General features: G+C 43.6%; 5 protein-coding genes across 6 annotated transcripts; 3 read left to right on the forward strand and 2 right to left on the reverse strand.

Annotated features, from left to right (window-relative positions):
* Positions 1-22,011: 22,011 nt before the first annotated feature.
* DGCR2 (DiGeorge syndrome critical region gene 2) lies at positions 22,012-86,020 on the reverse strand. 2 transcript variants are annotated; one of them, XM_050923991.1, is made up of 11 exons: positions 85,773-86,020; positions 69,493-69,525; positions 60,545-60,667; positions 54,902-55,027; positions 51,183-51,393; positions 49,992-50,068; positions 45,098-45,274; positions 43,610-43,813; positions 30,252-30,404; positions 28,518-28,754; positions 22,012-26,814 (listed from the first exon to the last, which is right to left on the reverse strand). In XM_050923991.1, exons 1-11 carry the CDS (start codon positions 85,849-85,851, stop codon positions 26,573-26,575), a joined length of 1,662 nt encoding a protein of 553 aa, XP_050779948.1. In that variant the 5' UTR covers positions 85,852-86,020; the 3' UTR covers positions 22,012-26,572. The 2 variants fall into 2 exon arrangements, with proteins under 2 accessions (XP_050779948.1, XP_050779949.1); XM_050923992.1 differs by lacking the exon at positions 69,493-69,525.
* Positions 86,021-93,994: 7,974 nt separating this feature from the next.
* On the forward strand, positions 93,995-94,840 carry LOC127034782 (testis-specific serine/threonine-protein kinase 1-like). Its single transcript, XM_050924008.1, has one exon. It carries the CDS (start codon positions 93,995-93,997, stop codon positions 94,838-94,840), a length of 846 nt encoding a protein of 281 aa, XP_050779965.1.
* An 8,134-nt stretch (positions 94,841-102,974) lies between these two features.
* LOC127034777 (testis-specific serine/threonine-protein kinase 1-like) lies at positions 102,975-104,140 on the forward strand. The gene has a single exon (XM_050924002.1). It carries the CDS (start codon positions 102,975-102,977, stop codon positions 104,067-104,069), a length of 1,095 nt encoding a protein of 364 aa, XP_050779959.1. The 3' UTR covers positions 104,070-104,140.
* A 13,471-nt stretch (positions 104,141-117,611) lies between these two features.
* LOC127034776 (testis-specific serine/threonine-protein kinase 2-like) lies at positions 117,612-118,804 on the forward strand. Its single transcript, XM_050924001.1, has one exon. The coding sequence runs from the start codon at positions 117,710-117,712 to the stop codon at positions 118,802-118,804; it is 1,095 nt and encodes a 364-aa protein (XP_050779958.1). The 5' UTR covers positions 117,612-117,709.
* Positions 118,805-122,303: 3,499 nt separating this feature from the next.
* ESS2 (ess-2 splicing factor homolog) lies at positions 122,304-136,672 on the reverse strand. The gene is made up of 10 exons (XM_050923995.1): positions 136,317-136,672; positions 134,288-134,456; positions 132,539-132,634; positions 131,804-131,973; positions 130,530-130,647; positions 128,527-128,660; positions 128,280-128,382; positions 124,795-124,904; positions 123,785-123,900; positions 122,304-123,082 (listed from the first exon to the last, which is right to left on the reverse strand). Exons 1-10 carry the CDS (start codon positions 136,476-136,478, stop codon positions 122,797-122,799), a joined length of 1,464 nt encoding a protein of 487 aa, XP_050779952.1. The 5' UTR covers positions 136,479-136,672; the 3' UTR covers positions 122,304-122,796.
* Positions 136,673-140,555: the final 3,883 nt, after the last annotated feature.

A 140,555-nucleotide genomic window follows, 5' to 3' on the forward strand; every position in this document is an offset into this window, starting at 1 on the left:
TGTGGTGCGGCCCCTAACCCAGTGCCCCAGCCAAAGCATCGGAGTGGGACCAAGCCCCATGGTGTGGCTCACAAGCCAGCTTAAAACAGCTCGTGGGCCACAATTGCCCACCCCTGCCTTAGTGTGTGCTGGCAGGTGACAGCCATCACTCTGTATCTGACCTACAGGCTGAAAAGAAACCTGCCCAATACCTGAGCTTGTCTGTCTCCCCAGTAAAAGATATTACCTCACCCCCTGCCCCGTCTCTCTAATATACTGGGACTGACATGGCTACAACTACCCTGCAGAACAGGCCTGGAAGCCAATGAAGCAAGCCCAAGAAAAATCACTGCTCAGTCTTGTGCTTCCCCAGTTGCTCCAAAAATCCAGTCAGGAACCTGGAGGGGGACTGGCCTGGCATAAGAAAAACCTGATCATTGATTGTCTTGTCTCAGCATTTGTCTGCAGCTGAGACACTCGGGAGATAATTGCACATGCGAGTGGTGAGTTAGAGGCTGACCTCTGCTAACCTACCTAATCAACCACACTAGAAATGGAGTAGCCCATCCCTACCCCTGCCAAGCGCTAGTCAGCTGATGGATTTTTGTTGCCAACACCCACACTGACAATCTGCCCCTCCCACCCCGTGTCATCAGGAGACATACCTGGAATTGCATTCCTATCCCTAGCCCACGGACAACGCCCCTCGTAGGTGCTGGGCCTAGGGGTGCTGCTCTGGGTGGGCAGGAAATGAGAGATGCACAAGCACACCCTCAAGAACTGGTGCTCTCAGCTGGAGCTGAGATTCTAAAGACAGAGAAGCAACCACACTGCTGGGGAAGTTCTCAGGGGCAGAAGCAAATGAGCCACTGATGGCTACTTAGTGTGACAAGGCGGGTGAGGTAATAGCTTTTATTGGACCAACTTCTATTGATGAGAGAGAGAGAAGCTGTCCAGTGAAGAGCTCAGTGTGGCTCAAAAGCTGGCCTCTCTTGCAAGCAATAAAATCCAGTAAAAGATATTCCCTCACGCACCTCATCTCCTATCCTGGGACTGACACAGCTACACCAGGCAACTCATGGCCACAGACACTTGTGGAATAAACATTCCAGGCTTTGCAGGGAGAGGGAGAGATGTGTGCGCCTGCAGAAGCCATCAAAGCCTGTGAAATTACCCTCAGAGGGGGAGATTTACCCCTCCAGAGAGCCCGCCGCACACTTGTTATCACTGCTGGATTCTTGGCACTCCTGGGTGGGCTCAGCCTGCAGTGACCAGACAATGCTGTTTGGGGCTGGGGACCCAAAGCTGCTATCCATAAAATCCAGCTCAGCGGTTTCAGCCAGACTCATTTAGCCCCGCTCGCTCACTGCCCAGGAGAGTGTACCCAGTCTGTCTGGCGCACGGCTGGTCATGCTGGGCAAGGTTTCCAGTGGTACAGAGGGCTGGACGGTGCCTAAATTCCCAAAATCTCCCCTTTTGTCAACTGCGTGCAGCATGTCCCATCTGAGCAGGTGGCTAACAGCAGCTGCCTCTCAGAGCTAGCAGAGTGTTTCTTTAGTGTCCTGCTTTGGGGCCCAACCCTCACATCTTCAGCTGACTTCACCTGGTATTGGGGATACTCAGCCCCTCTGAAAGTCAGGCCCTCTGGACTTCAGGTCTTGCTGCTCCAAGCAGAGAGTGAGGCTGTCTCCTGACTGGGATTGGCAGTGCACTACCTGCTGCATGCCAGCCCGCAGCCATGATCCAGGGGGAGTTAAACCAACGGGGCTCCCCTCAGAGTCGCCTGTTTGGCAGAGAAAAGAGGCAGGTTTTTTCCTATAAAACTGGTTTATTTGGTTGGAGCTAGAACCACCCAACCTGCTGTTTGAGAGAGACAGACCAACCGACCCCTTTCATCAGCATTCAGCCTCCTCTTTGCACCAACCCCATGCTTGGCCCTCTGGGGCTGTGCCACTCCACCGCACAGCCATCCTCCACACAGAGGGCAAACGAGATGATTGACATTCATCAGCATCTCACCTCACCCTGTCGATGCCCCCGTGTCCTCCCACGTTCATCATCAGTTCAGGATGCATCTCTGTGAGTTACGCTGACATGAGCTTCCTGTTGGGCTGTTGAGAAGCGATGCCAGCATGGGATGACCTGGGAATGGCGACGCTGCAGCTAACTTTGAAGGGAGGGGTTTATCAGCTCACCAAGGGCTGCTGGCTATCAAAAAAGAAAAGAGAAAGTTTTATTGTCTCAGCAGCAAGAGATGGTGTAATTGTCTCTACAATCCCAAATGGGAGATTCTCCCCCTCTGCCACTCACCAGCCAGAGAATTAGCCTCCGGCAAATGCCATTTTTACAGCCACTTTCCCAAGTCCCAGCGCACTTTAAGCCTGCAATTCGGACTCTCTGATGCTGCAGTAACATCACGCAGTTAGCCAACAACTGAGGCTGGTGTGACAGAGTGGGCATTTTCTGTAATAGTTTGTATGAATAGACAGTGTGTGCCTCAGTTTCCCCCTATGTGCTGCCTGGTTAACTAGGTGGCGGGAAAAGGTCTTTGCAGAGACCCAGAGTTCCAGGAGTGACTGGCGCCTAGCTGTCTAGGGCCTGGGCCCCCAATCCATGGAGAGTCTGAGAAGACAATGGCCACTCCAATTGCCTGGACATTTGGCACCTAGCAACTAATGACCCTGGATGGCTGAGACTCCATGGGAAGCCAGCTGGTTTGACCAGTTGGAGAACAGGGCAGAGGAGGGGCCAGGCACCGGTGTTACACGTGGGCTGCTGGAAGCTGGAGACTCTTGTGAACTAGGACAAGGGAGAGATCAGAGGGCTCTGAGCTCTGGGCTGACGAAGACAGCCATGCTGTAACTTTCTGTCCTCTGTGCCAACCAAAGACTTTCTCTGCTGTGTTCCAGGCATCTAATAAACTCCCCCACCCACCTCCTGCTTCTACAACACTGCCTGAGAGTCACTCCCGCTTAAGGGCAGTGGGGGTACATTGCTCCCTTTGGGGGTACAAGCCTCTCTCAGGTGGACTCACTGAAGGGAGCTCCCAGCATGGAGCAGAGCGCTGAAGACGAGGCAGTTCAGTCCAAGGAGGCAGTGAAGCCAAGTGACGTACCCTAGTGGAAGGGGGCAGGCATGCTGAGGGGGTCCGCCCTGGACCTATGGATCCGCAACAGCGGGCTGTTCTCCCATAGCCTCATTCCATGTCAGCCTGCCAGCAGGACGCACCTGCAACAGGGAAGGGGTTTTCAGTCTCTGGTTCTAAACAGATGTTTCACTGTAACACTTCTCCAGCTGCACAGTCCCCTATTCAGGACACCCACACTCACACCCCAAAAGCGCACTAGCAAGCACTGCCCAGTCTGCATTCAGCCTTCTCTCAACAACCCTAATCCTCACCCTCTCAACAGGGCACTTTGCAACTAAGCTGCTGCTACATAACTCCACTGCTGGGGTCCTGGGGAGCCCCAGAAAAAGCCCCCCCAGCTCCTCAGCTGTTTGCTGGGGGTGGGTTTGTAGGCCCAGTTCCTTGGTGCACCCCAACGGGCCGAGCTGCAGTCTGAGAGCTGCATTCATTCATGCACAGGCATGGCTGAGTCTTGTGCTTGGTGATGCAGCGGAGGAGGTCCTAGACTGGTCCTCCCACCACAGCAGGAGTCAATACCCAGGGATTTCCTTATGGGCATGTGAGCACCAATGCATGTGCCACACAAGACCTGGGTGCTGTCGCTTTAGTGCTCGGCCACCAGTGGGTGTCTGCACATCATCTGAAAGTGGCAGGGCCCTGTCAGCTAATTCAGTTATTCAATCTGAAAAAAAACCTCCAGTCTTGACACCATCCCAGTGGAGGTGACATGGGCCACTGCAGTGAACAGACATAGCTGCTGTAACTCCACTGAAGTGACTGGGCACATGTGGTCCCTGGAGTTGGCGTCATGATCTGCACAGAGATTACCAGAGGCCTGGGCACCGGGGGCAGACACAGATCCATGCATGGCATGTGCTCGAGCTGTCACAGCACAGTCGGATTGCTCTCTGGCTTGACTCCAGAGGGGGTGTTTTGTGGCACTCTTAGCAGAGGGCTTCCCTGTCTGCTCCCATGGTTGCATCACGGCGTTTTCCCGTGGCCAAGGCCCCTGCTGCTGCGGCTCAGTGCTGTGCCTTGCTTGACCACCGCAGCGGTCACTGGAGAGCAAGACAGAACATTTTCATTCTCTCCACAGGGGCTGGACCAGATTCTGAGCCCAGTTACCCCTTGCAAACCCATAGACACTCCGCTGAGCTAAACGGAGTCACTCTGCTCATACAGCTTTGAGATCCCAAAAGTCTTACTGCTTCTGGAGCATTTCAGCCTAACCCAGCATAGCTAGAACGTACCCAGCAGCGTGGTGTCTCAAGGTATCACCATCCTTCATACTTCCAGCCCTCAGGTACTGTCCCCACCTACCCACCCACCCTCCATGTCCTTATACCCATGCCAGATGGCTGGCAGTCATTGTCCACTTACCATCTTCCCAATGCTGAGCCCCCTTTGCACCTAGGGTTAGGAGAGTGGTTCCCAAACTGGGGTTCGTGAACCCCTGGGGGGTTGCAAAATGTTACAGGGGGTTCTTGGGGCAGAAATTCCTTAATGGCAGACAGAGCTGTCCATAGGGACCCCGAGGAGCACGGGGCCAGCAGAGCCCCTGGACTTCCAAGAGCTAAGCAGATCAAAACAAACATATCTATCACACTGAGGAGATTTAAACTTCAAGACTTAAGAAATGGAAGGGGAGGTGGATTTTTTTGCTGTTTTTAAAATTAAATAGGCAGCTAGTGTTGTTTTTAAAATTATTATGAAGAACAAGTTTAAGCTTTGTTGTAATGTGAGTTATTTGCCTGGACTGCTCAAGACCTAAATGCTTGTATAGGAGGAATGATTTGAGTTGGCTTCTTAAATACCTTCATGCTGTTTCACATCTGATACTCCTTGATGAAACATAGGAGCCTGGTCTTATAACAGACTTATTCAAAGAGATACAAGCTACGAAAGTGAGATCTTGGAAGAGTCTTGCCGTTTTCATAATGTAATAAAAATACTGTAACGATAAATTAATAAATAGCGTGTAATAAGCATGTCAAAGAAATTCTATATTTCCAAGATCACTGCTTTTATCATTTATACTCAGGTAAAAAAGAAAATTTTTAGGAGGATGTTCACGAGACTGGACACTAGTGAAAGGGGTTCACAGGTTGTTAACTCAGTTAGAATGAGCTCTCCACTGCAGAGAATCCAGGAGAAGCAGAGAAGGGAAGGAAAAGCCAGGCAGCACCCCTGCCCCCATCTTCCACTACCTTGCTAATTGCAGGAAGTCTCTCTCTTCAGGTAGAAAAAGCTTTTACTGGCAAAGGAAGCTTCCTCTGAGCACTCAGCTGGCATGCATCATGCACAGGACAGGCCTAGAGTGACAGGTGCACACAAGGGGAGGGGGACAGCTGAGTGCCACCCCAGATTTGAACTCCATCCTCCAATGCCACACAATGAAAATCAATGAGCCCAGGGAGCAGCCTGAAATATCCCCCCGCCACCCCTCAGGTTGGGGGTGGAGAATGGGAGCCAGAAAGAAGGGACACGTTCAGTCCAAGTTTCCCAGTTGTGGGTGGGGAGGGCTGGATGTAGCGACCTCCTGTTTAGCTTGGCTCCTGTTGCGTGGGATAGTTGGTTGGAGCCCCTTCTGTGCGTTTCCAGAGCCCAGAGTGGGAAGAGAGAAAGGAGCCAAGAACAATTTCCCCTGCAGCGCGGCTCTGCAGTCTTGCTGCAATCGATCAGGAAGCTGGGGTTTTCTGCCTGGTTATTCTTAGTGTCTAAACTAACACGCCCCTCTGTGTTCCTTCAGTAGTGCACGCAGGCAGGCCCCAGCCCTCTCACACCAAGGGCAGCGAACCCAGGGCTGCTGGAGTGAACGAGCCTCCCAGCCTGTCAATAATTCATAGCCACTGGAGAGCATCATAAAGCTAAGGGGGAGTTATGAGCCCTGTCTCCTTGCAGGCGGACAAGGCACTGGGTCCAGACAAACCTCCCCAGCCACGCGAGGATGACAGGCTAGGCCCCGGGAGGGAGGAGACGCTGATGTGGAAACAAGATACAAGGTGCGGGCGGGGAGATGATCACGTCTGCACTGGCTGTCCAGATGCCTTCCTGCCAGGAACGGCCTTTGGCAGGTGTTCAGAAGGGAGCCCCAAAGGAGAGCACCCCGACAGGAAATCCCTGCCTGTCAGTCAAGACCCACTGATCAGGACTCTGTCTTCAGGGGAGAGAAAGGGCTAACCAGCCTTTAACACACACTGAACCTCCCCCCGGCCTTGTCCACATAGCCCAGGGTGGGACTGGCTGGCTGAGGGCTGCCGGTGGGACTGTACAAACCCAAGCCTGTGCTCCCCTCCTGCTATGCCACCTGAGTAAGAATGCCAGAGGGAGTTCTCTGCTTTGGAGGGATTAGGCTTTGCTAGATGCCATCAGGCCATAATGGGTGGGAAGAGATTTACAACGGCCCTGCAGAACTAGATCAGACCAGGGAACCATCAAGTCAGTAGCTGCTGGAGACATGAATCCAATTTCCTGGCAGTGGAAAAAAGCAAATCCACCCTCCCCTTATCTGATCCCCTGCTGCCTGTGCAGTGCTGCACAGATTCCAAGGGCAGAAGGGACCCGTCTGGCCTCCCGCATAACCCAGGCCAGGGAACTCCCCCACAATAATCCCTAGAGCAGATCTTTTAGGAAGACATTCAGTACCAGGGTGGGATCCCTTCCCTTCCCGGCCCTGCTGGTAGCCAGCAGAATGAGACAACGCTTGACAGAAGCTCCCTCTCCAGTCCCTTGATGTCTGGGGGTCTCACCTCATCCCAGAAGCGCCACTCCCCAGACACTTTGAGGTGCCGTAGTCAGGGAGGCAGCGCATCCGAGAGGGGTGTGAGAATTGTAGAGAAACCCACTAGGCGCAGGAAGCACTCCCCATCACACTGAGAAAGGGGCCTGGTTGGCCTGGTTACCCCAGTAACAGGGCACCCCGGGGATGGGGACAGGAACGCAGGTCACTTGTCCAATCCAGTCCAGGTTGGAAATGGATGGAGGTTTGTGCCAATAGTCGGAGGAACGGCGATTCCATGGCTCACTTGGAGTGAGCTGCTGCTCTCAGTTCCAAGTGACCAGGGGCCTTGCTTTACGGACAACAGCCACAGGCCTAGCGCTCCAGCAGGCAGGCCAAAGACTGAGCAGGCCCTGAATGTAGCTCCACTCTCATGCTGAGGGGTGGCTCCCGCCAGATCAGGATTGAGGCACCCTGGCAGGGCTGGAGGAAGAAAGATGTCCCTGCTACAGCCCATATCTCCAGGGCTGTCAATCAGCCACCATGCCTGTGCATTGCATTCACTGAATTCAGAGCAGTGGGTAGATGATCCATTCCCCTCTCTCATTGAGCAGGAGAAGGGCATTAAGCCACTGTGCCCCTGTGTCTGAGGTGATACCACCGACTGTCCTAAGACCTGAGAAGTCCAGACTCAGCAGCTGAAGGCCAGGATTGCGACGCAGGCACAAGAAAAACAAGCTCCAGCCTGCCTCGCCTCCAGGGCGGTTGATTTATACCTAGGCTGCGCATCGTGCCGATATGATTCATCCTCATTTCACTGGGACGTAATGATGTTGCGGTCTCCTGCAGAGAATGTTTCCGGGCCTGTGGAGAACGTGTGCTAACACTGAAGAAAACATTCCCACGGCAGCTGGGAAGAGCAATTGGTCCTCGAGTGGCAATAACCAAGTGCCTGAAACGACTTGCAGAGTGGTCCTTAGGGAACAGAGTTAGCTCCATTATGCCAGATCCTATGGTGAATACTTGTGGCTACAGGCTATGCTGGGATCTGGAGGCACCCAGGGGCTGGGGTCAGTTTATGAGCTTTAGGATCTGCGTCCTTAGCATTAAAGAAATTGCAGATTAATTTGCACAGGGGGCTAGAGGAGGCTGGGGAAGAGACATCTCATCTACACCCTGGTTCCTGAGATGTGGGCACTAGTGAAACAGCAGCCCTGTTCTGTGCGTCCAAGACAAGACAGCAGGTACCAAGCTCCATCTCTTGCTTTAGCAAACTCAGCTATTCGAGTGAGCCCTGGATGAACTGCTGGGTGCATTTCCTGCAGCGATAGTGCAGGGGAAGAATGGTCTCCAATGATGGAGTAAATCAGCGGACTCAAATCCAGCTCATGTCACCAAAAGCTGCTCAGGTGATGGCTGTTCAGGGCACAGTCTGGGTAAACAGCAGGCAGGCATCCGGTTCACAACAATTCCCACCCCCACCCCCCTTCATTCACTTATACTCTCTGAGTGCCAACGGGACATGGCAAGTGAACTCCTTGGGGACTTCTACAGCTGGGTCCTCCAGGCAAGGCATGAGGACCACTACAGAAGCAGGCTGGGGTGTGCTTTAGCCTGCTGTGACCCACACTGTGCCTGTTCTGGGGCTAGAAGACTCCTGTCTCCATGGCTGCCCCAGCATTACCGTCCTGTGGGAAAGGACTGTCCTTGCAAAGCACAGATCGGAAAGGAAGTTCACAAGAGGTGTCCTCCTTGCCTTCCTGCCCTGCATTGCTGGACAGCACCAGGCAGTTACTACGCTCCACCCCAGAGCTGGCTGCATTTGCAGGGCAGGCTGATATTTCCTCTCCATGCTCTCTGCAAGTCTCTTCCAGATCTTTCAGAGTGCAAGCTGCATAAATAGGAAGCGGGATCACAGACCCAACCTCACTAGGCTGGAGCCCAAACCATCTCATCAAACCACTTGGTTCCTACCCTGGGAGCTTTGCTGCCATCTGCAGCCCATCTCCCTTGTGTCCTGGGAGGAGGGCTGGGCTGGCCATAGCAGGGAGGGGCCAGCTGAGCTGCAGGGAAGGAGGAAGAACCAGGACGCAATAAGCTCTGTTAACTTAATCACAGATGGGAGCACTGCGTGCACACCCCCCAACCTCTGCAAATGGAGTCCAGCTAGGGCCCTGCTCCCCTTCAGCCCCACCCCCAGCAAAAATGGGGCAGACCAGTTTGCAACCCCCAGCAAAGCACTAGCTGAGACAGCTGCCCCATCAGCTCCAGCAAGAGAGAGAAGAGGTGGGAAAGGGTTAATTGCCCTCCACAGCAGCCCTTTTGTGCTGCCCTGCAGCTGCAGGCGACTCTCTTCCAAGGGCAGGGCTGAGTACAAAGGGCCTAGGCGGTAGGGGGGAAGAGAATCCAAGAGCAGCTGAGGGTCCTGGCAGCAAATTCCCAGCTTAGGATGGTAACAGGGCATTCATGGCTAGTGATTTCTGGTGGCTCTCTTCCACCCCAGCTAGCCACTGTAAGGCCAGGGCTGCCCCCACGTTCATTAGCAGGGCAGCATGCCTAGACCTAAGGGGCTGCTGGCTCAGCCAGCTCACCCGGGGGATCCCCACGCTGTCAGGCAGGATGCCGGCCATGCCCTTGAACAAGGGCATTTTGCGCCTCACAGCAGGAATGGCTATGTGGGCCTTCAACACCCTAACAAGCAGCTCTCTGAGGCAATGCAAGCATCACATGCCAGCCTCAAGTCCCATACATCAGCCCGGCATAACAGGACATCACAGAGAGAGCAATTACTGTCAGAGAATGGCCTTTCCCTGCACTGCGCAGGTTGAAACGCACGATAGTGCAATGAGACAGGCAGCCAAACATAGCTCCAGACTGCTGACACACTCAGTGGCCAGGAAAACCGAGAACGGGGCCCATTACTCTTCCCCAAGTGCTAATAATTTGTGCTTACAACCCTTGGCTTAGATGCCTTTGCAGAGCTATTGCTGGGATAAATATCCCCAGTCTCTGAGCTCAGGGATCCAGCCTGATGGAAGCTTGGCTGCAAACTGCCTCTGACTCAACAGCTCTTTGGCATCAGTTTGTTCCATAGGAAAGAAGCGAAGAGTTGGATTCCCCTTGATAAATACTCAGTGATAGTCTCCCCCAAGCTTTGGGGTGAGTCACTGCTGGGGACCAATCCGAACTGTCAGGCCTGCACTTGGCCTCTGCCCTCTCTTAGTGGTGTAAAGCAGGGGCAACTGCACAGATTTCTGCTGAGTTCATCTGAGCAGAATTCGACCCCTCGTTGTCTGGCCCTGAGACAGGTGCACTTCCACAAACAGGAGATTGCACAATAACTGCACAAGCCACGGAGAGCAGCGGCCATGCAGAGAGCCTAGAGCCTCCACAGCAGTGGTGCTCAACCTGTATGGCCCAATCAGCACACAGCTGCGGCCCATGTGACATGCTGAGGGCCATACAGGTAGTATATCAGTTGTGTGGCTGTGGCCCACTGTAAACAAGTCGAGCACTCAGTGTCGCGGCGCCGCCTGCTGGTCATCCGGGAATTGGCTCATCCCAACCTTGAAGCGCCTCCTGTTGGCCGGTGTCTTTCTGGAGGGCTGGAAAAGTCTTGTACAGCGACAGAGGCTATTCTTCTAAAAAGGCAAAGCCCCTCAGCTCCCTTTGCCGCTTGGCGGGTGTAAACAGGCCTTCGTGAGTCCTACAGGGAACCGAGGAGAGGCTATTTGTGTAGTGTAGACACCTCACAGCCACATTCACGCTCTTCTCAGGAACAGCAGCATCACTGCTTTGACCCCAATGCCCTGTGCTGCGCTTCACCACAGTACAGGATGGAACATGGCTTGGGACACCCACTCCCTGACGACATGTGGCACGGAGCCCCCCTGCTGTTCTTGGAGCCATAGCACTGACAAAACCCCAACTGTGTAAAGCAGGTCAGCTATAAAACCTCAGCAGAATCCTGGATTTATGGGCTTTAATAGAAAAACAATTTGATGAGCAAATATCTGGGGACAATAAGCAACATGAAGTTCGCCAGGGGCTGAGAGTATTGAATTGTCAAAGAACACTTGGATACTAGCAGAGCCCCCTGCCTGGGATTGCTGGTGGCTGCAGGCTGGGCAGCAGTTAACGTAAGAGCAACAGAGCTGGACGGCACTCCACCTCCAAGCAGAGACAGTGCCTCTGACATCAGAGAGGATAGATGGCTTCTCTATGCAGTATGAAAGCTGCCAGGTCAAAGGGGAATGCTGACACTTTACCTTTCTCTAGATCGCCTTCCAGCCCAGAATCCCAATCAGACAAATGTTACCCCAGCTGGGAGTGGGGGTGGACGCACTAATGTCACATCAGAGTCAGCAGTGGCGGAAATAGAAACCATGTGTGCCAATGTAGCAGCCCTGGAGCAAGGAATGCTGAGATCTGGATGAAAACTGGAGGATCTGCTCCTGGGCCCGAGAACGGGACTTGACCCACGTTTGCGAAGTGCCCTGCAAGTTTACAGCAGTAGAAAAACAAGTGTTAACAACACACAAAGCCCTGACACGGGGCTGTCTAGCCGCTGAAGGCAGAAGTACATTTCTGGAATAACAAAAAAAAGCAAGAATGGGAGACCCGAGTGCTGGGAATCCCTGCTGAGGTCTGACCGGCTGCTTTAGATGGATGTGAGGAGGAGCCAGTTCTCAGGGTGCTGGAATAAAAACACAGGAAGAGCCAGTGCTCTTGGAGAGAGGGATTGAGTTCCCTCCAGACACCTGTCCTCTGAGCCTTGCAGAGGGCACAACTGCAGCCTCCTGGCTGGACAGGCAGAATGAGACCAGGGCAGAGAAGCGAAAAGCAAGCTCTGGAGGGCCCAGGGCTTTCCCTCTGGGCAGGCGGGAAGCAGCTCGCCTCAGGGCTTGTCTACACTGGCACTATACAGCGCTTCAACTTTCTCGCTCAGGGCTGTGGACAGCTCCCACCCCCCCGAGCACAGCAAGTTGCAGCGCTGTAAAGCTCCAGTGTAGACAGTGCACCAGCCGCTCCCCTTGCAGAGATGGTTTTTTAGAGCACTGGGAGAGCTCTCTGCCATGACTAAACAAGCCACAGTGTAGACAAGCCCTCAGTTTTCTCCCCAGCAGCACAGAGGGGTGACAGCCTGTGAAACGTGCCTATTCCAGGCTGCTGAAGCCATTAAGAAATTGACGTAAGAGGCCTGAGAGCAGCTGAACAGCAGATGAACGGTGACAGGCGGCAGGATGAGGAAATAGAGGGAGGCAGAGCCTCAGAGGAACTTTACATGGATCCAGTGAAATCTGGGCAGAACTTTCCTTTTACCGACCACCAGTAATACTGGTAGCCCAGTGGCACCGAGACGTCCCGAGTGAGACCAAGGCCTCTCGCACTAAGTACTGTCCAACCAGAGCCAGCCAGCCTGCTGCAAAGAGCCACCAATCGAAATCAGCCAGAAATAGGAGAAAGGGAGCGTTCTCGTCCCCATTTTACAGATTAGGCTGTTCCATTTAAAGAGCAACTTAATATGGACCTTTTGGAAAAGGCTACCCGGCAGAGTCATAAAATCCAGAGCTTCTGCCTTCTTGGGATAATCATGAAGCCCCCAGCACCCACGAGAGAGGTCACGCGGTGGGCAAATCGCGCAATTGAATTGTCTCTCCCTGGGCACAGATACTGCACACAACACCATGGAGGGTGAGCAGTTGTCGTTCTCCTGCTGGTTTCATCTGGATACAGCAATAGGGCTATTGCTAGCAGCACTATGTGCTCTCAAGGCCCAGGGCCGGTCCCTCTGATTTCAATGGGAGTTGGATCAGGCCCTCAAACAGCTGCTGCGCAGCACTCTAACCCACAGATGCCTGCATTTTAGTGGCGGCTGAGGTGATCCCTCTGTGCATTTCCTCAGGCACGGGTGAGTTGCAGCTCAAATTGCGAAAGCTTTCCCAAGTTCTCCAAGGAGAGGCAGCCCTTTCTCTGCCAGGACTTCAGGCCGACAAGGCAGCCCCATGGGTTCCCCCCAGCCACTGGTGCATGGCAAAGGATTCCAACAACACAATCAAATCAATACGGACTGATGTCAAGGGCAAGACCAGAAAACATTGCTGAGGGGCAAAACTCAATGGCTTCAGTTGTGAGATATTGATCACAGCCTTTGGGCAACATGCTGCACACCCAGGAGTTCCCTTCTGCCTGCACCATCTGCAGACATTTAGGTGTGCAAGTCTTAGTAACATGAGCCCCAGCACAGAGGGTGTGGGAGGTGCACAGGTATCTTACTCCTGGAAAGCAAATCTTCTCCTTTTCTGGGAACATTCCCACGAGAACCCCAATGAGAGAGCTGGAGCAGGTGCAATCCCCTGGGACTTGACCGACTAGTGTTAAACCCTGCAATTCACATGGTCAAGAATAATTGGAATTTTTTACAAAAAAGTTGAATAATTGCAATAGCTACAAAAATGGACATTCTGTGAACAGAAAGAGAAGCACATTCCATCAAACTAAGTGACCTGTTGCAGATTTGCTGAGATCTAAGGCAGCTGCAGAACACCCGGGGTGATAGAACAAGACACTTATCACGGGGGATTATCAGTGATCTTGAAAGCACTGCAGTGCCAGCTCCATGTGCTAGAAAGTGTTAAAAGAGCCCCTCTCCCAAGCCCCTGATCACTTTTAACAGGGGGTGGCGCTGGGAGCCATACACATACACTCATATGTGAACCAGAATAGATGACAATGGAGGCAGTGTCGAGAGCAGATGTATGTGAGCTGAAGGCTGACTTCACAACCCACTCATTCACAGCGCCGCTTCCCTCCACCAGTCGTGATCAGTGACGTCTTTCAATCTCCACAAACAAATCCAGTCTCAACCCTGCACCCGGCCTGTGTGCCGGAGAAAGGGGGAGCTCGCTCGCTGAGGCCTCTTGTGACCCAGGCACTCAGCCAGAAGGTTTGCTGTCAACGTTCTGCTCCTCAGCCCTGCTGCCGTCTTCCCTCTTCAACCCACAACAGCGCAACAGGCTCCAGCAGTGACAAAGTGCTCTGGAGTGAGTGCCCGAACCCCCTGGTGTTCTCCTCCACCCCAGAATGTTCTAAGCGGGTAACACAAAGTGATATAAAGACACAACAGGAGATGCATTTCCTGGAGCAGCACCTGATTTCCACTCTCCTGTGTGAACCTTGCCTTCCCCCCCGCACACAGCATAGCAGCTTTCTTACTGACCCGCCCTGAAGAAGCCTGGCCAGTAGCCGTTGTGATATGAATTAGTTATATGTGCACTCGATCCCTTCATTTAGGCGAAGACCTTGGTCACGGTGTACAGGGCCGGCTTTAAGCTGATTAACGTGATTCCCCAGAATTGGGCCCCACGCCGAAGAGAGCCCCGCTCCGGGAGTGTTCGGTGGCATGTGGGTGGTGGGGGGGGTCCACTCTGGGGGTCTTTGGCATCATTTTGGCGGCAGGAGGGGGGTCCTTCGGTGCCATGGAAAACCTGGAGCAGACGTCCCCCTGCCGAGTATTCTAATCGGGCCCCGTGGGTCATAAAGCCAGCCCTGACAGTGTAAGGTGGTGGTAGGGACATCCCCGCCAGTGAGGCAACCAGGCCATACAGCTTTAGCTTTTAACGTGCTCAGTTATCAGACAGAGATGCTCTGAATCCCTGAATAAAAGAACTCTGACAAGGTGCCCCAGGAGCATCTCTCTGCACAGCAGCTCCTCGGATGGGGATTACATTTCCACTTGAGTTTAAGCCCATCTCCAACTAGTCCAGACCAGGATGAGACCTGTTGGGGGGTTGGGGGGCAGAGGCAGATTATTTCACAGATCAACCCTTCCTCTGAAACCTCTAGTGCTAGCCGCTGTCAGACACAGACGCTGGACCTGACAGGCCTTGGTTCTGATCCAATCTGACAATTCCTGTACCTTGTACCAGACCACACACAACAGCTTCGTACAGCAGGATTTCCCTTTGTCGGGTGGCTGCCATAAAGAAGGGGCATTTGTACTATAGCAAGTTGCTGAGCCACTAACCAAGTCCTGTGCAGGGTCCAATTTTAGCAGGACAAATTTGCTGTTGTCCAGAGTGATATTGTTTTAGGCTGGAAGAAGCTGACGCTGAAGTAGCAACATTTTAAAGTGCTAAGGGCCCCTCAGTGCCGACTGGCCTTTGGTTCTGTAACTCCTCCACACCTAGCACACTGCCGTCCCGATATTTATCTGTAAAGAATGTTGTGTAAAGTGTCAAATGAAAACTTACCTCGGCCTGGTCACCGCAGATCATCCGCATTACGGATGTTGAATATTTTTTAATTATCTCCCCACCGGACAGGGGGATGTTGATGGATGGGTCTGGCTTGGAGTCAGTTGTGAATCAAGTACGGTGAAACCAACACAAAGGACGCTTCATCTGCATTTTAAGTCAACAGAAGAGCAAGTTATCAGGCAGATGAGAACACAGCACGGCACCGGCTCTCGGAGCACAAACCACAGGGGAGAAGCACTTCATGTGGGAACACTTCTAAAGAACACAGTTCAAAGGGTCACTGGACTGTAAGAGGAAGGGGAGAGAATCCCTTTGTTATCCATGACTTCAGGGTCACAAAGAAGCCAACATGCTCTCTTTGAACAGTGGACCCCCAACCCTATGGGTTGAGGATGCTGAGACGTAGCTGTAGGTGAGAAAAGTGCCTTAGACAAAGCTTGGAGCCTGCTAAGTTTACATGTAATCGCTCAGAAGCGTGCTATACTTTTGTTTTCTTTGTAACCATTTTCTGTTTCTATCATCTCTGCTTGGTATCCCCTCAATCTGTGTTCGAGTAATAGACTTATCCTTGTTTTAGTATAAACTCCCCTGGAGGTTATGCATGTTAAAGCCAGGTGTCCATCGTCAGCAGAACCAGCCAGCTAGGGGGTGTTCTGGGTCTTTGGAGACCACAGGGTTGGTAACTGCAGTGCATGGACCATGACAGGGGCTGGATACTGCAGAGGAATGCTCGTCCAGGTGGTTCGAGGGCCCATCTGGTCCAACATCCTGTGTTGGACAGTGTCTAGCACCAGAGGTTTCAGAAGAAGGGATGATCTGTGGAATAATCTGCCCCTGCTTCCGCAACAGGTCTCAGGAAGAGTTCCCTGAAAGGCAAAGCAAGGCAAGGCAAGACTGGCAGTGGCCTGAGAAGTTTTCTGGCCTGGCTAACAGACCGGAGCAGCAGGGAGCTGACACACAGCTTAGCAGCAGCAACTCTCTCACTAAGCCGGAGGGGTAACATGATCACCCACAATTCTGGACGCCTGCAGAAAGTGTCACAGTAACTTGATTTAACAGCAAAAAGAACAGGAGTACTTGTGGCGCCTTAGAGACTAGTACTCCTGTTCTTTTTGAGGATACAGACTCAGGGTATGGCTACATTTGGAATTTCAAAGCGCTGCCCCGGCAGCGCTTTGAAGTGTGAGTGTAGTCAGAGCGGCAGCGCTGGGAGAGAGCTCTCCGAGCGCTGCATGTAAACCACATCCCTTATGGGTGTAGCGTGCAGCGCTGGGAGCGTGGCTGCCCTGATTACACTGACGCTTTACAGCGCTGTATCTTGCAGCGCTATGGGGGGTGTTTTTTCACACCCCAGTTGCAGCGCTGTAAAGTGTGAGTGTAGCCAAGGCCTAACAGGGCAGCTACTCTGAAACCTTGTTTTAACAGCAAGCCTGATTCAGAGACTGCAGCCAGAACACATTGTGCCTGCTGCTGCTGCCCTCTGGAGGCAGACAGCGGCATGGCAGGAGCTTTCCATGGTACTCAAATGGACAGAGTGAAGAAATGAGCAGCTGGGTGACACTATTAGACACTGGATGATTCCCCGCAGTTACTGAGAACGGCTCGATGGGAGTGGGAAACCTAGTTCTGGAATGGTCCCTGCAAATTAGAATATAGTGCAGGGATGCGGATGCCTGGAAGATAAAATTCATTTCATAGCAGGTGGCTTCCAATGAGTCAATGAAGTGGGCGCAGCATAGTCCAGATACTGCGTTGCTGTAAATCAGCAGAGCTGTGAGGCTTTACACTAGCTGAGAATCTGGCCCATCACACCAAGTCTGAAATCTGGAGGACGATCTGTAACCCTTGAAATGGTTCCACCAAGCTAAAGCACGTTCGAACTCCGCATTGTTCGGCCCGTGATGTAAACGAAATGGGAAAGGGAAATTGAAAGCAGGAGTAGGGTGTGTTCACACTAGACACACTAGTGTAATCGGGATTAGTGAGAACTGTCCTTTGGTGGATGCTTTCAGCTCCAGTTTAACTGCTAGGCACCTTTCCCCCTTATCTTTACCCATAAATTATAACATCTATTTATCAACTTCCAGGACATGCTTGATCATTTTCTTGTCACTGCTCACAAATAAAAGAACGGTCTGAAGGACAGAAAGAACGTATCACCAAGAATAGGAGACATAGCTGCATAAATGCAGTTTTTCCATTCGGGGACAGTCTCAGGTTGGATAGGGAAAAGTTTCAGTTTGCTGCAAGGATTGCATTCTCTGGATGGATCCGAGAAAGCAAACCCCACAGCAGCGACCAATGTACAGGAATGAAGAAAGTCAAGATCTGGGGGATAAAACTGACATCTGCTAAACTGTATCCATAAAGGTGAGAAAACCAAAATCTGTCACTGGGACCCTCCACCAGAGACCTAGAACGTCAATGAAATGCAACAAGCTTTACACACACATCAACGTAGTAGACAGAGCTTCTCTCATTCCAGGACACCCTAAAGGACTTCACAGAAGGGGGAAGGGGACATACAGGAGCATGTTAAAGTGAAAGAAACTCAATGAAACTGTTAATAAAAAAAAAGCATCTTAAACTGATAGTCTAGAAAGAGACCTGCTTTCTGAATTCAAGAGACTGTACAATATGCTTCACAATCAGATGGGCAGCTTTTCATGATGGTTTATCCTAGATTTTCAAACTGTAGTTCACTAGCTCCTTAGGAAATCTCTTGCATGGGTGTAATTCTGAGCTCTGCGTTGGAAAAGCAGGGCTGGTGTGCTTGCTCTCCCAAGGATAACAGAAGAGTGGCAGCCTCCTTAAATACTCCCCAAATGTCTCCCACTTATTTTGATCATTCTAAAGAGGAAGCCCCACTACAAAAAAGAGGAATTCAGTGTGTCATCGTCATAAACAGATAGTTAAGGGTTAATGTCTCTTTCACCTGTAAAGGGTTAACAAACAGTGACCTGCAACACCTGACCAGAGGACCAATCAGGAGACAAGATACTTTCAAATCTGGGTGGAGGGAAGTTTTGGGTGTGAGTTCTTTGTTCTTGGTCTGTTCTCTTTCTGGGCTCTGAGAGTGACCACACGAATCTCCAGGCTCTTTAATCCTCTGTTTCCAATTGTAAGTACAGTGGTAGAAAGACAATATAGGCTTTTACATTGTTTTTCTGTATTTGCAAATGTGTAGTCTGCTGGAAATAGTTTAAATTGTATTTTTTCTGGATAAGGCTGTTTATCCATTTTCTATAAGCTACAAGACCCTGTAACTGTTTACCATCTAAATTGCAGAGATAAACCTTTTACTTGTTTGTTTCTTTTTTATTAAAAGCTTTGCTTTAAGACCTGTTTGATTTTTTTCTCCTAGTTAAGGCTCAAAGGAACTAAATCTGTGTACACCAGGGAATTGGTGGGGAAAAGGGAAAGAGAGCAGAGGGGAGGAAAGGATAAGTTTCCTTTTTGTGTCACATTCAAGGAGCTTGAATCTGTATACTTCTCCAGGAGCCCAGGGAGGAAACACCTGGAGGGGAGGAGCGGGAAGGGAAATGGTTTATTCCCCTTTGTTGTAAAACTCAGGGAATCTCAGTCTTGGGGGTCCCCAGGGAAGGGTTTGGGGAGACCAGAGTCTATCAGGCGCTCTACCTAAGTCCTGATTGGTGGCAGCCTATCAGATCTAAGCTGGTAATTAAGCTTAGGGGAATTCATGCTAGTACCCATATTTTGGACGCTAAGGTCCAGATTTGAGAATTATACTATGACAGTCATAGATAAAGGCTACAGAATAGAAAGTCTCCCATGTATCCAAATATCGAAGCCTAGGGAGGCCAAGAGAAATGGTTTGGAAGTATGGGGTCTACTGCCAAGGTGAACATTGCTGGATAGGGACAGATCTGTGTTGCCATCTTCCTATACTGCACTATTGGGAAGCAACTGATACAACAGGCCCACGCTCAGAGCTTTTCAGTAACGTGTGTGGGGAAGCAGTTGTGGCCTGAGAGAACAGCAGCAAAGCCTCTGAGCCACTAAAGTTTGCACTGCCACAGCAAAGACACCATCTAATCATTCTCTCAGAGCCCCACGGTACCTACCTTAGCTCTGGATTGCCTGGTTCTCCGAAGTTTAAGAACAGGCACACTCAGTGCCCTGGAAGGGCCCGGGGCTCTGCCCATCTCTGCATTAATTTTGGGGCAGTGATTTAAGCGGTCACAGCACTGCAGGGAGTCAAAGCAAACACACCGGAAACCAACACAGCCAATTAACTGACTTAGAAAAATCCACCATGTGCAGGGGGCATGAACAGTGCAGCCTCTCATGGGCTATTTTCAGTCTGGTGGGCTTACAGAGAGCTGCTGTCGCAATGAACCGTATCACACCGGATCAGTGCTAGGCCCCAGCTTTTAGACATGACCTTGGAGGAACCTCTTCAGTTTGCCCAACCCCCAAAGGGTCCCACACTTCCAAGGATTGGCCACGTGGCCTCAAAGCCTCCAAGACCAAGCCAGAGGGCTCCAGCACTCCTGTTTCACACGGGAGGCCCTGCCTGAGTCCAGCGGAGACAGACGCCCATTCAGAGACTTTTTGCCCTTTCAGGGATCAATGCATTGCAGCATGTATTTGCAGGGACAAAGTAGGATTTACTCATCAGAAGGAGACAGCATTGGGCAGTCCTGAGGTTAGCACAGAGAAGCAACAGTTAAGACAGTTCATGCTGACCAAGCCAGGGTGCTTTTGAGCCATGCCACTGTAGGAACCATCTTGGTTTGCTCTGTCTCAAACCCTGGTAAGAGCTTATGTTTCTCTGCAGGCTCAGCTCCTAATAGCCCTGTCACACCCTCTCTCTCTGTTCTCCAGCTCAGGACCTTCACTCTGTCTCCCAGCAGGAAGTGATGGAGCTCTCTTTCCCCTCGGCTGTTAGTCATTGGATGGGAATGCCCCTGCCCTGGGGGCTTCCACTGCCTTTCCTGAGCCTCTACTCATAGGAGTGGGTTTCAGCCAGTCCTGAAAGACCCCCTTCACACCACTCTAGACAGCTGGGTGACCCAACACCTCATGCCTCCCGCTGTGCCTCCAAGGCAACTTTTACAATCTGTGCATAGCAATGCAAAGCACAGAGGGAAACCGAAGCAGTTAGGAATCGAAAATATTACCAAAACTCCCACCCTTGTTCCCACGCCTGCCTCTTACAGACAAAACGGAAGCTTGGGGAGGAGGAGCCAGGCTTCCCGACTCCACAGAGCCAGGCTTCCCGACTCCACAGAGCCCTGCACACCTCAACCATTCAAGTTGTGCTGAAGCTCCATTGTTACAGCCCCTGCTACATAAACCAGCATTGAACTCCACCCACCCAGAATCCAGTCTTGGCTCTAGAGACAGCATGGGAGTGGGAATCAAAATCAGGTCCATGCGGCATTCATCTTCCAGCCAGCAGCTCTGGCTACCCGATCCCAGCTTGGCCTCCCCACAGGGTTCTCCAGATTTTGGCAGGCTACTGAGGTGGGCATCAGGCCCTGCATTTGCAGAAGTGTTTTAATCTCCCAGTTTTTATTAACAAATTACAATAAAGCAAAAAAAAAACAACCCACAATCGATAAAAACTAAAACAAAGGGCAGCAGGGTGAGGGAAGACGGGATCCCCATCATGTGGGAGTCGAAGTTTTCCACTCCCTGCAAGTAGTAGGGCTGTCTTGGCTGCCAGGACTCAGCTCCCTGCCTGTCCCTCTCCATCACTGCACAGAGGACGTGGACAGGGCCACACTGAAGGAAGTGAAAGGCGGCACTGTCCATACTGGCCCCCTGCTGGACAGAGCCCTCTCCTGACCTTGCCAGCCCTTCAGCATGGGGCCCCTGTGCTTCCCCTGTGAAAAAGTCCTGAAAAAGCTAAAATGTGGGTGGAAACATCTGTAAAACCTAAATAGTGGGTTTTTCAAAAACAGAGGGGTTTTGTTTTTTAGGAGGGGGGAGAAAAATCAACACACAGATAACAAAAGGCCTTAGGTAGGTGAAACTAGGGGCCTCCCCGTCAGCCGAACAAGTCACTCCCTGCCTTTGGTTACCTCAGTGGCACACGGAACACTAAGCAACTGGCAAGGGGAAGAGAGGGGACCAGCTAATGGTCCAGTAGCTGCTGCTGAGTAGCCCAGAGACCTGATCCTACAGGAAGAGACCTGCTGAGGTATGTAGAGAAGGGCACAGAATGGATTGAGAGGGCAGCTGATGGATTCAAGAGTTATGCAGCAGGTGCCCACTTTATTTTACCCAGACACCATGCAAAAGCTTTACATCTGAATGTCTCCATATTTACTAAGCTCTTGCAGATAGGTTTGGGCAAACATCTGTTAATGTGTCTAGTTTTATCAATAATGGGAAGGGATAAAAACTGTTTTAATTAAATTTAAACCTAATTCACTTTCAGTGCAATCTCCTTACTGAACACACTGTGGATGGACTCCACACAGTTTGTTCGCAGCACCTCTCAGAGAACTGACTGTTCGCCATCTCTTCGCATGAGATCTATAGGACACTTGACACTGGCTCTATGAATCCTATGCCTCACCTCCTGCCCCAAACCATTCTAACAGTGGCAAGATCAGGCATGTAACTGACTCAATGACTTGCTTTAACCCCCAGACTGTAACGGAAACGTGTTTTACCAAGCCAGGTCAGCAACAATGGGTGGGGCTTTTGCGTCAATTGGGTTAGCTGAGGGACAGAAACAAGGTCCTTTCTCCAAAGAAATGGTATCAATGGAATTTATTGTGATAGTTAACTGTGTATCAATGCTCGTTCAAGGGGACTTCTAGGGAACTACCTGTAGTGTGCAAGTTAAGCATCTGCACAAGACTTTGCAAGATCTGGGTTCAAGACTGATTTGGCCAGCGGATCCTTTACTGTTCAGAACAGAGCCGATTCAAACACCACCATAACATTAACAATCCATTTCTCCTACAGAACACCATTTATTTGGCATTTGGATGAAATGTTTCTCACAGCATCTTGAGAAAAAAAAAAAAAGGACTTAGTGCCAACCCCAAAGAAGAAATTAAAAACATAAAAACATAAAATGTCACACAGACAGAATTATTACAGTATCAAATTTCATTTCTACATGGTATTTCATGGAATATCAAAATCTTTTATACACTGCCACGGTTACATTCAGTCACAAATCAACTACACAGGAGGAGTCTGCAAATGCAGCCTTGGCTGAAAGTATTTTTCAAGAGAAGGTAAAACGCTGGGTCTCATTCTCTCTCGCAGCCCCCCAGGCACACAAAAAAGTCTGGCATTCAGATCACAATACAGCACGGTGATGAAAGTGGCTGAGAGTGCAGCATGTCTCTTCTAGAACCACCTCCAACACACTGCTCTGAAAGGTGCACAATACTGCAAACAAAAAAAAAAAATGTTGTCCCTTATGTTGTACCTCAGCAGCTGGTTGATCCAGAATATTGATATGGGAAGCAGATCTTTGTCATTTAATTAATCTATCCAATATTTTATCCAGAGTGGAATCAATGTCAGAACCCACATGCATGGGTTGCTGCTGATTCACCTTCACTATCTTTGCTAGCTACAATTTAAGGGTCTAGCCTCCAATCATGCATAAGGGCTTTAGACAGAAATTTCATATAAAACAGAAGCGTTGAATAACTTTTCTTTCCCCCACCTACTTAAATTGGAAAGCAGATTTTCTAGAGGAAAGACAAGTTATGCTTTGTACAGAAAAAATTAGTGCTTTGAAACTAAGATCCACCACTAAAGGGAAGAACCCTTAGCTTGCCAAACGCAGTGCGTGTGCAGAAATTCATTCATTCATTCAATAAAAAACTCTCAAAACACCCTTATAGCTTTAGGCGGGGAAGGAGAACAGTTTAAAGTTCATGAAGCTGATTTTTCCAAATGAAGACTGACAAAGTTTAAGGGTGCAATACTGCAATCCTTACACAGGAAAGCTCCCCTTGAAATGGGACTTCAATGAGAAGACTGCCTGAGCAAGGGCCACATGATTAGGCCTTCAGAAATAAGGTTAAATCCATTTAACACTTCTGTTCAATCAAGCCCTGTCATGAAAGGACAAAAAAAAGTCTAATTTTGAACCTCAAACTATTCCAGGACTGAACATTATGCAAACAAATTAACAACTCTTGACACACCTACATGGCCATAATTTTAATCTCTTGTATAGAATTAAAACCATTTAGCTTTCTGAAATTAAAATATGCTATTAACCCACCCAGTAGAACACTAGATGCTGCAGTGAGAATACGTGGGCATGCACAGTTGATAACATTGATACAAGTGGATATCTAAACAGTTCTTGGAGGAACAGCAAAAACCTTAACAATATGGCACCACATTTTGTTGTAGAGGAGGGAGATCTGAGGAAGAGTATTTTGTACGAAGCCAAAAATGGAGCCCATTAGCCAGCCCTACACGGAACAGCCTTGGAACCTTGCAAAATTAGCTGCAATGAACAATTATACAAACTGGAGAGAAGTGCACATTTTCACTCACTTGCACTGCCAGGAATGATGAAGTAACAGGAATCTTTTCAACCCGCTCCCTCATGCGTGGAGAAAGATACACCACTATTATTTAATAACAGCAACCAGAGGAGTGTGGTGATAAGGAATCAATGCGTAAAATAAATGTGAATTCCAAAGAAAGAATCAATCTATTAAGATGAAGGGTTTCCTAGGCTGAGCACCAGTGTCTTTTGAATTGGTGTTCATAACAGGAGCTTCACAGCAGCCATTCTTCCATTGGCTCGGAAGTTCTGATAAGGAGTCAACTGCTTTCACAGAAACTAACTCTTCCCCAGTTGGTCCTGAAGTCTTGGTAGAAATGACATTTTCAGAGACAACAGATCTTACTCCAAGATGGCGTATTATATATGAAAAATGCTACAGTGAGATAGTAAAAGGGAAATATGTCCATTTTATTGCCAAATTAGATGCTCATGGAGAGGTAAACGAGATCTGTACTAAGTGAGCTGCTCTGTCCACAGTGGAGTTTTCCTGTTTACTGTTAATCTCAACAAAAAACAGGGAAAAGTTGTAGCCTTTACTCCACTGAAGTGGGAATAGGTAAGAAGCTATGAAAAATATTACACAGACATCTACAGAAAAGAGTCTGTATTTAGAGTAATTATAACCATGAGCCATCATGAAATTGAGTTGCAACAAAGCTTATTTTTATATAAATCTACCACTGAGAAACACGTTACAGTAAAAACTGACTGAGGTCAGATTCACGCAGTCTTGTGAGACATGTGAGGTAAGGTATCTGTTCACCTCGGCCAGGAAGCTATTAGAAGAGACAAAAACAAGCCTAAAGGCCTTTCATTATTGCGCTAGGGAGCTATACAGAATGACTATTCACTTGGCTTTAAAGGAATGATAAGAAAGATGTTTGCCATTGGCCAGTGCTAACAAAATCCATTCTGGAACAGTTCGGAGTAGAGACTTTGTATCCTAACCATGTCAACTATGATACTCTGTCCTATCACATAGTGTAGCCAGTTTTATAGAAGTATTAACTTTGCAGCCTGGGAGACAAACTCATATCCCAGAGCTTAGCTTCACCTAGTTTGATGCAGCACAAAGGGTACCATCTACAGCATGTATTTATTAATCGCCACCCAGAAACACGCACGCACTCGTACATATAAAACTAAAGAAAAATCAGTACATACAATGTATAAAACGTATGAATGTGCTCCAAAAGTGCACAAAACCCGCTTTATTTTCATACTTCAGAAATGCTTGATATAGTCATAAGCTGTATGCATGGCTCCGACTTCTGTTATCCCCTCCACTCTACTGGACCAGGACTCTAATTCAGAGGAGAAACTGGCAATGACTCCATTGGGTGGAGAACTGTGCCACTCATTTTAAAACAGATTATAAAGTTAGACAGTGAATGGTAACAGGCCATGTTTACAAGATTCCTCAAGTGGAGGGGCCTTTCTAACAGTGCTTCCTACTGCACTCACTCCTGCATTAGCAGCACATGTGAGAGCTGTGTTTTACATACCAAGGGGTTTAAGATTGTTAGCAAGTGCCTGAATTTCAAGAGACACTAAACACAACCTGGGCGATGAAAATCAGGGTTTGTTTTGTTTTTTTTTTGCAAAGAGGTTGAACTATCAAGCCACTCCCCAAGTACAGTAGGGCAGATAGCAAGATACCAAATAGAAAGTAGCAGCATTTACAATGGGGGGGGGAAAAAGTCAGCTACACTGGGAAAGCACATTGCTGGGATAGGATCCCATTAATCCTGTACCATTTGTCTGTAACTAGCAAAATTAACCAAAAACACCACAATATCCTTCCCATGGCGTGCTTTCTTCCTGTCCCTCTAGGCTTGCTACCTTTCATAAGGCAACAGGACAACACTCATGAGAAGTGTTCAGTACAAATTCCTTATATGACTAACTTGATCTGCTCTGATTGTGGGGACTGCTACAGTAAGTCAGGGAGAATCAGAAGCAAGAAAGATAGGGTAGAAGAGAAAGGAAATCCCCTGTACATTAAAATCCAACTTCATTTTGAGAACACTAACAAACTAAAAAATATTCAGTATTCATAAAATCCAAGCCAACAGAATCCATCTTCGCCTAATTTGAAAGTTAAGTTTAGTGAGTGATTGACAAGAGCCTCATGTTGTAGTGCACAAGTTAGTTTTGTTAATTTAAATGAAGCTAGATTTAAAGGAAAGGGATGATTTAAAGGTTTAACACAACAGAACAAATCTCAAATGACTAAAGTATCAATTAGGGAGTTAATCCCTTCCCATCTCTTCCCCAAAGCACTACCTAACATGTGCCGTGCCTCTACTAAAGAGATGCCAGTATTATAGACACATCCTTGCTTATGAATCAGAAGTTAACCTCTCAGTATAAGATTTGCAGCTACAGATAAATAAATAAGTTGTAACTGCAAATCCCAGTTTTGTTTTGCTCAGTACCCATTTCCACAGAAAGCAGAAGAAATCAAACATTATGCTGATTCTTTTCATCCTCCAGTTTTTCATGAGTGTAGCACTGGAGCACAAGAGACAACAACAGGTTACATGGCGACTGCCCCTTCTCCTCTTTTCTTGTCAGAGTCCACTTCCTGGGTCCCATGGTATTCCAATTCAAACATGTTGATTTTTTTTGTTTCTGCTCTGTGATGAAAAAAGACAAAAAAGCTACCCACGCTTTTTCCTCTTTAGAAGTCGTCAAAGAAAATTCTCTGCACCTTCTTTCCCATAGCCAGTGGAAAAAAAAGTACAGGTTCCACAATCCATATTTAAAGGACAAACTAATTAGTGAATGAGTGACAGCTGAAAATAAGAGGCACAGTGCTATACTAGAACATAAAAGCAGGGTGCTCAAAACCAAAGTGGAGCTTCCTTCTGAAGTTCACCCCATGGATTAGTGTTTGCCAGTACAGCTGTGTGCAAACAGTCGCTCGTATTATTTCTGCCAGCAGTAAGCATTTTATTCCTTTATACAATGGTATTAAGAGAACAATGACTGTGGCGGCTTCCTGCAAGAGTTTCTGCCGGTGTGTTTTCGCTGTGGGGCGTGTCAGGAGGTACAAGGAAGGTGCTACTATCTGCAGAGTCTTCCAGTTCCACTGAAGAAGGGCCAACTGAGGGAGGATGAGATTCCTCTGTAAGCTGTGGTGAAAAATCACTGTTTTCTACTGATGGTTGACTGCTCTGCACTATCTGGGAGAGAACGCCATCTGCAAGGGAGAAAGGCAAGAAGAATCAGAAAGCTCTGGCCTATCACTGTTCACTCTGGGTGGTTATTCTATGAGGAAGCTGCATTTAAGTTTGATTGTCATATGAGGTGCTCCTCACACCTAACCCCAGAAAGACCGAACAAGTAACTGGCACACACTGAAGAGGTTAAATCTAGCGAGTCGGTCCAAACAGACAATTTGGTATAAGCAACAACATGACAGGATGTGACTCATTAGTCAACACGTATACTGGGTGTGCAGCACTTCATGAACGTGCACGTTTTTAAAATAAGGGATTAGTTGCTTAAGTCACTGTAGAAATATAAATACTGTTACTGTATTACTAACATACAAATTATTAAAAATATGAGAACATTTCGGTCTAGTTTACTCTGCTATTTTTGTAGGCATTCATCCAAGGACGTTTGAAACAGACAAGGCAGTTTCATGTTTCTTGTTAGTTTTACTTGCAATGTTCTCAAGCACTGAAAGTACTGTAAAGCTTTGGCTAGGAATTATTATAAGGAAACGTTTAAAGTTATACTCACTGCTTTCACTGGGATTATTTTTGTTTTGAAGTTTCATAAAAGCTTCTGATAAGATAGCGTCTGCAAAACCTAAATCTGAGGTCATATCTCTTAAACTATGAACCCTGAATTCCAGCTCGCTCTTCCTTGATGCCAAATATTGGCTTTTATACCTTCAATGGCTCAGAATTCAGGGACTATTGCTGTATTTCAGTCTCCCCTATTTAGGTCGTTTTGTTTGGATATGTTCATTTGTGTGCCATTAACATATGCACACTTCAAGAATTCCAGGATAGCAAGAGTATACTCAAAGGTGATGGTAACTGCATGTATATGTACAGCTCTCAGAGCGTATTACTGGTTCACATCTTTATAAAAATTCAACGCAAAACAAAATCAAAAAAATTCCTCAAAAAGCTTATGCTATATTGAAGACACTTGTCAATTTTTTTTTTTAACTTCAAAATACCTTAAGGTGTCCATCCTGGTATCAAGAGTACTGAAGTGTTAGTGACCTACTGTTTGTTTTATAAAAATTCACGCTTCATCTCAGCTCAGGATGTAATACAACAATTAAATAATCAACTTTTAGTTGATCACCTACAACAACTAAAGGACTAAACCTTCAATTAAAGAAAACAACCTTCATCAGGCAAAGGTCTGTATGAACAGGTGAGCTGAGCACGGAAAGTGTGCTCCATAAGGCATGGAGGAAACAAATTCCAGCATCAAGAACCCTCCCATTGTGATTACTCCACCAGCATAGACCAAATTTACCCATCAAGAGACTGTTTGCTCTCCTGCCTTCAGCTGCTGTAGTTTAGTTCTCCTCTATCATATTTAATTCATAGATTTTACCTCTTTAAAGTTTTTTAAGAGCTAAAAAAAGTTTGCAGCACTCATACAAATACTGATGTAGAGGCCCAGAGAATTTTAGTATTAAGAGTAAAATTATTATAGAACAAGACTTGCATTAAAACATTTGCCACAAAAAGTCAAAGATTAGATTCTGAAATATATCTTTGCTCTTCTATCATAGAATCCCTAAAATAGGTGTACATTCCAGTTTAGTTCAGATTATCTTTCCTTTCAGCAGAACAAAAGAGGACTGGAGTGTTTCTCGTAAAGATATTTGTTACCAAGCTCGTAAAATCATCAAAACTCCTGCCCACATACCTGGAGCAGAACAAAGGATACTGTCTGGATTGATGGAAGCCTCATAAGGAGGAGGCGGGTCATCGGGATGCTGAATATCAGGATATTTGTAAGCTGTATAAGGCGGTGGGGGGTCATGGAAATGAAATGCCCCGCCTTCGCCATCATCTGAAAGATGCAGCGGAGTAAGGCCTGTTCCAAAACCATCTGGACCATAATCAAAACCAGGCATCCTGCGGCCCAAGTTAAAATGGTGCACTGTTTAAAAGAATAAAATATGAGAAAAATGTGTGGCTTTATCCTATTTCCTTTCCCTCCAGACTAAGGCCCACCTCTGCGCCTTCTTCCATTCTGCCCCTTATTCACAGAATCTCTCCTAAAACCTACATAATGAAGCCATACTTTTGCCTCATTCAAATTCACCCTAAATCCCACAATGCTACTGCCATGCCTAAACGTCATTCATCCAGAAGCATATAAAAACCTTAGCCAATCACGAAACATCGATTATTTTTCTCTCTCCCCACTCGTTTGTCCTCACCCTCACCCACGTCATATCTAAATTCTAAACTTAAAAGCTCCTTCAAGTAGGGATCTTGTCTGTTTGTTCTACAAGGTGCCCAAGCACCCCTTTGGGCATGGTACAAATGTTATTACCACTGATATTCCCTCAACGAATGGATAAAGAGAAGAATGTTGGAACACTTGATAAGGGTACTATGTCAAATGAGGACTACATCATGTGAGCAAGCATACTAATCAGGCACATTAACATTCCTACCTATTAGCCTACCAAAACAGAAGGAGAAACAAAGACTGGTGTCAGTACAAGATCTTTAGAAAGATGAGGCATGCCCCACAGAATTAAATTTTTTGAAAATCATGACAATTCAAGCCAGTATGCAGAGGTGTTCAGATACAGCCACTGAACAGGTCAGCTCATAGCCAAATTCCCATTTGCTCTCTTTACATGGCAGAGACTTGTGATTCTATTACTAAGGGCTTGTCTACACAGGGAATTCAGGGGAAGTTAGTGTGCAACAGTTAGGCTGCGAATGTAAGGCACAAAAGCTATTCCACACTATCTCCCCATGTGGACACTTGAATTCCACACTGAGATGCCTGTGTGCAGTTGAGGTTAATCTGCTTTGGAAGCACTGAGCTAGAACTGCAATGTGGGTGAGGCAATATCTTTGACTGGACCAACTTCTGGCGGTGAGAGCCAAGCTTACACAGAGCTGCTCTTCAGCCGAAAAGTGTACTCAGTGTCACAGTTAAACACAAGGCGGAACAGATTTTTTATTATAATTAGTTAACAAATATTTCAAGGGACCACTCAAGGTGAAGGGGACAGCTACAAATCAGTGTCTCTATTCAGTCCAGGATTTTTAGTACCTAGCAAAGTTATGAATTTAAGCTCCCAGGCTTATCCAGTGATGAGCAAACGGGGGAGGATCCCAGTGCCCAGGCTCCAGTCCAAGCCCCTACACATTTTTACAGCCCTGCAGCCTGATCCCCACAAGCCCACGTCAGCTGACACAGGCCACCCACGGGTGTTTAACTGCAGTGCAGACACACCCTTTGAGTACTCCCCCCACACCTGAAGAGCTCTGTGCAAGCTCAAAAGCTGGTCTCTCTCACCAACAAAGCAGGTCCAATAGAAGATATTATCTCACCCACATCTGTCACTCTAATATCCTGGGACCAACACAGCTATCACAAAACTGGCTAAAACTGCAGTTACAGAATACTTACAATTTACTCCAATCAAAGACTCAATGCGCTCTCTGCGTCTCTGGCGCAGCCGGTGGACCATGAAGAGCAGTAGAGATAAGATAAGGAAGGAGGAAATGCAGCTTACTATCAGCCGCATTCCACTTGCCATCGAGTCAAATAAACTGTTGCCATCTGTTAGGTGAATTAAATTAAAAACAAAAAACGAAAAACAATTATTACTTTCACCAAGTGTTATTTTTCTTGAAGTTTTCTTTCAATACTGGGGGGAAGTATGAACCTAGAGTGAAGATTAATAACTAGGTTTTAAACTCATCTACATTTCATACATGCAGAAAATTGTATATTAAAAAGTTATTAGGAAATCCATCCATTGTAACGAATCTGGATTCCCTTTAAATTTGTTATCCAGCATAGTGGAACCAAGTGCTTAAGACTACAGATGAAAGTCTTGCATGACATGGAGAGGGGAAAAGCAGAAGTTTAAGAGCATTTCAGATACTGATCTTTGTTTGCACCAGACAGTCAATAGATCTGTGCTCCGAGAGTGTAAAGATCAGTCCTACGGTTAAAGGAAAGGCCTAGGAATTAGGAAATCTGGGTTCTATTCCCAGCTCTACCAGAACCTTCATGCCTGATCTTGGACAGGTCACTATTCTTTTGAATTTCAATTTATCCATCTGTATGAATGAAAATGTTTTACATATCACCTAGAGGAGATCGTTATACTCTGCATTTATATACTGTAGTGCTTTTCATGTGTCGCTCTCAAAATGCTTCAAAAAGATGGGCCAACATCATTATCCCTATTTAAGTGGTGAGGAAATTGAGGGAGAAAGTAGTAAGAAATTTGCTCAAGGTCACACTGCAAGCCAGTGGCAGATCCAGGAACTGGACCAGATATCTACACTCCCATTTCTACACCATATCCACTAATTCCAGATCCTTGGACCTCCTGTTGAGAAAGTATCCATGCTCCTCAAATGGCATGCACCAGCACTGTTTATTATTTGTACCATAAATAAGAATCATTATTTTTCGGAGGGTATACATGCAGACATTTTGTATGAAAATACACACAGGTGGCCAAATCCTGGTTCCTCACATAAATCTCACGTTAAAGGCCTTTGAGTAGAGGAACACCACAGGGTTAGGAGGGGATTGAAGCAGGACATGGGCATTTGTCCAGCTTGGGCACTGCAGTTATTGCAGACACAAGCTCTACTAACTAGAAACCCAAGTGTGCACATCTCTCTCAAATAAACATTCCACAGACGGGTTTGTAGCCACTGAATCAGAGCAGCTCACAGATCCACTAGTCACTACCCAGCCCACCCAACTCAGACTATGTCTCCCACAGGCCTTCTCCTTGTCAACTGCGTCACAGCTAGGAGAATCCATTTATAGGAAGAGGATAGTTAAAAAGAAGGCCTGCATGAAAGGCCAAACTGCAAATCTTTGTTGTCACAAGTGCTAACGAATATCGCAAAATACCACCTTTAACTAATGCTTTGTTAAATACCATGTTTAGCTGACTAATCACTTATTGTAAAAATTATTGCCTCGTTCACTTTTGAATTGCTACCACGTTATGTTAATAAAGATAAAAGTGTTTTTTAAGTACTGAGATGACGTAGAAGCCTGGTAAGAAAGCAGTTTCAAATCCCAAGACTGTGGTAGGTTAGGCTGTTCATCTGAATGTACCATCCCCATATTCTAATTAGACACCACTCCACAGAAAGCCATATGTCATAATACCCTGCCAAATATGACAGGTATAGAAAGTAAAGCCTCTGCGAGCCATAAAATCCTCTCCACTGTTATCACAGAATGGTAGTGCTCACCACAGAGTGCTTGAATGTTCCAGTAGAACTTCCTGAACAGCCTGGAGACTGCCCTTGGTCCTACTTCCAGAACACAGTAACGCTGACACTACAAATGGCATTACCTGGCTCTAATCTACAGCCTTTTTAAAATACAGGAGGAGGAGTTTTTTAAACTTTAAAAAGGTTTAAATTTTTAAGCTAGTTAGACGTACATATTGAAACTTGATATGGTCACAATTCAAATCATGTTCTTATTACAGCTACTTTAACTTCTAAATTAAATCACTGAAGTTGGAAATAAGTTTTGTTTCAAAAACATGCAAGACAAGATGCTGAGATACCAAAGCCGGCAGCAAGTGCTGAATCTGGGCATTTATAAAGCGCGTATCACAGCAGAACGTAGGCGTTTTACATGAACAAATATTAACAAAATAGTGATATACGCCCCAAAGTGGTCATCAATGCTCCATTCCACTTTCACTTCAGCTGTCAGCTTCTATGTGAAAGCGCTGCCAGTGTATGCGGTCACTGTGGCTATTTAACAAATGCTTTGGCAAAGAGTCCTGACATGAAACTTCTAGACAGCAAGTGTTGAACTCTTCCTGGTCTCCATCCCAGAGATCCAAGTCCTCTGCTGAGAGGGTTCTGCCTCTAGCTCTCGTGAACCCATGGCTTTGTTAGGTGCAGTGTGCCAGACAACTGTGGTGGGCTGCAGAGGGAGATAATTTGGACCTATCCATTAAGGGCTTTGTAGATCAGCATCAGAACCTTGAAGTGAACATGGAGTCAGTGCATTTTGCAGACACACTCTGTTTGGCTTCTTTTACTTCAGGGATGAGCTGCTGCGAACTTTCTGCCTATTCCCACATAGAAGCAATTACAACAGTCCAACCGGAAGATATCCACCAGACAGTCCACAAAAGCTAGATCCACTGTCAGAGGATTCAGCAGTCTTCTTGCTAGCCAAAGATGGAAAGTGACTGTTACCTGGATGTTCAGGATCAGAGATGAGTTCTACATGACTCAAAGACTGCATCCTACCTTGATTAGCGGCTAGTCTTGTATCAAATGAAGGCTAGCCGTTACATTTTGCCTGGATTTAGCTTTATCCATGCTTTTTCTCTTTCAGGTACAGCAATAGCTAAGAGACAGGACTGTCTGCACTGGATGAAGAGGACACAGCTATATATTACTTGCATATTGCTGCTAAATAAAAGCAGTGATTATACTGATCTCAGCAAACTTCTGCACATGAGCTGCTGGAAGTTGAAATCTTAAGTATTGTGTTTCTCAAATGAACTTCACTACAAATCCCCAGCACTTTTTATATCATGCACCAAGTTATTTTATAAAATGAGCACAATTCTATATTTGACTTTGAAAACAAATTACTTGATCCAAAGAACAGCCAGAGAACATGGGAACATACACAACTGGGCTAAGGAATACCATTTTAAGATTACTAACTGGGCACTGCCTTCAGTGCTGCTGTCCCTCGGAAGGGCTGCTCTTTTACAGCTGTACATTCCCCAGCTTCCTATGTTGCATTTTATGGATCACTCACAACAGATTAATACATCCACATACAAAATAGTCTGACTTGTGCTAAGATTGTATTAGAGACTTACTACAAGGAATTTTTGGAAAAAGGTCTTCTACATTTCGCAGTTCGATTCCAAGATTGAACTACTTAACTTTAGATAATAAAATTAACAAAAAAAATTCCCCTGAATGTACTCCTATTTGTATTCTGCGTTGGTGCTATTATAGTAATAAAACTGTCAGATGAGGTTACAGCGGTGAAATATTTCAAATAGATTTATCTTCTCTGTGTTTGAGGTTATGAATCCCACCTCTAGTGATTGTACACACTACTTCTGTTTCTATAAATTACTGTCTCACAGTTAACATACACAATCTTATTTTTAATTCTTAATAGAAGCCCACCCCACGCAATAGACTTTCATTGATATATGCCCTTAACAAGTTAGCCAGATGTCTTCCACCCAGCTGTCCAAGGACTTCTGTGAACATCCACAATCTCAACTCCCAGTGACAATATTTGTCTCCTCCTTCAGAAGCTTATGCATCCCCAGCCACCATTCCCAGCTTGAACTGCTCTTTAGTTGCTGCCTGATATTTGAAATATAGTAAAATTTACTTTGAAATGGTGTAAGTGCCATTTTACAAAGTGTGTGTGTGTTTTTTTCTGAAAAGGCAGTGGAAGTGGGGATGTAGGATGAGGCTCTTCCAAGTCTTTTCTTTCGTTTTCTGTTAAATTCAGCAAGTGAGATGTATCCTTTAGAAAATCTTGTATATTGACCAAATAGCTTTACCAACCCTCTTGACTCGCCATCGTAACCCAGAACTATCTTGGTTCCCTAAGCTTAATCACAAGCAGCAACTAAGCAACCACCCAAATAACTATCAATCACATGGAGGGTTTGCAAATTACTTACATTTTCAGTATTTTAGCTAAATGAATCAACAATAAATCTGGATATAAAACCTACCTCACCTGCCATCTGATTTTTCCTTTCTGCTATTCTCCTAGTTTTCTGCGTTTAACAATGTAAATGAAACAGCACTTTCTCTACTTTCGCTGTAAGAGAATAGCTTTAACAAGCTTCTTCAGCCTCCCTCGTTTCCTATCTATCTTCCTCTAAAGTATCCCCTTCTTTAGCTCGTTACTTCTTCCTCCTAATGGCACACAACAAAAAGTTAAGTGAAAATGAGAATTTGATAAATTCACTTATCTAAAGCTGCCCCTTTAACCTCATTTGCTCAGTGTGAACACACTAAAAACAAACAGCCTCTCTCTTTTTGCTCGCAACCATGAGTTTGTGGTCATCCCCAACTCACCCCCTCACCCCTGCCCACAACACAATATACTGCCTACTTCTGCTTCCATGTATTTTCTTGACATCTACCACGGCTGCAGGTCTCAGTCCATTTCTGGTCACAGCCCTCTTTCAAAGTGATCCTTGTCATGGTCCGGAAAGGTGTGTCTAGAAATTCTGCCTGCTTGGCCTGGTAAGGGACTCTATCATAAACCAAAGTGGCAATGGAAGACATTCTACTCTACTTTTATAGAGGTATGGAACATACGTCTCTAGTGTGACACTTTATTCCTAAATTGTTTATTTCACCAAATGCTGGCAGCTGAGTGTATGACAGCTTTCCGGAACTGGAGACAGCAACAGTATCCTATGACTATGCATCAATTTACATTCACTACAGAGGCTTCTACACACTGAGCTTGCTAATTCATAGAAATATTAAAAGAAACAAAAAATGCACTGAAAGATACGGGTGGATCTGTCTGAACAGATGTCACACAAATATATTACTTTGTCACACCCACAGAGAGCAAATAGAACCACATACATACTTCCCCTCAGCTGTGGTATTGTAAATGCAAGGCACTACAATAATTTTTCCTCAACAAGTCAAAAGGATAAAGTGTCTTCTGAAGTACTGCAGATGTGACTGCTCAGCAAATTCCTCGGACTGAAGTGTTTCCTCCCTTCCTAATTCCTTTAAAAAATAGTCATGTGTACTATTACAGTTGCTGCTTCCCCACTCAGACAGTAAGAACTTACAATCTGCCAACTCAGCAGCAAGATTTATTTCCCCATGGTCTCTCTTTGGAAGACTACTAATCAACAGTACATAAATTAAACAGTTTTGTTTCTCCTGAGATGGGGTTTTGGGAAGAGATCCAGTACAAAGACAAATCTAAGCTGATAAAAGAAAGCAACTTACTAGTTTAGTCACCAAATATCTGTAAAACCCCAGAGGGGAAAATTGACATGCTTCATTTCAAAATGTCAGTGTTGAACACCACCAGAGCAGATTTTATTATGAACTAAATTTTACAGCTGCCAATCTCTTCCCCAACAATTAAGTTAGTTAATAAAATAAAAATAGCTTCTCAGACAAGAATACAACACTATTTCTAAGGTGTTGTCACAGTTTCACTAGAGAATGAAGCGTCTTAAGACAGGGAGTACAGAGAGGTAAAATATACTCTTCAAAAATTGCATGCATGAAATAGTTAAAATCCACAGCATAAACAAGGATTAAAAGAACACTGCAGCAAGGTTATCCCTGGTCATCTCAATTCTGTCTGTTGGCTGATGTTGCACTAAAATAGTTTAAGATAAGAATTTGGTGCTTGGGTATAGGCAAATCTTAACACTGCTGATAATAGTGGGAGGAAAGCTGTCATTCCCCCCCACCCCTTCCTAGTGCAAGTTTAAGCTTAACTTTCATACTGAACATGACTAATAAAACAGGAAGAAGCTAGCAGTTTTTAATCATGAACATGACTTATAGATCAGTCTTATGACAAGCATGGCTTCCGGACAGATTTGTAGCCGATAAGCACTTGCTTGGTTTCTATTGCCACACACTTAGTAGAAAGGTTTGGGGGTATTTAGGTTATTTACTCCCCCTTTTTTTGTGGGAGGGAGGGGGGAATCTCCACACATTCCATACGGTAGAGTGTTCTGAAACACAACTACATCTTTTGTAACCTGAAATATAATTAGGTGATTTTATTATGCAAAAAGCACCACACAAGTAAAAAAAATGTTTTTTGAATAAGCCCCTTTTAAAGGGAACCAAGACTTAAATTCACATCCCAGCTTACAAGTAATACAGTGCAGAATAAATTTCAATTTGTACGGCCCAAGAACAAAAAAAAAACAATCAGCTTTCAAATATCTGTTTAAGTGATCAGTATGTTACATGGGAACTGAGCAATTACTGAAGCTCTTCTGCACAATTTATAACTACTTCTTGCATTATACCTGCATATAAGTAGCTAGTACCTGGAACCCAAAGCCATAATCATCCAATAACTCCCTTGAGAAAACAGAATCAATAGATGCTTAGACAAATGCAAGCAAGAAAACTTAGATCAATTTCTCCTGGACCATCCTGTAAAATTATAACTCACAGTCCACAGTATTTTTACCAACACAAAGTCTGATGTACCTTATATACCAAGTGAACATTAGTCCTTTCTCCCCCTAAGCAAAAAACCCACAAAACATGGTGGTATGACTGCTCTAGGGCAAAGGTTTCTCTGCTACATCACCTAACTGGCACAAGAGAAGATAATCCCTACCTCACTGAAGCTTATCAGTGAGAGAAAAGCACCTGTTTCCAAACAATTTTAGAGGAGCAAGTCCCAGGTACTCCAGGTATATATTTCCTATCTCTTGCTTTTAGATGGCCAAAGCCTCTTAAAATAATTGAGGCAAAAGGAATTGACCATGCTCTGTTAAACGTTGTGGCTCCACGGAGACTGCACCTTCTCATTTTGGCTGTAACCCTCGTTACAGAGAGTTATGGATCTTAGCCAATCTGTATACCTATTTGCATAGCAGTTAATGCATGAGAGGCCATGGGCACTGCAGCTTCAGTTAGACACTGTGCAAAAGTGCAATACCAGTCTGAAATCAGGAAGTAACTTTAGAAAACCTTTCTAAATGACTTAAAAAAATCCTATGTTGTCAGTCTGCCTAGTCTTTGAGAACTCCAAATACTCTCAGTTACCTAGACCTATTCCACCTAATGAAGATGAAACAAGTGGGGAATCTGACCTGGCAAGCACCTTACATAGCAGGGGATGTCAAATTGCATAGAGTGCTCTCCCTCCACTTGCTGGTTTGAATCAAGTGTATCCAAATGACTGGGCTGGTACAGAAGAATGAAAAGAACAGTGGGGACATTTGCTTTTTTAAAATAACTGAACCTAATAAAATCATCAGATTATTTGCACCAAATTCTGTTCAGTGATAAACAGCACCATCTACCGGCTAGCACACACTAAAAAACAAATGAGTACTAGTCCAGCCTGCTTTGTTCAAAGCTATTGTTCTGATTGAATTCTGACAAACAGTAGCATCATGCTACTCTCAATGAAAACCAGGGGAAACTTTGAAGAGTGAATAGGTTTGTTAAAAATAAACTCAGATGGTCTTTACTTAACATTACTGGAAAACAAAAAAACAAAACAAAAAACCCACAAGCTCAAAAGCTTCTGTTTGCTGTCTGAACCAAGGTATACTGGAATTGCCAGACCAGATCACACTAGTGGTCTATCCGGTCCAACATTCAGGGTCTAGAAGTGGCTAGTACTTAGATGCTTCAGAGGAAAGTGCAAGAATTTCTGTAATGGACAGTTACGAAAACCTGTCCATCGGAGGTGGTTTTCTCCCCTAATCTGCAGCAGTTGCTGGCCAGCTTGAAGAAGAGTTTCTCTTTATAGTTTAGCAACTCCCTTTTATCCACTAGATTAGGACCTCTCAAGGGGTCACGAGGTTATTACGGGGGGGGGAAAGGGGGGGAGGGTCGCAAGCTGTCAACTTGCGCCCCAAGCCCCACTTTGCTGCAGCATTTATAATGATAAATATATTTTTAAAAAAAGTGTTTTTAATTTATATGGGTGAGGGAGTCACACTCAGAGGCTTGCTACGTGAAAGGGGTCACCAGTGAAAAAAAAAGTTTGAGAGCCACTGCACTGGATAATGACATGCTCAGAGTTCTGGACTGGAGATTATTTTTCGTTACAGAAACCCTGCTGATTTACCGCATCTAGATCAGTGGCTAAACCTTTCCAGACTACTGTACATCTTTCAGGAGTCTTAAGTTTCACCTCACTTAAAAATTATTTGCTTACAAAATCAGACATAAAAATACAAGCACCATAACACAGTATTACTGAAAAATTGCTTACTTTCCTCATTTTAGCACATTATAAAACAAATCAATTGGAACATTAATATTGAACTTACATTTTAGCATATAGTATATAGTACAATATAAGCAAGTCATTGTCAGTATGAAATTTTAATTTGTACTGACTTCGCTAGTGCTCTTTATGTAGCCTGTTGTAAAACTAGGCAAATATCTAGATGAGCTGATGGACCTCCTAGAAGACCTCTGCATACCCCTGGCTGAGAACCACTGATCTAGATTTCTAAATTTTCAACCAATTCACTCAGTACTGAAATAAGAATTCACTGGTTTATAATTCCCAGAATCCTTGCAACACTGATGGCACAGTGCCCTTCCATTGCCAGGCATTCTAGGTCACCTATTTCTGTTTCTAAGCTTTGTGCACTGGTATACAGGCATATATAGGTTTATTTATCAGGTTTAAATTTACCTCATAGTAGACATCATGGGTATTTTGGCCCTGACCTGTACCACTCATTTCAACCTGTCCCTTCTCCATTTCAGTAGCAATTTCTGTCCTATCTTTCACTACCATATACAGATACTCCTTTATGTTTATATGGAGTTCCTGGTGCTCCTAACATTCCTAGTAGATATTACTGGAACCTGAATGCTCCTCAGACCCTGTGGGTCAGTTCTCTATCTTCCCATTTAAAAACAAACATACACTTGCCAATCTTCTGTGCTGTTTTCACTTTGATTCTGGGGGAACATCTCGTTGCTAGCTTTCCTCTACCCCAAAAGTTCATCAGTGCCATATAAACTTAACCCCTCTTTACATCACCTTTGAATTTCCTCATCTAGTTGGTCCTGTGCAGGGAACCAAAAGCATTTGAACCTATAGACTTTCCTAATCTGAATTAAGGTGCTGGGACTTCTCTTCTACCCCCCAAGTCAGTGGTGGTAATACATACCATGATAGGCCCCTGCCCACCACTCACTAGAGCTCTGGATACATATTTGGAGAGACTGACCACACATACACGTGGCAGGCAAGGCACCAAATGATTTCCATTGTCACCACCTTTCTGGGTATCAATATTTCTAAGACTAAGAACTTTCCACCATATGGTAAGAATGACACACACCACTGACACCCCTTTCTATCCTGAAACACCACCCACCACCAAAAAGCCCTTGAAACAAGTCAACTTAAGAACAAAAATAATATAAGTACACGAATAAGATTATACACCCAGACACCAGAGAAAAGGAGACGTACCCAAGATTCCAGCATAACTAACTATAACAACTCTGAATAGTTGCGTTATCCAACTGTGTATCCAACCCTTTTTTGAAGCTTGCTATGTTTTTACCCTCAGTGAAATCCAGGAGCAATGAATTCCACAGCCTAATTACATGTTAAAAGGCATCATATAAAAAATGGAAACTAGGTCAGATTACAAAGGACGAATATAGGAAATAACACAGGAACGCAGAGGCAAGATTAGAAAGGCAAAGGCACAAAATGAGCTCAAACTAGCTATGGGAATAAAGGGAAACAAGAAGACTTTTTATCAATACATTAGAAGCAAGAGGAAGGCCAAGGACAGGGTAGGCCCACTGCTCAGTGAGGAAGGGGAAACAGTAACGGGAGACTTGGAAATGGCAGAGATGCTTAATGACTTTTGTTTCGGTCTTCACTGAGAAGTCTGAAGGAATGTCTAATATAGTGAATGCTTACGGGAAGAGGGTAGGTTTAGAAGATAAAATTAAAAAAGAGCAAATAAAAAAATCACTTAGAAAAGTTAGATGCCTGCAAGTCACCAGGGCCTGATGAAATGTATCCTAGAATACTCAAGGAGTTAATAGAGGAGGTATCTGAGCCTCTAGCTATTATCTTTGGAAATCATGGGAGACGGGGGAGATTCCAGAAGACTGGAAAAGGGCAAATATAGTGCCCATCTATAAAAAGGGAAATAAAAACAACCCAGGAAACAATAGACCAGTTAGTTTAACTTCTGTGCCAGGGAAGATAATGGAGCAAGTAATTAAAGAAATCATCTGCAAACTCTTGGAAGGTGGTAAGGTGATAGGGAATAGCCAGCATGGATTTGTAAAGAACAAATCATGTCAAACTAATCTGATAGCATTCTTTGATAGGATAACGAGCCTTGTGCATAAGAGAGAAGCGGTGGATGTGATATACCTAGACTTTAGTAAGGCATTTGATACGGTCTCGCATGATATTCTTATAGATAAACTAGGAAAGTACAATTTAGATGGGGCTACTATAAGGTGGGTGCATAACTGGCTGGATAACCGTACTCAGAGAGTAGTTATTAATGGTTCTCAATCCTGCTGGAAAGGTATAACAAGTGGGGTTCCGCAGGGGTCTGTTTTGGGACCGGCTCTGTTCAATATCTTCATCAACGATTTAGATGTTGGCATAGAAAGTACGCTTATTAAGTTTGCAGACGATACCAAACTGGGAGGGATTGCAACTGCTTTGGAGGACAGGGTCAAAATTCAAAATGATCTGGACAAATTGGAGAAATGGTCTGAGGTAAACAGGATGAAGTTCAATAAAGATAAATGCAAAGTGCTCCACTTAGGAAGGAACAATCAGTTTCACACATACAGAATGGGACGAGACTGTCTAGGAAGGAGTATGGCAGAAAGAGATCTAGGGGTCATAGTGGACCACAAGCTTAATATGAGTCAACAGTGTGATACTGTTGCAAAAAAAGCAAACGTGATTCTGGGATGCATTAACAGGTGTGTTGTAAACAAGACACGAGAAGTCATTCTTCCGCTTTACTCTGCGCTGGTTAGGCCTCAACTGGAGTATTGTGTCGTTCTGGGCACCGCATTTCAAGAAAGATGTGGAGAAATTGGAGAGGGTCCAGAGAAGAGCAACAAGAATGATTAAGAACATGACCTATGAAGGAAGGCTGAAACAATTGGGTTTGTTTAGTTTGGAAAAGAGAAGACTGAGAGGGGACATGATAGCAGTTTTCAGGTATCTAAAAGGGTGTCACCAGGAGGAGGGAGAAAACTTGTTCATCTTAGCCTCCAATGATAGAACAAGAAGCAATGGGCTTAAACTGCAGCAAGGGAGATTTAGGTTGGAGATTAGGAAAAAGTTCCTAACTGTCAGGGTAGTTAAACACTGGAATAGATTGCCTAGGGAAGTTGTGGAATCTCCATCTGTGGAGATATTTAAGAGTAGGTTAGATAAATGTCTATTAGGGATGGTCTAGACAGTATTTGGTCCTGCCGTGAGGGCAGAGGACTGGACTCGATGACCTCTCGAGGTCCCTTCCAGTCCTAGAGTCTATGAGTCTATGTTATGTCAAAACTTTACAAGTTTTGAATCTGCTGCCTTTTGATGTCATTGATTATCCCCAACTCTGGAGAGCTGATGAACGTGTTGTATCAACCAGGCAAGGTACTAAAAACTTCAACACGACTTTATTTTTAAAGTGGAAACCTCTTTACCTAGCTGCTGCTGCATCCTTTAACTGCTCCCCTCTCCTTCCTGTTTCCTATCCTTTCAGACTCCCAACAGCCAGTGCTCCCAGTTCTAATAATCACAAGCAACATCTAAATACCACAGAACATAGAAAGCGGTGGCCTCTTATGAGCTCATCTCCAGACTGAAATAATTGTCTATACCAAGCAACTTGTCTCTCTAATACCCTGGAATCAACACGTCTCCAACACTGCAAATGCACTAAGCACGAACATTCAAAGTTATAAATACAATTAAGAAAGATTAAAATACATTCTGGAGATTAGGCACAGCAGCTAATATAGAAAACATGATCAAAACTGCAGAATGTTTTGCCCTCATTTATCCATAGATAGCCAGCAGGTACCATAAGACACTTGGAAGGGAGGGGGCAGACAGATGGTCCCGCCAGTCCCACCAGCAACAGGCTTTTAGATACTGTTGGCCTAAGTTTCTGGGTTACACCTCCACACTGAACCTGAAGCTATTCCTGTGGGGTAAATGACGAGAAAGGAGGGCACTCTGTGTCAGCAACATCAGAGAAGATCATCAGACGCACCTGGAAAGAGGAGAGGGAGCACTGCGTACCACAAGTTTAAAAAAAGGCTACTTTCTACTAATACAGATTCAGATACTTTTATTAATCCATTCCTGGTAAGATCATCTTAACATTAAATGTTTCTGTCAAGGACATACCAAGCCTCACCAAGATGGAGAGATATCTTGGTTCTCCTCAGTTTTCTGTGTGCCACCCTCACAAGGCCCCTGCAAGTCTCCTCATCCCTTCCTTCATGCCAGAATCCCACACTGTCTCTCTTCACACAAGGGTCTGTGCTCTCCACCCATCTCCAGATGCCCCTCCCCTCCCCACTTCAGGCCCAGCTTCCAATCCTCCCAGCCCCCTTGCCCTTCCTTGAGGGTCCAAGATTTGCTGCCCACCAGTCACCAAGTCCACTCCCTTCCATATCCCTGCTTCCCCTAAAGATCCCCACCACCACCACTTCCCTACTTCCTTCCTCCACCACCTGTACTCCCCAATCCACCCTACAAGTCAAGTGGCTGCCTCTGACCTGTACCTGTATGTAGCAGCGGGCCACAGGAGCCATTCCTCTGCCTGCAGCACCAGGCAGAGTGGGAGCCTGCTTTTCCTGCAAGTCAGGCTTTTCCTGTCTTCCAAATTTGCACCAAAATAAGGAGGTTTGTGCCCACTGATACCTAGAACCTTCCCTGGAATGTGGTAATTGATGGGAAATAGCATTCCAAAAAGTTATCATGTTACAAAGAAGCCATCAAGTTGAGCGTTAGATCTCATGTCACTCAGCCGAAAATATGCAATTTAAAACATTTACCTGGGTCTAAACATGTAAATTTGCAACACTCCTTTGGATCTTTGCGATACTGCTGACAACCCTGGGGCCGTTCACAGAGGGCTGCCACACACATCTCCGGTTCCCCATTGTGACAGGTACAGCTCAAACAGGGGTCATCCCCTTTTGGGGTAAAATAGTAGCCTTCATCAACAATGTTGTCTTTGATATCAACACAGGTCTGGCCTGGAACAGAAATGTGTATCAACACCTCACCAAAAGAAATTGTATGTGCAGCTCTTCCTGCCAGAATAACAGCCACCCAACTCAACCTGTATGTAAAATTGCTTAAAAATAAGCAAAAGCTGGAAATGAAAAGACAAGTACAAACTGGATTGTTTACATTAAGAGAACTGTGAAAAGCAATCCTCAAGGGTTATGGTAATACCATGGGCTGGCATGACAGAAAGCTGAAAGATTCTAGACATGCAAGGTTGTTTGGGGTTTTGTTTTTTTTTTAAATAATTGAAGCCAATGTTAATAGGACGTAGTTGTCAGTCTTTTAGACATTTCTTACCTAAGGGTCATTGAAAGAAATAGCAGGGCAAGTAGATTTCTGCTTCTGCCATCTCCTAGGATCCGTAAATGCCACTTTTGAGCCCTTTGCTGTACTGATCCTGAATGATGCCTTCATCAGACCAAGTCAGACAGTATTACCACCTCCACCAGCTTTGGCTAAATTCTGACCACCTAGGATGCAAGTCTTCAATTTCTGCTGTCATTCCTTCCCTAATGTATTATTTTTCTTCCCCATCTTCTCTCTCTCCCCCCTCTTTCCTGTCTTTCGCCTTCTGTCTATTAACAGTCTGCTTAGCTGGACAAGACAACTCCAGCCACTGAAACACTGTGCTTAGAACCAGTGACCAGAAAGCCAAGCTAAAAACAGTGCCTTAAAACAGTCAGATGTTAGAAGTTTGACACATCTCAGGAGTAGCAGTCAAGACCATGAGCAGTGTCTGCAATTCCTCAGCACCTAGAGTGCAAGCAATAAAAAGCAGAGATAGAAGTTACGTTTCTCCTCCCTTTCTGTGAGAGTTAATCTTATTCTGTTTCCTTTAGAACAAAGTCAGATTTCAACAACAGCTCAAGATGATCTAACTTTTCTCCCAAAAAGGGCCACTAATACCATCCATCTTCAATACCATCTGAAAAGATTGCAAAGCAGGGGCATCCCTCTAAAGAGATGACTTTACACAGCTTAAGAGAGGGAATAAGGGTTACTGTTAGAAGGAAAGCCTTACTTCTTTACATTCAAATGCTTTAATCGTTTTTTCTCTAACTGGCAACTTATGGTTAATTCTTCACTTAAACAGGTAACTAATTCAGAGAACTTTTGCAGATGTTTGAAATTCATTGGTGCAGGACAAGAGGCACAAAGGACAAAACAGACTTCTACTCAGAGCTCTGTGTGTTTATAAGTCATCTGCACAAACATTTGCATTCAATTATCTGCACTGTATTACAACTTACTCCTTTTGCAGAGGAACGAAGATTTCTCATAGCAGTTTTCAGCATACCAGCTGTGTAAACCATGGTGCCGAAGGGTGGGTAAATGGAAACACTGAAGCTGGGCACAAAGAACGTTTTCGTTTTCAGACATTGCCGTACCAAAGATAGGATCTGGGGGCAAGAATACTTCTGAGGAACCTAGGGTGAGAATTTATTATTGGTGTGAGCAGCCTGCAGGTTTATGAGAGCTTTAGAAAAGCTCGCTAGAGTATCATTTACTCCATGCACAGCCAACTTCTAGTACAAGGCGACTATCCTTTAATTTTAGCAATGCTCCTTGAGGTGGAAGGGAGTTGGGAGGAACAGGAAGACAAATTGCTGTCTCCCTAGATAAAAGGTGTTTGTTAAGAGGAAAGGCTGCTGTCGCTACACTATAAACCATGTTGTTTAAGGTGCCAAAATGTCATTTTATATACCTATGTAATCTTGTTCTGAACATGGACAGATCCTGATCCTAATGCAGCTGCTTTGCCCCAGCCCACCCTGCAGTGCTGGTTTGGTTAGCTGAGGATTCCATCCTCATGGAGAAATCCCAAGTGAGAGATCTGACAGCTCTTAAGCTGCCCAGAGCGTAGCTAGGGAAATGGCACCATTGTGCTTTCTTGACCATGTCTGGATTGATCTCTCAGTGCTGTAATGGCCCTCTGGAGTCATTAACCGGCATCTTTATTTCTCCCACCCACAGCAACTGTGATGGGTTCCAACAGCCAGGCCTGAAAAACATAGGGTTACACAAGGTAATCTCATTTTCCCACATTAGTGTATGTCTTCGGGCATGAGGGGCAGCTGTGGATTAGTGGATTGAGCACAATGCATGGAGTGAACATTCCTGGACTCTATTTCTCAATGCCACTGACTGCAAGAGACATCATGCACATAATTCAAGGTCTTTGTGCCACAGCTACCCTACCTGTAAAATGGGGATTATACTTACCCATCTATAATAATTCCTTTCAAAATCTATGAAAAAATTGCTGAGAGCGCAGTTTAAATATACTAATTAGGGCTGTCTAATTGCAATTAACTCATAATAATTAAATGTAATTAATAAATTTTAGTCAGTATTCCGTTTAACAGTGCAATTAAAACTGATTAAATATATTTGGGATGTTTTTCTACATTTTCATATATATTATATTCTACGTTGTAATTGAAATCAAAGTGTACATTTTTTATTACAATTACTTGCACTGTAAAAACGACAAATAGTATTTTTCAATTCACGTCATACAAGTACTATAGTGCAATCTCTTTGTCGTGAACGTGCAACTTTAAAAAGGTAGATTTTTTGTGTTACATAACTGCAGTCAAAACAACGTAAAACTTCATTGCCTACAAGTCCACTCAGTCCTACTTCTTGTTCAGCATAACCTTCCTAAACTGTTTAACCAACTCAGGTAAAAATCAACAAATGAATGGCAGTAAACAACATGAAGGCAAGGAAAAAAATCAATTGGTAAAAAAAAATAAGTTACACAGTAACTACAATTGGGTAAACAAATTCCGTGTTAGTACCCGTCATAATTTGGGCTACTGACACTGCATGCTAATTAAGACAAATGTTGTTCAAAACAATCTTGCTCAGTCTCTGAATACCAAAACTAACAGGATCAAAAATTTCAAACTTAAGTGCCTAAAGTTAAGGTGTCTAAATTAATATTTAGACAATCAAGCGTAAGTGGCCTGATATTCAAAAAGTTATTGGGCACTTGGACCCTTCCATTGACTTCCAGGGTCAGCAGCTGTGAAAAAAAATTAGGCCAGTGCATATGGATTTAGGAGGCCAACATAAGGTACCCAGGCTTGAGAATGTTGGTCTTAATGCCCAGACTCCCACACATCATATGGTTAAATGACAAAATGAACCTCCGACAGCCTGCTGAAGTAGTGTTTGACCTGATGGGAGAGATTTCATTTATTAAACTAGGATGTCTACTGCTATCTCCAAAGAAGAGAGTCCATCCACCAAACTATACAGAATTATCATGGAGCAAAAATTTCAAAAGTAGCTAAATGCTGAATTTTCAAAATGGGACTTAGGTACTTTTGAAACTTTTCCCCATAGTCTAATTTTAATAAACTTTCTTAAAGAAAGAGGCAAAGACATCAAGAAAACATGAATTGATGCCATCATCTGACAAATGAGCAGTTAGAATTGTAACATTAACTATTAAATGGTATACATTAAGAAAAAAAATAAAGTTATAACTGCTCTAAATAGTTTCACCAGCAGATGGTAGTGCAGTCAGCTTCTCAGTAAAGAGTAATGACATTCCCTTCATGAGAAATAGAGATCTGTCTTTTCCCTAGGTTTTATAGGTTAACTGATAATTTATGATACTTTTTGTCCATCAAGATCCATGAATTTAATATAAAAAGAGTTTGCAATTTTTCCCCCTGAAGAAACTCTGAAGTGACACTCTATTCTTCTAAAACAACTGTGAAAGTGGCACTCCTGGCTTAAACAGAGAAGTGCTCTATGAATATTCAGAGTCAGAGCTGCTCACTTTCGTGGCAAAAATAGGTTTAAGTACTTCAATTCCTGATGACACTGTAAAGTCAATGTTACTGTGAAACAGTTGAGCTCTATGTTACTGAGGCAGGCCAATTGCCTGGTTTTAAGCTGGACTGTCCTGATTTTGTATGGGTTGTCCCCTGCCCAGTTCTATCAGAAAACTGGATGTGGTTTTGTCTGGTATCATGCACAGAGGATGCCATTTTGCAGAACACGCCACCTCACCTTCAAATGTGTGACGTCAAATGCATGATGTGTATGAGGTCACACCAGAGGTCAGGTGGCACATGTGGTAAAACGGCATCCTCAGTGCAGCATGACCTTGCGTGCACTGTGCAAAATCATGCTGGCAGGGGCAGGGACAACTGAGGGGATGTTCTGTATACTGTGGACGGTGGCTACCCCATTGCTACTAATTCTTTCACATCAACTGAACTGTTAACCAAGTTCTGATTGGTCAAATTCTGCTCTAAGTTATGTTTATGTACAATCGGTTTGCACACAATGGAGTTATGCGGGTATGAGTGCAGAATTTACCCTGCACATCCTCTATTGCCAAAAGTGATGCCTGAGAAGGAAATAAGGCAGATTGACTTTTAGATTTAAAGGTGACTTTGCAGCACTGCCTGTCAGAAAGCTTGTTTTTCCTCATGTCAAGGCACCAGTCCAGCAGAGCATTTAAGCACGTGCTTAATTCTACACAAACAAGTAGACTCATTGACTTTAATGGAACGACTCATGCTGAAATGCTTTGCTGTACTGGACATATTTGATCTGAACATTACTGCAGCAAACATCCAGGGTGGTTTAAAAAACAGAACCAAAAAGGCCTACGTTCACTTTTCAGAGTACAGCTGCTTTTGACAGTCAATCAGCTTGGCAGTCCTGCACTGGTAGAGCATTGGTTCAGTTGGATAAACTAAGGGAGACAAACTATAATCTAGACAACACTGTACATCCGCATTTCAGAATAGTTTTCTTTTACATTTAAAAAAAAAAAGATTTACAGCTATTAGAGCTGTAAACTGACAGCCTTGCACACTGAAGCTTTCTGTCTGGGTATAAATAGTGTAACGTAGGTGCAAGCTTCCTTGTACCCATGAGTCAATGTGCTTTATCTTTGTTCTGGAGAAGGTATAAATGCAAATATTTCAATCTCCATTTCAAACAAGTTGAAAATTACACTAGAACAAGAAACGGGGGATAGTGTCGCTGAGTTAAGAGTTATTTCAACTTCAGTGTATCAGAGGAACCAAATGATACCTGCCATATGGAAAATTCTGGCCCATACAAATTAGACCCACTTCAAAACACCAACGTGAAACAATTTTGACACTCATTCTGGTATAGACACCTTCTATTTCAATACCTACCTATTTATGATACCTGTTAATTTTTATGGAGATGTGGGAAATTAAACTGTCGATTACTTTTATGTAACATTCACATTGGTGACACTGCAGATTTAAAACTCTGAGATTGCTCAAAATTTAATCTTGGAATTTCCAGGGCTAATAAACTAAACAACTATTCAGTTGTTTACTTTTTGTTACCACTGAGCCTGCTGCAAACAGCTTCTGATTAACATCTGAGCACTAAAAAAGAGGTAGAAATACTTTCACAGGTATATGGAGAATTGAGTGGCTCTTCCAAAAATGTGGTCAGATTACAAAATGAAAGAAAGCAATACCCATGCATTTCAGTGTTTTTTTTCTTTTTACACTGAAACCACGAGCTTACCTTATCTCAGCTAAACCTACTTATTCTACAAAGTGGTTTCCCACAGACTACAATGTTTTTTATGGAGAGTCGGTAAATAAGATTAACCCCCAGTATATGGAACTATAAAATTCAGCCAAATTTAGTTCTCCTCTTTCTCAAAGGAAACTCCCACACAGGATAGAAATCTTTCATTCTATTATATTTTGCAGTCATTTAGAACCAGGAAATTTCTAAAGCCTAAACTAAAGGGTAGTTACCATAGGCATTCTAATTTATGTTGTTAAGCCGTTCTCACTTTGAATTACAGCAACTTCTCTCCCCTTGAAAGAAACTATCTTTATAGATTACATTCATGCTTGAGGATAGCTGTTTTGAGCAAGGCAGCTGGGGTGGGGGAGAAGCCAGTACAAGTTACCGGGTCCCGGCAGTGCAGAAGGGGGCCCAGGGCCCAGCTTCCTCAGCCTTGTTAAGCTGGTCCGCCCTTGCTGGGGGACCCGAAAAATTTTTTTCACCAGAGCCTGAACCCGCTCTGGGCAGCCCTGGTTTTGAGCTTATGTTTAACTAGCTTTAATTTTAAGTAAGCTGCATGGAAGTTAGCATCTAGTTTCAGAAACTTACCTTTATAAGCCACCTCCCAGTGACCTCCTAGAGAACGATTTCGGTTGGTTATGACATACTGATATCCAACCCAGAACCTAGATAATTAAAAAATAGGCATTTTTAAACGATTCCCAAAAGCAAGAGGGGAAAAAATACTACCATAAAAACAACAAGTAATACAGAACTTTACTACTAAATTTCCTCTTTTTCCATTTTTAAATTGACCTAAAATATTTTAATGCTTTACATTGCTATATTTCAAGTCCATATTTTGGGAATATATTCACCAACAGTATCTTCTTTTTAAAAAGGGATTCATAATATTATATAGATATCAGTATTTATTATATTGATATATGTTATGTTGTGATTTTAAAACTACACACAAAGATCAAGCTCATAATTTTGTTACTGTGATAGCACTGAAACATCTTGAAGCCACAATTACATGGAAGTACCGCAAATACAACTTACTACATCGCATGTTAATGTCTGTCAAATGCATTTCCTGTCTGATGCTGAAGTAGAATCAGAAGAAGCAACAGTAACAAAAGAGTACTGGTGACAGGACAACACAGCAAAGAACTGATGAAAGATCATGGATAAAAATAATGGTAATTCTATTTTTTAAGTAATTATATTTTGGGGGGAGTAGTCCTCTCTCAAACAGAACAGCTGAGAACATCCTCACCTCAAACTAAACTAGATAAGATGTTCAGAGATTTTTCTCAGAATGGCCCTTTTCATTCCTATCTCACGCTAGCAACGTTGTCAGTGTTACTGGTCTTTTATTGCCAGTAAACTTCAACGTTCAGTTTAAATGTTTAGAGAAAACTAGAACTCTCCCAGTACTTCACGGAAAACCTCAGCATTATGCACACCGCACTAAAATAATTCATTCTTGCTACAGTTGTTTTCTGTTCAGCGATGCAAAGACATTCAGACTGAAAAAAGTTATTTAATTTGACTGCAAGCAATCATATGAAGTTTGCGGGTTATTCGTTAATGCTGGTTAAAATATAAACCTGATGACAACTGGCTGTTAGCATTCTGACTGCTAAGCTACTGAGTCACTTAATTTAAATCAATTTTTATTAAATTCTAAGCAAAGTGAACTATTCAGTTTGCACAACATTAGCAGTTATTTGTTAATTCACATAAAAATCACTTTAATCCAATATGAAATGGTTATTTTTCCTTCTGACTCACCTACGTTGGTCCTTCCTTCCAAAGGCTCTCTCTTCGAGGTCCCACTCCTGTGCCAGGATGAACCTCAGCTCCTGATCTGTGGTAAAAGTGGCCAGCGATCCATTCACTCTCTGACATGTCTGCACAGCATCCCAGTAGTTCTCTCCATTTAAATAAACCCTGTAACAACTGGCTGTGCCCTCATAGTGATGCCATCCTGTTGGGCACTTTCCTAGGAAACATGGAGAATAGAAGGGAAAACCATCCCCCAAAATTAGGATCTTAACTTGAGACAACATATACCTAATAGTTAAATAGGCCAGTATATAATTATAAACATTTACAGAACACTACACACACACACACACACACACACAGTCTAAAATCCACCCCACAACTATGAGATGACATGCATTGAAGAGTATGGTGACATTTCCTGATGAAAAAGTTTCTTGACAAAAACTTGTCTTTCTGGGATTTCATTTAAACATGATTTACTTTTCACTACTTCTCACTTGAACTGTCATAGCCCTCAAAGGCCCTGATCAGGTTAGTGGCTCTACCATGCAGAACACCAAACATAAATAAAGACCTGATCACACTCCCCATAACTGCCCTGAAGATCTTAGTCTAATTTGAAACAAGCAGCAACAAGTGTAATAAACAGTAGGAAGAAAAAGTGGGGAGCAGGAGGAAAACAATGATATGATCATGCAGTTACATAAGTCAGCAACATGCACAACCTGATTCTTCCAAAGGTTTTTCCTTCTTTTACTATGAAAATGTTAAGCAAATAGTATCCATGCTCCTGTATTGTCACTAAAAACACAGCCACTAGTAACCAGTTACATTTCTTGTAGACATCACAGCAGAAGTGGGTCTTTAAGAAGGATATGAAGAAGGTATTCTGGATTATTTCAAGGAGGGCAATTTATAAGTAAGGTGAAGAGCAGAAGAAAGCATGGAAATGTGAATGTCCATTTCTTCCACAAACATCTGGCACTACTGGAGTGGATGAGCATCCAGTGGCGGACTTAGATAGAGAGCACAATCAGAGTTAACAGGAAGAAAGATTATTTTAGCTGTTGCATTTGGTATGGACTGGAAGCAAGGCAACATGAATTTTGCAACACTTGCCACAGCACAGTAACCCCAACAGTTATTTAACTCTTGCTGGAGCATTTATCTCGTCTCTGTGCATAACAACCAAAAGGATCCCAAAAAAATTCTTTGGAATTACAGTGATCTCTATCAAAGCAGTGAAATAATACAACTATTTACCATACCCAAGTTCTTTCTAAATTTGTTAAAATTCAACAAAGTGGAATATTCATTTTTCACATGCTAGAGAATTATCAAAGTTTTTACAGCTCTGAAGTCCTTTTGTGATCTTCCAACCCACGTCTCTGGAATTACTTAATGTCTTAAACAAATAAAAATCTGACTAATCTGGAATCATTCAAATGCTTTGAATGAAAAAATAAATACAAGTTGCATGCAATACCATATTATTGACCCAAGTACAAAAATGAAGTAACCAGGATTTGAGGAGTCACATTTATGCGGAGTTCACTGAGACAGACACATAGGTAGTATAGCGTAACTGAATCCATGACCTGATAAATCATGTTTAAATATTCAAATCTTAGTACACCTCTTCTGCCTGATTTATTTTTAAGAAGTGCATGATCAACAGCTTGCTTTCAAGGAAGAGAGGAAAAGTTTTATTCAGTGGGTTAACACAGTTACCACTTACTACTTCAACTACAGCTTTTCTATAAAATAAGGTTTCCTTGATGATTATTTGCTGTTACATTTCAGAGACAACGTGCTACCACAGCGGTTTGTGTGGTGTAAGAACAGATAGAATGGTCTGCCAACACACTGGATTACATGGCATATTAAGTTATAGACACCAGAACTACTTCCACACCAATTAGTTATAAAAGAATTAAGCAATTTCAAAAATCAATAATTTACCCAAACTAGTTAAGTCCATAACAACTTTTATAAAATATATTTTAAAAATCTGTTCGATTTTCTTTAATCTTAGTGAAACGTTTATTTCAATTTTGGCTTGTGTTAGATGTCTGCCTCTGTGACACAGCTTCTGTTTATAACAATACTATAAAAAATAAAGACCGATCAGAACCATGAAAGAATGGTTGAAAAATTTCACTACTGCTTTCAACACCCGTCCCCTTACCCACTTATCAATGAAATTCCTCATTCTACAGAATATGCATTCTGTGTAAAGTCACCACCACACACGTTACGGACTAGTTCTCCTGCTGGAATCTAGATCTTCAACTTTACTTAACCATTATCCAGAAATTGCATTAATCCCACCCAAAAAGCAGCATTTAAGAAGTTCAACACTAGTCATTTCAGCATAGGGTAGGAGAGTTCTCTACTCTAGTCAAAAGGGATTTTATTTTAAATAGCATATTAAACGGTGAAGCAACATTTTTCTGCATCTTGCTTCCAATAAAAGAAATTCTTAAAGGCTTACTTCTTTGAATTTTCCGATCCTACGTATCGGCTTTTAGTTTAGTCTGTCACAATAAGAATGCTAGGGATTAAAGACCTAGGCTAAAACAGCCATGCAAAAAGTTTTGGTAAATTGGAATACTGTATAAGACTGGGTCGTTTTCTAACTGGCAAGTACATCAGCCTAGTTATCATCATCATCATCATCAAGGTTAAGTAAAGAGCACCTGTGCCAAGGTTGGCATATAGTCATGACAGCTGAGAAAAGACAGGTTAAAGTGATCATTAAATTGTTTTTTTTCTCCTTTAGAGGGATGAGAGGTGGAAAATTTCCAAAGTGCTTTATTTCTCCAGAACATTTTTTCTTAAAGGCTAACACTCATACTATCAGACAAACTACTATTATAGTTCAGAGTTTTCTTAAAAATTAAATTACTTCCCTAGGAACTCTCTGTTGAAAATTTAAAGTATTAAACGTGAATGACTTAGGTCTAATTTTTACCCCACCATTTTTCTAGAGCAATACTCAAAGTAGTACGGTTTTAGTCTCCACTTATAAATGTGAGCCCCTGACCTTACCCTGAATGAGGCAATTGAACTACTAGTGTGCTTTACTTAAAGCACGTGCATAAGTATTTGTAACACTGGGGCACTGGTTTAAAAAGAATGCTTCTGTGCTGAAACTAGTCTCTCAAGACGAAAAAAAGACCAGATTTTCACACCCGCTGAAGACCCATACTTCCAACTGAAGACAAAGTAGCCCAGAAAAATTGAAGCCCATAATTTATAAGAGAAAACCAACTTTTTTCACAAAACCACTTTTTTGAAGTACTATTCTATATTAATATATTAGCACCAATAAAACACAAGTACAAAAGATGTATTTTAGGGTTCCATTCTCAATCTACCATGTCATTAGAATTGCTTTAAGAAACAATTCATAATTACCATGTTATATATACCAGTGTTACAAATAACCTTATCAAAAGGGTAGCATACAAATATTTAGATCTCTGGCATGTATGCTCTTCAGAGCACTTTAGTTCAAGAAAAGCATGCAATTTAATGACAACTTGAAAAAAAGTTAGAGTCCTTGGACATTTTACTGTCTACTAGCTCTGGAACCACTCTTAATATTTGAAGAAAATCCTGCATCCTGAAGTATAAAGTCTTTGCCTTGAGAGGAAATGGCCTAATTTTGTGAACTGACTTCTAGGAATTTGAACCAGGTTCCCCAGTCTGCAACTTACTGCTAAACCGGACAGGCTGTGCCACATTGACAGTGTGAAAGCGGGTTGTGTCTCCTCCTCTTCCTCGATTGTGCCTGGAATCCACGTTTTCTTTCCCATGATAAGATCGTTGGTCCCCTGTCAAGCCTAAAGAGAAAAGAAACACACATGCAAGGCAGTTTTTCATTTAGCCAAAGGTAAACTCTTTCATGAATGTCTCTCCAGGTTTGAATTCAAGACAGACAAAAGAATAAAAAAAAAGTGACAAAAGTAAGTGTATATTTCATTTGTACTGTAGTTGCCTGTAAGAAGACACACACACAAACTATACAGACGATGCCAATGTGAAACACCTACCATGGAAAAGAGCCAAACTGTTACATGAGTCTTGCTAATAAAGCTAAATATTTGTGGCAGAGTTTCAATAAATGCAGCACAGAGCTTGACATGCAGCAGTTTTAGCTGTTCCAGCAGATGTGTCATTCCCAGATTTTATCTATTCTTCTTTGCATAGAACAGTCCACGCTCCTGCTGCTCAGTTTGTCAGTCACAAGAGTGTGGTTATTCGAGAGCTCTGTTCCATAGGTTTGAAAAAGTTTTTGAAAAACGTATTTGACAAAATTAAGATGGTTGTCAAGGAAATCTCCAGAGAACAGGCTAACACTTTTCCACTTATCGAGGGACTTACTGGCAGCCGCTTTCAGCAGCCCCCATTTGCCTGCAGTGGCGAACCGCGGCAGTGGAAGCCGCGATCAGCCGGATCTGCAGACAGGGCAGGTACAAAAAACGACCCGGCCCACCAGAAGCTTTCCCTACACAAGCGATGACCCCAGTTTGAGAAACCCTGGACAATAGCCTATAGCAGGGGTAGGCAACCTATGGCATGCGTGCCGAAGGCGGCATGCAAGCTGATTTTCAGTGGCACTCACACTGCCTGGGTCCTGGCCACTGGTCCGGGTGGGCTCTGCATTTTAATTTAATTTTAAATGAAACTTCTTAAACATTTTAAAAACCTAATTTATTTATATACAACAGTTTAGTTATATATCATAGACTTACAGAAAGACCCTCTAAAAATGTTAAAATGTATTATTGGCACACAAAACCTTAAATTAGAGTGAATAAATTAAGATTCAGCACACCGCTTCTGAAAGGTTGCTGATCCCTGGCCTACAGGTATGAATTAAAGCGGTAGCGCAAAAGCCTACAGGCCTCAAGTCTGTAAGACAATAGCCTTGAAGAATTAACTGAGGCCAAAGGCCTAAAAGTCTCTGCACGAGCAACTAACCAGGAGTGAACCTATATCACAAGATAAAATGGTGTAAATAAGCAAGTACGGCTAAACTGCTGATAGGTAACTCCAATATTATAATGATAAGTGCTACAGAACAGTTCCTGAAGGAAATTACTAATTATGTTCAGAGCAGGATTTGAACAGTGTGCAATAAAGGAGTCCTCGGACAGCACAATGGAGGATGAAGCTATTTAATAGCTGCTCATTCAGCAAACACCCTCCCTCTGATGTGCTGAATGAGACCGACTTCCTGTGGAAAAAAATAGTAATCATGTAATTAACCATCTCAATGCATACACAAAAGGCAACCTACATTCTGGCATTTACTAATTTGAGTGCTAGATTTTGTGACCTAAACATTCTTTTAATGTAGAGTTCTGTATGCGATTTCCATAAAAGGTTGCTGGTTTCTGTACATGAGCTGCTAATGTGCTCATCTGCGGGGAAATGCAGTAGCTATTGGGGTTTTTAAGGTTATTGTTTTTAAAGCATACACATGCTCACACTCTCCAGCTGTTTTGTCCAACAAGACAGTTTTAACTGCACAGAACAACCTACTGGATAATAAAGTTTCCAATTCTCCTTTATAGTGGAGGTGGGAGGGGAACTACATCATCTCAAGATTAACTGCCTTTTGGGCCTAAAATTAAACCAACAATTTTTTTTTTTAAATACTTCCAGTTGTAAGTGGTTTTTTACCTGTTTTCTACTTTCATTGTGCAGAAGACATTAAATAAATTTAGCCCAGACATTATGCAAATAAATTCCTATTGGGTAACATTACTTAACATCATGGGACAACTAATTCAGGTCACACATGGTGCACGTGTATTTTAAGCTTTCATGAGAACCAAGTCAGAAGAATAAATTTCAAAAGGCTTGAGTTCACAGCAATAAGACTACTGCTAAATGATTACGTTTATAAAGATTTAATGCTGGCCATATCTTTCGCTGACTGTATCTAGGAGTTTTTCTGTGAAGAGGGGTGGGTGGAAAGGAGTGCAGGACCACATATGTTCTTCCTATAGACTCACAAAAGGTCATGTTACGAAAAGAAATTGAGTGGATGTTGGATGAGATCAACACAGTTTCCTCTCAAAGATGTTGCTCCTAGATTACTGGGTTCAGCACAGATACCTTGTTACCAGTTGGATTATGGTTCCATTCCTGGGTCTGCAAAGTTCTGTTGGAGAGCATCTTGAAACATTGAGGTCTCCTGACCAAGGGCCCTTGGAAAAAGCCTTATTATAGGGTAATTAGTTCAGGGTGAAGATGAAGTTATACAGAAGGGCTGTGATACAGTGTCTGATCACAAGAGTTTAAATGTTAACAGTCAGAGCACACAAACTGTTAACTCTGCACTGCTTACTCCAGTGATAGGTGCTGTAGAAAACAGAAAGAGATGGAGATGATTTTCAACTACAGTCGCTTGAAGCAACTGCTGTTGAGAAGATTTGGAAAATGTCGGACATCCATTCCCTGTCCATGAACAGATTTTATTTTATTACGTTACATAAAGTATAAGCAGAATGAACTGAAGACATTCTGCACAATTCTGGCTGCTTATCTGCTCACTCCCACTATTCTCATTACTGAACAAAAAGTTGATCCACACAGTTGAGCTCTTTTAGTGGCAAAAAAGAAATTGGGGAATCCAAAGAGTAAGAAAAATATCGAAGTTCTCAGCTCTTATTTGTACAATTACAGAGGGTGATGGTGGAAAAGCACAACTACTGCTATCTCTGAATATGTATTGGCATTCTTAGATTCTTATCATTTACATCAAAGTTTAAACTGCAAGTAGCTAGAAGTAGAAACTTGGTTGTTAATAACAACCAAGAATTTACTACTTGAAACTCACTAAAGTGGTAAAGGCCTTAATAGATATGACCTTATTTACTACAAATTTTACAGCAAATACTGTTTCAACATGAATTATTTTCAAATCTATTACTCCCAATAAGGATCAGAAAAGAATTATTTAATGTGACTCCAAGGCTAAAGCAGAAAGGAGTTGCAAGCACGTGCTGCGTAAATCCACCCAATAATTTCTAGTATGCAGACAGAATCAGCAGTCAAAGGGCTTTATTCTACTAGAGCCATGGATCAAGGACAAACAGAGATGCAAAGATTCCACTAATATTTATGCAAGAGTATGGAAGAAAAAAGTAAGTATTTCTACATACCAGAGCTTAAAACTGAAGTTTGGAATTGAAAAGAATTCTATCTTAAAAATAAATCTGTATTTTAGGGAAGGAAGATAGAGGGAAAATGGGATGTTATAGACAAAAAGGCTATTCAATTTAACACTGGCTTTTGAAAGACAAATATTACAGCTCACTAACAAAAATATGCATCCTGTATACTTATCCTGACTGGTTAATGGCTATTAACCATTTATTGACATAATGGGTTTTGAAGAAAAAAAAAGATTGGAACTGCTGCTAGCGAAAGGAACTTGCTGCTTGTGGGACAACTGCTAAACTCAGAACATACTGGATTTATTGGGAAAGTTCCATTTCAGGCACGATTCAACTCCTCTTGGGGTGAATGGGAGTTTTGTTGCTAACATGAATAAAACCAAGCCCTAAAAGAAATAGGCAGGCAATATGATATAGCTCAGGGGTTCTCAAACTGGGGGTCGAAAGGTTATTAAATGGGGGGTTATGAGCTATCCGCTCCACCCCAAACCCTGCTTTGCCTCCAGCATTTATAACAGTGTTAAATATATAAAAACATGTTTTTAATTTATAAGGGGAGGAGAGAAGAGTTGCACTTAGAGGCTATGTCAAAGGGGTCACCAGGACAAAAGTTTGAGAACCATTGATATAGCTTTAATGGCCTTTCATTGACCTTTGGAAAGGGAAATATCCCATACTAACAAGTCATCACAGTGTGCATTCACACCGAGACGACAAGAATCTGATTACCTTTCATTAACCTTTGTTGGTTATGCAATTTACATAGTAATTTCCAGACTCTGGACTGCTACAGCAGTCCAACAGTCCTCCCATTTCCGTATCTGTAAAGCTTCTTTCCATATTAAAGAGCAATTATGATAGCATGAGTAACCATCTTAAGTTTACGGTGAATAGGAGATATTTACCCCACATTTTCATAAATCCTTCCTTCAATTGAAAGCTGAAATGCTTTCCAGTAAGAACTATTCCACACAGCAAATCTGCTACATATGACAAAATGTTAACCCTAACGAGACTGATTTCCCCATTTAGCCATATGCATAGCATGAATTTTTTTCAAGTAAAACCCTGAACACAATATGCAAGATAGCTGCATAGAGGCTAGCTAAGACACAAGCTCTGGATTTATGGAGGTCAGGCTCATGAAATCCACACAAAGTGTGCTCTATACAGATATGTAAAGGATGTAAGAAATGAGCAAAGTTTGGCAGAGACTGTTCCTATAAAATACTTACTCTATTGCAGGTATTGGAAATACTGTAAAAATAACTAACTCTCCGGCCCAGAATTCAGAATGCAGCTTGGCAGCCCAAAGGAGTTCACTAGATGCTCAACAGTTCTGATTTATTAGTTCAAACAGAGAATGAACTTAAAAACTGTAATACTTCAGTGTAGTTTGAGTCCCTCTAAAGACCCCGACTTAAAAATCTAACCCATGCTGCAATTTAATTCTAGTTGTCATTTCCAGATTTCTACTTTGCTATCCCAAAAGAAAGCCTTGGGCATTTCCTGCTGTTTTAAAATTATCTTAAATTGTACTGGCCAGATTTCCAAGAGTGTTTAGTCGCAACCGAGGCCAAATATTCAGAGACCAATGCACAGCTGTTCCCACTTAGAATAATGGAGCTGATGGGTGATCAGCTCTTGAAAAATGACCCTATGCAAGTTTGAGGGCAAAAAATAACAGTTTGATTGCTTCCTGGACTGACGTGTTCTGTTTATGTAATTGAACAGCACAGCATAGGGAGCAACAGGGCAACTTCCCCCACACTGTCCAACAGTGTGCCTCAATCCAATTTCTTTGTGGTACATTTTTAAGGGCAAGAGACAAGTTTAGAATTCAACTGCTGATAAGGGTATCTGTTTGATTCCACTGTAAAAGGCAGTTTTTCCTGTCCCTGAAGAATTAACACAGTCTAGCAACTCGTTTCACATTTAGAATACCTACATATAGGTTGCAAGAACGGAAGTGTAACCTAATCAATGAAAAATTGCTTGTGATGTTACTGTATAAGCTGAAAAGCAAAGCCTAGTCAAGGTTTATCATAAGGAACATCCTTTACCAAATGTATTAGTGTCCTCCCACAGTGACATCTGTTTGAACCTGAAGCATAACACTGCCACACAAAGTAGCCATACAAAGAACAGAATTTTTTTAGTTCTACTTACCTGGACAGTCAACTTCATCACTCTCATCCTCACAGGTGGGCCATCCATCACACTGCCAGTTCAAAGGGATGCATTGGATGGTACCACTGCGACATGCAAACTGCCCTGGGGTACAGCGGAGCTCTATGGAAACAAAAAGGAAAGTTTTTCCCCCTAAAGAGATATATTCTATTCTGAATAAGGCTATGTCAGAAACTAATTGTCCACCACTACGCACACTACAGACAATATTTAAGCAACTTGGCCCTTCAATAAGATCTCTAATTCATACTGTCTCCCTGTTTTAAAGGGGAAGATTAACAGGACTTTCTTTGCCCAGACTACCACTTGAGGAAACACTTTATCAGACAGCTTTATAGCAAGAGAATTATACTGAAGCTGTCAACATTTTAAAGCCACATGTAAAATTTACAGGCCAGATCCTCAGATGGTCCATGCAGGCATAGGTAGACCCAATGAAAATCAACTGAACTCTCTAATTTAATCCAACTGAAGTTCTAACCCTATATTTTTAATTTCAGTATTCTCAGAGATCAGTATTTTTCTTCATTCTAGGAAGGACATGCAAACTGATTAGAGCAATTCCCCAACCTTCTGTACATCGATTTATGAAAATATGCTGATAACATCAGAACAAAAGCATCATCTGAAATTAAGTGATATTATTCCCCCCCACACACCCAAGTGAGATCACAGAGTGCATCCTTATTTCCACTCCTTACAGGTATTCCCAAATAGTTGGTGCTTTGAAAAACAGAGTTAAAAAAAAATTTAAAAGTCCACAGATCTTAGTCTATCAGAACGTTTCCAATACCAGTTACAGATTAAGAGAGCCCTTCTAGCTATCTATGAATGCACATTATCCTAAAGTTTGCTCATTTTTTGAATTACCACTTTTTAGAATACTTATTTGGTTTTTAGAACCAGTGATTAATAAAGAGCTTATTATGGTAATTTTTTTTTTTAAAGCTAGTTATACCTACCGAGACACTACACATTCCAAATTACTATTACCAAGCCGTATGTACAACAAGATCAATGCATTTACAATTTCCTATCTAATTTGCAGTTCTGAACACGTGGACACACTGTGAACTAGCTTTCATATCCACGTTTGTCTTCATAATTTACTAGGATACCCTTTGTGAAATTTCTACAGAAGTACAGCCTTTAAATGAAACTACCTACATGAGCATATTTACACTATTTCACATCATGGTTTTGCTGCCCTTAAAAATAACTATTATAGAAATAAAAACTTCCAAAGCTCTAATCATTCCCTTCTATCAAATACCACAGCATAAGAATTCTGCTGCTCTTTCAATTTTCCTTGAAATATTTTGCAAAGAGATCTATCAATACAAATGACTCAGTCTAAAGCTGAGTTTAGAGCTGTTCATCTGACTGTAAGATGTCACTAACCTCAGTGGACTCACCTTCATATCACCAGGAGTCCATCTGTCACTGCAATTCAAATCTCTCAAAGAAGGCGACTATATGCCTCTCAATCTCCTATATTATACATAACTTAACATCTCTGTTTTCCTATTAGTGAACTAGAATTCTCCTAGTTTATCTAGGTTGGAGAACAGCTGCATTTCCATACTTTCACAATTTCAGGCACAGAAAACCCAAAATCCAAACAAAAACACCTTATCTTAACTCTGAAATGTGTAGATTTACAAGGACATTTTATGTGACTTTAATTTAAGATACAAAATCCTTATTTTTTTAAACCTTCAATTATCAACATGCATTCTCAACCTGAGCTCCATCTTAATGAAGTTTGTTTTTAAATTAAATAAGGTTTAATATGTTTTTTGTTGCTTTCTTACTGAAATGTATACTTCCAAACTAAACACAAATCAAGGCAGACTAACTTTAGATACTTGTGGATAAATCCTACAGCATACCAAAGTTTAATGGTTTCTTTATAAGTATTACTTTACCTTACAGAGCACAGGAATGTTCACATTAGAGCTAGAAAATAAAAATAGGCATATCCTCTTCTTAACACACCACCTACGCAGAATGAACACTCAGGTCACAAAATAGCTAAGAACTCAGACAGACCTGCTAGACTACAACTGACAACAACATATGGTACAAACAGGCAAGACACTTCTGACCCATTTACAGAATTTTATTTAACGTGAACATACCCAACAATCCAAAAACAATGCATGAACCACTTCCAACAAAGAAATAATGCAAATACTGAGAAAAGTGAGAATGAAAACTAAGTTTTTCAGAATATAACTATAGTAAGTACCAACTGGTCTCAAAAAAGGAGGAGCTGGGAGGAAAGGTGAAGCTTAGATAATCTCAAAAACCTTCTGGTTTAAAAATCACAATGGTCACATTTGAAAAATCCAGTTAATGTAAGCAGTAGGACTGAAACTTCCAAATATTCCTATTCATAAGTTTATGGTACTATGTCCACACTTCTCTAAGTTACTGACATTTATTTCATCATTTTAGTGCTGATGCCAGAAAAATCTTGTTGCCATTGCAAATGTGGCATTGCATTGATACGATGGTAATTTTGTGAGTGGAAATGCTGCAGAAATTAAATTAAAAAAAAAAACTCTTTACATTCTGGCCAGCCACAAGTTTCTATCACTCTTAATCTGCAGCTGTGGCAGAATTTAATTTGTACTTTATCACATCAGTTTTTATATATATTTATTTCATTCTTGAGTACTTTCCTTTAAATGCAAACCACACGTGCGGGATGTAAATTAAGATATTCTGCCGCACTAACAAGAGAAATCTCTGTCTGACTTGCAGAAACAACAGAATGAGGGTTATAGGACACCGCATGGGAGCGGTTGTAGAGGCAAAAAGGGATGCAATGACAGGAGTAGAAGGAGCAAAATGACAATACTAACAGCTAACAACCAAAGCGTTACTATTTTATGCACAATTATACACTTGAGGCCAAGATAAAAGGATATTGTCATTAGTAGCATTAAACTACTTAAGCAATGCTCAAGCAGTTTATGAGGTCAACAGAAATACTCAATGGAATTACAGCCTCATATGGATTGTAAATGCACTAAATAATTAGGTTTATATAATGCTGCCTTGATTATTCATTTGAGCTCTATTTTACATATTCAAGCAAGAAAGGTAAGTGATTGCAAACTACATGCCATCTCTATCTTCCCAGTGTCAATACCTCCCACATTAGACTATTTTTAATCACACGAGTCTACATTTCAGAAGCCTAAGTAGAGAATTTTTAAAAACAAAGTAAGTTTAGAATAATCAACGGAATGTATCAATGAATATTTTCTCCAAATGCCAGGCACACTACCAATGCCACATAACAAAATGCTTCAAACTGAAAAGCAGGAATTGTAATATGATTCGATTCCATACAAAGAAATTATATTAAAGGAACACAGACTAAAAAGTGAAGCATTCTCTGGAAATGCCAAAAATTAGGTTCCTGTCAGTCTTAACTCTGAACCCTTGTTTCCCTACATTTTGAAGTTAAAAAAAAAAAAAGTGATCTTATCATTAAACACACAGAACTGCCTGATTCACTATGCAATTTGGACAATACTGTCCAAATGAAAGCTTTGAAATATCTGTATCTTCACTTTCTGAAGTGTGCCCATACTTCAAACATTACTATACATAATCCATCCCTGCACTGACCGAGCTCCATCCTCCATAGGGTGTCTTAACTCCTTTACCTATGTGCCTTCACCATATGAAAGAAGGTAAGACTCCATAAAAAGTTTCTTTACATTCACACTTCTGTGCAGGGTGGAAACAATAACTGATAAAAATACAATCAGTGAATGGTCTAAGAAGTGGACTTCTTAAATCCTTACAATAGTGACAAACCACAACCAATCTCCACTAAACCACTAAGAGATATATCTGTGACCTAGCAGTTAAAGCCATGCCAAATTCCAAGTTTCTAGTAAATACCACTGAAATGACAGAGCAAGTGTTCAAAATAAGGGTACTAAATACTGCATATATAGTTTTTAAAATGGGAAAAGGGCATTTCCTTCCAGGAGGCAGTCTCAAACATCTTAACTCTATTTTTCTAAAGAAAGTTTGCTTTGGTGCTGAAATCAAATGTGACATTTCTGAACCCAAAAAGGGGAGGTGGGGGGAAAAAAAAAGACTTACGAACATCTACAATCCTCTAGAATTAAAACTTTTGGACAATCTTAGCTGCAGGCATCAATATGTACTTTGTCTATAGTATTATGTAATTTGAAGGACTGTCTCATAACTTATTGGTAAAAATGTTTTTATTGAATTAAAGAAAATAACCCAAAAAATTACAAGAGAATTTGTTAGCACTGCAGCTTACGTTTCTGCACTTAGGTTGACTTTCTCTCCATTTTTACACACACGCTTTCCAATGTACAGTGCTATATACCATGTTCAGTACCAAGCCAAGACTCAGAATGAATTGGTTGCACAGACTGAATATTTTCTAAGAAGATACTGAACCAATGGGAAACTGAACACTTGCTCCAAAGTTAGAATTTAAAAGCAAGGCATACATGCAAGGTGTAAGTACTAATTCAAATCAAGAATCCTATCTGACTGACAGCCTATTTCTAGGTCATAACAGCACAAAACTAAATAATGCTTCAGGGAATCCTAGTCCCTTGCTGCAAAGGCCAGGGCAATAATTCACCAGAAATGTAATATAATAAGACTCCCTTGCACCTCTGAAGAATAATTAGCATTAGCAAAGAGAAGTGCAACATTTTGACCACCCAGAGCTTCTGTAAAAGGTAATTATGCCTAGCATGTATGGAACACATTGATTCAGCTACATTAGGTCATATTAGGAGATTATGCCTACATATCCTACATCATACAGAGGTTCTTCTGAAGACATGGTAGCAGCTGTCACAACATTTGAATTGCTCTAGTTGCACATATTTAATCACTGCACACTTTTAAAACCAGTTTGTTTATGTGATTTCTCAAACAACCGATCCCTCTCATCCCTTACGTATTTGCATGCAACCCGATAATGATTACTAAGAACGGTGGGAGGAGGGACACTAGATATTTTACTTGTCTTCAGAAAACAAATAAAACTGTGCTTACGCTGGGGAAACCAAATATAGCAAGACTGAAATACCAAATATGCATATTATTGATACTGTATCTTGGATAATTATGGTAATATTAGAAAAATCTCTTCTGCACTACTTCCCCCTATTCCTCTCAATTCTCCCTTCTTTACAGATCAATGCAGAGTGCTCAGTAAAATGCAAAACTGGTTAAAGACGTTTGCTGGTTTTCAGAAGTAATACTTTCCACCATTCAAGTAGAAAAAATGTATTTTGCATTTAATATCTTGTTGGAGATTACAAACAAAGCCTATATGTAGAAAAAGTGCTTTATCTCAAGAAGCAAGTGCACAGTATCAAGGAATTTCTTCAAGTCCCTTTGTTAACTAAGAAATATGGAGAACGCATTTGTGATGTACAAACACCAGTATAGACAGCACAGAAATACCCAGGCTGTCTGTCTTGTGGATCTCCCCCTTCACACAAGTGGCATTTCTACATACCAACTCTAACCCAATATTTTACACGTTTAAAAACCTCATCTTCCACAAACCTCCAGCCAAAGTGGACCAGATTGGACTTCTAGCTGAAGGAGTCTACTGTTTCCTCTCCTTTGGGGCTAAGCCAGAGGTGGGCAAACTCCAGCCTGGAGGGCCATCCTGCTCAGCCCGAGCTCCCGGCCAGCCCCGGCCCCTACCCTGCTGTCCCCCCTCCCCCGCAGCCTCAGCTCGCGGGGGGCAGGGGGAGGACTCAGGAGGAGTACTGGGAGGCTGCACAATTGGCCAGAAAGAAATAGCGCTTTGAAGGGGAAACCGCCGTTTCTCTTCCGAGTTCTCCGCCTACGGTTGCAGGGCCACATTCCGAAAGGGACCAGGAGGGGAGGGGGGGAGTGGTGGATGGGGGGAGTCCCAGGGGAGTGGTTAGGGGCAAGGGGTCAGTCAGGGGACAAGGAGCGGCGGGGAGGTTGGACAGATCAAGAGTTCTGAAGGGGGCAGAGGGCAGGCTGTTTGGGGGGCACAGCCTTCCCTACCCAGCCCGCCATACCATTTCGCAACCCCAATGTGGCCCTCAGACCAAGAAGTTTGCCCACTCCTGGGCTAAGCACTACTTTAGCAGTGCTGATAGGTCATTAAACCCAGGAAGAGAGCTTGCAGACTTCTTTGGAAGGAGATAAGAATAGTGTCAGGATGAATATAGGAGAGATTTTTGTATGTAGGGCTTGCTGTTTTAGTTTGCTTTGGGAAGATTTAGTTGTAAAAAAAAAAACCTTAATCTGACAGACATCTTTGGGCTAGGGCTAGGGCTAGGGTATGTGCCAAAATGTTGTGTGACCTCACAAGCATGATTATTGTTCTTGCAGGATCCTTTTTCTTATCAGGGTCAAACACATAATCACTGTGCTATAACATGAAATGTAGGAAGTAGCTTAAATTGTTTTGGATGGATTTCTGATGACATTTGTCCTCAAAAAGACAAAAATAGCAGGGAAACAGTTTTAACAGACATTTTTAGTTTGAATTTACTAACAACACAGAAGGTTCATGCGTGTTTGGTTTTCCCTTAATTCTGAGGATGTGGAAATAGATTTGAAAAACATGAAGCACAAAAATCACACATACATAAGATGCCTTCAGGACACTGAATAAAGGGACTGTATAAAGACAATACTTTTTAAACATCAAGCCTCAACAACCCTTATTAAGTAGAATATCTTTTACAAGCGGGTAAACTGAAGAAAAGAAAGGTAACATAGGCTAAATATATTGCCCAATCAGCTCTGTGGTCTTGGGGGAACCAAAGTACAATACCCAGCCTGTCTGACTCACAAAAGACGTCCCACTGCCCCAGCCTCTGCTTGAACCAAAGCCAATCAGAAGAAAAACTTACAAAAAACAATGAAAAGGCAGCGGAAGAGACACCTAAAACCCTCCAGACCAGAGTGACAGAACTAAGGAAACTCTCCTAGCTTCATTTGCATCGAAGATGGGACATGGAGGTTCCACAGCATACAGAATGGAGAACGGAGATTCCAAAGCAAGAACCGCACTGGACTAGGGGACCAGAAAAGCAGGGAACCAGTGCATGATGGGGAATCTCTGCTCCAGATGTTATAATCATAGATCAAAAGGGTTGGAAGGGACCTCAGGAGATCATCTAGTCCAACCATGAACCCATGCCTGCACACACCCAGCTCAGTAGTTATCAGACCAATTCTAGCAATAAATCCTTTACTGGTATCCAAAATAGTGAAGCTGACTAATTGCATGGTGACCTCCCTTGAAGGAACACCGCCCATAGCCAGGAATGAGTAGTTCCTATTGTCTAGCCTGAAAAAAACAACTTTGGTATACTCCCTTGAGACATCAGTTTACCCACAAATCTAGTGTTCTTCCTTGAACCACTGTTTTTTTCCCCTACAAAAGCCCCCACCCCTGCTAAAGTAAGTGCTCTGATGTCTGGATCCAAAATCTGCATCAGTTCCACTGGGATTTCATCTTCTCCTGACTGATCGTGCTGGGGGCTCTGACTCTCTCCAGCACTCTGAACCCTTATCTACCACCACCACCTGGAAACCCTGATCAATTCAAGATTCACAAACTGGTGAGAACCCAGCTCTCTCCCTCTCTCTAGGTATAGCCTTCTGACCTGGACTTCTGTGAACAGTTACAGTTGAGTTTTCTAAACCTGACTTTTATAATCAAATTTAAGTTTTATTTAATATTATAACTATTGTGTTTGTTTGGCTCCTCATGTATTGTTATTAACTGCAATAAATAACTTTCATGGTTAAGCTAGTTGCTTCTCCCTCTCTCCTCCCCCGCCGTCCCTCGTAGGTGTTTTTTGGCTTCCCTGTTCGCTCTGCAGCAACACTCCTCATAACTAAGCTAAAGATCCCTGCAGTGCCCAAAAATCCGGTGGGGTTTGCTCATCAAGTGGGTTACTACCAGATAGGGTGATCAGACAGCAAAGGTGAAAAATCGGGACAGGAGGTATTGGGGGGTAATAGGAGCCTATACAAGTAAAAGACCCAAAAATCGGGACCGTCCCTATAAAATCGGGACATCTGGTCACCCTACTACCAGAAGAATTATAATATGAAAGTGAGGATAGGGATGTGCTGAACCTGGGGCATATGAGGGTGGCCGCTTGGAAGTGCTGCTCGACCCAGCCTGCTGAGTCCAAGGACATATTAGGAGTCAGCTCAGGAGTGCTGATTAACCCGGTCCTCTCAGACGCGCTCTGTTAATGTGTGCGTGTGTATTCATCTGATTCTGTGGCTGGAAAAACCTAGCCCTAGGGAACCGAGGTCCTGCAGGATTGCTCCATTGGGAGGAAACTTGCAGAAGGGAGAAGTAGAGCTCTGTATGAGAACACAAGTAGTACATTGATAGAATTACAGAAACACCTCCCACCCCAGAAGAGTAACCCTAAGTAATGGGCAAATCTGGCAACACCAAGGTCAGAGTTCAAGTCAGCAACAGCTGGAAACAGAACCAATGAGTCCTGGCTACCAGTTCCATACTTACTACAAAGCCACATTTCCTCCCTATCAATTACCACTATAGCTTTTCAATTCATCAGCATACTTCTAAATAGAACAAACTCTGTCCTTTAGACAATATCAGTGCTCATCAGCTATGGTAGTACATTTTCTGGAACAGCAACAGTTTGTCAATAGCTGAGAGATGACCAATGGGGTAAGCATGAGAGGTGAGGTAGATCGGAAATGGAAAAAAAAATGAATTTGGAATATTTAGTTTTCAAGTCAGTTATAAAAGGAAAACATAGAACCCAATATTAAACTTCAAAAGCTTAATGAGTCCAAGAAGAGACAGCCTCTTGGGTCAATGCATTAAGTAATGTAATCTGTCCAGACGAGACACTCACCTGAAAGAAGTCTTGCCAGAGCTAGTCGTGAACCTGTAATTTGAAATTTAAAAGAAAAAACTTACAAAACAGTTGGAAACGTAATTGATTAAATACCAGAAATAAAGGATAAAACTGTCAGTAAGTTAAAACAATATAATTTACACAAGATGGCAGGAAATTTGTATCTCCCTCGACCAAGTACTACTTTTCAAGTCAATGACACACAGTAGAAAATTTAGGATCCAGTGTATGTAATCCAATCACAAGTACCTCATTTCTCTGAAATCTAGGTCTTTATGTGAGAGGAAAGAACTTATAGCAGGAACTGGGTCACAGTTTAACATTAGCAAGTTCTTGGAATTCATGGACAATAAAAATGTCATTTTGTTTAATCCAAAACCTGGTACAGTTTCACAAATGTCATACAGTAAATTAACACCTTTCCTCAGTTACAAGTACATATTTTGATCCCCAAGAGGCCTTTGTATCGCCTGATTTGACTCTTCTGCACTATGTAGGACATTTCCCTACATTATTCTTAGTAGACGGAAGACTGAACATTAAAAGGTCACATCCTTAAGCACAATTCTCAACACCACCACGTTGAGCTAACTAGAATCAGTTACTTTAAATCCCAAAGCAAGTAACTTGTATTTTCCAGTTTAGTTCGTATGTATTTTAAGTTGTTTGAATGGCAGGAGCACTATCTGCTCTTCAGTGAAGAAGTACTTAACTCCAGCTCATCTTCCCCCTTCCATTGTACACAGTCTAGGAAGTGTATACTCCCTAATATTACATTATTTTACTAATTATAATCACTATCCCTTGCAGAAGAATCCTTCTAGGACTTTCTGCCAAGTTATTCCACCAGTTTACATCAGCACTCTTACTTTTTCAGCTTCAGAAGTATGGATCCCTTGTAGGCCAGAAAGCTGTTTATCTACAAGAATGTTTCTCTGAAGTTAATATCTCAATTCTCCCTCGCCTACCAGACTGCCTTTTGAGATCAGTTTCATCCAAACTCAACTCGGTATCTAAGTTTGGCCAATGACTTCCTTTTAATCAAGTCATAAATTATGCCTCCACTAAAAAATACCAGAGGCCACATGACTCAAAAAGGTATGTGATAAATACATAGATAATTCAGTTTTCAAAACCTTATAAAAATTATTTTAAAATTTGCATCATACTGAAATCTAGCAAAGTTACCAGCTCAGAAAAAGAAGAGCTTGAAGCACTATCACTTTTAAAAGAGATGCAACATTCACCATACTGGTCTGAAGACTCCAGCTGGCTCTCAATTGAAACAAGGTGTGCAGATGCTTCAGCTCCGATTCAGCATAGCACTTGAGCACATGCTTAACTTCAAGTCTATGATTAGCTCTCATTAACATCAATAGGAACTAAGCATGTGCTCACTCAAATATTATTCTTAGCCAATAATTTGGCTAAGGATTACATATTAATACACACAAAGTCACCAAATAACTTTTGAAAATCATAGCCATTACATAGTACATACATCTTGTTTACAGAAGTTTAAAAGCAAGTGCCATGCATACATAAGTGGTACTTTGTATTTCTATATGTATTCTGCATATGACCTAACACATACATTTGAAAAGAATGCTAACAATTCTACTGATAACTTGTCACAGTTAAATCTACATGCTCTTCAGTCAAACCTAGCCTCGGTACTGTGGACATACTCCGCTGAGTTAATGGTCTTAATGGGGACACATACAATCGACAGTATAAAATCGATTTCTAAAAAAACTGACTTCTATAAATTCGACCTAATTTCATAGTGTAGACATACCCTCAGTGAAGGAATACAAGAGCACTGGCATCCTCAAGAAGTTGGAAATTTTATCCAATAAGGAATGCTGTTAAAAGTATGATTTTTTTTCTTGTACAATCCAAATGACAATATAGATGAAACAGCAGGGTGGATAAAAATAGATATTTTCATTTAAGTAGGATTTGATTTAAATAAAATTTATAATTTTGAAATTATAAGTTTAGGTCTTTATAAAAGTTACTATAATAATTAGAATTGAAATTTGTGTGTTTAATTTACCATTTCATTTAATGTTAACTGCTGAACTTATAAAGAAAGTCAAACCCTGAACTGGTGGAAGTCACGGCCAAACACTTTGAGCCAGAGTTTGCTGACGTACTACACCAGCTTTTGACAGCAGTAGCCTCTTTCGCAGGTATAGAAAGAGTTCTCTTAATTTCAGTTTATTTAACTAGCTCAGTTCATAGATTCAGACTTTAAGGTCAGAAGCGACCATTATCATCATCTAGTCTGACCTCCTGAACAACGCAGGACACAGAATCTCACCCACCCATCCCTGTAACAAACCCCTACCCTATGTCTGAGTTACTGAAGTCCTCAAATCATGGTTTAAAGACCTCATGACTAGTTCACTTAAAGTTGAAAAATCTACTGGGAAACAAATCAGAAAATCTTCCAATCTATGAATAAAAATGAGATATGAGAGGATGAGTTCTAAGAATCTTGGACATGGTGATCAGAAACAATTAGTTCAATTCATTAACTACGGATTATACTTCCTCTTCTTAAAAAAAAAATCACTTTTAAAAACACGAAACATTTTGATAAACTTTTTTTTAAAATGTAGCCAGCACATTTAAGATAGATTTTAAAAAACAATTCTAATATGATGGGTTTTTTGCATTTTTTTATAGATTCCAACTCCCATTTGAGTGCAAGTGGTTGACAACTCATGAGTAAAAAAATTAATCTAGCAAATAAGAAATATGTCATTCACCACCGTCTAACATTAAAAAACTTAAGCTATATAATTGCTGAAATAAGTGTGTATATATAGTTTAGCCTCTTGGTTAGCAAACAGTACCAAACTTAGCATAAAGAGTTGGGTTTTTTTCCAAATTGTATTTTAATGATTGCCGACCAATGATAATCAACCTCTTTTTAGGAAAATACCTAAAATGTAAGAATGCATAAGAAGATTACAATATATTACTTAAATCATGATTAAAGTCAGTGATTTAAATCAGTCTACCTTTACAGATAGGCTTCAGTATACTCCATTTCAGAAATGCACTAGTAATCAGTAGGCAGAATTGTCTTGCAGCCCTCTGGTAATTTCCCTTTAAAGAATGATACACTATATACATGAGTGCTATAAAGTCTCAGATCAACACACACACACTTTTAGATCTTTTTTAATTGTTTCCAGTAGGAAGGGGTCATTCAGAACAGACAGGCAGAGAACAAAAAGTTTTGAGGACAGACTCTCGCCTCTGCCTCTTCAATTCGGGGGAACTACTTGCACCGTCTGGGACAAATTAAACACTAGCTCTCCACTAACCCGGTCCCCTCAAGGTTATTCTGGACCCTATGTTGATACCATCAGGCCTCAGCATGACAAACAGGGATTAATTGGGCACAGGGACACAAACTTTTCCTCAATTTCTGACAGAGTTTTCCACAAAAGCTGTTTGTTGCAAATACCTCTGAAAGACGGCCAGAGAAAGTAGAGAGCTATAGACTACCCATCAGAGGGCACCAAAACATCCTATTTTACTGATTGTTTGCAGTACGTTCACAATTGGCATACGTACAAGACATGCACTGCAAGAGAGTCCATTTTTTCCCCTAACCACTCAAGTCTATTTTAAGGGTCAATCCAGTGCACTTCAGATGCAGTCAAACTTTTACCTATAACCATCTAGAAGCGAAAGCTGATAGTACTTAGTCATTTTTGCTAGGTAAAGAATAATTTCAACAGAAGCATACAGACTCCACAAAAGAATACAATAACTAGTCAGAAAAGAGCACTACTACTGTATAGATCTTTGAGAAATTGCCTCTAAAGAAATGGAAAACTTAATTCCAAAATATTAGATGAATAGCACTTGTGTAAAACTCTGAGATTAAGGAAATATGGAGTACATTCAAATGAAACATGATTTACAAAATTCCATCATGTGAACTAACAAAGCAGCCCAGGATTACTAAGAGTTATCAGACAATATTAAACAATGCTTTCAGAGTTTATTAGGAATATGGGTGAGCAACCCATTTGTTTCCTCAAGGGAAAGGATGTTTCTAGTCGGGGGGGTGGGGGGTACGAAAAAAACAAACAAAAATAAAAAAAAAAAAAGACAGGCACAAATTAAAAAGCTTTTAGCAAGTATTGGAGCACATGCCCAGACCTGAAGCATATGAGAAGCCCAAATGAATTTAACAGGACTACTCAAGAGTTTAAGGTTAAGCACAAATAAATATCTTCCTCAATCATGACATGAACTAGCCCAGAAGTCAAATGATAAGTGAAAGCAGGCATTTCAAATCTACTCTATGGACTCATCAGTTTAAACCACTAAAACTGTTCCCAACTTCTAAAGCCAAAAGGACATTCTAATACTAAGCAGGTATAAATTGTATAAGGTATTCTCTTACAAGATCCCAAACAGTATTAAACCTGCACCTAAAACAGTGGTTTTCAACCTGTGGTCTGCAGACCCCTGGGGTTCCACTGACTGTGTCTAAGATTTCCAAAGGGGTCCACACCTCCATTCAACTTTCTTTTATGGGTCCACAAATGAAAAAAGGTTCAAAGCCTCTGATCTAAAGGATGTATACCACAATATAACTGCACATACATATATCAGAAACATTCAAATGCTGGTTACACTAAAGAAAAATAATTTGTTGTTCTAATTTTTCATAATACTTGTTACACACACACACACACACACACCCATAAAAGGCTTAGCAGGAAAGTTCTAGAACACTTGAAAGCAGGGTCAAAAACTAAGTTACACAGAAACATTTTATTTTGACTCTGTATATATGAAAGCGAGTATTATTTCCTTTACAAGCTAGCTGATCCAATACATGACAGAAATTGTAGCAAATGGTTCATGCTCTGAATAGCATTCCACTGTTTAAATTAAGCCCTAACATGATAGGAATGTAGTCAATATTAGTTACAACTACATATATCCAGATTATTCAAGCCACTCACTTTATTCTTCCATAGAATAAATGCAGCTAACACAAATAAGAGTTCCAGATATTAGAATCCTGTGTAGACCTATGAAATATAGTAATAAGAAGTTTTAAAGGTTATGTGTTTGAAACCACCAATATAATTGGCTGGTCTTTTAAAGATGCCATATCCATTAAGTTAGGGGATTGACAACCTTTGGCACGTGGCCCAGCTGGGCCAGTTTGTTTACCTGCCACGTCCGCAGGTTCGGCCAATTGCGGCTCCCACTGGCCGTGGTTCGCCATTCCAGGCCAATGGGGGGCAGTGGCCAGCACATCCCTCATCCCGCACCGCTTCCTGCAGCCCCCATTGGCCTAGAGCGGCAAACTGCGGACGGTGGAATCCACGATCGGCCAAACCTGCAGACATGGCAGGTAAACAAACTGGCCTGGCCAGCCAGGGTGCTTACCCTGGCAGGCCACATGCCAAAAGCTGCTGATCCCTGCATTAAGTATATAGAAATCTATACAAAAGTCTACCAGGCCCCACATTATGCAACAATCAACTTAATGCCAAGCTTCTTTGAGGCAAGGCCTATTACTCATTATGTTTGTGCTAGCCTAATCTTTATGGTTTGTAGGCACTACCTCACTATAAATGTTAAATAATTTGTTATTATAGTCGTGTTACGCTTCGTGAAAAAAGATACAGAGGGCTGACAATTTATAACAGGGTCTGAAAAAAAATCCATGTCAATAGCATGCAGAAATTTTGCCCTGGCTTGCTCAGAGATTTAAGCTACCAATTTATTTAGAGCAGACGTTCTCAAACTGTGATCTGCGGACAAGTTCCATCCAGGTGGTCAGCGGATAGTTCCCTCTAAGATGCGTGCCTGGGTGGCCACACATGAAAGAATGAAGGGCCACCCACCTAATTAGTGGAGCCGTGCAGGCGTGGCTCCACTAATTAGGTGCCTGGACCCTGGAGAAGACGCACATGTAAGGTGAGGTGGTGGCCTTTGGGAGAATAGGGGGTAAGTGGGAGGGGGTGACAAGAGGGGGAGTGGGAAATTTGGGACATGCAGGGCTGCGGTGGCCAGAGAAAGAGGTGACTTTCCCCAGCTCCAGGGCTGCCACGGTGAGAGAGAGACTTCTCTCCTTCCCAGCCTCAACTCTGTGGCTGCTGCGGTGGGGGAGAGACTGCCCTCCTTCCCAGCCTCAACTCAGGGGCTGCTGCGGTGGGGGGGAGAGGGCACATCCATTGCATTAGAAAGGTAAGGCTACGGATATTAAAATATGAGTTGTGTGCTTTTATTTGTAGAACAAAAAAGTTTAATAATTAATCAATTTTTTTATATAGCACTTTTATCCAGAGCACGTTAACAATAGTTAGCTAACAGTACAAACAACATTTGGAAAGATTAAATGGTCCACCAAGATCCTCAGCAATTTCCAATGGTGAAAAAGAAAGTCTGATAACCACTGCTTTAGAGTTTAAGCCTTCATTCTTCAAAAACAAACAAATACACACAGACTAAAAGCTTTCTTGCTTGTAAGATTGCAAAGAACCAAGAACTGGATGCAATGTTATCTTCCTGAGTCTGAAGAAAGGTCCAGTACGACTGTTGCTGCACACAGGTCTATCAAGCAACAGAAAAGTGAATTTAAGACTAGTGAGGTTAAGTTCAGAGCCACATGAATAAAAATGAAGCTGTTAGAATCGTGTTAGTGTAGTTCTGCTGATGCTTGGTAATGTTATGAGCACATAAGACATTGGTGTTATTCACAGGGAAGGAAAACTTAAGAGAGACTATGGGAAGGGATAGAATTATGGAAACATAACTCTTAAAGCAACCAGAAGGTTCTGAATTTGGAAAAAGGAGCTGCCTCCTTTAGCGGATTCAAATTAAAACACCTATTATCCAGAGACTGACAAGAGTATAAGCCCCCTCAGTCAGGTCTAAGTGGCAGCACAGAAATCCTAGTGTCCTACTCTTTCCCAGATACCACCAGAGGCAGGGGGCAATGCTTCTTACTGAGTATGCCTACATTGCAATCCCAGGTGTGACTGCAGCATCTGTAGACATATGAGAGCTAGATTCGATCTAGTTAGCTTCAAATGCAATAGCAGTGAAACCACAGCAGCATGGAGTAACTGCTTGAGTACATCCCCAGAGTCCCAAGTAGGCTTGTCTGAGTATTGCTGCAGCAGCACCCCTATCTTTGTCTTCAATAAATTTCCAGCAATATTTTCCAACCTCTGATATTACAGAGAACATTTCTGTTCTGCTACTGTATTTAGTGACTAACTAGTACCTTTGAAATATAGCCCAAATCATTCTCCAAGACCTGCACAGCTAAGCAGATAAATTAATAAGCTAAAGATCACAGAGCTAATGCACTTTGCAACTCTAAATGACAGTGGAAAGGAAAACTCATAAGATATCATTAGGTAAGATGTTCACAGTAGAAAAATAACGGCCTATAACTTAGTTGTGCTAATACCTGTCCTAGAATATGAAAAAATTATGTGTTAGCTAATATTCCAACCAAAATGTTCTAAAAGTCCTTACACTCAACCAGCTAAGCAGGTGTTAGCAGCAGTGTGATTTATCTACTGTTAGATCATCTTAGCTAGAACATGCTGGCAAACACACACACAGCTTTTATTCTAGCCTAGACAAGGCATATTCATCTTAGATGAGAGGAAATCCAAACCTACAGAACTACACCGACTCAATGCCAACAGAGGCTCATTCTAGCCACCTGCCTAACACCATTCTCAAAACCCTCCAATCCTATAAAAAGTCACAAGAACAGCAGTGTCTTGCACTAAGCTCTGAAAGTCATCAGATCCAGGCTCTGGCAGAACAAGGAGAAGAGGCGAGTTCCAGGGTCAAGTATCCCTTACCATGAACACCCATCTGTAGCTCCTTCTAATTTAAACCAAAGACCCTCTAACTCACGCACCTCAGATGACTGCAACTGTGGGATCACCCAAGGTGGTCTCTACTGGTTTGTCTACACGGCAATCAGAGTACGTGACTACAGATCACCTAGACATACCCACGCTAGCATTTTAAGCTAATTAGCTCAGGTACCAGTAGCAGTGAAGTTGCAGCCGCACTGAATTCAGTGAAGGCTGTACAAGCCAGTCCAGAAGGCCTGGTAATTACTCAAGAAGCTAAGCGCTTACCATAGCTTCTTTGATACCGGTAGTCTGGCATGTTCTATACAAGCCACAATCACTTCAGGGACATACCTTAAGGTTGGTGAAACCCAAAACATTCAGGGTTTTAGAATTCAAAAAGAACACCTTAAACTCCATCCAAAAACCAGTGTCAGCCAGTACAGACCATGGAATTGATGTGCATTCAGAGAGAAACACCACTTAACGTAGATGCCTTTTTCAGTAGCTTTACTTCCCAAATGATTTTAAGGTGTAGCCTAATGTAGAGTGCATACAGTAGTCCTATCTCATGGACAGGAAGGCATGGTTGACCATGGCAAGGAGGAAGCGCACATGAGTGTAGATGACAACTCAGGAGAAGACATACTGTGATCCAGTATAGAGAAGGAAAAAAAAAAAAAGACACAGCCGTGGACTGAAATAGGGAAGCCAAGGCACAGAAAAGTGAGAGATGTAGTAAATGCAGTCAAATAGCATCTGATGAATAAATTTTGACTAATTCCATCAGTATTGACTGAATATTTTATTAAACACACTTTGCAATGGTCAACCATCTCTACAAATGGTCAAGTACTAAGGAATAAAAGCCAGTAAAATTAACTGAACCTATTCACTGAATATTTTGTTCTGCTGTATGACCAAGCAGTAAGTCAATATTTAAAAAAAAAAAAAAATTAGGAAACAGATTAATGTTTCATTTAAGTACCATAAACAATAAACATGACAACTGTGACCTGAATGGAACGGAGGGTGTCAGGGTGACCAGAGTGGGAAAAAAAAAATCTGTGCTAATGGGCATCAAGTCCTGTATGCTGTCCTGTTCTACAATATTAGCTCATTTTCTCAAAAGTTCCATACAATTAACAAATATCATTAAAATACTGTTACCCCATAGAGGATTAGCAGACTGATTTTTTAATTAAGAGACAATAGGTTAAAATGTCACCCTAGACATTGGAGTCTCTGGAATTGCTGGCTTGGGAGATCACAGAGTGTACCATTTCTAGGTTGCAGGTTAAACTTCAGCCCAGGGTTTTAGCAACAGAGTTATAATCCAGTAGTTACTCCAAGAGACTAATTAGTCAGGGGCTTAGTTCACTTCTCAGTAAATAAGTGTCTATGCTAAAAAAAAAACCTACCACCACAGTTGGTTCTCTTGTAGACAATCTCAGAGAGCAAAGCATGGTTAGCATTGAATCTCAACAAACCTCACTAGCAGAGGTGGTCTTTCTAGATTAGGAGAGAGGCATGCTCTACTTTAGAGCATTTGATACTTCCTTCTCTGGGGCTGTCAATCTTGCACTTTTCATGAACACTCCAATTCACTTTATAAACACTAATTTTCAGTGAATTATTTATTTATTATTGAATATACCTGCCACTGAGCTATTTCTATATTCTGTATCCCATAACGAGAAGATAAATGAAACAGACAATTTTCTATTGGATAAGCATACACATAGAAGTTTTGCTATAATTAATAAACTCGGTAGAAAAAGTCAGCTATAATCATCTATCAGGATAACAAACTTCTTTGATTAAGTTACAAGATACTATCCAATTCATATTAGAAAGAGCTCAAAAGTTAAGAGGCATTACTCATTAAGACAGATTCTAGAGCTAGTTACAACTCTTGCATTACAAATAAAGATCAAAACCAAGAAAAGGACAAGATTAATTCCAGAGAATCGATTTGCTAATTCAAGTCTTACACTATATACTTTTTCCATACACTGAGCGGGGACCTAGGTAAAGGTTTCTCCATCTTTCATATCAAATTTAGGGCTTGGCTACACTTGCCAGTTACAGAGCAATAAAAGAGGCCTGGGTGCCCTAACTCACTACCCATCCACACTGGCAAGGCACGTACAGCACACCGACTCCAAGGCTACAGCGCTGCTGGTACTCCACCTCAGAAAGTGGAATAACGTTTGCTGAGCCCCCGCTGGAGTGCCACGGCGCCAGTGTGGACAAGGTGTTGCATCACTGTGCTCTGATCAGCCTCCAGGTTGCCAGAGTCCATCCTGGTTGTCAGGATCCGCACCCGGGCCCGCTGGGATACATGACAGGGATCCCCACATAATACGTGGGGGTGCTGCAGCACCCCTAGTTCCCTGGGGGTATGCTGAACCGGGTAACCAACAGAATTTTAATCAGTTACATGATTATTGTTTTTACATGTTATTTACATCCCTGGGTCACTGCTCTGTGCGGTGCAGTAGCTGCCTGCGAGAGCCTGGTGGCGGCCAACTCCCTCACCCCTCCCCCAGCTGCTGGAGACTGTGGCCAAGCAGGCCAGAAACATGCCGGTGGAGAGGGACCTCTGGCTTGCTCAACCTCTGTCCTCGGCAGCCGGGCCCAAGCTGGAAGCAAGGTGGACCGCCGTACCAACTGGGCTCTCTCAGGCAGCTGCTGCACTGCACAGAGCAGTGACCCAGAGCAGCCAATGTGAGAAGCAGCTGGTCCTGTCCCCTCCACGCCCCACCCAGCCCCAGCTGCCAGGGACAGGGGCTGAGCATGCCAAGGGACAAGTACAGGGTGAGGAGGACAGAGCACCTCTCCCTCCCCACAAGCAGGTAAATGGGGGGGGGCACTTGACCCCATATATCGCCTCTATGCTGCACCTCTTTCCCATTCTCTCCAGGAATATTTTTTGTGATCTCATGACCTCCATACAATAGCCTTGCAACCCCCTTTGGGAACGGGACCCCCAGTTTGAGAAATGCTGCTTTTAGCAATGAGGCCTCCCTAAAACAGAGTAAAACCAAGGAATCCTTCCTCAGGCAGATTTTGTGATTGGCTAGTATCTGAAGAACGTATTTAATTCAACTGGAAAAAAAAAGAGAGGGTAAAAACCATTCAGCCAAAAAAGTGCACTTTTTCTAAACAAAACACAAATATGGATGATCATTCATAAACAATTTTAACATGTCTTGTGATTAGCTTTCTTCATCTAAGAAAGATCAATTCTGTATTTCATATCTAACACTAAAATGTCATAGTACATTAAATACAAAAATGTAAAATTATAAAAGTGATGTTAAGACCTATAGAACTGTTTGGGACATGGGAGAGGATGACAATTAAACTCTCGGTGATTTAAATGCATGTCATGCGTCAGTATATGCATAAGGCAAACCGTAGCGCAACACTCACCCACCTGCAGTAAGCCTGCATCAAAGTAAATCAAAATCTTAACCTCTCAGCTAACGATAAGATTGAAATCAAATTTTAATTAAAATTACCTGCACTGGCAAGTCTTGTAACTAATGCTAATTAGCTCAGTCACATAAGATTTTAACATTAAATTATTTCTTCTAGATAGTCCACTCATTCTTACTTCTTGTTCAGCCAATCGCTAAGACAAACAAGTTTGTTTACATTTACAGAAGATAATGCTGCCGGCTTTTATCTATGTCACCTGAAAATGAGAACAGGCATCCGCATGACACTGTTGTAGCTGGCACTGCAAGGTATTTACATATCAGATACACTAAACATTTGTATGCCCCTTCATGTTTCAGCTTGTAGGCTCTAAAGTTTTACATAGTTTTGTTTTTGAGTGCAGCCATGTAAAAAAATTTTACATTCATCACTTGCACTTCCATGATAAAGAGACTGCACTACAGTACTTGTATAAGGTGAATCAAAAAATACTATTTTATCATTTTTACAGTGTAAATATTTGTAATAAAAATAATGGTGAGTATTGTACACTTTGCATTATGTTGGAATTGAAATCAATATATTTGAAAATGCAGAAAAATATACAAAAATATTTATAATACATTTAAATTGGTATTCTATTACTGTTTAACAGTGCAATTAAAACTGTGATTAATTGTGACTTTTTAAAATCGTTTTACAGTCCTAATAAATGTACTATTCTGATATTTTATACTTCAAAGTCCACATCCTTGGCTTTTAAAAATACACAGCCAATAATGCAAGTATTGTCCGGAGCAAAAAAAAGTAATGCCCCTTGAATACTTAATCAGTGCCTTATACCTAATATTTTAGATATTTTTAAATGTACAACAAAATAACTAAGTCTCAAAAGGTACCATTACGTGCCAAACTCCCATGGAATTTTGATGGCAGTTAGGCACCCAACTGCCTTTTGCCTTTGAAAACCTCCCAAGTGTCTAAGTATAGGCCTAATGTCTAGTGCAGGTGTCGACAACCTTTCTGAACTGGTGTGCCGAGTCTTCATTTATCCACCCTAATTTAAGGTTTCACGTGCCAGTAATACATTTTAACATTTTTTAGATGGTCTCTTTCTATAAGTCTATAATATATAACTAAACAATTGTATGTATGTAAAGTAAATAAAGTTTTTAAAATGTTTAAGAAGCTTCATTTAAAACTAAATTAGAATGCAGAGCTCCCTGAACCTGTGGGCAGGACCCGGGCAGTATGAGTGCCACTGAAAATCAGCTCGCATGGCGCCTTCGGCAACCATGCCATAGGTTGCCTAACCCTGGTCTAGTGCTTTAGAAGTGCCTGATGAAGTCATGGGTGACCACAATAGCCTAAAATAAATTCATAAACAACCCCAGGAAGATAGCATCATTGATGCTTCTTCTAATTGGCTTGGCTCTTAGTACTAACTTGCAAAAACCAAAAACACACCAGATGCAAGATGTAGGTCCCTTCAAACTATTTTCTGTGAGGTTGCTTTAAAAAGATTATGTACTTGTGAGGGCTTGGAGAAAATAAAGAAAGTTATTAGTCTCTATTTTTTAAATATTCTATAGCAACAACAGGGGCACAAGGCAAGTCTAGAATTAACACAACAGAATACAGAGCTGCGTGATTAGAATGCACTGAGTTATGCAAGCAGCACCTTCTGCCCAAGGTAGGAAATGTCATACTGCTCTGTAACCACCCTTTTGGTTATTTGAGAACAGTCTTACGTAAGCTGCAGCCATCCTTCCTAAATCAATGGGACAGTTGCTGCAACACAGGAGCCTTCAGAAAATGACAGGAGAAGCATTGTTGGGAAGACTGAAATCCTCAGCATTCCAAAGCCTTTCCAGAACTGCCACCACCACCACCCTAATAAAGATGGACCTGGCCCCAGAACATGCATCTCCTAGCCTGTTATTGGTTTCCAATAAAAGCACTGTGCCTCCAACACCTTTGATTTTAAGGCAATATGAAGTGAACTTCGTACACACCTTTCACTTAAGTGAGTTAAGTCTTTTCCAGTCTGCATCTCTGGAGTCATCAGATCCAATACAAGTGGGATACAGCAAGATTATTTCATTTACACCATTACAGTTTGAGTTTTGTTTGTGTATGGTAATTTAAAAGACTAAGCGTAAAGAAAACAACACTGGCAAAAAGTCTGAAGTTCTTGTATATACTGACAGGCTTTGAAGTTGTGAGCTTTTTTGAGAAAAAGATGTGAGAGTCACCATGGACAGCTCAATGAAGATTTCTGCCCACACAGTATTAGCATTCAAAGTAAACAGGGTGCTTGGGTATATTCACAATCGAATTAAGAAATTCAACAAACGGCACATTCCATCTGGAATACTGCATCTGATTTTGATTACCTCAAAACAACAGATCAGAGTACAGAGAGGGGGGAATGGATACGGTTATAGGTTTAGGAGAACCTTTGTGTTATCGCCTTCAAAAGCTAGGATTATTTGACCTGAAGAGGAGACAAGGGAAGTTAAGGTTTGCCTACACTGGGGATGTTTTCACTAGTGTAGTTACACCAGCACAAACTCCCTGAAGTAGACATACTGCACCAATGCAAGAAGAGGCTTGCAACAGTGCAACATATCGCAATGAAGGTAGGAACTTCCTAAGAAACATGAGGGATTGGCCACTGAGAGGTGTGATGTCATACTAGATGGCTCAATGGTCTTAACCAATATGGATCACTCTGCTTCATGAATTTCTAAAAGACTACAATGATCAGATGCTCACTCCATCAGTGTTTAGGGTCAAATTTCACAACCTGCAAGAGTATGCACAAAGTCTGAATCGCTATAGAGTATAAGTAGCAATTCTGCTGACTATTACGCTTAGTAAAAAGACGGAACATAAATCAAATCATCTGTCAGATAATTTGTTAGTTTTAAAACAGTATATTCGCCTATATAGAAAACTAAGGACTCTAGAAATGTTAATACAAGCTCCTACTGCACTATAAAAACAATTTCATCAGGAGAAGCCAGTTACAACATGGCACTGAACTGTGTTGGTGGGACTGAATACACTATTTGATCCAGCTATGTTTCAACCGTGTTTGGGAAATACTGTGTCATAAGGAGGTCTCCCAACATCACTGTTTCATAAAACAGTTTGTCTGAAAGTCAAAGTTATGATGCAAACAAACAAAACCAAGAAGATTCAAATTATGACTAGAATGAACTGAATGTTCAACAGTAGGGTCCTGGCTCAACCTATGCCTTGCTACAGCTCCTCTCTAGTGTTAATACTTTTTAAGAGATGAGAGAGCCCTGCCATGACACCCATGAACAAGAATACAAATGGACTGTACTTTTAGACAAACAATAGCTACAAGAGGTAAACTGTAATGACTTTTCAAAATTTTCATATCTTGATTAATATTTTAATGAGTCACTTCTCAGCATATGTGTAACGTGCCTCAGGTGGCACATGACCAGGATTTGTCACTGAATTTGGTCCACTGGTTGGATCATTAGCTTCCCCAGAGGACCAAATTCCATTTAAAAAAGCCGCTGACCTAATTTTCAATACAACCACTACCCAAACAACTGGGAAACCAGGGGATGGGGACTGCGGGGTCAAAGAGGAGAGAATCCTTTAAGTGATCAAATGGAATTTAGAGACTTTGGTAGGAAAGGAAAGTATGGAAACTGAATCACATTGCAGTAGCACATGGAGATCTTTCAACACTAACAGTTACATATTTTCTACTGAAGTTTTCAAAGGTTATAAAACATTAACTCTCAATCCACATAATGCCAATCTCATCAAGACAACTGACCAACAAACTGAGTGACTGAAGTTTCCCCTTGTTCAATCACAGCCAACATTATTTTATATTTACTAAAAAGAGTTAGCAGTGAAGACGGCTGTATAATCTGCATGCACAATTTAACACAGCAAGGGTTCTCTCATCAAGAACTTGAATTTCAAATCAGCTCCGAGGCCCCAAGATGGAGGCAAACTGAACTTTTCTCAGTTCTTGGCCACATTAGCAACCCACATACAATACAAACTAGTTTTGACCCAGATGTATTCCTCTAAAAATACCACCTTAACAATGTTCAATTTTCTATAAAAGCCTGCTTAGTCTTATTATGCAGCAGATGATTTCCAGCTAGAACTAAATTCTTGCTCATTAAAACAAAATGTCACAGTGTGTTTTCCTACAGCTACCTGCAAAGCCCAAATTCCTCTGACAAAACAAAATGCAATATACAAACTGACCTATTACTACCCAATTGGGGCTTATAAGTCATCTCTATTTGTAACTACAGTAGGTACAAAATTTTCTGAAAACTGAGAACACCACTAACTTGAAGAAAAATCACTTAAACAGTCTCAGGAATATTTACGACGACGACGACAAACCACTTTGCAAAATAAGGCAATCCAAGTCCCTGCGGCTAACGAAGGGTCCACTACAACATGAAGTTCTGGATGGGACAAGGGAACGAGGGGAGCAAACAGCTCCTGAATGCAGTGAGGGGCAGAAGCAGGTCAGCTACACCGTCCTCCTACCTGGAAACGGAAGGATCAACAAAATTTACTACTGGAGCCTGCAAACAAACGTTGAGCAACAGAGTCCTCCCCTACGAGACTACAAATAAAGCATCCCTGGGTGCAATGCTTCTCCTCCCCGCAAGCAGAACATTAAAAGGACCACACGCCTCCATGCAGCCACTGAGAAGGTTGGACCCCACAAACCCCGACCTGCTCTGCAGGCAGGGCCAGCACACCCCACTGCACAGCCCGCCCCCTGCCCTCCAAGCGGCTTCGCCCCTCCCCGGCCCTCTTCTTCCACTCGTGGCCCTATTGCATCACCGTGATCCTCCCGGCGCCTCGCTGCCTTCTCCCACTGCAAGCCGCTCACGCACCTTTCCCCCGCTAGGCCCCTCGCGGCCCCCGTACCTGGCCGCAGCGGCTCGGTGAAGCTCAGCACCAGGAGGAAGAGGAGGAGGAAGGTGCCGCTGTCCGCTTTGGGCACCATTTATCCTCCGTTCATCCTCCCCCAGCGCAGCACCATAAACCCGGGGGAAGGAGGGGGGAGGAAGCGGAAGGAGGAGCCGCCGTCGGGCCGCTCGGGCCCCGTCCGCACCGAGCCCCCCCGCTGGAAGCCGGCGGCTCTCGCGGCGGCAGGACCGGCTCGCCCTGGCACCCCGGCCGGGAGGAGGCGGGCAGGAACAGGCTCCGCGCGCCAAGGGCCGCTCGCCTGGCTCTCGCTCCGGCTCCAGCTCCACACAAGATGGCGGCCGCAGCCCCCCTCCGGCCCCTCCTCCCCACAACAAAGACCGGCAGCCAATCAGCGCCGGGGGCGGGGCTTTCGGTTGTGCTGATCTGCATATGCACCTCCTAGCTAAGGTGAGGCGAGTGGCCGCGGAGGGGGCCCGGCGGTTACAACCCCGGGGGGCTGCAGGACTCCGTGTCTGCACTGGCGCGCCAGCCATTGCTACCCCCGGCGGAACGGCCACGGCCTGGGAAAGTGACCAGCAGCTGCCGCCAGTCTTCGGTATCGGCGTCTGTCAGTTAACGCTGCCCACGGGGAGAGGGCTGGGGACAAAACCATCTTCAGGAGACGTGCTGATGCCTAACTGAGACTTGGTTCCACCGAGGGCGTGTGTATCGTTATCGGTGCCGTGGCTGCCCTCGTCACACTGAGAATCCCAGAGTTAATCTGCATTGAGTGCAAACCTTTGACTGGCTATCACCAGTACTAGAGACAACCTGGTCCTCCCCACGCTACAGTATTTTAAATCAATGGTCTTTGAAGTGGTGTGCAGACCCCCCCCAACATCTCAAATGGGATGCTTTGTACACAATAGAGTTTAAAAGGACAATGAAAGGTAGCTGTCAGTCCCAGGACATTAGAGAGACAGCACCTCATCTCTGGGAGGACAATGGAAGTCCCTCTAAAACTAAAAATCTGCTAGTAAGAATTGTAGCTAGTGGCCATGAGGCATTTGCTGGGCTACCTGATTTAAAATCAGCTCGGCAGTATGTAGTTTCTTTTTCATTATGATTTTTAATATAGGTTCGAGTAGATCAGTGACTCAGTGAAGTAAGCTTTGAGGTGGTAAACAATCATTTCGTAGTTAATCCGTCAGTAACCCTGCTGTAGGTCCAAATCCAGCCCAAGTACATTGGAGTGCTGGGGAACTCCCTGGGCCCCAAAGAGGGAGAAGGACTGATTATTATAATTATTTGTATTGCAGTATCACCTAGTAGTCCCGATCAGGGCCCCTTTGTGCTAAGCACTATCCAAACACAACGCCAAGACTTCCTGGAAGAGCTTACGGTCTAACTCATCTCTCCATCTAGGCATTTATATCATGCTCATCACCATGGTATCTGAGTGCACTGCCTACCTTTGTTACTATGTCATAGTACAAGTCATGAATGGCTAGAAAGATCTGTTGTGGTACTGCTAGCAGCAGTGGTTGCCCCTCACATAGCCAGCCCTCATTTCCCTCTGTGCAGCAGCATGCAAGCAATTCCTGCTGATGTGCTAACTCCAGAGGGCATTTACACTCTTTGCAAGGTCTCCCCTGCGCAGTGGTTCCAATACCCACAAAAGAGTTAAAGCTGCTGCAATACAGCATGGTGCAGTTTACTGATCATATATCCCCTGAATTACCTTTGTGTTGTAAACACTGACAATCACAAATTGCACTGAAGACAGAGCACAGCCAGCTGCTAGGAAGCCCCCAGTGCTGGGAGATATAACTTGACTGGAAGAATGCACATCTAAAAGCAAGGTCCCACCTTGTATGACTTTTTTCTTGCAAAAGATTGTATTTTAAAAAAATAATTTAATTCACTGAAATGTTAATTCCAGATAGGGGCCAGTTTGTGATACCATCACTCACAGTGAATGCTACCTTACACTACAAGCCATCTGTAGTCCTTATGGAGTAAATAATGAATCACTTTGAGTAAGGGAATCACAATCTGTCCTCATGTTAGTGATGATTAAAGGTACCAACCTGACAATCATTGAGATTTAAGTTTTCTCTAGAGAACAGAAAAGTACAGGCAGCAGCAGTTCATCCTTCCTCGCCAATACATCTCAAGCCAGAGGCCAAGGAATAGGGCACCAGACCAGGAGTCAAGAGATCTGGTTTTTATTCTCCACTCTACCAATGACTAACCATGTGACTTTGGGCAGGTCAACATTACTTCTCTGGGCCTCAGTTTCTCAGTCAGCAAAATGGAAACAACAGTTCCCACTTTTGCCAAGGGCTGGTTTCATGACACAATGTACACGGTAAATATTGTTATGGAAAAGGTTGGGGCTAAGGCATTGGACTAAGGTGCTCCCAGATAGAGCAAGCAAGAGTCTGGTCACGGTAGGGGAATGGAGTGTTCCAGGACAGTTGGAGCAGAATACAGTTTTCCGAGGTGGATCAACAGAGATGGAGGCAGCTGTTGCTGGCGAGTGGGGACTGACCTGAGGTTTGAGGAGTTTCCTGTCCAGTCTTTATGATCACTTATGAATTTGTTGTAAATAAATCAATTACAGGAAAGATACCTGACTCCACAATCCAAATTTCTCTCTCAATGGATACTGACTTGCTGCTACACCCTGAAATCAACTATCACTTGATCAGCTGGCAACAATATTATTACTGTCTAACCTCTCTAGGTATTCCTAAGGAGCCCATTGCCATGCTGTCTGAGCTACAATATGGGAGTGAGTGACTCCATGTTCTTACGTGCCTCGGCTGATACTGCCAACTCCCCAAAAGAGTTTTTCAGCATCGCAGAAATCATGCTCACAATTATTACTGCAATCAAGTATCCAACTCTGCCACATAACACATTAGTTTCACAGTATGTGTAGACTCAATAATTACAAAAAGCATTACATTTCAAAGCAAAATAATATAAATCCGTTTGTTTTGTCATACCTGTAGTGACAGTTCATCCCAGGTGTCAAAGCCCATCCAGGAGGGAGAAAAGAAGAAAATATACAGGAAACTAATTATGCAATTCAGAGCATCTTGGAAAGTAATAAAGCTGATAAGGAGCAGCAATACTTCTTGCAGTATCACAAATTGCAAACCTATAAAGCTGGGAGAGGAGAGTGAGTTTTAATTTCTGCAGGTTATTATGAATTAATTCTTTCCAGTAAGATGTGTGCACACTATAAATGAGTAACCATGTGATCCTGATATAGAGTAGCAATAACCACCCAATACTTAAGCAGAAGCTAGTTTCTCTTTGTAAGCCTAATTATTCAAACAACTGACCCACCCCCCTGCCGTAATAAACCATTGTCTTGAAACTTTGCATGCCATGTCTCAGCCCTGCTTCGGGTTTTTCTGAGATGTTTGAAGGGAAAAATCAGAAAAGACATTTTAAAAATTATATCATCTAAACATTGACTTCAAAGTTCACTAACTGGCAGCCTGATGTTTGGGGAGTTTAAAGATGTGGAATGTTTGTAAGGTAAGTAATATTGCTTTGTGGAATATTGCAATCCATGCAAACCCACTTTCAGCCTTAACTTGTTTCTAATGAAGCTTTCTGTGTTTGTTCTCTTTCTTCATTCCATTCTACTCCTTTGGTTTGTTACTGTCACTCATTGCATCACATCTGTAATCAGACTGCATACTCCTTGGGGCAGGAACCCAATCTTTGTCTTCGTTTCGTAAAATGCCTCAGACTATGAGTACTGTCAAAAAAATAAATAAAATAAACTATGCTTTTTATACAACACCTTCCAGAACTCACACTAAGATCATTCCTGAGCTATGCTTCTTATAGTTTAAATGCCTGAAGGCTTGTGACACCTGTTGGAGAGTAGTCTGTTAATAATTTGTTTAGAGTTTAGGGCCAGTGAGCATAGGACTGTCTCTTTGGTTCATAAGAGCAGGTGAAATCCTGGCCCCACTGAAGTCAATAGAAGTTTAGTCATTGATTTTGATGGGGCCAGAATTTCACCTTATGTGCATACCGTTCCAATATATTTGTGTACATCTATTGGGTTATAGTACAGCAATCCACTTGCATCTTTTTATTCACCCTCTGACTGATTATGCCTAATTTATAAGCAACATGGGAGAGACTGATCTCACACAGTGACCTGATTTTAATAACATGCTACAATTTGGCAGGTAGATATAAAGTGATCAGGGAGATTACTCGTTTTCCCATAGTAGCTTCTGCCACCTAAGTAAGCAGAAGTCACTAGTAACCTGAACAAGAGCAAATCACTCCCTTGGTAAAAGGCTTGTTTCTGCTAGCAGGAATTGGCCATAGCCCAACCCAAGAGACTGTTTTTCCCCCAACTGCCATTCTCAGAAACTTCTAAAACTCCAGGTTTGGCCAGCCTCTTCCAGTGCTTGGCAGCCCTTTAGGAGACAGAGTTCCCCTTAGAGATCACCTCCATTGGGTATCATTGCAGAGCAAAGTATGGTTAACCCTTCGCTGGCAGCTGGACAAGCTGTCCCTTCTGCTTCCCAAGAAGCAAGACAGCAAATCAGTGATGTTAATGTATATCTTTATCTTGGAAGTATATTATGCTATCTACAGAGCACAAGGTAGCATAAAGATATAAATACATTTCCTAACGGCCATGTAGGAATGTTGCAAATGGATGCTGTACAGCCCAAAGAGAAGTTTGCAAGGTATCTGCATGGCTGCACACAGATGCATGCTGCATTAATCATTTATCAGGAGGCTAAACTGCTTCCAAATTCAATTTGGAGGGAGCTGGAAGCCAGAGTCTTAAGTTGGTTTGATCCACTCTATATGAAGCTGGGAGCTTGAAGTCACACAGAGGATTTCTTTGCTTTCTGGGAGATCAGAGGAATTAATAAGAAAAAACTAGTGAGTTAATCGTGAGCTCGGCCTCTCCTACCTGAGACAGCCCTAGCTGAGGTATGTAATGAAAATTCCCCAGAAGATCTAAAAGAAATGCAGAGGAAGTCTCCAGCCTGATCTAAAGCTCTGTGAAAGGTTAATACAAGGTATTTCCTGCCTGTCATAATTAGAGCTGGTCAGAAACCAGAATTTCCACTCTGTGGGAAATTGAAGTTTAAAACAAAATTAATTCAGAACCAGAATAAAAAGACAATATTTTGAAATTTCCCATGAAAAAATTGTTTGGAAAAAAATTCTGGTTTGGACCAATTGAAAAGTTTTACTTTGGTAAAGTTGAAAGTGTTGTCTCTGTTTTGACTTTGTTTATTTTGATCTTGTTATTTTATATTGTAATTTATAATATACATTTCAAACCAAAAAGTCATTTCAAAGCAAAATGTTCTCACTATGGAACATTTTGACCTTATCAAAATGCTTCATTTCCATTTTTATTTTCAAAACTAAATGTTATTAAAATTGCCACCTTCCCTCAGGCTGTTTTGATTTTGACAAACCAAGATTTTCCAACAGAAAAATGCTTGTGTCTGAAAATTTTCCACCAGCTCTAGTTATAAAGTGCATATAGTTCTGACATTGCTTTTATAAAACATTTGTTTTCTTGTATTATATACCTGTAGTGTGGTTATATCAGACATGAGAAAAAGGCCTTGGCTCTCAGTTTTCTCTGCTGCTTCTAAGTCCTAAGGAACTGTGATCATGAAAGGAGTGAAGCATTTTAATGTGACCATCTTATGAGGCCATCACTTTAACTTCAGAGAGGGATTATGGCAACAACCCTGAGCACTGAACATTAAACAGGGTTAATTTGATGGCAAGCTAATTATAGTTCACACTTTTATCTGTGCCAAGCAAAGTATTGTGTAAGATCATAGTCCAGCGTATATCAGAGGCAGTTGATAGCATTCTCAGAAAAGAGCAAGCTGGTTTTCGGAAGGGGCGTGGATGCACAGACCAGATCTTCACTCTACAAAACATAATAGAACAGTGCTTAGAATGGCAACGGCAACTCTACACAAATTTCATAGACTTTGAGAAGGCTTTTGATAGCAATCACAGGACCAGCCTATGGCGCATTCTGCGGGCATATGGAATTCCCTTCCGTATAATCAACGTCATCAAAAGCTTCTATTTCAACTTTACATGCAGTGTTGATCACAGTGAGCTCAGTTTTTAAGTCAAAATAGAAGTATGTCAGGGGTGTGTCAAGTCTGCACTCCTCTTCAACATTGTCATCGACTGTGGCGTACAACAGAGGACATGTCAAGAGGCATTAAATGGAAACACTTTTCATCCCTTGAAGACCTGGACTTCGCAGATGATGTCTCTCTCCTATCCCATACCCAACACCATATACAAGAAAAAACAACTCGACTCAACCATTCAGCCAGCAAATTGGACTGAAAATCAACCACAGTAAGACAGATATCCTGACCTTTAATATTGCCTCACCATCACCAGTACAGATAGAGGATCATGTTCTCATCAGTGTAGAAACATCCACATACTTGGGCAGTACCATCAGCCAGGGTGGTGGATGGAACAAGCCAGGACATCCGGAACAAAATCAGTATAGCCAGGAACACCTTCAGGAGCTTATATACTGTCTGGAAATCATCAAAATACAACACCAAAACCAAACTCAAGATTGATCAGAGCTGCATACTTTCAACACTACTTTATAGTGCAGGATGCTGGGGAATGAGAAAGCATGACATGTCCAAACTGTCTTCATTCCATACAACCTGCCTCAGAAAAATCCTCCGTATCTTTTGGCCCAGAACAATCTCAAACCAAGTTCTATTGACACAGTGCAGCCAAGAGGATCTGAGCACCATCATTGCCAGGAGGCACTGGAGATGGATCGGTCATGCACTTCTGATGGAAACTGATTCCATCACCAGAGTAGCAATAAGATGGACACCTGAAGGCAAACGAAAACGAGGCCACCCAAAAACAACATGGTGAAGAGCTGTGGAAGCCGAGCTGAAAAGCCTGGGGCACAGCTGGGGAACCATTGAAAGACTTGCCAGAAAAAGACAGGAGTGGAGGAGCTTTGTCACTGCCCTAAACGCTAGAGGCGTAATAGGAACATGATCATGATGATGATAAATTATAGTTCACCTCTAAATGTAAGACACCAGCTTCCTTTTGATAGATGGCTTTTGGGTCTGCTGTTGGGATTTTTAACATATAAGGCTCTACATGGACATATTTACCAAACTTGTATCCAAAGCACATCTTGAAACACCTGTTGCAAATTCTGTAGGCCAGCTCCGAGGAATAGCTCACCTCTTTAGGAATGCGGCAGTGGGTCTGGATTTTTAGCCATGATATGAAGGTATGAAGTTCAGGGTTTACGGCACTGGACTGGAAGTCAAAAGATCTGAGTTCTTTTCTGCTCTCTGCTACTTGACTTTGGGCCTCAGTTTCTCAATCAGAAAAATGGGACAATACCATCTGCCTTTGTAAAGGGCTGGTTTCATGGATTCTGCCCCCAACACGTACTGGTCTCACAACCACTTAAACTCCCTGAAGTTCCCCCCACTGTTCAGGGTTTGGCCAACCTTTTCCAGTGCTGGGCGTCCCCAGCCACGCATAGCTGTTGTCTGTCACAAATACCTGTGATGGAGTTCCCAATATACATACTGAAGTTTTATTGCTTATGTGATTGGGTCATGAACAGCAAGGAATGAGCATTGCTTTATCTTTCCCCTTACATAACCTCTCCTTCCTATGTACAGACCTGGCATTAGTACAGCTGTCCACCCCAAGGATAGTACTTTAGACCAAATTAAAGGATGGGGAGATTTTTAGGCTAGAAAATTCAAGTGTGTTGAGGCTGCAGTAGAGGCACAGAGTAGTGATTTTCATTTCAAAACCAAACAGGAGATCTTTTAAAACCAACCTCTTTCCCCTTGCAAGATAGAACAAATCCTCTATTAAGGGGTCCAGAACACAAGATGATGTCTTTTTTCGTTGATGCATGAAACTTTATCATCCCTGTGCTTGGCTTTCACTTTATAATGCCACTAAATTATACAGTCAGTCACCACTCATGACAGCTTTGCTTTATGACCTCACCTGCTGACATAATCTATTAAAAAATGCCAAGAGGTTTCAGAGCAGTAACCTCCAAAGGACTCAGGGACCAGAGTCAACCATCATGCAGTGCAAAGGAATACACTGCTAGCTTATGTACAGATGAGTTGTAGGTTTCACCTTCCGAGGCACTTGTTGCTTCTGGCACCATGGATGATGCTGCAGTCCTTAAGAGGAAAGGTTATATCATGGGGAGCAATTTAGGAGAGAGCTCTTTTGCCAAAGTGAAATGCGCCTACTCTGAGCGCCTGAAATTCCACGTGGCAGTGAAGATTACAGACAGGAAAAATGTTCCTCCTGAGTTCTTGGAAAAATTTCTCCCCAGGGAATTGGAGATCTTGGCAACAGTAAGCCACTGTTCTATCATCAAGATCTATGAGATCTTTGAGACATCTGGCAAAGTCTACATAGTCATGGAGCTTGGTGTACGAGGAGACTTACTGGAGTTCATCAAGACAAACAGAGGTCTGCCTGAAGAAGTAGCACGCAAGATGTTTCGACAGCTATCTTGTGCCGTCAAATACTGCCATGATTTGGACGTTGTCCACAGGGACCTGAAATGTGACAACATCCTTTTGGATAAAGACATGAACATCAAACTGTCTGACTTTGGCTTTTCCAAACGATGCTTCCAGGATGAGAATGGGAAAGTGATCCTCAGTCAAACCTTCTGTGGTTCTGCTGCTTATGCTGCTCCTGAAGTGATAGAAGGCATTCCTTATCAGCCCAAAGTTTATGACATATGGAGCCTGGGCGTCATTCTGTATGTAATGGTCAGCGGATACATGCCATATGATGATTCCAACGTTAAGAGAATGCTCCGCTTTCAGAAGGAACACCGAGTTATCTTCCCTGAGTCTTTGACACATGAATGCAAAGATCTTATTTTCCGTATGCTGCAGCCTGATGTGTCTCACCGGCTACGAATTGAAGATGTTTTGAATCATGCTTGGGTGCAGGGGAAGCGCCAGAAGCCACACACCATGCTTGAATAATCAGTCAATAAACCACTAAGCACAAATAAAGGGGAAGACATATCTGTTTCTAGAGGCTGTCACATCACAGAATGCTGTAACTGCAGCTGTGATCCACGGTTTCCTTTGCTCAATGTGCCCTGTCATTCTCATGGTGAGATTTCTATCCACTTTCATATTTAGAAACCAATTCAGCTGCAGCCAGCTGCCAAGTGGAAGCTATTATTTCTTTTATTTGCCTTGTTGCTGAGGTCAACATGAATGACAACTTGTCAAGGCACACAAATTTTTAGCAGTAGTTGGGGTTACCTGTTCTCCTTCCATTGAGCCAGCCAGCAATTTTAGCCTCTGCTCATCCAGCTGTTACCTGACTTATTCAGTGGGTCATAAACATGCCTTGGTGCTTTATGGGCAGAGGCCCTGTGCTGCCCCAAAGAGCTGCTAACAAGTGAAGGTTGACACAGTATGATGAGAGATGGGGGCACACCAGCAGAGTAGGAAGGGGCCTTCCATAGTGACCCCCCAGGACTATTGTCAGACAGCACGGGTCAGCAGGAGAGAGGACGTGGTTATTGATTCCAGGGGCAGTCATGATAGGAAGGCCAGGAAGCTCCTCAGAGTAACTGTTTGCCTTTCTCAGCCTCCAAATATTGTTTTTTCCTGCTTCACCTCCTAATCATCCTCAAACAGAACCCTCTGCCAATCAGAGAGGGGCTCAGGCTCCGAATCCAGGGCAGGGGGAATATGTACTATGTTGCTGGTATCTACTAGTGAAGAAGATAATTTGTAGTCAGCCTGACCAGAAGTCATGGGAGCTGCTGGCTTCTAAGTCCCTGTTCTCACTCCAACTTTGAACTAAGTTTGTGATCACTTAGTGCCAGGGTTGGTGTCACAGTTCAGAGCTACTGCACCTGGTTTTCCCCTCCATGGTCCTTCTTCTCAGCTGTTACCTCTTTGGGCAGAGACCCATAGCTCTCTCCCTCCTGACCAGAGTTCATCCAGGCTTCAGAGTTCCCCGCCTACACTGTGATACTCCCAGCAAGCCAGCGTGCCTAAACACACCAGCGTCTGCTATTTGCTCTCTCTCTTCAGAGCCTATACACAGTGTAATTGCCCACAGTTATAAGTTACCACACAGCTCTTTCTAAGCAAGCGCATTTATTCATTACAGAGAAAACATACTAAAGCAATAGAAGAGCCTACTCACATGTTAATAGGCTTACCAGAGGTCACCCCTCAATTCCAGCACGGGTTCTGAAAGGAGTCAGTCCTTCAAATCACACCAAGGGATTTTTCTGTGGTGACAAGTTCACAGCAGCTTTAGTTCAGAACTAGCTCCCCTGCCGCCCCCCGAAGCTCAGCTTTTCCTTTAGACAGCTTGGGCCTTTGATCTTGAGACTCCGGGACCTGCTAATCAGTAGATAATGGTCCTCTCCTCAGGGCGGAGCTTCAAAAGCCTTGTTTTTTTCATAACTGGAGGTGGGAATTTGCATTCACCTCCCCCTAGATATTCCCTAGGAAAAACCACTTGACACCCTTTGTCCAAAAGTCTATTCCTGTCTGGCACATTGTCCCACGATAGTACATATACCATTCATTTACTAAAATGGACCCAAAGGTATGTAAAACTCAGTTCAATGAGACTTTGCAGGAATTTGCTATATCTGTCACAGCTGGCCTTACACAGGGTTTCTGCCATGCCCAATATGGTGAAAGCTGTTAGTAGCCATGCCAGCTAGGATTTTTTTGCCCCTGCCAGTGCCTAAGCTGACATCGGTGTCATCCTGGAACCAGTTCAGTACAGGATGTTTAGTTTTGTTGCAGTGTGGACAGAATCCCCTAATCAGGGTTTGTGTTATAAATTTGGTCAGTGTTCCTCCCTTCCCCGCTGTATGAAATGGGACATCCCAGAATGCATTGCTGCACATGCCGTTTGTGCCCTACAGGTGCTCTATCCCCTGCTATGGGATAGCTATCCCGATTTTCCTAGCGTGCACTGTTACAAATACTACTAGGTGGCACGGAAGGTGAGGAAAGACACACAAACTCAGCTATGATAGCAGGAAAACTGCCATTTGACACAATCTACGTCGCACACGTTGTAACTGGGCAAGGGGGTTGTACCGCTCACCAGTTACAAAATCATGGGGAAGAGATGTCCAGACAGGAGTTATATAGCTTTGCATTGGTCTCTTTCCCTTCCTAGTGAGGCATGGTTTGCTCAGGACTCTGCCTTCAGCTGTGTATGTGCAGTGTAGTGATACCCAGGTCCAGCAATTATAAACCCAGGTTTAGCGTGAAGTGTGGACACTTAAGCACAGGCCTGAAAACACTGAGTCCATAAGCCCAGGAGCCACAGACCCACATTTACAATGCATGTGTCAATTTCTTTGTCACTTGCTCACTTGTAATAAACAGCATGAAAGAATAACAATCATCGCTCTCTGTTGACAATATGCATTTTTTTCTCTTTCTGATATTTTGGCAAAGAGCCACGATTGCACCTGTGCAGCTGGGCAGAAGACGAAGTAGGACAGAGGTTTGCAGAGGGACAGGATCAAGGCCTGAAGAAGCCATTGATTTACTTTCAGATTTTAAAAAACGCTCTCTCCGAACCTTGTGAAGCAGCATGACTGACAACCAAATATTAATAAACGGCACTTTGCTGGGTCAGCGTTCCTGGAAGATATCTCGAGGATATTGGTCGTGTATCAGTGTTCAGCTTGTCTCAACGGTAGAGGCGGGAGGGGTCGAGTCTGGCTATCCCCTTCCCAAGGCATTCTTCGTTAATACGGCACACTTGGCACAATCTGGTCCATTCCAAAGACAAACTGAATCTGCTGAAGTATTTTTATAACGCCTAGTGATATGTCACCTCTGGCAGGGATGATTTAGCAAAGTCCACCTGAGGCAGGAAAATCATCCCCACTTCCCTGTAATCTAGTGATGGATTTTTTTTAACATGAGCCTCCCTGCAGTGTGCTGCTGTTAAAATATTTATCTTCGTTAATAACAATGGTCTCAAAAGCCCTGTTTAATTCAGCTTTGACATTTTACCCTAATGCACAAGGATTTGTGCTGTCTAATAAATACACACCATAGACTTTGCATGCACTGTGCATTCAGTGGATGCTGCATTGTCCCCAAGTCACTGTAGTTTAAGATCAAGTCACTCATTGCTGGCCCCATTCAGTATCTGATGTAATTCTTAGGAGGCTGGAACGCCAAGATATTTTCAAACATTTGTTATAAGCTCCTTTACTTGGCCAGTTTAATATAATGCCAGAATCTGCATCCACAACCAAGCCACATATTGCAGACAGGGCTTTACCCATTCATAAAACTGGGTGCACTGTCACTAACAAAGATTTCATTATTCCAGAGTGCCAGAAAATAATCATATTTCTGATTATTTTATATTAGAATCCAAATACATCTGTTAGCAATGTCAGAATTAAGATAAAATATGTGCATTAAGCTTATGAAACAAGCAGAAAATGTTGTGCATACAGTGCATACGCAATCTGTATATAGAACAATGCCCAGAAACACTGTCAGTCAATGCTAGCATTTCATTTAGATATGGGCCACTCAAAGTTTTACAAGTTCTTGGCCCCCCTTTTTGGCTGTTACTGTTCTGTAGTTCTCGCCCGATTGTGCTCTGATTTCACTGTTTATACATTGTAGGCTGGTCTTGCTGTGTAATGTATGAAAAGTTCATAAGTGAATAATCAAAGTCTTCCTTGAACTATGAGGTAAATGACTGTGAAGTATTTGTGTGTGCTTGACTCAAGATATTAAAGAAAATGTGGATGTGTCTCTGTGATAAAGTAATAAATAAAAACATTAATTATTTTAGCATGCACCTTTTTCTGTGTAGGCCTAGACTGAAAAGGTGCTGAGCGCTTGAAAATCCCACTGATTTCAGATGGAATTTGCAGGTACTCAGCAAACTCTGGGGATCAGCCCTTATATGCTTGGTTCTGCATAAAGTTCTTCCACACTTTTAAAGAGTAGATAGATGAGGAAGCAACAGGAGGTGTTCAGCACCTCAGCTTTAATGGGCAATGTTTGCAGGAGGGCACTTGCTTAGAGACTTGTTCACACCAGGCTACCCCTCTTCCTTCCCCCAATTCCCCTATACAATTATTACCCTACAGAAACTCCTCACACGGGTCAGAAGAAGAGAGGCGCTGAAGACAACGGCAGTTGCGAGTACTCAGTATCTCGCAGGATTGGGCTGGGACATTCCCCTCTGGTGTTATGTGGAACCGGTGATCTGCTAGGTCACTCCAATCCAGGCTTACCCTGCTCTGCTGTGAGAACCCCCACTCCTGGGCTGTCCCCGCACAGCCTCTACCATGTAAGCTGCTCCTTGGATTGTGCAACCAAATGCCACCAGCTAATATCTCCAGTCCCAGACACAATCTTAGGAACCTCTGTCTTGCAGTGACCAGTTATGCCCACTGGATGCTGCAAGCTTATATGAGTTTGTCAATTTAACAAAGAAATTGATATGCACCAGGCTTGTTATCCCAAGGGGAGTTTCTGTAGATGTAGGTGGAAGAAAGAGGAAGAGCATAGCAAACGTCTCTCTCTTTTATCATGTCCTTTCTTCCCTCTTTGCTTTGCACACCCCCTCTTCAGAGTCAGGTGAGCATTACCTCATCGCAGTCCCAAGGAAGGAAGTGGGGTGACTCACTGGAGAGTCCAACAGATCCTTTGTTGTTGCCTACGCCAGTGTCCTTTGTTCCTGTGAGGCTGGGCGGGGTACGTCCCATACATGCCCTGATGAGGTGTGAACTGCCCCTCTGCTCTAGAGAGTCTTTGCCGGAGCTTGCTTTAAGCCCTGAATACACATTCTCAACCTCATAACTATATACATGAAATTACAACCTATAAGAAACATTACTATAACAACAATGCTCAGTGCATCATGAGCCTTCCGAAGACACCCAGCATGACAAACTTTGCATTAGATACCACACAAACCTAATATAAGGATGAACATGGGGGTGGCTGGGTGTTCCCCCGATGTACAGAGTGTCACATAGGCCCATAGATTATTTTAAATGGTGGAATCTGGAAATTTCAAATGTTAAGAAACTTTTTTTTCCAGCTGAATCGGCTCGCATCAAACTGGTACATGCTGAGGTTTTGGCATGTTAGATGCTGACCATTTGACCACAGGACAGAGAACCAAACAGGGATAACAAAGGATGCTTATCACTCTGTTTTCCATAACCATCTTGTGATGAGATGTTGAGGTTATGATCTAATTCACTGTTAAATCAGAGGCATGGTCTGAAAAATCAGCAACAGCTGATAGAATGATCAGGAATGTCACATTGCAAAGGTATTGCCTAATTAAAGAGCTAACACAGAATCTGCACAGAGAAAAGAGTCACTATGTCTGGATTTTTTTTTCTTGATTCAGACAAAAGACTGGTCTAGATCAGGGGGTTTTAACTTGTTTCTTTCTAAGTTCCCCCCACCTCCTGCTATAAAAACTCCACAGCCCATCTGTGCCACAACAACAGGTTTTCTGCATACAAAAGGCTGGGCCAGCGTTAGTGGGTAGCAAGAAGGGCAGTTGCCCAGGGCCCCACACCACCCAGGGTCTTGTGAAGCTAATTTGCTCAGGTTTCAGCTTCAGCCCTGGGTCGGGGGGCTTGGAACCCCAGGCTTCAGCTTTCTGCTCTGGGCCACAGCAAGTCTAATGCTAACCTTGCTTGGTGGACCCCCTTAAACCTCGGGGGCCCCCAGTGGGCCCCAGACCCCTAGTTGAGAACCACTGGTCTAGAAAGCTAGATCCAAGGAAGGCTAGGGAGAATACTAAACCACCAGGCAGCGGGAACAGGAGTCAACCAATGGACAGGAACAAAAGTGAATCACTGACTAGAAAATAGGGGGGGAGGCAGGGGATGAGAGAGAGCGAGAGAAGCAGAGATCAAACTAAGGGACACATGGGAGCCAGATGTGGAGTGAGAACAGGAAAGTTCAGTTCAGAAGGCCAAGTAGGGACATGGCTGATCTCATGCTAAGATTTATTGATCTCTACACAACCTGTACAATTAGCCCCCCCTGTTCAATAGAATTTCTGCCTCCCCAGCAAGGTTGCGCATAACCTTCGACTCTGACATGGCTTTGCAATTTACGTTTATTTATTCCCTCTCTGTTCTCCCTGTTGAATTAACGGACTGTATTTAAGCTAAATCAGAGTTGGCGAGGGTTTGGGGAGTTATTGCTCCCATCTGTTCTGAAGGGAAGTAAACGATCCTTCTGCCTATAGAGGAGGATATCAGAGTTGAGCATCTAGACCTAATTCCAGCTTGGAGTCTCGGTCAAGGGGTCATTTCCTAGAAATGAATGTTAGCAATCTGGCTGCAGCCAGATCAGAGCATGTCCAAAGCCCAGTGACTGTGGATCAGAGTTTAAAATGAAAAGGTAACAGACCCCGGAAAGGTCTTTAAAATACCAAGAAAAAAGTGTTTAAAAATTACCCGCTCTCAAAAGTCAACTGATCAATTTCCTTTGCAAATTTTCACAGAAAAATTCTGCCATCCTTTGGAATTAATTACAAAACCTTTCTGAGCTAAGTAATCAGGGAAGTGAAAAAAATCAAGCTTTTAATGGAGCAGTGTTTCAGCATAAATCCTGTTTACGATCTAAACTATGAAACCGTTCTCAAGCAACTCTATAATGGTGCTTTACACTTTTATAGCATAGTCCCTAATATCAGAGGATCGCAACCCTCATGACAAACATCAGCATAGTTTGGCCTTGACAACCTGTTGATATAGGAAAGTAACATCCTCTCCAACAAGGAAGGATGGTCCAGTGATTAAAGTACTAGGTTCAGTTCCCTGCTCTGACAAACTCCTTGTGTGACTTTGTGCAAGTCACTAAGGAAAAGGAGACACACAAAGGCTGTCTATACAATAGGGATATTAGCACTTCCCTACCTCACAGGGGTGTTTGTGAAGGAGGAAAGACATGAAAAGTCTGGGAGGCAACCAGTTATGATAGTCCCAGGCGATGGGGGCCATAGTGGCTGGATTTCTCCATAGATTTTACAGAGGAGGAAAATGAGGCAGGGAGAGATTAATGAATTTGCTCAAAGTCACAAAAGAAGGCTAGAATTAGAGCCCATGCCTCTCACTCCTGCACTTCCACCACAAGAATCATAAACCTGGGCCTGATACATGAGGCTGCAACACTGGTTTTACAAGACCCGGATTCAAATACCAGTAAGATTCCATGTTCCATCCATGACCATTGCTCAAGCTGGGACTGCATCACCTGGTCTGGATGTTTACACTGAGCACCCCTCAGTCAGAACCCTCGCTGTGCTGCCAGATTAGTCTCACCACGTTATTCATTCCTGTATGTTGGAAAATGGTTTTACCTTTCACCATTGTCTTACCAGTGACCTGCAAAGAAAAAACAAGTTGTGATTTGTTCTTGTCTTTACTTCTTTATGGCCTGAAAGTTGCTGGGTGGGATTCACGGCTTTTTTATATTAGAAATAATTCTCTTGGACTTCCCATTTTTATTGGCAATACTGATCACATTCCATGCAAAGAGGCATTGTCCAATCCCACATCACATCCTGGATCTCCTATCACTATCAGAACGCTGACATGGCCAAATCTGAATGCCTTATTTTCATTCCAAAGTACACAGCACTCCCTTCATTCTCTGTCACTGTTAACACCACCCCCTTCTCCTCTTGTCCACTCAGGCTCATAACTGAAGGATCCTCTTTGACTTTTCCCTCTCGTTTGTCCCATATATCTACATTGTATCCAAATCTTGCCTCTTCTTCCTCCATAAAATATCAAGGATTCAACCTTTTTCTGTGTCTCCATTCAGCTAAAAATCTCTTCCAGGCCTCCTTATTTCCCTTCCCTGCCCAGCTAGTTTTGTGGGAAATAAGTATATTTTATACATTCAGTCATCACTAATATCAGCTCTGCTTTATGATGTCATATGCCCACATCACATATAGAACAATGCTAAAGGTTCTACATCATCCAACTAAAGAGAACTAGGGTATCTCAGAAGACCACCATGGAATGTACAAGAACAAGCTGTTAGCGTGTGCGATGCACAGTCAATTTCAGTTTAGAAATCTGTTGTTGCCTCTGGCACCATGGATGATGCTGCAATCCTTAAAAAGAGAGGCTATGTCTTGGGAATCAATCTGGGAGAAGGGTCATACGCTAAAGTGAAATCTGCCTACTCTGATCGACTCAAATTCAACGTGGCCGTGAAGATAATCAACAAGAAAAAAGCTCCTCGTGACTTCCTGGAAAGATTTCTCCCCAGGGAAATAGAGATTTTGGCCAAAGTGAATCACCGCGCAATTGTCAAGACCTATGAGATTTTTGAGACGTCCGATGGCAAAGTCTACATCGTGATGGAGCTTGGAGTACAAGGAGACTTACTGGAGTTCATCAAGAGCAGAGGAGCCATCTCTGAGGATGTAGCTCGCAAGATGTTTCACCAGCTGTCTTCTGCCATCAAGTACTGCCATGATTTGGATGTAGTCCACAGGGATTTGAAATGTGAGAACCTCCTTCTAGACAAAGACTTTAATATCAAACTGTCAGACTTTGGCTTTTCCAGACGACTGACTCGAGATGAAAATGGCAAGCCTATTCTCAGTAAAACTTTCTGTGGTTCTGCTGCATATGCAGCCCCTGAAGTGTTACAGGGCATTCCCTATGAGCCTAAGATTTATGACATATGGAGTCTGGGTGTCATTCTTTTTATAATGGTCTGTGGATCAATGCCATACGACGACTCAAACATTGGAAAAATGCTAAAGATTCAGAAAGAACACAGAGTGCACTTTCCCAAGTCCAAAAGCTTGACCGTTGAGTGCAAAGATCTTATTTACCGCATGCTGCAGCCAGACGTGGCTCGGAGGTTGCACATAGAGGAAGTTTTTAATCACATGTGGATGCAGGCTCCAAAACCCAGAGTTCCTTTGGCAACTTCACCTGTAAAAGAGGGAGAGTGTTCTCGGAATCTCAGAGAGTTCAAGTCAGAGCACAGACAGGAAATAGAACCCCTGGGGGAATCGAAGCCAAATAGACCAGATTACAAAACTGAGTTTAAAGCAGTGCCCAGATTGGAAGCACTACTGGAAACAGAGGCTGCTGTTCTCAAGGAAGAGCAAGCAGAAGTTAATGATCTTACAGATCAAATGCAAAGAACAGGGATCAAAAGTCGTGATGATTAAAGGATCGCCATGGGTAGTATTTTATCTAGCCCCCAAAGGACTAATTGACAAGACTATGAAGTGAAGAGTGTGAAAAGGGACCAAAGCAGACAGACGTAAAACCCAGTTTTATGAATTCTTTTAGATCTCTATATTGGTAGCAACATGGCTGAACAATCCATCAATAAATCTCTACATTCATAATAAAAGTGTAAATGTAAGCAAAGGAGTACTTTTTTCTCCTAGTCAGATCCAGCTGTAGAATGGTGTCGACACTGCTACAATGCATGGCATCTTTTGCTACATGTCTCCTGTCACTGTGAAGCTGTTACAAGATCTGTCATCTTTTTGATGTTTGGGAACTCGCTGAGCTGTAGCCAGCCTCTGACAGCCTGTTCCCTGAAGCAGTGGAACAAAAAGTGATTGTCTCCTTCCATTAATCGTATATTTGAGCTGGTTCTCAGGGCCAATTCCTTACGTCATTTGAAAATGCACAGTTGTACCTGGAAAGGCCTCAGGCTCCTAAGCAAGTCAGCATTGCCAGATCTCCTCACATGGATGAATTCAGGCTTAACAAGACCTGGGTCCACCAAAACACTATGGGGCTCCAACTGTGTTTACGTGGCTTCTATGCAGGCAGGGGCATAAAGGTACATTTTGACCCAGATTTGCGTATCTCTGCTATAGCTACGCGAACCCTGCAGGGTTTCATTATTGATGGTGTCCATCAAATCAGCTCTATTGTTCAGTTCACAGGGGGTTGGAAGCAAAACACTCCCTGCGTGTTCTGATGGAGGCTTGGCTTTGCAAAGACAAACTTCCCTCAGAATAGTCACTCCCTACCAAGCTCTGGAATGGCACCTGGTGGGCACCTCTTTCCTCCCACCTCTTTCTGTACTGGGGGCTCCCCTCCTGCGGTTTGCACCATCAGTGTAATGTAGGGGGGGAAACCAAGGTCGAATTCTGCAATTTACAAAACAATTGCACAGGAGTTTCCTTTTGGGCTGAAGAATCAAAGGTTGCCTGGTCTATATGGACAGCAGCACAAGTAGCCGCAGCCTCCCTACCCCAACTCTGCCTATTACTGACGGCAGGGCCGCCGCAACCCATTAGGCGACCTAGGCGGTCACCTAGGGCACTGACATTTGGGGAGTGGCAACCTCGGTGACCGGATGTTTGACCACCGCAGTCGTCGGCGGTATTTCGGAGGTGGGACCTTCCGCCGCCTAGGGGGCCAAAAAGGCTGCCGGTGCTACTGACTGCCAGCCCTGACTGTCACATCAGGTCTATAGAACCAGCCAAGGGATTTTTATTGATTGATTTTGCAGAATTCCAACGTTTATTTGGTCCTGAATGTCGGCCTCCTAATTGGAATTATTCTGCCAAGTTTTCTAGTTCTGTGCAAAGCTGTTCACATGCGAGGCTTGTCCCATAAAGCTGACCCGGTTAGCTTGCACTTAAGGATGCAGCAAGTCTTGCTTCACACAGGATCTCACATGAGCCTAATTATTTTAATGTAATGGTACCTAAGGGGTTTCCTGGCAAAGTGGGTTAATGCTCTAATCTCATCTCTGGGGACCCAGCTGCCTAGCCTGATTACGGCAAGCGTAAAGAAGTCAGATGCGTTCACTGTTGGTTTGACTATCCACCCCACCGAAGCATTAAGACAAGGTCTCCTAGTACTGGTTCCCCTTTAAAGTACTGTACGGCGTGGACGTGGTTTTGTAGACATTGGCCCTAGGGTCCCAAGCACATATTAAAAGGGTTGACATTGTTCCAGAGGGCTGTCTCTGAGCAAAGCAATGGAGGTGAAACATGGACAACACACTGCACTAGATCACTGCCTCACTTTCATAAGGATGAAGAACTCCCCCAAGCCCTTAAAAGGGAGAGTGTGATGAGGAGGAGAAGGAGGAGGAAGGCAGCAAGTTAGAAGCACTGATGCCTTTCCAATGTCCAGAAGGGCACATTAGAGATGGCAGTGATGTGCCCCCAGACTCCGGCACATAGGCCCACTACTGCTCTGCCCCTCCATTCTCTAGGGATCTTAGACATTCTTTTGTTTCTCAACAAACTAGGGATTAGCCAGGACCTGCACTCAGCCCAGACTCTTGGCTCTTAAGTACTGCCATTCCTCATACTGGTAACGTCTCCCTCTCACAAAAGCAGCTCACACTGTGCCAAAAACAACCATTCTAATGATCAGATCCTCTCCAGCGTCCCTTTAGCTTCCCCAGAGATCAGCCTGATTGCAACCTACATATTAATGTACATGGCACTTTACATCTTCTGAGAACATGTAAAGATGTTAAGTCATTTGCACAACATCCCTGTTCAGCTATCAGGCAAAATCACCCCCACTTTGCAGGTGGGTCAGCTGAGGCATAGAAACCTGAAGGTAATGACCCTGGTCACACAGCAAGTCAGTGGCAGAGGTGAGATTAGAAATCGGGTTTGCTCCTAATCTCAAATACAAGACACTAGCTCAAAATGCATTCAGCTCCAGAGGTAGCCCATCACAGAACTAGTCTATTGAACAGATTTCTCTCTGGTTACCGAGCGTGGCTCTGTAGAAATGTTGGCACAGCTGGGGAACAGTGTTCTGCTTCTCTCTGACTCCCTTGTTCTGTGTGATATTGACGACCACACCTTTATATGAATATAGATCTTATCTAGCCAGTCCTCCAGAGAGCTGCTTCAGGCCTCTGTATCCCCCGGCTTTCTACATATCTTCACTGGAACATGTTTTACATCTACATGCAGCTCCTTGGCAGTCATCATTCAGGCAGTCACTAATGGCCCTAGCTTAGTCAATGACTCCCAGCCCCTATTTCAGTTCCTCTGACATTGCAGCAGCCAACCATAGGGCTTTGCCTACTCTGTTTTGTGTCAGACACAGTGTGATCACTACCTGCCACTGTCTATTGGCTCCAGGCACTACCCTCACCTACACCCTTTCAGCTATCACAGGCTCCTACTACTGCACTGTCTGAAGCTCTACAGAGGCTAAGGTTTAGAAGATGAACGATTACTTTGAGATGAACACAGACAAAACAGAACCGTTGCTGATCACCCCTTCCCAGCATGGCTGGTCACTGTCTTCTCCTAAGAGATCTAACCTGTGTAATATTGGAGGCACCTGGGAGGCCGTATTGATCAGGCGGTAAAGAAATGATGGCTCATTACCTGTAACTGGAGTTCTTTGAGGTGGTCTTTACACATTCACACTCCTGGGAGGTGCTAGCGGGTCCAGTTCAGACATGGAACGTTTTCATAGCAATGGCCATTGGAATGCTCATATGACGCTCCCCTCTCCATGCCTGAACGTTCGGAGGGTGAAGCTATAAAGGAGGTTGGGGAAGGAGTCCTCTGATGCCTCAATACCTTCCACCTCCTCCTCCAAGTCAAGTTCTATGAGGACTTAAAGGAAGAGATGAAGATGGGTTGGGAGGGTGACTATGCAGAGTCTAGCTCCAAGAAGTCCAGGTACAGGTAAGGCCAGGTCTACGCTACAGACCTATATCGGTATAACTGTGTCACTCAGGGTGAGAAAAATCCACACTGCTGAATGCCGTAGTTGTACCCAGCTCACCCTCACCCCATGTAGACAGTACAAGGTCTCCAGATAGCTACCTCCTCTTGGGGAAGTGGATTAACTATGGAGATGGGAGAAGCTCTCCTGTCAGCATAGGAGAGTCTACACTAAAGCGCTACAGCAGCGCTGTACCTGAAGCCCTAAGTAACCTTCATTTCTTCAAGTGTCTGCTGCATATTCCCATTCCTGGGGTGGTTTGGCAAACAGTACCCCATAACTGGAAGGTGAGATTCGGAGTCTTACTGACTAGGAGTTGAGGTAGTGCTCTACCAAACTGAGCAGCCGATGCAGATTCTAGCTCTAGGTAGTAGAGCTTTGTAAATGTACATACAGAGCTCCAAGCAACAACCCTACAGATTTCTGCAATAGAAATACATCTATACCATGCTATAATGGAGGTAACCATTGCTCTGGTAGAGTGTGACCGAACACCTATGCAGGGTGGAGCAGATGCTAGTTTACACTTTCCGCTGTGCACTAACTGACACTAGTGAACATCTGTGAAGCGACAGCATGACCTTTCTATCTGCCCGAGAAATAAAGAGACTAGAAAACTTACAAAATCCTTTATGTCTGTTTAAATCTGTTTGTCCAGTTTTAGAAATGTTATTCAATGAGATAAAATGAGCAAGGACATGCCTATAATGTTGCATCTAAAATATATTCTATTTGCTGTGGCATAAAAATGCTCTCAACATTCAAAGAACACAGCTTTGACTCACCTGTATGAGCATGAAATTGAGGGGGAAATCATGATCAGCTTTATCACTCGGTTAATGTGAAAGTCACATACCACTTGGGAGAGGAATCTAGGGTTTGGGTAGATCACCACCTTATCCTTGTGAAAGACGGTGAATGGAAACTCAGCCATGAAGGCACAGAGTTTACTCAGGGCCCTGGCAATTTGCCACTGTAATTCCAAGCGCTACCAATTAAAACACCTTTCTACCGATTGAATCCATCTTCTTTCCCTCCCTATCAGAAAGTCTGGAGGGTGATTGTCCTCCTCTGGATCTTTGGACAGCTACTGCCACAACCAGAGACCTAAGGTAGGGTGCATGTGAATGAATGAAAGCCCTTTGTAGGATAAATGATATCATGTGTCAGTATTTTGTGATGCAGCCTGACATGATGAAAGAGTAGACCACACTGCCTTCACAGGGTGCAGTAGTCCATGGAAGGGTAATCTTATTTTTGATGGAGAACCAGAATGGAAGGTTTCTTCCAGAGTGATCAGTGTCGTCACCCTACAGTTCCAGAACTTATGGACAGAAAAGCATCCTCAGAAGGAGAGGAAGCCGAAGCAATCCCAACATTTGCAACTGGGGGAAGATTTAGCATCGAGTTCTGGCTCCAACTCTTGATATTCTTCCTGAGCTGCAGGCCACTCGTCTTCTTCTGACAGAGTGTGAGGGACTGTGATTGGAGAATGCTCCCTGAAAGCAAGTGACATTGACAGAGCTGGGAACCTTGAAACTTCTCTGGACCCCTTGTAGAGCAGGAATTCCTGCACTCCGAGAATGTGGATTAATTCTGTAGTGTCTAGGTGAGAGCTAATAGGACCTGCCAATCATAATAGATTGTTGAATTGTTGGCTGCATGATTGGTGTGAAGCTGAAGGGTCTGGTTTTGTGGAACACTGGGCCATATTCAAGTGCAAGAGGGGTCTGTATGAACAGGACAACCTGCATCTCACAGTTAGTGGGGGATAATCTTGGTTGGAGGCTAGCCGGAGCAGCCAGGAGGACATTAAACTAGCAACACACAGGGAGGGAGCTAAGAAGGCAAATGTAGTACAAACTCAAACACAGCTCATCACGAACAAATTGAACCTATGTGGCAAAGAAAATTGCGGAAAGAAGAAAATTTTCCAATTGCTTATATAGCAATACTAGGCGGCCTGGTGCCAAGCAAGAGGAATTGGAGTTCTCAGCGATGTAAAGAAAATTGATCTATTTTGGCTTTCTTGAAACCTGGTTGGATAATTCACAGGATTGGAATGTTAAAATTAGTGGTTATAAACTGCCTAGAAAGCATAGAGGGGTAAGAGAGATGTACACTCTACATTAGAGACACCATCTCCTGTTTAGAGCTGTTGAGAACTCAGAATTATAGGATCTTGAATGCTAACAAAGCCCAGGAGACAGTAGTAGTGGGAGTCCGTCACAGACCACTGAATCAAACTAGAGAATAGGATGAGTGACTCCTTAAGCACCTGTCTGCATTGTGCGGAAAGAAAAATTGTGTTATGGGGGATTTGGGAGACATAGGCTGGAGGGCTGCTTAAGGCAGAAGTAAAACATCATATATAATTTTAAAACACAAAAGATATTGTGCCCAACATGAGGTAATTGTTTTGTACCTCTTTATGACCGAGCAAGATGAATTAATCACTAAAAGAAGTTGTTGGTTGCCTAGGAACGAGTGATCCTGACCTGATTACATTGAATACAGGCAAACAGAGGACAGTCCCAACCAGTAATAATTACATTTGGTGCTTCAGAATGGACAACTCCCAAATATGAGGAAAATTATGAGCAGAATTGATTGGGAGAAAAAAAATTAGACTGAAGAACATGAATGAAAATGAACATAAGAACAGTTATACTGGATCAGACCAAAGGTCCATCTAGTCCAGTATCCTGTCTTCCAACACTGGCCAATGGCAGGTGCCCCAGAGGGAATGAACAGAATGGGTAATCAATCATGAACATCATGAACAGAACAGTTGATCAATCATCAAGTGATCCATACCCTGTCACTCATTCTCAGCTTCAGGCAAACAGAGGCTAGGGACACCCTTCCTGTCTATCCTGGCTAATAGCCATTGATGGACCAATCCTCCATGAACTTATCTTTTTTGAACCCTGTTATAGTCTTGGCCTTCACAACATCCTCTGGCAAGGAGTTCCACAGGTTGACTGTGCATTGTGTAAAAAAACACTTCCTTTTGTTTTAAACCTACTAATTTCATTTGGTAACGCCTAGTTCTTGTGTTATGAGAAGGGGTAAATAACACTGCCTTATTTACTTTCTCCACACTAGTCATGAGTTTATAGATCTCAATCACATCCCCCCTTAGTCTCCTCTTTTCTAAGCTGAAAAGTCCCAGTCTTATTAATGTATCCTCATATGGCACCCGTTCTATGCTCTTAATCATTTTGGTGTCTTTTTCTGAACCTTTTCCAAATCCAATAGATCTTTTTGGAATGGGGCAACCGCCTCTGCACTCAGTATTAAAGAGGTGGGTGTACCATGGTTCTACGTGGAGACAATATGATATGTTCTATTTGGTCTATCCCTTTCGTAATGATTCCCAACATTCTGTTAGCGTTTTTGACTGCTGCTGCACCTTGAGCAGATGTTTTCAGAGAGCTATCCACAATGACTCCAAGCTCTCTCTCATTAGTGGTAACAGTTAATTTAGACCCCATCATTGTATATGTACAGTTTGGATTATGTTTTCCAATGTGTATTACTTCACATTTATCAACATTGAATTTAATCTGCCATTTTATTGCCCAGTCACCCAATCTTGTGAGATCCCTTTGTAGTTCGTCACCGCTTGTTTTGGACGTAACTATCATGAGTAATTTTGTATCATTTGCAAATTTTGCCAGCTTACTGTTCACCCCTTTTTCCAGATCATTTATGATGTTGAATAGGACTGGTCCCAGTACAGCCCCCTGGGGGGCCCCACTATTTACCTCTCACTATTCTGAAAACTGACCATTTATCCTTACTCTTTGTTTCCTATCTTTTAACCAGGTACTGATCCATGAGAAGACCTTCCCTCCATGACAGCTTAATAGGGAGTTCTTTAAGTAGGGTTTATTAGATGGCCAAAAAGCCACAATTCAGCAAACAAGGAATAAGACAGCTTTGACTAAAAGCACATCCTGATTCAGTTGTAAAGTGAAAGCAGCAATTAGAAATAAAAAAGCAACATACAACAAATGGAAAAAAGGAGATCTAGCCATCAATATAAAGCAGAAGTTATGAAGTGTAGAAAATTGGTATGGGAAGCTAAAGATTTCAGGGAAAAATCTACAACTGGGGGCTACAGACAGTAAAGGCATTCTTTAAGTATGTTATGAAACAAATAAATCCTAGAAAAGGTATAGGCCCATTACTAGGTGGAAATGGTAAAAATACTAATAATGATGCAGAAAAGGCAGGAATGTTCACTAAATAGATCTGTTCTGTATTAGGTAAGAGGTAGGATGATGGACTTGTATCACATGAGGACGATGAGGTGCTTTCCAGTCTATTAATAACCAAGGAGGATGTTAAACATAATCTACTATGGATAAACACTTTGAAATCAGCCAGCTTGGATAACTTACACCCAAGAGACCTAAAAGCTGGAGAGATCTCTGTCCCACTGAGAGTTTTTAATAAATCTTGGAATAGTTGTGGAAATTCTAGCAGACTAGAAGACAGCTAATAAACTGTGAAGAACTTCAAAAAGATCTCACAAAACTAAGTGATTGAGCAACAAAATGGCAAATGAAATTTAAGGTGGATAAATGTAAAGTAATGCACATTGGAAAAAATAACCCCAACTATACATGCAATATGATGGGGGCTAATTTAGCTACAACAAATCAGGAAAAAGATCTTGGAGTCATCGTGGATCATTCTCTGACGACGTCCATGCAGTGTGCAGCGACGGCCAAAAAAAGCAAACAGGATGTTAGGAATCATTAAAAAGGGGACAGAAAATAAGATGGAGAGTATCTTATTGCCCTTGTATAAATCCATGGTACATCCACATCTTGAATACTGTGTACGGATGTGGTCTCCTCACCTCAAAAAACATATACTGGCATTAGAAAAGGTTCAGAGAAGGGCAACTAAAACAATTAGGGGTTTGGAGAGGGTCCCATATGAGGAGAGATTAAAGAGGCTAGGACTTTCATGCATGTATATGGAAAAGAGCAGACTAAGGGGGGATATGATAGAGGTATATAAAATCATGAGTGATGTGGAGAAAGTAAATAAGGAAAAGTTATTTATTTATTCCCATAATACAAGAACTAAGGGTCACCAAATGAAATTAATAGGCAGCAGGTTTAAAACAAATAAAAGGAAGTTCTTCTTCACACAGCGCACAGTCAACTTGTGGAACTCCTTGCCTGAGGAGGTTGTGAAGGCTGGGACTATAACAGCGTTTAAAAGAGAACTGGGTAAATTCATGGAGGTTAAGTCCATTAATGGCTATTAGCCAGGATAGGTAAGGAATGGTGTCCCTAGACTCTGTTTGTCAGAGGGTGGAGATGGATGGCAGGAGAGAGATCACTTGATCATTACCTGTTAGGTTCACTGCCTCTGGGGCACTTGGAATTGGACACTGTCGGTAGACAGGACACTAGGCTAGATAGACCTTTGATCTGACCCAGTATGGCCGTTCTTATGTAATATGTCAATATGCAACCAAGGAAAGCAGAATGACCGAGTTAGACTGACATCAATCCCTGGCAAGAGTGGGAAGCTGCTATGGGATTCAGCTGATAAAGAACTAAATGACAGGAATATATTGAATTCCAGTCCACATGGTTTTATGGAAAATAGGTCTTGTCAAACAAACCTGAGTTGATTCTTTCAGCAGATTACAAGTTTGGTTGATACAGGCAACTGTGCACATGTAATAGACTTGGGCTTTAATAAAACATTTGACTTCCTACCACACAGCATTCTGATTTTAGAAAATAGCATTAAACTATGAGCACACATTAAGGGGACTAAAAAGTGACTGACAGGTCTTTAATGGGGACTCATCAACGGATGGAGGGAGTTTTGAGTGGGAGCCAGCAGAGGCCCAATATTAGTCAACATTTTCATTGATGACCTGGAAGTCGATATAAAATCACTGCTGATCAGATTTGCAGATGACACTAAGATCGGTGCAATGGCAAATAAAGATGAAGCTACAGAGTGAGCTGGGCACCTTCCAACAAACTGCATTTTAATACAGCCAAAAGTAAAGTTACACATCCAGGAACAAGGAATGAAGGCCAGACCCACAGAACAGAGGACTGTATCCTGGAAAGCAGTGATTCTGAAAAGGATTTAAGGGATACAGTGGACAAGCAATTCAACATGAGCTCCCAGGGGGAGGCTGTGGCAAAAAGGTCTAGTGCAATCGTTGGAGATATAAACAGGGGAGTAGTGAATAGGAAGGTGATTTTTCTTCTGTATACAGCATTGGTGGGACTGATACTGGAATACTGCACAGTCTATATTTTTTAAAGGATTTTGAAAAACTGGGGAGGGTACAGAAAAGAGCCACAAAAATTAGTTGCGGGTTGGAAAAAATGCTGTACAGTGAGACACTTAAGAGCTCATTCTGGTTAGCTAAGTAAAAAGAAGATGAAGAGGTGATTTGATTTCAGAGAATAAGTATGTTCTCATGAAGAACACACCAGATACTAAAGGGTTCTTTGATCTTGTCATAACCTTAGTCCCAGATTTGGACCTTAGCGTCCAAAATATGGGGGTTAGCATGAAAACCTCCAAGCTTAGTTACTAGCTTGGACCTGGTACCTGCTGCCACCACCCAAAAAATTAGAGTGTTTTGGGGCACTCTGGTCCCTCTGAAAAACCTTCCCTGGGGACCCCAAGACCCAAATCCCTTGAGTCTCACAACAAAGGGAAATAATCCTTTTTCCCTTCCCCCCTCCAGGTGCTCCTGGAGAGATACACAGACACAAGCTCTGTGAAACTACACAGAGAGACTCCCCTTCTCTGTTCCCAATCCTGGAAACAAAAAAGTACTTTCCTATTCCCCCAGAGGGAATGCAAAATCAGGCTAGCAATCCAACACACAGATCTCCCCGATTTCTTCCTCCCACCAATTCCCTGGTGAGTACAGACTCAATTTCCCTGAAGTAAAGAAAAACTTCAACAGGTCTTAAAAGAAAGCTTTATATAAAAAGAAAGAAAAATACATACAAATGTTCTCTCTGTATTTAGATGATACAACACAGGGTCAATTGCTTAAAAGAATATTGAATAAACAGCCTTATTCAAAAAGAATACAAATCAAAGCACTCCAGCACTTATATTCATGCAAATACCAAAGAAAAGAAAACCATAGAACTTACTATCTGATCTCTTTGTCCTTACACTTAGAAACAGAAGACTAGAAAGTAGAAAGTACTTCTCCAAAGCTCAGAGAAAGCAGGCAGGCAGACAAAAGACCTCAGACACACAATTCCCTCCACCCAAAGTTGAAAAAATCCGGTTTCCTGATTGGTCCTCTGGTCAGGTGCTTCAGGTGAAAGAGACATTAACCCTTAGCTATCTGTTTATGACAGATCTAGCGGACAAAATCATAACAAAAATCAATGGCCAGAAGCTGAAGCCAGACAAATTCAAATTAGAAATAAGGCACAAATGTTTAACAGGGAGGGGGATTAAGCTCTGGAATGAATTACCAAAGAAGAGGTAGAGCCTTAATTTTTTCTTGAGGTCTTCAAATGAAGACTGGATGCCTTCTGGAAGATACGCTTTAGCCACACATCAAAGTTATTGGGTTCAATAGAGAGGGAACTGGGTGAGATGTAACAGCCTCTGATATATAGAAGGCCAGACTCAATGATCTAATGGTTCTGGCTGTCCGTAAAATGGATGAATCTCCGTAAATTGTTAAACAGTTCATACATGAACACGACACCAACAAATACTCATCATAGACATTTCTAATGATCTGAAGATATGTAATGTTAACCTTAAATAATATTTATAATCTTAACCTTTAGTGGCAGATTCACCAGTATACTCTGGCTACTTTCTGACACTCTGGAGCAATGCAAAGCAACCAGTGTGTACGGGGCAGGTTAAACTGGGTTTCCAGTTGCTCTGCAGCTCCAGGGGAGCCCAAAGCAGTTGGAATGTAGTGGGGAGTATGGCTTGCACTTTGTTTGAGCTATCCAGAATATTTTTTTTCACATTTCATTCATGTGTTATACATTGCATGTACATTTCCAAAACATGAAACTGGAATTTGACTCTCTATAGCACGGACTCCTTCAAACAACAGAACTGTATCATGCACATTAGCTGTATAGAACAGCTGGTAGTTAGTTGAATTGTCGTTTATGGTACAGTGGTTCTTGTTAAGAGTCTAGTGAGCTGCCCCTGTCTATATAGATGACAATTAGACATAACACTTATTAATAACTTAGCTCAATTACAACTTCAGTTCTTCAAATGGAGCCTATCCAGGAGGTTTCAATATGTTTTAATGAGATAGACATTTTAAGAGTATGTTATTGTTAAGATTGTCCAGGATGAAGAATGAGCTAATAAAGTACTACATTTCTTAAACCATTTAAAGGATTTACTTGTAAATTCGCAGAAAAAAAATTATTCTGTCCACAAAGAATAAGTGCTGTAATTTTGAGGCTATAATCTTCCTACATAAACTGGTTGAATCTCTGCTTTAAGGGCAAAACTCAACTTTAAGTTAAGTTTTAACCATAACCAGTGCCTTCATATACACACACATAAGTGTGTATGTTGTGAGAGACATACAGGGCTTCTGATTTTTTTAACTGAAAAAAACGCCCAACATAAAACAAACAGCAGTACTTATCCGCCAAAACACCAGAAATGGCTACTTATACCCAAAGGCTTGTCTACATGGAGCAGTAGAATGGACTTCTAGGGTGTGATCTCTAAAACATGCCAACATGCTGCATCTTACTTGGTCCATGTAGACCCTGCTGGTTTTCCCCAGTGCACTTCAACATAGTGCAGTTTGAAACAGTACTACAGTTATTAGCATATTACTGTAATAAGTAAGGTATAAAATCAACATTATTCATTACAATATACACAAAGAGAAAGCCCCAATTTTTGGACAAAACTCAAATTGCTAAAAATAACTTCCCCAAAGTTAAATTAATAAACTCCCCAAAAAAGAAGCCCTAGATAAAAGGGTGTGGACACATGTACACACATACACACACAATTTAGCTTCTAGGGGGAAAATTCTTTTGTAACTGAAACATTCTGCTGTGGTGCTGGACACTCAGAACACAATCCTATTGAGCTCTAAGACCAGACAGTATAACTAATGCATCTAGTTCGGATGTCTTAATGGAGTAAAATGCAAAAACAAACAGAAAACAAAAATGGCCATTGGTAAATTAGGTAGATTATTAAAACTCAACATTTAAAAGCAGTAGTAGTAAGCCGAGTAAAGATTGTTTTGATTTATTAAATTTGAAAAGCGCAAAGCTTCAAGTCTTTGAATAATTACAATGTCTCCTGGCTGTGCTCTACTTATTTCAGAAGAGGTTTTAGAGTATTTTCTGACCAGGTGATTTTCCTTATTAGTTTTTATGCTACAGCAAATAGAATGCATTTTAGAAGCAATATTATAAGCATTTCCTTGTTCATTTTATCTCATGGAATAGCATTTCTAAAACTAGACAAACAAACAGATTTAAAAGAGAAAGCTGTTCCCTAGTGTTGTGTGTGCATATACTGTTCTACAGACTCCCTTTGTATTCATTTTACTTTCATAAGCCACATAAACAAAAAGTATCTTATAATTGAAACTAATCAATTCTCTTAGCCAAGCTATGATCAAAACACAGAATGGAGTAGCAGGCTAAGAAGCATATATAAATATCAAAGCACAGGAATCAAATACTTTCCATAGCCAAAGAATGGAAAAAAAACACTTCAGTTATTCCTCTTCTCTTCTTGTGAGAGTGAATGGAATAATCATTTTACCGAGATGTTACAGTACAAACAAGGTGACAGCTCTTGTGGAGGATGTGCTGGAATGTTGCTTTGGTTCTTGGATTCCTGTTGCTTTTCAGTAGGTCTGAAAATAGGCATTTAACTTCACTAACCCCTAGTAACAGCAGCTCTGCTTTGTGACATCATAGCCCCACATCATACATTAAACAATGCTGAAGATTCTACAACATCCAACTCAAGTGAAGCAGGGCATCTCAGATGGCCACCATGGAATATATAACAACAGGCTTCTGGCATACGTGATGCAGAGTCAACTTCAACTTATGAATCACTTGTTGCCTCTGGCACCATGGATGATGCTGCAATCCTTAAAAAGAGAGGCTACATCGTGGGGGGAAATTTAGGAGAAGGGTCTTATGCTAAAGTGAAATCTGCCTACTCTGATCGACTGAAATTTGATGTAGCAGTAAAGATCATAGACCGGAAAAAAGCTCCTCGTGACTTCCTGGAAAGATTTCTCCCCAGGGAAATAGAGATTTTAGCAAAAGTGAATCACTGCTCCGTGGTCAAGACCTATGAGATTTTTGAGACATCTGATGGCAAAGTCTACATCGTGATGGAGCTGGGTACAAAAGGAGACTTACTGGAGTACATCAAGAGCAAAGGGGCTTTGACTGAAGATGTAGCTCGCAAGATGTTTCGCCAGCTGTCTTCTGCCATCAAGTACTGCCATGATTTGGATATTGTCCACAGGGACTTGAAATGTGAGAACCTCCTTCTAGACAAAGACTTTAATATCAAACTGTCAGACTTTGGCTTTTCCAGACGACTGACTCGAGATGAAAATGGCAAAGTTATTCTCAGTAAAACCTTCTGTGGTTCTGCTGCGTATGCAGCCCCTGAAGTGTTACAAGGCATTCCCTATCAGCCTAAGATTTATGACATATGGAGTCTGGGTGTCATTTTGTATATAATGGTCTGTGGATCAATGCCATATGACGACTCAAACATTAGAAAAATGCTAAAGATTCAGAAAGAACACAGAGTGCACTTTCCCAAGTCCAAAAACTTGACAGTTGACTGCAAAGATCTTATTTACCGTATGCTGCAGCCAGACGTGGCTCGGAGGTTGCACGTAGATGAGATTTTAAATCATATTTGGATGCAGACTCCAAAATCCAGAGTTCCTTCAGCAACTTCATTTGTAAAAGAGGGAGAGTGTTCTCAGAATCTTGGCAAGTTGAAGTCAGAGCACAAACAGGAAATAGAACCCCTGGGGGAATCTAAGCCAGATAGACCAGATTACAAAACTGAGTCTAAAGCAGCGCCCAGATTAGAGGCAGTACCGGAAGCAGAGGATGCTGTTCCCGAGGAAGAACAAGCAGAAGTTAACGACCTGACAGATGAAATGCAAAGAACAGGGACCACAAATGGTGATGACTAAAGAATAGCCACCTGCAAGAGTCATTTGCATGTCTTCAGCGCAACTAATGAACAAGACTAGGGAGTTAGTTTTGAAAAACAAGAGCCCAGAACAGGAGAAAGTAAAGTCCATTCATAACAAGCAAGTATTTTATAGCAATTCTATTAAATTTTCTTCTAACTTGGTAACCATGTTGCTGAATTGAAGGGTTAAATAAGGAGATAGCTTTTCCAAGCCACCTAATAGATTTGTATGCCCAAGTGACATAAGGCCTACAGAGTACTTTTACCATAGCTGCCCCACTATCGAATGCTCAAAGAGCTGCAGTGAGTTAAGGTTTCTTTTGCGCAATGTTTCATCACAATCTCATGCCCCTTTCACATTTGGGCATTAAGAGAGTGGCAGCGAGCCCTCTCCAAGCCAGTGCTTATATGTGCATAGAAAAATGATCACTGTTTCCCTTCATACCCCAGTGCCGCAGTTGTGCTGGAGTTACTGGGGGTGGCAATTTCTCACCTCACTAAGCTTTACTAAATATTCAGTGCAGCAGCATCACAACAGCAGGTTTGGCCATTTTTTTCCTCCATTTTCTGATGCAAAGAAATGGATTTTGCTAAACCATGTCACACTGTAAATGGAGCACTGATATGCAATTGATTACAAGTGCGGATATGCTTACCCATAGGGAAAAGGCAAACTGCACAACTAAGACCCCTCAATTTGTCATATTCTAATAACACGGAACTATTATTGTTTAAAAACACAGCAGAGGGGATGTCCTCCCCTTACAAACCATAACTCGGCCTGGAAACGTGCCTCCTGTTAGAAGTAACACCTGAGATCCCTGTAACTTTAGATTTGCCTCACTTCACTTCAACTTTGTAAATTTGACAGCACTGTGTCTAGCTAATCAATGTCTCCTGTTGTTTGTGAGAGACTCCGAGGCAGGTACTGGATTAATTCATGGAGATGGAGCATTTTGAAATGCGATTGTAAAGCCATAAATTGGCTGGAGGGACTCGGGGGCAGCTGTAGAGTGCGAAACTACTTTGGATTCTTTTCTACAAGCTGCCCAACCTTCAAGTGACCGTGTCCCACTGAACTGTCCCATTTTATGAAACTTTCCAGTGTTATTTTAGCCATTTAGGAATAACCAGCCTTAACGTTCTTGGCAACCTGAGCAGGGAGTGAGATCCGGAACAATGTTAGCTTTTTCCTGGGCACTGCATGGGGCAAACCAGGTTCTGGTTAGTACCACACCTGAAAGGTCAACTGCTGAGTCCCCTTTCCACTGAAGGAGAGATTGCAGGTAGCTCCAGTTAGGTTTCCAAAAGCCACACTGGACATGGTGCTCACTGCTCTACTAGAAAAGGACCATACTGCCCACTCCCATTGGGACAGCTTTGAAACCACACCAATAAAAACTAAACTACTGCTTGAGTTAACACTAGTTTTTGCATATCCTGTAAATAATTCCCTACAGTTCTACACCAATCCCTGCCCGGGGGATGCTATTACAAACATTCAGCCACCTTTGAGAAAAACATAGCGATTGGTTATAATACCTGAGTGAGCTAAATCTTTACAACAGTTTAGAAGCAGGGTTGGGGGAAGAAGGAAGTACCAGATCCCTACTAGACCTCAGCAGCTACAAAACTGATTGGGAGAAGGGCACAGCAATGAGGTCCAGGACACACTCCCCCGACTGCCTCCCCCAGCACAGACCCTACCTGGGGAGAAAGGGGAGAGTCCTGGCAATTACTGTGAGCCGCACTCCATGGGCACTGGTTATAGGCTCTATCGATTGTCAGGTGCTAGGTGTCAAATCACCATGAAGCACCACAGCCCTGTAGCTGCTGGAAGGGAGCAGTTTCCTCTTTTCCCTTTGCTGCAGTCTCCTGGCAGCTGCGAGCCACCGGGGGAGGTGTGTCTCCACTACTCCATATCCCTCCTCTAGGCTGCTGAAGGAGTGAGGGAGAAGGAGGGATGAGAAGAGGTATAGCTAGCGAACTTTCTAGGTCTCCCTTTCCCATCAATCACTCCAGCTCCCGCTGCTGCTCCTCACAGCCTTCCCAAACCACCACCACCAGGGTGTTCCAAACAGCAGCAGCTGTGAAACTGACCCCCGTTTTAATTTCATTCGGCTGCTGCAGGGCAGAGCTAGGGGCAGCACTGGTGCCATCTGCAGAGGGAAGAAGGTGATGCATTGTTTGTATTTGGCAATGCTCTCCTCACAACAGCTCACCAGAAATATTTAGCAAGTGAAAGCTCATGTCTGCCAAAATTAACAGTTTATGCCCCACTCCCTCACCAGACAACATTTCCATTCATTAAAGCAGTTTTTGCTAACCCTGAATTGCAACATTACTAAAAATATTTGTCTGTAGCTTTTAGAAACGTCTCCCACTCCTACTTTCACTCTCTCCTCAAGCGAGCCGTGCTAATGCATCTGCTCAGCACTTTGTGCCATTGTGGTTATCCTCTGTCAGCCTGACTCTTCTGCTGCCAAGCAGAGCAAGGCAGAAAACGCAGCTCACTGAAGTGAATGACTCGGGACCAGAGACGTTCAAGCTTGTAAGGCAAGTTCTGCTTTTAAGAGAGAGAGAGAGACACACAGATTGGCCATTAACAAAAAAAAAAATTGAATTTTTATACCTTAGAAAATCCAAGGGATCTCACCAATTCAAATACGGCCTGAGCCAATGGCCACTGAAGTCAATGAGAAGCTGACCACTGAAGTCAGTGGAAACTGGATTAGGACCATATAGAGCTGTGTTGTGGCTCCCTAAACCACATCAGATGGTCAAGGTGGCAGCTCTATTTGCAATGATTATATTTAAGACACACACAAAAAGACGGATGCATTCCTTGTCAACAGAGGCAGCGCGTAGCACTTTCCTAGTGCACACAAAACTACAAAGGCTGCTGACTTTCCACTCTGACCCCCACACAACACACACAAGGGCTCTGCACTTGAAAGGTGATGCCACAGCAATAGTAAATCTCACTGTCCCAGGCTGGCCTCTCCCCCAAATGACTGCATTCAATGTCAGAGCCTTGTAAAATGCCTGTGTGCTTCAGACCAAACATTGATGACTTGTTTTTTCTGCTTAGGTTCTAAGATTTTCAAAGTTCTTTATGACATCTACAACTTGCTGGGTATTTCAGATGCACACTCACATCCGTATCTCCTGCTATACTTCACTGCAGGGCAAAAATACTCACCACGTTTCTGGACTCTATCCAGGAAGGCAGACTAATAGAAAATGTGAGCACTGAAGGCTGCTCCCCTGTGTCCTCAAAGGACTAATGCTCGCCATGGGGCTTGTTCGACACTGAAGAGTGCAGTTTAAATAGACAGAAAGATAGAGAGGCTTTCTGATAGTTTGGTTCTTTCTATGCAGAATTGGGATTGGAAGAGGAAAGAATACGGAGACTTGCCTACATCTCTTCTTTACTCAGCAGAACAGCATTTTTCGGTGGAACGCAAAGTCATAAGCAAGAAAGTTTCACACCTTGGTTCGGCCTTAATACAAAGGCTCGCTACACTTTATAAATAGACACATCTGTACAGAAAGAGAGGCACTCAAACGCAGTCAGAAGACGCAAGCTTTTTAAAAAACCAAGGAGAATTACAAAAAATATCCCAAACATTTCTGGCTATTTTCCAAAAGTCCAAGCCCTTTTATGCTATTTCTGGAAGCGTCCTTGTCCCCTATCGATTCTGTGTAACACGTCCACATGGTACTAAGAGAAATTATACCACACTGGTCAATATTCTGCTTCCAAAACGCATGTCGCAGGCTGCTCCACTCTTGTTCTAGTAATGGCATGTCAAGTGTGGGAACTATGCACTACTCGAGGGCAGAAAAGCTACCAAATCCAGCAACTGCTAGATCACATTCGAACAGCTTTAAGCAAATGCCCCTTGCTCCTGGCAACGTATACTGCCCTCAGCTTGCATACAGCCCTGCATAGCCAATTATGCAGCCCCCTGCTGGTGAAGGCGGTAGTTAGAAGAAATCAGATGCCTTTCGTCTTTTAGGGAGCTGCAGCAGGTTGTCTGTGATTGAAGCGGGATCTTGTGTTACTGGAGTCTCGGAGACAGTCCTAGGAGGTGGGGTGCTAGTGGGTGTGTGTGACCCTCCTGCTGGGGTCTTGTAGCCAGGGGTTCCTGGGTGTGCTGGAGAAGGGGTATAACTGGCTCGCAGGGCTTTGTCAGTGTATTTGCTCGCCGTCCTATTTACTAGTCGCTGCAACGCTGGTGACATAGCTGGACTCAGTCCTTTTGGAGTGAGGCTGCAATAGAAGTGGAACAGTTTAAAAAAGTGGAACAGTTTAAATAAAAAGTGATGCTGTGGGTCAGGGTACACAGAGCACTGAATAGACACAGCACCTGCCAGGCCTTCAAATTCTGACTCGCACACTCCCTTCTCCTTCCACTCCTGCATGACTTGAATCATTCAGAGCACAGCTCAGGACAGAACCTGGCCATTCTGCTCTTTTGGCAGCAATGCCTGAACTCTCCCCCCTCATTTGTGTGGTTAAACCTCAGCCTCGCTGTCTCCCTCTCTGATTAATGGCAGGAGCGCCCCGTATGCAAGCAATACTCCCTGGCCTTTTCTTTGGGTCCAGTGAGTCCTTTCCGTCCCCACCACAAAACATCAAGCCTGGAACTTCTTTGCCTTTTGTGATCAGTTGGGGCACTTACCCTCCTGGAGCAATGGCATTTTGGCCTGGGAGGAAAGTTCCCAAAGTACACGCCTCTCCACCACACTGCCAACAGCCTTCTCCTAGAAACTGGGCTTATTCAAATCTAAAGCCTCTTCCCAGCTTGAGTGTATCTATTCTTGCTTCTCAAAGCCCCTCCTTCTCCTGATCCTTGTACTCCTTCTCCTAACCCAAATGCCTTTCCGCTATGCATGCTGGATTAACTCTTACTAGACAGCACTTGCTATCCTCCCCCACTGCCAGGCACAGTTTACTATGGAGAAGTCTCACTTGGCCAAGTTTTCCGTGACTCTTCTTAATGCTTCCTGTTTCTTTGCTCGGTTTTTAGCAGCCGCCTCATTGGCCATCTTGAGTCCTAACCGCTCTCTGCGCCCAGGCTCCAGGATCTGTAAATACACCAAACCAGGTAAGTCTCCAGGCTGCTAACCAGTTACATTCATAGCTGGAGTCCAACCCATAAGGATCTACCTTAAGGATGGGAGGGGAAGAGAACCCACTCTTGGCTTTGCTGCCAAATAGACAGCCAGAGGCAGTTGAAGATACAGCAGGATCGCCAAGCTGAAGATCTGTGTAACAAAAGTGGTAAAACAGTAACCGCCTCCTTGGCTGAGCTGAACTCTGGCATTTGCTTCAGCTGTCTCCTCTGAACAAAATGTATCACCTCTGTTTTACCTTAGCTCTCATCCAAACCCCAATCATTGCTAAGCTCTGGAAAAACCAGCCAACTGCACTGCTCAGGTCTGACAAAACAGACACAAAAGTTCCACTGCTGCTATCTCAGGGATCAAACCCAAAGATCCTCATTGTCTCCAGGCAGGGAATGGGAGATGTCCTGCATTTCTGGTGAGATGCAACTAGTAGAGCCACGCCACCTCCCCAAACCTCACTGGACTCAGATGTCTCAGCTGGTGGTGATGGGCCAACAGGACCAAGCTGGAAGGAAGCCACCCAACAGGGAAAGTTTTATTTAAGGCTCCCTATCTACTTATATATCAAATCACAAAAATGAGACACCATCCTCCTCTCCAGACTCCTGGAGAACCCCAGAATATTCGACCCCCAACCTCAGGATGCCTGGGATGGACCACGAGCACTAGGTAGCTCATGGCCAGAGCATTTTATCCAGCTAAACTCTACCCATAGGACCTAGATAGCCAGTACCACAGCCCAGTCATAACTCTTACAATAATAAATGTTAATCTATTCATGACTCCTCCCCTCCCCAGCCACCCAGTCCATCCCCCGAAAAGATCTGAGTGATGGATTCTAACATGGAATACCTTAAAGGCCGGTCCAGGTGTCCTGTCCACATATGGCGTTTCTGACCCATCTACTCGTAATGGGGTGCTCTCTATCTCACCCCACGTCATAAGAGGAGAGTCGTTGACACCTAGCAACAAGTTAAGAAGAGTCAGTCTGGAACGCAAGACATTTGTAGAGACTGCAACATGCAAAATGTATGCACTCTGCCCTAACACAGGAGTGGTCTCCTCCCCACAACAGTAAACAGAAGCTGGTTAAGAAACAGCATAAATCACTGATCACCCAATGGAACAGACATTACTCCAGAGACAATCACACTCACTATAGGAAAAAGACACCATCCCTTTAACAATAGCTAGAGCTGCAGGATAATTTCTCAGAGCCTGATCTGGTAGCTGGCTTGTTAGGATAAACAACAGGATCTTCCACCTAGCTGACTTCTGTTTTAGAGAATATTTATACCATGGAAAGGATCTGCACTGAACATGCCAGCTGAAGGCTTTGCCAGGTGCTGGAAAGGACACAAGGATCCCCAGTCTTCAGTACGAATGATGAAAAATAAATGGTTGCAGGAAGGTCAGCATAAGATCAGTTAGCACCCAGTAAAAACAGAGCTCATTAAATTCTGATTAAGTACCAGAGAGGTCATTATATAGAATCCATGATACAGATCTATTCGAAGGGAGGGAGAGAAAGTGGTAAGGCTGAGGGAGACTGGAAGTGGCAATAATGGATTGCAAAATGAACAGGAGCTTGCAATACACTATGGATCACAGAGAATCTGTTTGGATCAGAATGGCAAAGAACCCCAGCGTGTTGTTACTGGATCTATCCTAGTACAGGGGCTGCCCTTTGGATGAGATGGTGAATCATTACCACGCTGAACTGGCCTCAGCCACCGACAAACTGGCTCCAAACAGTCCCTTCCTCCCCGTCACTCTCACAGATTTCCTTGGTTTTCTGACACCCTGCACTGGATGAAAAGAGACAGGCCCAAACTCAAGCACCGATGGCAGAAAACAAAGACTGATTCAGACAGAATAAAACATAATGAATTCCTCAAAGCCTGGGCAGAGGCTGTATTACCTGCCTAGAGAACTTCCTATCAGCCTCCACTGAGACTGCCAAATCTCTCCTAAGGAGCTATCCAGGATGGCAAACCACATCATTAATGCAGGTTGTAGGTGGTCTGGATTAGAGCCAGGCACCAGGTGCTCTGAAGAGCTATCTTACTTCACTGAAAAGATCCCACACATTCAGGAAGGCTTCTCAACCAGCATGGATCCACTCCATCTGCACCCATCAGCCCACCTGCATTCCCAGAGTTCAGGGCATTCACTCACCAAGAGGTAGGGGACACCCTAAAGGTGTCCCGACAAGACTTGTGAATCGGACCCACACTGATCCAGGCTTGTTCATGACCCTCTTTCACAACAGTGTCACTCCCGACCAAAACAGCCAGAGCTTCATCCACAGACAGAATATGCCCTTCTTCTTTCAAATACAAAGCAATCCTACCAACACCGAAGAAACTCACCCTGGATACTTCAGTCCTAGTCATCTTTCAGCCCGTGTCAAACCTCCCAATCCTGAGCAAGTTTACAAAGAAGCTAGCAAGAGACCAACTACTAGCTCAGCTAACTGAGGCCAACGTTCTAGACCCGGCACAATCTGTATTCACACCAGGATACAAAATGAAACAGCTTTAGTGGCACTGCTGGATGATCTCCTGCTGTCGGTGGCTAGAGAGCAGACTCACACCATTCTCATCCTCCTGAACTTCTCTGCAATGTTCAACACTGTTGAGCATGAGATGCTATGATTTCACCTGAGAGGGATGGCAGGAGTCCAGGGTAAAGTGCTAAAATGGTTTCAGTCCTTCCTGGAGGAATGCACCCGAAGAGCAGTGAAGGGAAACAGCACCCCCACTACTAGACCCCTCATTGTGGGTTCCACAAAGATCAATTCTCTCTCCAGGCCTTCTCAATATCTACATGCAGCCACTCGGTGAACTGCTCAACCGACATGGACTCAAGTGCCACTAACATGCAGATGACACACAGCTCTCCCTATCATTCATATCATACGTCCACATCACTAGCACCACAATGGCCCAGTGCTTGGCTGAGATCAGCTCATGGACGAACAGTTGGCAGAACCTGAACAAAACACAGGTGATGCTGGTGGGCAGAGAAAGGGATTTTGAGGAGTTTGCAGCCACGGTGCAATCTCCTTTGATTGATGCAAAATTGGTCACGTCAGTCCACAGTCTAGGAGGACTCTTGGGTTCCTCAGTGACTCTGAACTCTTACAAAGCAACAGCTGCAAGTAATGCTTTCTATCATCTCTAGCTGGCTCTGTACCATCCTGGCAGACAAAGACCCGCCCTCAGTTGTTCGGGTCTTCATCACTGCTCGGCAGGACTACAGCAATGTGATATACCTGGACATGAAACAAACTCCAGCTAGGACAAAACACTGCAGCACATCTCCTCAGCAGCACAGGTTGCTGCAAGCACATCACACCTGTCCTCCGCTCTCTACACTGGCTTCTCATAGAGTAGTCAATCAAGTTCAAGGTCTCAGACCATATCTTCAAAGCGCACCATTGCCTGGGTCCAGCTTATCTAAAAGACTGTCTAAAGCTCCAGGCCAAAGACCGTGGTGGACAGCTTCACTGCTCTGGCACAATGAAACTCTGCACGACACGGGTTAAGCTTGTTGGTGCAGGAGACGGAGCCTGCTCCCAGGGTGGCCCAAGACTGTGGAATGAATTCCCTCCAGAGCTGAGGACTATCACAAACCTCCCCACTTTCCACTTCAAGTGCAAGGCGCATTCCTTTGACGTGCCTTCTCCAATATAACCACGTAGCAACCAGTATATTTATTTAACCATTAAAAATTAAAAAAAAAAAAAAAAAAGACAAAAAGCCCTCCCAAAACATGACCCTCCCCCACACACTTCTCCCTCTGGGAAGAGGACGACAGAATAAACAACACATGACAGATGTGCTTAAGGCACTCAGCTACTTCAGTGATGAGTACTGTATAAAAAAAAATCTATATAGAATAGAACTGCTCGGGGGGGGGGACAAAAAGGAGGGGGAGTAAATGTCTGTGAAATGCTTTGGAGATCCTTGGACAGAGGCACTAGAGGGATGATCACCACCAGAAAGTTACAAGTGCCGTGCTCCCCTCAGAGTTCCCATAAGCCTTTCCTAGGATGATCTAGTCCATTCAACCCGAGTCCAATGAAGCAGCATACAGCTCTCAGAGCCTCCCGAGCCCAGCATCGTTTGTGTCTTTGGTCTGAGATTTAACAGAACACTAAATTGGCATATTTTCTACCCCAGAGACCCACTGGCTCAGCAGGCATGTAAAATGGAAGTCAAAGCTGCCTGATTAAAAAAGCATCGATTCCTAGGGTGGAGTTTACATCAAAAGGTCAGCGGAACAGGTCAGCATTGCAACTCTGCTTCAGAGCAAAAAAAGTCTCTTCTTACCAGGTGCAGGAGAGGGGGTGGCCACAAATCCATATCCATTCACTTTTGGAGACTCCTGGGGGATCAGCTCCTTGCCATCTGGCCCTACTTTGCCCTGTTTGTACTAGAACAGACAAGCTGGCATTAATCAGGTGCATTTTCAGAAAGCAGCCAATAGGCACATTCACCACGTTCAGTTCTTATAGCTCATGCACCTCTCCCAATTAAGGGTATTTTGGTCACAAGCGTGTCCCGTCTGTAAACCAACCTGGGCATTGAGGGCTGCTGCCTGCTGGAGCTGGGATTTGCTCACAGCTTGGCTGAATGGATCTCTCAGAAAGCGGGTGTTTCTATGGACAACTTCACGAGGCTTCTTAAACACGTCATCCTCATCGGGCACACCTGGAATGGCAAGCCAAGTCATCAAGGAAAGGGCTGTGGGGCCCATTAACGGGCAGGCTGGCCTAAAGCCTCCACACAAACACACAATCTCAGGGCTTGTCTACATCAGAAAGTTGCAGCGCTGGTGAGGGAGTTACAGCGCTGCAACTTTGAAGGTGTACACATCTGCAGGGCATCACCAGCGCTGCAACTCCCTGTTTGCAGCGCTGGCCGTACTCCCGTTTTGTCTCGGGTGTAGAGGATCCAGCGCTGGTGATCCAGCGCTGGTAATCCAATGTAGACACCTACCAGCGCTTTTCTTGACCTCCGTGGAAGGAGGAAGCCTCTGGTAATCAAGCTGGTCTCCTTTCCCGGTCTGCTCTCTCGTTCCCGGAACCCCGAGCAAGCAGGTCTCCTTCCCTGCGGTTTGCTGGGTGGCTCCGGGAACGCGAGAGCAAACCGGGAAAGGAGACCAGCTTCGCCGCGGTTTGCTGGGTGGCTCCGGGAACGCGAGAGCAAACCGGGAAAGGAGACCAGCTTCGCCGCGGTTTGCTGGGTGGCTCCGGGAACGCGAGAGCAAACCGCGGCGAAGCTGGTCTCCTTTCCCGGTTTGCTCTCTCGTTCCCGGAACCCCGAGCAAGCAGGTCTCCTTCCCTGAGGTTTGCTGGGTGGTTCCGGGAACGCGAGAGCAAACCGGGGAAGGAGACCAGCTTCGCCGCGGTTTGCTCTCGCGTTCCGCGAACCACCCTGCAAACCGCAGGGAAGGAGACCTGCTTGCTCGGGGGTTCGGCGAACGCGAGAGCAAACCGGGGAAGGAGACCAGCTTCGCCGCGGTTTGCTCTCGCGTTCCCGGAACCACCCAGCAAACCGCAGGGAAGGAGACCTGCTTGCTCGGGGAACGCGAGAGCAAACCGCGGCGAAGCTGGTCTCCTTTCCCGGTTTGCTCTCGCGTTCGCCGAACCACCCTGCAAACCGCAGGGAAGGAGACCTGCTTGTTCGGGGGTTCGGGGAACGAGAGAGCAAACCGGGAAAGGAGACCAGCTTCGCCGCGGTTTGCTCTCGCGTTCCCCGAACCTCCCTTGAAGCCGCCCAACAGCGCTGCAGTGTGGCCACATCTAACACCACTTGCAGCGCTGGTTGCTGTAAGTGTGGCCACTCTGCAGCGCTGGCCCTATACAGCTGTACTAATACAGCTGTAACAACCAGCGCTGCAAAATTTTAGATGTAGACATGGCCTCAGTGGTCAGTACACGGTTCTGCAAGATGCAATGTACAGATGCAATTATATTTTGCCATTTCCATCCATTTCAAATAAAGTTCACACTAATGTCCTTAGGACAAATCAAGGCTACGTTAGAACAGCAGGAAACACACAAGAGTTCCCACATTTCACATGAAGATTATTTACCATGCATCCACAGCTGAAAAAGTCATCTAAGCCCAGTCTGGGATTGTTAAAGGATCCCGTTGCCTTTCAGACAGCAGCCAAGGGTCCAGCAAACCCCACGTATCCAGAACTGAGCAGGACGGTAGGAGGAAAGCGGGGAACTGAACATGCTCATTAATAAGACAAAGCCAATAGGAGAGGAGCTATGACTCCTGAAAACAAACACCCAGTGCAGTGTGGGGAATGAGCGACAGGATGACAAATGGCAGCCAGGGCAAAATGACACTGGAATGACATGGGAAAGAATGAAACTGAGCATATCCCCGCCTTGCAGAAGGAAAAGCTGCAAAGTGCAATCTTAACACAATGACAGCAATTCAGGCACCCGAACATGTGCTGGGGAAAGCAAAGCTGAAACGCAGGTGCCGCGTGGCATCCGCCCACCTGAATCAGTGCATGTTTCCAAATCTGCTGATGCCTCTTAAGGGGACAGTTTGCTTTACCTGGTGGGTAATACATCAGGGAATTCTGAGCCTTGTACTCCCAGGTCTCCACGCCAGCTTTCCCGCTCTCCAGTGCCTGCTGCTCTGCTGAGGGAAGCGCCAGATTCTCAAGTCGTCGCTGAAATCAAATTTAAAACAAAGCCTGAATTTCCGATTCTCATTTCTAACTGAAAATCAGCTTGGTAATTCATCTGCTTGTTGCTCTGCTTTTCATCTCTTACTTCTTCTGTCTTTCAGAGGAGAGCAGTTCAGAGATTGGATTTATTTGAAGAGACCAGAGACAACTGCTATAAAATAAGATATGAAGTTTAAAGAAAGAGGTACAAATATTAGCCCTGGAATGGCTTCTTGCATTTCTGTACCTCTCTTCTGTACCCTAGCATGACTCAATCACTGTTTTGAGAATGCTACTCTGGTGTTGGTCTTTTAACTTTGGTATCAGATATTTTGAGTGGACAGGATGTATACAAGGCTACAAAACAGTGCACTTTATTACAGAATCTTTGTAAACTTAAATTACACAAAGCTCTTTGAGATTAAATGCTGTGCAGTCCTCTAGAAATACTGACAACAGAGCTCCCACCCCAGTAACAGCTTCCCCCTCCCAAGTCCCATAAAACTTTATTAACTAGACAAGACACTTTTTCAGGTGTTTCCTGTCATATTTAACACACTTCATATCAGCAACAGAGGATTCTGAACGCCAATACTCGAAAAAGAACCAGAATCTGTCTGCCAAGAATAAGGCATTGACAGATGAACACAAAGAGCTGTTCAACAGCTCGCTAAGGGATGTTGCCAACAATTCTGACACTTGCGCTTCACGTTTTCAAAGCTCTGTATAACATATATCCTCAACACCCCTGGTGTACGTCAATATTATCCCCAGGCTGTAGATATGGAAAACGGAGCACAAAAGGGTTTAGTGAGTTGTCCAATGCTACAGCAAATTGGGGCAGAGGCAGGATTAAACTCCAAGCTCACTAAGCTAGATCTCACTGCCTCACACACACACAACTCAGAAGCAGTCAGTGTTGTGTCCTTGATGCACCAGTCTGAATAATTCAACAGTCACATCTCTAGAGACAAGGAACAATCACAATGGGTTCAAGTGGGACTCAACAATAGAAGGGAACTTAACACTCTCTCTTCTCCAGTCAAAGACAAGGGAGAAACTAGAAATCATCTTTCCCCCTCATTTGGTTAAACAGAAGCCAGCCCTTGTCCACAGTACTATGTTCAAAAAGCTCAGCCTTCAGGAGCCATTTCCCCACCTGGGCAAACTCCTCTTCTGCTTCATACAGCCAAGAATGCCTGGCCTTTTCCTTCTCTTTGGCCACTTCCATGATCTGCTCAAATGAAGCATTATCTTCACTGGTGTGTTTTATTAAGAAGCTGTCCAGGCTGGGAAGAGTATCCTTACTCTGTTCTTTCTCCACTTCTCCTAGAGAGATGAGGGAATAAGTCTGAGGAAGGGACTCACACTCCCCTTTCTGTAATGAGCAATGCCTGGTTATTAACCCCCATGCAGGTATTTCCCCCCACTGGTCCACTCTTAACTTGAGCATTGCTGAGGAATATGTATCTAAAAATGAAAGTACATATGAAGTACAGAGTAGTAGTAGTGTTGACTTGACTTATTGAAGGATCAATGACCCTCTTCCACACTCATCCCTTTCAGGATAATTCGTTTATTCACGTTAAAGGACAATTCAGAAGTAGTTTGCTGCCAGACGACATGTCCGTGTTCATACTGTCCTGTATATGAATAGCTGTGCTCTTACCACCTTGCCCACAGGCAGAAACCCTTTTCTTGGGAAGCAATGAAGCTCTCAGCGACGGTTATTGATCCATGCAGGCCCGCATCCCGCCCAACCTGTGATGGAGTTTCACTTAGAGCAGATATTAGAAGGGCCCACTTTAGTAGAAGGTTAACACCCAACAACATGCACAGCAGTATTTCCCCTCCTGCTGGAGAACCCAGATAAAGAGAATAGCCCCTTCCCTACCTTCCTCCGCAGCTTTGATCCCAATCTTCGGTTTGTTCAACAAGGAAGAGGTGCCTGGGTGCACTTCGGGTGTTTCGAATGTGGCTGGAGTAACATCTGCGCCAGAGAAATAAATCCCAGCATGTGTTACAAAACTGGGGAGCAGAACGTCATCACATTACCCCTAGTGGATAAGCAAGAAGCTGCAGCCTCTTCAGGGGACTTGTCTGCCAGCTCTCATTAGTTTTAGGTGACCTACAGATTGTGGCTAAGAGGGAGGAATTCTTTAAATAGAGTTAGGGAAGGGTTTTAAATGATTTCTGTGTAAATCGGTTCCAACCACTGATGAAGTTTCTGCTCATCTAGATAACTGGTCCTACTCTTGCTGGGCACCAATGGCAAGATTTCCATTGATTTCAGTGGGGGGAAGACTGCATTCTAAGCATTCTTTATTTTATCTGAAACAATGACAAATAAAAGCAGGCAATGATTTGTGTTTCATGACAGCCCTCACGCAGGGGAATGCCAGGGACTGCCAGTCGCAAACAGCAACACCAATACCACGGGGAGGGAACCCATTCAAAGGTACATGTCCTCCGCCACAAAGTGGCAAGTTCCCACTAGTGCAGCAGCTGCCCCTTTGCAAGCAAACACCCCAACTCCATAGCAAGAAGTCAACCAGAGGCTGAGTTTTACTGTGGGGAAGCCTGTGAATTACCCAGCATGAGAGTTACATGCCAACATGGGAAACAGCACCTAAAACCAGGCTGAAGGAGGACAGGAGGGAAATTAACAAGAACAAAAGAAAGAACGAAAGAATACACACCCCACAAGCCCTGTAAATGGCATGCTCACTTAATTGAAATGTCTGGGACACAAACAGATTTTGTGCAAGGGATCTAAAATAAATAAATACTTTGCACGTGTATTCTGCCCAGCACATATTTCTTGCCTACAAGCATCTTCACAGCAGCTTACAGTGTGACTTGGTGTTTGCTGGCATATTTTGACACTGTACATCCCTCTGTTCATTGCAGGCTGCTTCCTTGATCTCTTACTGATGCTAAACAAGTTCTTACCTTAAAATGCTTTTAAACATTTTAAAGCTCGTACGAGGTTTATTTTTAAAGCAATTCCTGAAACAGAAGCAGGTATCAACCAGTACAGTGGAGGCCTATGATATGAATCTCTGATAATCAGGCCATCTATTTCCACTAGAGTGTGTTAATTAAGAGGATACCCCATTGTATTAAATAAAGCTTCATAGCAGGATTCAGAAGAAGGCTTGACATAACAAGACTATCCAGAGTTATAATAGTAAGGATTAAACAGACAGCTGAGAGTTTCCAAAGAGACATAACACCTCATGTTTCAGAGCATAGGGTGACCTCTAACAAATGGGAGTTAAGAAGAAGTTTCAAAGTGGGCTGGTTATTTTATAACCGCTCCTCTGCATGGTTTCTTGTACCTTTCCTATAAAGAAGCTGATACCAGTCACTGTCAATACACCACTGTGTCATCCAGGCTGGTAACTCCCGTGCAATAGCTACTTTTCCATAATTAGATCAGAAGGCAGCTACAATGTTAGATTCTGTGCCTTAAATAAGTTGGGTTCCCAGTCACTCAACACCACAACAATTTACCTTGCTAGCATAAAACAGTCCATAAAAGTGACAAAAAGACAGTAGCGCGTCATATCTTTTACTTTACGACACACAGCCATACTAATAGCCTGACCAGGAAATTAGCCACTGAAGCGCCAGCCCTTACATGGTGCAGGTGACTCCCTGGACCATTTCCCCAACGAGGAGCCAAATTTGATAGCGATTTGTCTCATTTTCTCTAAGTCGCCACTTTCTTCAGCCTCCAAGTATTCCTTCTGAGCACGTAACTTCTCAACATCAGGGAAGAAATCCCTCTGAATAATTTTCTCCAAACTCTATAGTTAGAGAGAGAGAGACAGAACAAACGATTCTAAGCATACCTGACAAGCAAGACAAAACAAGATCAGTTTGGGGAAGCTTTCTTGAAAGAGGATAAGGATTTAGGGTTTCGTGAAAGGCCTTGATTGACTGCAAGGCATGACTGATACCGAAGTCCTATTTATCCACAAGAGGTACCACAGATGCACAAACAATACCAGTGCTGGCTTCCCAGACATTGCCCCAGCAGCAGGCTCGACTATGATCTAGAGCAGTGGCTCCCAAACTTTATTTACTGAATCTCCACAGGGGGACTCATGTTCCATACATGCCCCCACTTTCTACCCTTTGTTGCATCCTATTTGGCCCTGGCGAGTAGTCTAACAACCCAAGATGAAAAGGTCCACATCCAGTTAACCTGACCCATTTGGCTCCCTCTGGCAGATTTTTCACGAAATGTTGTTACATATAACACCTTTAATTTTGAAGGAGCCCAAAATACTCTGCGAAAAACATTTATAAACATATACTGTATAGGTGTCACATTATACAGTGCTGAAACACAGCCAGCTCTGGAGCAAAACCCAGCAACTGCAGAGCAGTGCACTTGCACAGTAATGTTACACTGCAATCTTGGACAGGAAACAAATAAGAATCTTATGGCCACTATAACCAAAAAGTATCAGAGGGATAGCTGTGTTAGTCTGTATCCACAAAAACAGCTAGGAGTCCAGTGTAGGGTGACCAGATATTCCGATTTTATAGGGACAGTCCCGATTTTTTTTTTTATATAGGCTCCTATTACTTCCCACCCCCGTCCCAATTTTTCACATTTGCTGTCTGGTCACCCTAGTCTGGTGGCACCTTAAAGATTAACAGATTTCTTTGGGCATAAGTTTTAGTGGGTAAAACCCCTCAAATAAATCTGTTACTCTTTAAGGTGCTACCCGACTCCTCATCGTTTTTATAATTAAAAAGAGATTGGGGGAGAAAAATCTTCCCCTTCATTTTTCCTCTGTTTACTGTGTATTAAGCAGCACCTTGTACACCATCAGTTTCACCCTTCCCTGTGTGGTCAGTGTCTTTCCCAGCTGGTGGGATGGGCTCTCCACCCAGGAGTAGGGTTAATAACAGTTTTAAACACAGAACAGTGGGGCTGTATAGCCACTCACGTTGGCATACATGAGTCGAGGTGTTCAAAACCACTTTCCCCCTTATTCTAACAATGTTCTGGGCAATGCTGAGCGGTCATGGCCCCTTTTGGGGAGAGGCACAAAGCGTGGCTCCCTGGACCCGCAGTTTGAGCCACAGTGAGGGGACCCGATCGGGGGTGGGGGAGATATCACTCGCTATGTCAGCCTCCCCGCCATCCCCCTTCATGAATAGCACAAGCTGAGGCTGCTAACAAGGAAAAGGAGGTAGGACCCAACTCACACTGACCCTCAGACCCCATCTGCAGTGACCGACCACTTCCCCCCCCAGCCTACCTACCCTCAGACAGCCCCAGCCTCCCTCCCCAAACCCAAGACAAGCCTGGCCTCCCTCCCCAGACCACCTCCCCTTCGTCCCCCCCGCCAGACAGTCCCAGCCTCCCTCCCCAACCCCAAGACAGGCCTGGCCTCCCTTCCCAGACCACTCCCCCTTCGTCCCCCCCGCCAGACAGCCCCAGCCTCCCTCCCCAACCCCAAGACAGGCCTGGCCTCCCTTCCCAGACCACTCCCCCTTCGTCCCCCCCGCCAGACAGCCCCAGCCTCCCTCCCCAACCCCAAGACAGGCCTGGCCTCCCTCCCAGACCGCCCCTCCTTCGCCTCCCCCCAGACAGCCCCAGACTCCCCCCACCCCACCCCCGGGCCCAGCCCCGGCCCCGGCCCGATCACCTCGATGTAGCTCTCCTCGTCCAGGATCCTCTTACGGCGCTTGGGAGGCTCCTGGGCCGCTTCCCGCAGCACAGCCACGGCGGCCGCGTCGGCCTGTAGGGGCACCAGCGCCAGAGGCGAGGCGGAGGCGGTGACGGTGACGGGAGCCCCCGGCTCCTCCATAGCGCCAGGCCGAGGATCGCTGTCAGCCAGGACAAGAGGGCGTCCGCGGTATCTCGGGGCAGAAGCCGATGCGGTCAGAATCGGAAAAAGGTGGGGGGGGTTGCTTGACCCTTCCCAGCCACCGTCGCAACGCGCTGCTTATTGGGACTTGTAGTTTTCTTTTAGCGCGCTAGTCTCTCTTGCAGGCGCTAACAGCGCCGCCGAGAGGCGCCTGGAAAGCTTAGAGCGGCGGGCTAACGGGAAACCACAGAGAGCGGCTAGCGCGTCGCGACGGGAGAGCGCACCCCCTGCCGGCAAGGAGGAGGAAGGGCGGCTAAGGAAGCCTGCGCGTCGGGGACGAGCGCCAGTGAGCAGAGGGCAGACGGCCTGACCGCAGCTAAGCGTTCCAACGGGGGCGCGCCTTGGCTCTGGGTCACAAGGGCAATGAGCGGGAAGGAGGCTTCATTGAAAGGCCTTCGCAGTCACCTTGTGTGATTCAGACAGCGGCAGACTCACCCCACACTAAAGCACCAGGCTAAATCCAGCGATGCTGGATTTGATTTACTGAGGGTATGTCTACATCTACAATTTTGCAGCGCTGGTTGTTACAGCTGTATTAGTACAGCTGTATAGGGCCAGCGCTGCAGAGTGGCCACACTTACAGCAACCAGCGCTGCAAGTGGTGTTAGATGTGGCCACACTGCAGCGCTGTTGGGCGGCTTCAAGGGGGGTTCGGGGAACGCGAGAGCAAACCGGGAAAGGAGACCAGCTTCGCCGTGGTTTGCTCTCGCGTTCCCCAAACCACCCTGCAAACCGCAGGGAAGGAGACCTGCTTGCTCGGGGGTTCAGGGAACGAGAGAGCAAACCGGGAAAGGAGACCAGCTTCGCCGCGGTTTGCTCTCGCGTTCCCCAAACCACCCTGCAAACCGCAGGGAAGGAGACCTGCTTGTTCGGGGAACGCGAGAGCAAACCGGGGAAGGAGACCAGCTTCGCCGCGGTTTGCTCTCGCGTTCCCCGAACCACCCTGCAAACCGTAGGGAAGGAGACCTGCTTGTTCGGGGAACACGAGAGCAAACCGGGGAAGGAGACCAGCTTCGCCGCGGTTTGCTCTCGCGTTCCCCGAACCACCCTGCAAACCGCAGGGAAGGAGACCTGCTTGCTCGGGGTTCGGGGAACGCGAGAGCAAGCCGGGGAAGGAGACCAGCTTGATTACCAGAGGCTTCCTCAGGTATGCTGGGATACCTGCTTATTCCACGGAGGTCAAGAAAAGCGCTGGTAAGTGTCTATACTTGATTACCAGCGCTGGATCACCAGCGCTGGATCCTCTACACCCGAGACAAAACGGGAGTACGGCCAGCGCTGCAAACAGGGAGTTGCAGCGCTGGTGGTGCCCTGCAGATGTGTACACCTCCTAAGTTGCAGCGCTGTAACCCCCTCACCAGCGCTGCAACTTTGTGATGTAGACAAGCCCTCAGTCTATAGATTCCCTACAGCTGGCTGCCAATTCTCATCCTATCATGCCCTTGTTCCTGAACAATAAAAACCATCTACAGAGTGAAGGGAACACACCTGAGATTCCTGCCAGAACCACACAACTGAAAGTAGACCTAACACAGTAGTATATTTATTTATGCACTGGCTTTGTAAGTCATGGATGGCAGGAACTACTGCTTGGAAGTACTGCACTGGTGCTAAATACCCAGGCAGGGCAGAATTCAACTGGTATTTTTTCATAAATTTTGATGGAAAATGTCAATGTTTATTTTTAAGCCTGTTCTCTATTTTTATCCATTTCAATTTCCACAGTTACACAAAATTATGGTTTTAAACTATTTTATTTGGATCTATTTACATTTTCACAGCTGCAGGAAGTCTGGAGGGTCAAACAATCATTTATTGACAGAAGACTGAGATATACAAAGTTAAAACTTTACAACCGTTAAAACACAAATTGTCTGCGTCACATGTCAAAATATACAAAGAAAATATTCTTAAATTAAACTTAAGTTCTCAGGCAGCATTTTCATTCGCTTTATCCATCTGTAATTTTTGATTATTATCAATAGATATATTTTTTTCATCGACTTGTGTGTGTTTGGTGAAATTGACATTTACTGATAATCTAATCCTGCCAAGCCTATATATATCTTTGAAAAGATAAATATTGCATTAATGTTCAATTCATGCTTTTCAGGTAGTTCGCTTGGGGAAAACAGATTAGCATTATTTTGCCTGTATGTGTGTCCTATCCTAAAACAAGATTACAATTCCCAGCATTCAAACACTGGATATGTTATCCCCTAGCCATGCCCCCCACCTTGGCCAGCGCTCCCAAGTTTCAGGGCTATGCTGTTCAGCTGCAGACCGCCAGTAGAGCACATTCTCCACCAGAATATGGCATCACTCAGGATTAACTCAATACTCTTGTGCTGAAAATTCTACACTGGCGTGTGGCTCTTGGTGTCAGCCCTGCAGCACAGAAGGAAGGGAAAGATGCTGTGGAAGTGCAAAGTGTTATTTACAGTGACTGAATCTTTGTGGACTTAAATTAGTAAAGTTACTACTTTTGTGAGGAGCATCATGTTTGGCAGGCTCGATGCCAGGGCTCCAGTCCCAGTAACAACTGTCTCCCCCGTACATTTATCTATGAACCTTTATTTTACAGACAGCTTGAAAAGAACTCCAGCAGCATTTACTGCGCACGCACGCACGCACGCACACACACGCACACACACGCAAAATTATCATGGAGAAATCCAAGCCTAAAAATGAAAGGGAATCTGTCTGCAAGGAATAAAACATAGAATGGGGATGGAAATCAGGAACGATTCTTCAAAAGCTGACTGGTCTTGCAGGACATGGCCAATTATCATCCTTAGAGAGACATGGTGGGTGAGGTAATATCTTGAGAGACAAGCTCTCGCCAGCAGAAGTTGATCCAATAAAAGTTATTACCTCACTCACCTTGTTTCTTTAATATCCTAGGACTGCTATGGCTACAACACTGCAAACAGTTATCATCCTTAGCACTTACACAGCAGGTGGGGCACCACATAGACAGTTCTGAGGCTGAAACTTTCCTCTGTGTTGTTGTGAAGCCCAATGCACCACTCCAGACCTCAAAGCAAGGTCTTAGTGCATGAGAACCGGAAAGTGAAACGGACAGATCTAGTTTAATTATCCAAGCTGAGTGAAACAAAATAAAAGGGAAACAACCAGCTTCTCTGGTGAAATACACCCTTCTATCAGTAGAAACTCTAGTAGCTACCCATAGCAGCAGGTGCTGCTTTTCCTCTGCAGTTCTACAGTTTAGTTTTCATTTCTCTTTTGCCATTTTGTTTGGGGTTGGCAACTGCTGTTGCCCCATTCTGGGCAACCCAACCCACTCTGCGAGCAGAGCAGCTGCAGAGTGGTCTGTCATGGAAAGAGAAGATTGCTCAGTATACAAATGGCCTTGTGTGCACTAACAACCAACTGTACTACAGCCATGAGTGAGCACAGGTTTGTTGAAGATGTTAGTTTGAAAGCACTAATAGTACACTGATGCCCCCTACTCTGTACATTAATTTATTTTGAAGAATGCAAATAGAGCCTTTGTTAGTTTGTTTAAGGAATGAGTTGTGTAATCAGTGTCCACCTTGACCCTGAAACGCAACTGTAGACACCATCATGACACTGTAAAAACAATCAGAGGGGTAGCCGTGTTTGTTTGGATCTGTAAAAGCTGCAGAGTCCTGTGGCACCTTATAGACTAACAGACGTGTTGGAGCATGAGCTTTCGTGGGTGAATACCCACTTCGTCAGATGCATCACCCATAAAAGCTCATGCTCCAATACATCTGTTAGTCTATACTGTGCCACGGGACTCTTTGCTACTTGTAAAAACAATGTAAACCCCAGGCTGTTATCCAGTATGGTCTCTGAATCTACTTTATAACAACAAAACAGGCACAACGGTATCTGTACAGGAACAAAGACAAGCTGAGAGAAATCTTTCTCCATCATCCACACATGCAGCTAGAACACTAACATTGAGGCAAGCTCTATCTACACCTTTGGCATTTGGCAACTTTTCAGCTTAAGCTTTTGAGGAACATG

Source organism: Gopherus flavomarginatus, chromosome 15, assembly GCF_025201925.1.
Source record: "Gopherus flavomarginatus isolate rGopFla2 chromosome 15, rGopFla2.mat.asm, whole genome shotgun sequence".
Taxonomy (NCBI): Eukaryota; Metazoa; Chordata; order Testudines; family Testudinidae; genus Gopherus; species Gopherus flavomarginatus.

What these genes read in the sequence shown, in the direction of transcription:
- LOC127034777 (XM_050924002.1), top strand. Translation starts at nt 102,975, where the DNA reads ATGGATGATGCTGCAATCCTTAAAAAGAGAGGCTATGTCTTGGGAATC.
- LOC127034776 (XM_050924001.1), top strand. Translation starts at nt 117,710, where the DNA reads ATGGATGATGCTGCAATCCTTAAAAAGAGAGGCTACATCGTGGGGGGA.
- LOC127034782 (XM_050924008.1), top strand. Translation starts at nt 93,995, where the DNA reads ATGGATGATGCTGCAGTCCTTAAGAGGAAAGGTTATATCATGGGGAGC.
- ESS2 (XM_050923995.1), bottom strand. Translation starts at nt 136,478, where the DNA reads ATGGAGGAGCCGGGGGCTCCCGTCACCGTCACCGCCTCCGCCTCGCCT. An exon ending in ACGAGGAGAGCTACATCGAG is followed by an intron (nt 134,457 to 136,316) that starts GTGATCGGGCCG and finishes CTCTAACTATAG; the next exon opens with AGTTTGGAGAAAATTATTCA. An exon ending in CAGAAGAGGAGTTTGCCCAG is followed by an intron (nt 130,648 to 131,803) that starts GTGGGGAAATGG and finishes ATTTGATTTCAG; the next exon opens with CGACGACTTGAGAATCTGGC.
- DGCR2 (XM_050923991.1), bottom strand. Translation starts at nt 85,851, where the DNA reads ATGGTGCCCAAAGCGGACAGCGGCACCTTCCTCCTCCTCTTCCTCCTG. An exon ending in GGAAGGAAGGACCAACGTAG is followed by an intron (nt 50,069 to 51,182) that starts GTGAGTCAGAAG and finishes TTAATTATCTAG; the next exon opens with GTTCTGGGTTGGATATCAGT. An exon ending in TTCGTTCCTCTGCAAAAGGA is followed by an intron (nt 43,814 to 45,097) that starts GTAAGTTGTAAT and finishes TTTCTGTTCCAG; the next exon opens with GCCAGACCTGTGTTGATATC.